This window comes from Oreochromis niloticus, linkage group LG1, assembly GCF_001858045.2.
Source record: "Oreochromis niloticus isolate F11D_XX linkage group LG1, O_niloticus_UMD_NMBU, whole genome shotgun sequence".
Classification (NCBI taxonomy): domain Eukaryota; kingdom Metazoa; phylum Chordata; class Actinopteri; order Cichliformes; family Cichlidae; genus Oreochromis; species Oreochromis niloticus.
The window spans coordinates 31,074,779-31,213,045 of NC_031965.2; the positions used below are offsets into that span (position 1 = coordinate 31,074,779).

Sequence of the window (138,267 nt, forward strand, 5' to 3'; positions counted from 1 at the left end):
CTGAAAAAATAATCCTTACAGTAGAAGAAAAAGCTGGGTGACAAGTGGCCCATACATACCTTGAGGATAACAGCTTGTGTCACTAACATATTTAGTCTGCAGTAGAGTGCTAATTGTTTACTGTGGGGGCTGCATTTAGGTCTTAGCTGGATGTCCAATGTCTTCCTCATAAACAAAGCAAACACTGAGCAATAGATATTCACAAATGGGCTGATCTGTCGCCCTAAAACAACTCCAAGTGCATTTACGACTGTGCCAGACATAACCCTGCTGCTCCTTTTGGCCCTCCTTTTCTTTTTTCTCCTTGCCATCTTCTCAAGTTCCCAGCGCAGCTTGACACAACATCTCCAAGCTGACCTTGGAGAGTGATTTCTTGACATGTACTTGGCAAGTGAGAGGAGACTCCCAAGTAGATACATGATAGACACGCATCCCCCACCTTGTCAAACCATTTGCTCCCTGCCTCCCATCTTCTCTGTGATCCAGTGATGGATTGTAAGAATGTGGCAAAGGAGTGTTTGAAGAGAGCTTCTGACCCCTAAGTCTTTTCCCAGAGTGTTTGGAGAGGTTGTGTTTTTTTATAAATCCTACATCCAAATCCTTTAAAAACACACACACCCATTTAAATAATGTTAAGACATAAGATACTTTGTTTACGGTCACATCACATGTACACACTCTGTTTCAAAGAGTTATGCTGCCATTACATCCAGGAACTGAACTTGATTTAGTACTGTGATAATGATAACCCAGTTTATGCCCGCTTGATGTGCACTTTGCAGCTGATATTGACATAGGTGTTACGGTCTACGACGAGTCCTTTTTTCAGCATGAATAAACACATGTAGCCCCTGTTGGTGCCATGGTGCAATATTGTGAAATATTTTTCCAATTTCACTTGACTTTCTTTTTACAGAGAGGCTGAAATGAGAACCTGCCACATCAGTGCAATTGCACTGTAAAGCTAAACAAATGGATTAGAATGTACGAAATGTTTCACACTGAATGCGGGGAAGTCTGTGTGCCGCAGGCAGTCAGCAGTTTGTTATAATGGGAATTTCAGTCTTGTCTTGTTTGCCTTGGAGCTGAACAACTCCGGTGCCCTGCTTGTGTGTGCTCTAATTACAGACAAGATTAGAGCAGGCAAATTAAACTGCTACCAGCCACTGTTTGTAATTGCCACAAGCAAATGTTTGTAATTATGAACAGATTGCTTTACTATCGATAATTAAAACAACAACACAACTTATTTAATGACTATCGGGAGATGGGCACTCTGAAATTGACAAAGCAGAGCAGAGAAAATCATTTTCACCCTGACTCTCTTGCCTTTTCTTTTCTTTTTTTTTCTGCTACTGCTCTTTTGTTTCCTTATGGCTGCTCCCTCACTGAAGATCAGATGCTTTCGACTGGATTTGCTCCAGTTAAAACGAAGACATTAAAGTCTGCGTTGATTGTGCTGCTGTCACAGAGCTCGCGCGTCCCCCTTAAGCAGTGATTGTCCATTGTCGATGTGGTAACTGATATAGAAAGATGTTGGTATTATTAGTTGTGCAACCATGATTATAATCCCCCACCTGTTGTCAGTTATTTGATACTGACACACAATATCAATCTAAAGCAACTGACCCTGTCGCTCTGCTGGCTAATGAGCTGCATTATGAGGCCGCTGCCAGCAAGATACTTACTCTCTCAATACTTTAGCACCACCACTACTTATAAATAGCCAGCTACTATTAATCTTTATGCAGTTTGCAAATATTGACCTTCTGTGGCCTGCCATTTCTCCCCTTTATTCTGTTTCTGTGTTTGTCTTCTGGTTTGTTAAACCCTGTACTGATCAGTTCACACAGCCTACTAATAATTTCTCAAAGACTGGGACCACATGTCTGCATTTAGCAGGCCACCTTAGGACAGAACAGGTTATTATACTCACCATGGGTATTGGATTAAATTATATCTGGTGCTGGGTTACTCATGGCAACAATTAGCTGGCGGTTAGCTGTGTGATGTAGAGATACCGTAGGCTTATATTTTTATAGTGAAACCTGTCAAAACAACTGAGCCTTGACTTTTCAGCACAGTGATGCTGAAAATACATCAGGTGATGTGCAATTGTTTGAAAAAATGTGTAAAACCTGCTTTGTAGGACGGATAATTCACTTCATTAAATGCGCCTGTTCAACTGCTTGTTAATTCACATAACTGATCAGCCAGTCATGTAGCAGTAACTTTGTGAATGTAGGAATGTAGACAGGGTCAAGTACTGCAAAATTTCAAACTAAGCATCAGAATAGCATGGTTATTGGTACCAGGTGGGCTGCTATGAGTATTTCAGAGACTGCTGATCTAGTGGGATTTTCCCACACAACCATCTATAGGGTTTACAGAGAATGGCCTAAAAAGGGAAAATAACCAGTGACTGGCAGTTCTTTGTGTAAAAATGTCCTTTTGATGTCAAAGGTCAAAGGAGAATGGTCAAGCTGCTTTGAGATGATACAAAGGGAACGGTAACTCAAATAACCACTTGTTTCAACCAAGGTATACAAAAAAGCATCTCTGAATGCACAACATGTAAAACATGAAGCAGATGGGATACAGCAGCAGAAAACCACACTTGGATACCGCTCATGTCAGCTATGAATGTGAAACTCACCAAAGCTGGACAGTAGAGCACTGGAAAACTTTTCCTGGACTGATGAGTCTTAATTTGGATTAAACAACATGAAAGCATGGATCTGTTCGTTGCCTTGTATCAGTGGTTTAGATTGCTGCTGCTGGTGTAATGCCACACTTTGAGCCCCTTAGTACCAACTAAACATTGGTTTATTGAAACTGTTTAGCCAGCAGTCCCATGAAAAGAGGAACCAGTGCAGAAATTATTTACACAATAAATTATAATAAATGGTAGAGAGGGATTGCATGGTTATAATGTTAATGCTACTAGAAAAACAACAACACACACGCTCACATTTGTAAATTAGGCTGTCTTCCATTAGCTTCATTTATCATCAGCACTGGTTTTTGAAATTGTCACACTCTGCATTACCCACTTTAAACAGTTTAAAGCTATAGCACAACCATAAACCAACTATAATAACTATAGTAACCATATTAAACAAAACAACAGACACTGTAACGTCAATTCTATAATATTTTAGTAATATCCTAAAACTTTCTCTAAGTAATTTGATTTTCATTATATGATTTTTCCAGTCTATCAACTCTGAATAATATTTGGATTTAAATTCATTTTTTTATTGAGCTATTATTAAAGTCATAAGATTTAACACTTAAAGTTTGTTAGCAATACCACAGATAGTTTGTTAAGGAGCTAGCATGTTTATCTAAATACAAAGTGAGCAAGGGACATAACATACTGTTGAACAAAGCTCCAAGGCTTCATTCCATTGGTTTTCCCAGTGCCAGTGAGACTTTTAATTAGCTTGTTTTCAGCTACTTATTTACTATTACTTACTAACTAATGTTAGTATTATAAATAGGATAACAGACCTACTCTTATTGTTGTTATTGTTGTTAGGTGGTTTTTGGTGGACAGATTCTGCCTCTCCACAGTTTCTTTGTATAGTATATGTTTATTGCACTTAGGGGATGAAGTGACACTAAAATTTAAAAGAGCAATCTTCCACCTTTAGAACCAGTATCCCCCATCACAGCCCATTACCTCCTGTATTCATTATCTTCATTGTTATTCCTTTGGTGTGTTTTATTTTTAAGTTCTAATAAGCTGGTCTTGATATGATAACAGATGGTGTTTCATTTTGTCATGGACCTGTAGCAAAAGTGCCAAGAGTTGTGATATGTTTGATTTTATTAGAGATGAGATTTAGCACATACATGCTACATTACTGCAACAGAACTCCCATTTCTCATCTGCGGGAGAAAATGAAACTGTGATGAAATGTAATATAGTCCCCCTCAGGCAGAACTGGAGGGACTGGGAATTGCACCACAATAAATCTAATGGATATTACTGCACTCACTTCTCCCTCTCTCTCTTTTTTTTTTTTACCCACTATGTCTCTCCCTCTCCCCTTTTTACCTTCTCTTTTACTCTCTCTGCACGGATTACACACACTCACACACGCACACATATCCAAACCGTATGGCATATAAAGATTTACATTTGCTTGAAGAGCCCATCCTTGTTTCCACAGGAAAAAAAATCACTTATATTTACCATCAGTTCCATTTTAGATTGTCCTAATGGATTTCAATTACCTAACTTGAAAGCTAATGAAGTAGATGCCTTTCTTTGCCCCTGCACTGCATTCTAAAAAGCATGACAATTCAGAGGACAGAGGGTTATATATACAATTCATTAGCCAAGAGCCATAAAAATGAAAAGCTGGAATTGTGGAGAGATGTTACAAAATGGCCAGCTTTATCAATTTTTAGAATGGAAGATAACCTGAATGAAAAGTAATTTGTTTATATCATCCATTCTGTATAATAAAAAAAGAAAAAAATATATTACTGAGCCCATATTTCCCTCCCATCTCTAACATTTAGCATCTGTTTTCAACATGCACATGTAACATTATGAAGCATAGGTTTATACTGCACTGTTATTTTCCTGAAGTACTTGAACCTATGAAAACAAAGCAAAACTACGTGTAAAACAGAACATGAGCCGTGGTTTAATGCTTAACATTTAGCAGTTTTTATTGCCAGAGCCTTCAGCAAAAGTGCAATACAAGTTCTCTTACCCAAACATGTTTTTAACTGTTAAAATTCAGTTACATTTTATTTATATACCACCAAATCACAACAACAGTCCCCTGAAGGTGCTTTATATTATAAAGTAAACACCCTAAAATGATACAGATAATTCAAATATAGCTCATATAAACTTTTTTCATCTCACACACCCTTGAAGCCAAGGTGCAGGTTATTCTCTGACTATATAATTTACTATATACAAAGTACAATAAGTTAGATTGTAATATACCTTCTCAAAGTTGAACAAATATTTGGCATTTCTGACTAAAATTCAAGGTTTGTTCTCATTTTTATCCTGGTCATACCTCAAAGCTGTCACTTGAAGAACCAAGTGAATCCCACTGAGAATTATTACCTGAGTGAGCTTTATGTAACATTTATAATTCTATAATTAATTACATTGGTTTCATAACACTGAAGTTTTGGTTCACTTGGTTTACTCTCTATACTCCTATTGATAATCAGGTAAATTTTCTCAAAGAAAAAGCTCTGTAACACAGCAAGGCTCAGACATGCCAGAATCAGTTAGTGGATACAATGAAACTCTTTGAAGTACTAAAATTCTGAAGTTAAATTGATCAGGAAGCACAAGTAAACAAGAAAACTTTAAATTACAGTTTGTAGACACATTCATCAATTTCTTTGCTAAAAAAAATAACAGTTTTTGCAGTTTAATGTGTTGCTTGAAATGGCCAAAATGGGTTTTTTTTACTAGTTAAGTGACAAGAAGTCTTCTTGCCCTGCTTTGCTGGAGATGACCTAGATCTCACTGGACATGGCCTAGATCACTTTAATTAGGCACCTGTAGGTGACTGTATTTAAACAGTTGCTCAGCAGGATCTTTTTTTCCCCTCCATTTGGTCTTCTCAGGTCTTGCATTCTGCTTTAAGACAGAAGATTCAGATATTATTCATGTGCCTTGGATTTTTCTCTGTAAGAAACCGATTTATTTTTAGAGCAATATTTTGTCAATGCCTGAAGCTTTCTACGTAAGGACCAATAATTATACACTTCTCATATCTTAATTATCCTAACAATTATTGCTTCTGTGAATGCAGCTGCACTCTAAATGTCAGCCAATTAAAATGATTAAGTCAAAGGTACTATATATAAAGCATTCATAAAACATTGTGTTTGTAGAACAACTACAAACACACCTGACTTTTGAAGGGGGGGCTGTTGCACCATGTCACCTTGGGACTATATTTATGTTCCTATTTCACTATGTTTCTTTCGTTTTTATTGCTTTTTTTTGTTGGTGTTTAATACAAATTAGATTAAAAGGCAGACTCAGGAAGCCAACTGCAGATTTACAGGTTTTATTGTGAAACGTAGGAGTATTCGGGAAACAGGGATGTGGTGTTCTAGAAGAGTTAGAAAAGATGGTTTTGACAAGATTCTGTGGCATTTGTGATTTGATTCTGAGACATTGTTTGTATTTTGAGCTTGTGATTTACCAGGCATATGAGATTTCAGATGGGCAGAGAGAGTTGGTGGAGAGTAGACAGGCAGGTGAGTAACTGGTAAGTATTTTTCTTTTACAGGTGCAGTGACTGGTTGGAAGGCTAGTGTAAGTGTATTTAGAAGTCTCTGTTAATCTCCTCGTGGCAACAGGAATCTGAAAAAACAAAAAACAAGGTAATCACTTTAGCTTTGGGCTGGTAAATGGAGAACACAAAAGAAAGTAGGGTTACAGAGGGGAAAAAACACAAGAACTCATTAAAGACATGGGAGGCCTAATTATCACCGTAATGATGACAATAATCTGGTGGAGAGTAGCAGCACAAGCAGGGCCTTAAATACAATAAGTCAATGAGTTAATGTAGAACAGGTGTGGAGAAGAGCACATGGGAAAGGGAAACCCCTCCCACAGGTGGGCCAGGAAGGAAAAAACAACCTGCAACATCAACTAAGAGCTAGAGAATGAGCAAGAGAGGCTACAGACAGTAGAGGAAAAAAGAGGGAAGGAAAAACCATAGGCCTGGCAGGACTATACCATTTTTGTTAGATTTAGGTTAGGAAAGGTTATTCCTCTGGGTTAAGAAAAGGTTTTGTCATAGTCTCACTCAAAAACCATGGCAAATATTGGGAGAGATACAACTTGAACCAAAGTTTACTGATTTATTAACCAAAAAAAGCAAAAAAAAAAGCCCTCTTCCAAAAAAACCACAAATAACTTTATGAGATCTGTTAGTGAGTGTTGTTGGTGTGTCAGCAGTTGGATGAGTGATTAAATGTTATGTGTGTGGTGTTGTGTAGTTTAAAACCAAAAATAACCAGGCTGAAGCCAACCAAACAAATAACATGGTGCTGGGTAAATGGAGAGAGACTGAAAGCTGAGACAGGCAGTCTTAAATGCTCCGGGGAGACTGACCAGATGCTCCCAGCTGCACTAATTAATCCCGCCTACCAGTAACCTGGAAGACAACACAGAGGGACAAACAGGGGAATACACAGCAGGATCTTGCCAGGTTAGAGGACTGTCACAGTTTGGATTAAAATCTACACTTTTATCTAATTAAACACATTTTAGAAAGTTCAGTTTTTTGCTTGGTAGGCTGCTCTCTGTTTCACTGTGTGTTTGTCTTCTGTTCTTCTTTGCGTCTCCTTAGTGAAGCAAAGGAGACAGTGAAACAGAAAACAAAGGCCAGCAGAAAACAGCAGTAACCACTCTATCTCACTTTCACTTTAACTTTTCTTTCTTATTATCTTTATGAATGTCTGCAGTGTAAACATTTCTATATGAACTGACATGCATTAGCCACAGAATAGGCTGTTAAGACACAGGACAGAGCTCATATTACAACACACAGTGGGAGTGAAGCTTTATTCTCTGCTCAGAGTGGCATTACCTCTGTAATTCTTAAAAGGTTAATAGCTATTTGCTGGTATATTAATCTTTTAAATGTTGCATATAGAAAATACAGCCATAGAACACATGCAGTATTGTTTTGTATGTATATATCTATTCCTACAAACACCTAGCTGACATCAACAACATCATCAACCAGTTCAGCTACATCTGAGGTCTTACTGAATTTGTACCATATATATTGTTGCAATTAAGTTCTCAATATGTCTCTGTATATGTGGCATAGTTATATGTGTAATGCACTTGGTAATTGAAGATTCTGATTAGAGTCCTTGGCAGGATGAAGTAGCTCTGGATTCAAATATCACAGGATGTTTTATTTTGAGTGCAACCTTGCAAATAAAAAAGCTCTTGATCTGATTTTGTATTACATATTCAGTTCACCTGTGCAAAAACAACAAAACATTTAGTTATCATTTTGTCTCACTTTATAAAAGCGAGCGTAGCTTCTCCCTGTAAAATTCATTTTAGGTATTCTTGGAGTCAAAGATCAAAGTTTTGGTTTGTTAGACAAGTACAGGAACAAATTAGGATCGCATACTAAATTACTCATGTGAATATAAAGAATCCAGATTGTAGGAGTTCTGTAGTCTTAACAGATGGTGTAACACCTACACTGTAGCAGTAAATTGCTTTTTTGTTCTGGAGTATTTATACCAAGCTTCCCTAACCTTGCTAGTGTTCCACTGCTGTGTGCAAATAATAGTTTTTTCAGTTATCTTAAGTTGTGACCAAAACAAAGTTAATCGGGATGAGACTCTTTTGTTTCTAATAAAAGATCAGTTATTATATTTAGGAATGATTATAGGCTCTGACCAATATATACAGTATATAGAGTACTGTGCATCAGCTTATTCATATTCAGTATATTAGGCAAGACAAAAATGATAGCTCATATTTAAACTGCATCATCACTCCATATTATCATTTCAGGAGATAATGACTGTTGCAAGACAAATCTTTCTTCAAGAGATATTTTTACATTGTTTTATTTTGACGTGAGAAATGCACACTGTAATTGTGGTTCCGTACACTTAATCCTGTATATGTATTGTGTCTCTAAACTAAACTTATCTGCATGGCAAAAATTGCAAAAGACAAAGGAGCTGGATAGAGAAATGAAGTGAACAAAAAACACACATATGCCTTTTCTTTAAATAAAGTAGTAATAATAAAGGGAGCAAAAAGCCACTTAATGAAAATTCTTGCAGAGTGTCAAAATTGTGTTTTTTCTTGGATCATGTCAATCACATGTCTAATTACTTGCAGGGAAACTGTATTTTTCATTTATCTGAAAACGATCAAGTAAGTTGTACAAATAAGAGTTTCGAATTGTATTCTTTGGTAAAGATGAGAGTAAAAATCAGGCTCATATATGTTCAATTTAAGAAAATATTAAAGATATTAAAAAAGTAGTCCATGTATACTATATAAACCTGACTATAACAGTATGTGAGCACATGTATGCCTTTGTGCATACACACTGTTGTAGTTTTAAGCAGCTGAGCCAAGCACTTCCTACACATTTAGCAGCTGTGGATTATGTTGGACATTTTATGTCTAACATAAAATTTTATGTGGGAGCTCAGTTTGTCTTCCAATGTTGTGTTGTTGTCATGCGTTTTTGCATTCTGTTAAAGCCTAATTTTAAAAGTCTTTCTTCAGTCCAAACTGGGAGCTAGTTAGGACTGTAAACTCTGATAGCAGCTTCCAGTTTTGTCCATCTCTGATCTATTTGCTTGATGTGCATTGCATTAAGACATCAATAAAAGATTAATTTGAAAATCAACAACAAATATCAAACTGCTCTAAAAATACGCAGATCAGAATTATGGTGAACATGCTAAATCTACAGTTAAATGGTATTGCCCAATGAATACCTGTTTTTCTTATATGTATGGAAATATGATTATCTTTCTCCAATGTTACAAGTGAAGTGCTTTTCAAATTCATGTGAAAAGGGTCTAGCAAAGAAATGGCTAAAAAATACAGTAAAAAGCTGAATTATTTCTACTCAAGCAACACATTAAACAGCTAGGAGAGGTTAATAAGTTGAACAGAAATACAAAGTCGTAAAGAACACAGCACATAATCTTACACTTAAATATATGTGTCATTTAATGTTACATCTCTGCTCTTGTGTCTGTGTTCCCACAGCAACCATGTCTGACAGCTCTTTGTCAAAAACAAGTGTTCAATATCTCCCTCAGTGTTGAAGCAATGCTTGCTTTGATTGGAGAGCACGCAGAAGGTCAACTGCTAAAATTCAATGAAACCAAGCAAAAATTTCTGGGATTTAAAAAAGCTCTACAGATCTGTGGGCATCAACAATAATATCAGATTCATAGTACCATCTTCTGCTTTTCCATGATGCCCCTTCCTTTTAGCCATTTGTTTCCCTTTTGAAGGATCCATGGCGCACTAACTGAGATGCTGCTGAGCGCGCTCATTTACATTTAACAAGAGATCAAGAGTGAGTGGCAGATACCTCTTGAAATTCATCTAATTTGCTTCATGGAACTATTACAGACCATATTTCCATTGTAATATGAAGAGCTGTCTATTTGTTACATGAGCTAATTCAGTACATTCCTTTCACATAATCAATGATTCATTTGATTATTGATCTCTCTGATTAATGAACATTAGAGGATGAATAAATTGCATAGCTACACAGTAAGTTAAGCACAGTAAGTTCCAGCAGTTAACTTTAAAGGCATTTTTAATGCAAAGTCTAATGTCATTTGTGGCACAATGAAACAGTGTCTGGAAGGCAACCTAAATCAATCCTAGCTGTTATACTATTTTAAGGTATTGTAGCCTCCACAATGGCCAATGCTGTATATTTATTGTTCTTTTTTTATTGTCCTCTTTAAATGTCAGCAATATTTGCTGATAAACTTTTATAGTAGATATTAGACAGTCGTGCCATCTTTTCTGTGTAATACTAAGGTATAATATTCTGTACTCTCTGTATAATATTAATACTATTGATTGTAGTACTTTGTGTTTGTGAATCCAATTTTTTGTTGTGCCTTTTCCTAATTAAATCTTAACAGCTGCAATCAATAGCAGAAAAGATTTAGATGGTTACCCGCCTTTTACCACTTAAAAAAGGGGAAAAAAGCCTTTTTATGATCACACATGGTAAATGTTATCCTGTAAGCCACATAAACAATGCAACAGCATTACAGAAATAAAAAGTGTTGTGATGTGATTATATTTTTCAAGCTTGTCATTAGATGTCTGATTTTTGTTTTAATTTGTTTTCACATCAGTTGGAGCTTGGGTTGATGACACCAGGATCTGCCCTAGCAGGGAGCCCCATCTGTAGCTGACATTACAGCAGGGCTCACAACCTGTTAGTAATTAGCTTGAAAAGTCTGGATCAGATTTGTGCATACAGTGTATTATCACCAGAACTTCAAAAAGAAGCAAGTGAAACTCGAGCCAATTGCAAAGGAGAGAAATGTAGCAAAGGAAATTTCCAAAAAAGTCATCAAAAAGCAATACCAATCAGAAATAACTATTAACTAGAGTTGTAGGAATAACATATTACCACAGATATAACAAGATTCAATAAAGTGTCTCTGCTCAATAATTTCACAGCAGAAATAGAATATCTGTAATGAGAAAGCCATCATGTGAAATGCTTTCTACTTCTGAATAATTTTGGAATCTTTCAGCTTGTTTTGACTTCATAGCAAATGCTTGATTTACTACTACCAAAATACTGTTTTTCTTCCAATAAGGCAGCTGTGCAACGCATTTTGCCTGTTTAGCATTTTCAGGTCAGGGGGGAGACATCATCATCCCCACTGTCTGAAATTGGTTACCGAGCCCCAAGAGCAACAACTGGTGCACTGAAGGTGTTGAGTGTGGGAACAACTGACCTGAGAGATAGGATCGTGGCTAAGCAGGAAACCTGGAAGCTCTGTGGCCGATTACCAAGACTACATGAAGTACCATCAGAAGGAAGGTAAGGTATAAGATGTGAATGCAGCGGCCATCACTGAAGCCAACCAGTTGATCTACACCATGGCAGCAGTAATCACTGTACATGATGCCTGGGTACAAGATGCCTTGTAGCAGACATCTTGTAGCCAGATGCCTGGCTACAAGATGAATGGCCAGAAGCGGGAGTACCCTCCATGGAGAAGGAGACTAGAGATCAAGGCAGCACGGAGGGAGGTTAGCCAAATATCTGAGTTGAAGAAGGGTGTGGATGAAAAAAAGGGGTGCCTAAGAAGTACAGCAAGCTGCCTGTACCTCAGGCCTTAGAAACTGCCAAGCAAAGACAGCACAGCCTTGGCCAGTAATTTGAAGAGATACACAAGAGAGACAGAAACCAGGAGAATAAACCAACTGTTCTCTACTGAACCATCCAAGGTGTACTTTCAGTGGCAGGGCAACAATATGAGAATAGCACCACCGGGGCTGGAGACATTAATGCACAGAGGAGACCACAGCAACCTCCCGGAAAAGGATTCAGTGACCATTAGAGTGGCAGACATCCAAGATAGAGTCTTAAGCATGAAGAGTTGGACAGCATCATGCTCTGACATAATCCACACCTAGTGCTAACTACATTCCATGAGCGGCTGGCAGCACAAATGAACCAGCTGCCAATGGACAAGACATGCCCAGAATGGGTAACCAAATGCTGGACCAGTTCTGATCCCCAAGGATCCTCAGAAGGGACCACCTGTCCAACTATTGGCCAATAACCTGCCTTGGCACCACATGGAAGCACCTCTCAGGCATCATAGTGGCTAAGATAGATAGTCATATGGCTCAATACATGAGTGGGGCAAAAAAAGGAATCGGCAGAAACACCAGAGGGCCATAACATCAGCTAAGACCAGACTGACCAACCTGTGCACTGCTTAATGCCACACACCTGGATCCTGGAATGCCTACATATGTACAAGATCAACAGGGCCCTAAGAGCCTTCATCAGGAATTCAATGGGGATGTCGCAAACAACAGCAAACGAGCACAAACTTTAGAAACCTCCTCTGCATGGATGACATGAAGCTGTATGCCAGGAGTGAACAAGACAGCGATTCACTGATCCACACCGCTAGGATTTACAGCAATGACACTGGAATGTCTTTCGGACTGGAAAAGTGGAGTAGGATGGTAATAAAGAGAGGGAGGGTAGTCAGAACTGAAGGCAACATTGCAGACATTGAGGACAACTACAAGTACCTGAGGGATCCCAAAGGCAAATGGGAGAGTTGGAACCAGAGTCAGCTGAATGGCGAAAACAAGATTTGTGCAATCAACACCTACATCCTGCCAGTTGTCAGATACCCTGCTGGGTTAACAAGCCGACAAAAGGAGGAGCTAGAAGCCACTGACATCAAGACAAGGAAGCTCCTTACCATGCATGGAGGATTTCACCCCAAGTCCAGCACCCTGAGGCTGTATGCTAAGCAGAAGGAAGGAGGCTGAGGACCAGTAAGTGTCAGAACCTCTATCCAAGATGAAACAACGAAGATGCATGAGTACATCAAGAACCTGGCCTGAACTAATTATGTGCTTAGTGAATATCTCAGGCAGCAGAAAACCTGAGAAAGAGGGCAAGCGGAGGAACCATGATTAAAGGACAGGCTCCTGCATGGCATGTACCACCGACAGATTGAAGAAGTGACTGATATTGCGAAAATCTTACCAGTGGCTGGACAAAGCATTACTACAAGATGCTAGCAGGCAGGGCATACATGGAACGCCATAACCAAGTGGCCGGCATAGTATACAGAAACATCTGTGTTAAAGAGGTACTCGTGCTAACGCGTTGACGCCGTGCAGCCCCACGCACGGGGCGATCCGTGTTAACTCGCTAACGGATATTTGCCGCATTAATGCGGTTATGGCGTTAACATCATTTTAACAAGATTAACGCTGACAGCACTAATTCATGGATGTTTGTTGTCTCATCCTGGGCTGTGGTGCTGACACTCAATAGTCCCCGGCTTCCTTCCTTCCGCTTAGCATATGGCCTCAGGGTGCTGGACTTGGGGTGAAACCCTCCAAGCATGGTCAAGTGCTTCCTGGTCTTGATGTCAGTGGCTTCTATCTCCTCTTTTGGTCACTTACTATCCCAGCAGGGTACCTGATCACGGGCAGGACGTAGGTGTTAATAGCCCGGATCTTGTTCTTGGCATTCAGCTGACTCCTCAGGACTTGCCTGACCCTCTGCAGGTACTTGGTGGTTGCAGCTTTCCGAGCAGCCTCTTCATGGTTCCCATTTGCCTGTGGGATCCCCAGGTACTCCTTGGTAGATTCCACACTTGATGGTGACTTGTGCTATGGGCTTGAAGTTGGCCTCTAGTGTTGTCCGCCACATCCCCATTGAGTTCCTGATGAAGGCTCTTAGGGTCCTGTTGATCTTGTATAGGTCTAGGCATTCCAGGATCCAGGTGTGGGGCATCGAGTCATAGGCCTTCTTGTAATCAATCCATGCAGTGCACAGGTTGGTCAGCCTAGTCTTGCAGTCTCAGCTGACTACTCAGTCTACCAGTAGCTGGTGTTTTGCGCCTCTGGTATTCTTACCAATCCCTTTCTGTGCCCCACTCATGTATTGACCCATGTGCCTGTTCATCTTAGCCGCTATTATGCCTGACAGGAACTTCCATGTGGTACTGAGGCAGGTTATTGGCCAGTAGTTGGATGGGACCAGTCCCTTCTGGGTGTCCTTGAGGATCAGGACTGTCCGGCCTTCGGTTAGCCATTCCGGGTGTCTCTTGTCAACCAGCAGCTGGATCATTTGTTCTGCCAGATGCTCATGGAGTGCCGTCAGCTTCTTCAGCCAGTAGGCGTGAACCATGTCGGGGCCTGGTGCTGTCCAACTCTTCATACTGGAGACCCTTTCTTGGATATCTGCCACCATGATGGTTACTGGTCCCTGTTCAGGGAGGTTGCTGTGGTCTGCTCTCAGATCCACTAGCCACTGAGCATTGCTGTTATGAGTTGTGTCCTTCTCCCATATGCTCTTCCAGTATTGTTCCGTCTCCAGCCCTGGTGGTGCTATTCTCATATTGTTCCTCTGCCACTGAGAGTACACTTTGGCTGGTTCTGTGGAGAACAGCTGGTTTATTCTCCTGCCTTCTATCTCTCTGTTGTACCTCTTCAAGGGGCTGGCCAAGGCTGTGAGTCTTTGTTCGGCAGTTTTCAAGGAATCAGGTATGGACAGTCTCCTCTAGTCTCTTTCTTCATGGAGGTTACTGCTCCTTGTGGCTGTTCAACTTGTAGCCAAGCATCTCACTGATCACTGCTGCCGTGGTGTAGGTCAGCTTGTTAGTCTCAAGAAATGGTGGCGGTAGGTATCGTCCGTAGTGCTGCATTCACATCATCTACTAGATTTTCTGAGGGTCCTTCACACAGAGAAGACACACCATGAATAAATAAGGATTCTGACAAAAAAGATTATTATAGACATTATATGCAAAGAGAACTGTAAAATTAGGCAGAAATTAGAATATACAACAGCTAAAAAAAATCAGGGACTCAGAGAGAATACAAAGACAGGAAGTCAAGGTACTGGAGACAGGGAAGGAAAGGTGGTGAAAAAAATAAAAAAGGAAGTGATAACTAAAAAATTAAGTGAACATGCAGAAAACAGAGGGAGACAAAGATAAGAAAACAATGAGGGCATGGAGAAATAACATTAGGAAGGCCAAAATGAATATCAATTTAAAACAAAATTAAATTATTTAAATTATTTAGGGCACCATTAAGTGAAATCATTATGCAGTTATATATGTGCCATTAATTGTCTTGTTTTCTTTGCGCGGGATCATATTTTTAAGCAGATGATGGCCAGCAAAATAAAAATACTTTTTTTATCTGCTCACTTTTTTAATGGAATATTTGTGAGTAACTCATTTATATATGCTTGTGTGAGTTACAGTGTACATGTTTATGTGCATTTTACCTTTACACTTAAACAAAGATAATTCCAGTTTGAGTTCCTGTTAAATCTTTATATTTGAAGACTTTACATTGAACATCAGGAGCATAAAAAATATATTTTTAAAGATTTGTTTTAGGAGGAATATCAGGAAAAGAGGAAGAGAAAGCAGTGGAGAGACATGTGAATAATTAAAATTAGCACCCACCCAACTATTAAGTTTCCCCAAAGTAATTGTTTCAAGTGTAAGAAGTCATATTTTGTAGGGGCAGGTCAAACTTGGACTTTTCTCTGTATCTGGGAATAGTCAGCTTCTTCTGGGATACAAACATTCTGGCCTGGACATTCATATCCAGATGGCCAAGTCTAACAGCCATCTGTGGCTCCATGATCCAGATATAAAAGACACAAAGGCAGTTTGTGATAACTGACCCTGTAGGAAATATTGGTTTTGAGCAGTTGGTGTAAAAGGTCACCCACTGTTTTAATATGTCTTCTCACACTGGGACATTGTGCAAATGTTATAGTTGACCTGGGACCTCTAATAAAAAAAATGTATTCAATAACCTTTTTGTTTCATTTCTCAATGCCAAAAATGGTGTTTAATTCTGAAAAACAACTGTATATAGAAACAAAAAAAGTAAGACAATATTTCATTATTGTATTTCTTCCTCACTGTTTTCGTTATAGAGTCAATGTTTAAGATTGAAGTTTAAAACAGGGTCAGCAACAGTTGGTTTCTGTCTACGTTATCTCAAATATTTTCTTTCTGTATGCTACAACAATAAGTCAGACAGTCTTGTACTCAAGAAACATTATTATCAGATTACAACCATCCAAGCAAAAATGACCTATTGCAGTTTGTTTTAAAAAAAACAACTAAATTTAACGAGCAAGCATTTTAATCAACAGCAGACACGATAGCATGCTATTTTCAAGGACTCCTACCATTTAATGTGTGTGTGTGTGTGCATATGTTTGGGGGTGGGGTAGTAAAAGTGAGGTTAATCACCCATGTGAAAAAAGGAAAACCTACAAACAAAAGTGTTCAAAGGTCCTTTCATATGTTTTCCATTGAAATTTGGTGAATATTCTGTCACCGTGCTTTTGAAGTGATTGCTGAGCATACAGTTCAGAGAAATGCTCCTTTGGGCCACTGCCTCTGCAGTCTTTGTTGTCATCTTCATTGTGCTTTGCTGACCCTGTGCTTTTCTATAGAGCAACATCCCACACCTCAGATTAATGCCTCATTAGGCCCGGTACTGGCTGTGAACAGGGGTGGTGAGCACATCTCATGTCTATTTAGGCACAAATCCCACACCCAAACTTTCAGCATGGAGGAGAAATTATTAAGAAGCCCCAAACCTGGGTACTGTTTAACTGCCATTTTCTCACACCCTTCACTTTATAGCAGGGCCAGAGTGCACCTACGGGTCTTTTTATTCGTTGCGGCTTATCCTTGATCTGTTCATGTGATTGTCAAAGTATTCTATGCTGCTTTCAATCACATCAGCCTCCATGAAAAAACAAATTTGACTCTTACGTGACCATTTAATGTGAGTTTTAACTTTAACTTTTTTACCATTGTTCTATTGCTAGAACCGTGCATGAAGTATTGAAAAGAAAAACTTCACACTGTGTCCACAATATACCAAACACAAAAGCTTCTGGGATTTATTGGTTAAAGTAAAAGATAATGAGATTTTTCATATTAAAAAAAAATCCTACCTAATGTTTTGATTAAAACAAGCCCTGGTTCAGTTGTCTAGTAAAGTTGGTTCATTTAAGTTGCTGATGTCACCTTCAAAACGTGTGTGTACATTTGTCTCAGTTTCATTATTCAGCCTGTGGTATTAGCCTACTTATAATTCCTATACAGGCTATGTGTGGCACCCTAAATATAAACACAACATTTTTTAAACCGCAGACTGACCTGCTGTCACTCACCCAGTTTTTAGTTTCTCATACATATAAGGCAGGACAATATGCCAGACCTTTCAGTCTGTATGAGTTCAAATTATACACATACACTTTAAAAAAAAAAGTGATATCATAAAGGTAACAGATTAGGTAACAAATTACTTATTATTGCTTATTATAGTTTTGTTTCTTTTCTTGGATGTTAACCAAATTGTTGCAAAACTGTACATCTGTTCTGACATTTTATTACCTGTAGTAGTAACTTTAATAACTGCAGCTTTGCAGTCAGCATTTCCATTGCAGGGATTTGCGGGGGGGGCTCTTTGCATCTACAATAAAGTCACGAACAGCAGCTATTTATTAAGTACCACTGTGACATTGTCATTCAGTTGCAATTGTACCTTTAAATGAGGAAAGACATGCGTATAAAATTATCAGAGATAGTGTCCTTTAATATAAAATATTTTAAAACCCCTTTTTATTTCTATATGGTTAGTATTCCATTTGGACCAAATGGCCTCAATCTTTTTTTCACATTGTGTGGCAGGCTCACAGTATATAGCTATACACTGATTTGAAGGTACTGTAGCAAGTGCAAAGTTACAGTATCAAAACAATAGCTACATTTATAGGAAATACACAAGGAGGGTATGAGATGATGTAATTTAAAGATGGCCAATCAAAAACAATCAAAATATTCAAGGTTTAACACTGAATGAACTTGCTTCAGCTGAGTCCTATTTTACAAACTAATGCGTTTGTCATTGTGCTTCCAACTTAGAAAATCATAAAATGTTATACTGTTGTCTGTGAATAACAAACTATTTCTCAGCTAATCAACTGCATCAATGAGCTGCTCCAGTCATAATGATATACAGCACTGAGTAAATTTTGATCATGTAACCTGTAACACTGAAATGTTTTATAAGCTTTGGGCCTCACACACACCAGGGCACAGGAGTGAACAGTATTCTTTCTAGAGTACTGTCTCCTTTTAATTGTAAAAGCACATTTTTGATTAACTGCCCTTTTCTGTTCACTTTGCAATTTGGTGATTTATCATTCCTTTCATTTTCAAGGACACTGTCTTTTGTATTATTATGCAGTTTGTCTGTGTATGTCAGTTTCATTTTTTAATATACTAGAGTAATGCTTCTGTGGAGACTTAATCATTTGGTTGCTGTAGCTCTGAGATACGGTTCTACTAAAAAAAAAAAGAAATCCCCCTTTTTTACTTCTCAGATGATCTATGAGAAGTCTCATTTAATAGTATTACAAGTTGCTACAGCTGTGCTTCTGCCTGATCTCTGGAAAAGCTAAGTATGAAGGTTATAGTGGTGTCTGTTGAAGGTGCAGAGCCATGTGAGTTATGAGTGCGGGCGAATACATTGCCAAAAATAATAAAAATCTAAAAGTTTTAATTTGTATTATTATGTTAAACACAACTCTAACACTGAATTCTTGTTATAATATATAGCTTTATCTATAATTGCTTCAACGAATTGACAGCAACACAGATTTACTCACTGTTCAATATCATATATTATCTCCACTGATCTATATTGATCAGGCCATGGCAGGTGATTGGCGCGGCCATGCTGTTGTGTTGAAAAACAGCTGTTTGACTGAACGCTTCAGCTTACAGCCGTCCTCATGTGTAGAGCAGGGAGAACAGCCTTTACCACACAGGTTTTAATAATAGGTCAATGTTGTGTTACTTGTGAGCAGCTGAACAGTAGACAATATGTTATAAAAGCTTTAGAAAGAAGTGCTCTTCTTCCAGTGAGTACAAATTAAGACTGAGCTTTAGCACCAGAAGCAGGACATGTTCTCAGTTTCATTCAGAGTAGTTTAACCTCACAGCTGGCTTTTTCCAAATGTGCAGGTCATGTTTAAGAGCTAAAGGTTAATTATTAACTAAAGGAGGAAGTGTGCAGTTGTTTTGTGTTGAGCTCAAACACGAAACGTGTTAGAGGAAAACAAAATTCTGGAAACTGTTCTGTAACTCTGCTCTCTTTCATTCAGTGTCTTAAACAATACTTGTGTGAAAAAGACAAGAACAATGAAGCTGAACAAGCGTTTTAAAGCGTGTACGACATACAACAACCTTTGCACAAGCTTAACATCCAAGCAGCACAGTGCTGTTCACAGGGGAAATGCTTGAGTAGTGCCAATCAACGGTGACTGTGGAGCATGTTGAAAAAACATTACAGAAGTCAAATGGCCTTTTCTCCTATTGTGACTGTTAAACTAATCTTGACAGCCAGTCATAGACGTTGAGGCTCTGCACTGCCTTCACCGCCCACCAAATCTATAAACTATAGTGGAGAAATCTTTGAGGTGTTGTTCTGAGAGTAGTGGTCCTGAATTTCTCCCTAATCCCATACCCCTCCCTCCTATTCATAAGAATCATAAAAGCCATGCCTCAGTTCTGCACTGCTTTATCCCCTTCTTTTTTTTTTTTTAACCATGGTGGTCATTTGTCGTGTGATTAGCGATGAAAAACGAACTGAATTGGAATTAAAGAGAAATAACAGCGTGGTGAATGACCTGGATGTCGTTCAGAGGGAGGAAAAGGGGGCCTGGTCTGTTCCAGGCAACCATGCTCACCAGGACCCAGACAATGGACCCCATCGGCCCTGATGCAGCTTGACAAGTGAATGACATGCTGAATGGTTGCCATGGGAACAAATGTGTTGAATTTTATGCATGCATATTCTGTTTTACCCACCCCCCAGCACCCCCCAATCTTTTTTTCATGGCTGGGGAGATTTGACTAATGGTGTGCTGACTCTAAACAGTGTGCTGGATGGGGAGCTGCACAGGGAGCCCCCTTTTTCCACAGCTCCACCGGACATTGTAGCCCAGCTTAATGTTAACGCCTCAGAGAGTATTAGCTTAGCGCAGCTAGAGCTCAGGAGGAGATGAGTCTGTATGAATAGACAGCAGTGCATTAGCTCCAAGACGAAGGGGGTTTTCAATGCTAATGATCTAATAACAAATTCTACAGCCCACTTTGTTGGACCTGAGACTCTTTAGATGGCTGTGGATTTGTACCATAAACACCTGCAATACTAAGTGCACCATAAAAAACAATGTGGGAATTCTGTCATACTTTCCATCTACACACCCTTCTACACATCTGACAGTGCAGGTGTTTGCGTTTAAGCCAACATAAGCTAACAATTATCATTGTATATTTATGATAGTGTCTGACTGCCTTTTTCTTTCCGACTTAAACAATAATAAAAGAATAAATACATTGGACTGCATTCCCTACAAATCATCAGTAACTAAAACAATGTTTCAAATACTGTGAAATATTACTGTGTGGAATTTGCTAGTCTAACGTAATGCTTTTTTCATTATTCAGCCATGATAAATATCACTACCTAAGCTAACTACCCAGTTCTTCTGCTGTGCTTGCATAAAAAAAACAAATCACACATAACTTCTAACGCACAGACTTCCCCCCTTAAAGGATCCCATTACGCACCAAGCACATGCAAAAGTAAATACAAAAGCTTAAAAGGAAAAGGCTGGAGTTATTGTATATTTATATTGTTGCCAATAAATTCCATGAAAAGATGAAACCTAACTGTGTGTGTTTTCTAGTACCGTCTAATATGGTTTTCCTGCACCCTCAATGACCTCTAGACCAAAGCAACCTGGTGTATATAGGCAATGTTAATTCTTTAAAAATGGATCATGGGTATATATTTTTGTTTTGATATCAGACATCTGGTCACCCTAGTCTTTAGTACAAACTGCTCAAACATGATTATTTAGTGTATTCATCGAAACCTATTCTCATACACTGAATTTTGCAGCAGTAGAAACGTGCAAATGGCAGAAGCCAATGTTTACTGTGGTTTTTACAAGCTGTCTCTTTGTCAGCAAGGATAACATTTCTTAATAGGATCAATTTGTTCTTGTTTTTGAACTTTTTATGCAACAGACAAAGACCTATCAACAACAAGAAAAACACCGAACATCACAGGATTTGTCTTGCATCACTACTGTGTTTCAGTTACAGCAATACCACCTGGAAAGGCACATCTTTCTTTGTTACATCTTGTCTTTGTCTTTGACAATTACAACTAAAAGAAAATAGGTTTTCTGTAATAATGTATTTTTTTTAATTGAGTAAAAATGAGAACAGATGTGTAGTTTCTATCAACAAGCACTCTTTTGTAGCTTCTGTACAAAATGATAGTGTTGAACTTCCAGTGTGTGAATGTTGGTTAATAAGTAATGTATTACTTCCTGTTATCAGGAGCCAGACACCCTATCTTAATCCTGTGATACTTTTAGCCTCCAAGTTTCGTTTGCTTCCAGTATGTTTGTTAACAGTTTGGCTACAGCTAACATTTGTGAATAAGTGTCCAGTGAACAGCACAGATCCCCTCCCTGTGCTGACTGCAGTCTAACTCATCCTGTGACCAGAGCAGTGCAGATGCTGTGTTGACCCTCAAAAAACCCTGCCGAAAAGAGAGGAGAATCATCGCAATCTTCAACAATGCTTCGATGAGACAAGTGACACAATGAAACAGAGCACGTGTAGAAAATAGCTCAGTGATGAAACTGACATTTGAAACATTTTTCCTCCCAGCACCTATTTATCATTTTCACTCCCAGATAATAGAAAGCAATCTCCCAACCTATGATTACACTTCTCAAGAAATCATATTTCATGTAAGGTAAGACATGTTTTGTGGTCTGGATGAATAGCTAAAGTGCCAATCATATAGTGTATACACTCAAAAACCAATAATGTGAATGGATACATGATGGTGTATCCTCTATCTCCACTGAGGAGAGAATACATATTCTTTATCAGTGGCAAGAGTACACATATCACAACACTGCAGTGACCTGGAGAAAATACAATTCTGCTGCTGCAGCACATTCATCTCACCACATTATCTTCACCCTACTTCACAGATAAAAGTGCAACATGACCAATTTAGCATGATTGTGTTGATAAAACTATATCTAACTAAACTATATGTTCTTTAATGAATTTTAAGTCATGACCATCACTGGAAAATGGCATTAGCATTGATAAAACACCGTAACTGGTAATAACTAACTTTTTAAAGCAAAGTATTCAGGTTTTTTTTTTTTTTTTTAATATTTCCAAAATTTCATAGCCAGCCATCTTCATTTTTTGTAACTGTTATCTTCCACTGATATATTCTCTGTCAGTGTAAATGTGTTTAATTCACTGTTGTCCCCTCAACATGTTAAAACATGTTTTCTGTTTTAATTAAAATAAGCTGTTGAAAAAGTTGCATACTTCAACTTTTAGGCACATCTTAAAATATTAAAAAGCTTAGCACCTTAGCACTTAATCAGACTTGGGTCAGAAGTTGTGGTCAACCGTTTACATATGCTCATCATGGACATGAATGTCATGGTAGTTTTGGGCTTTTCTTGATCGGATTAGATAACAAGAATCAGCGCCATAGTTTTTGAATTTTCTTCATTTCTCACACATTCCACAAAAGCGATTGCCACAGTGATTCTATTTTGGAAACATGAGCAGGTAGAAATGGAGTCAGCAGCCTGACTGCACATCAGTTTGTTACCTGTTGAAGTTCAGGGTCTGGCTGCCGGGCTGGTTCTTGGCTTAGCGTTGTCTGTGTAGGTTCTCAGTCATCCAGGTCACGGCAATCTAACGAGCTTGTAAAGAAAAGCAACTGGACCTCTAATTTTCTTGAAGATGTTTCACCTCTCATCTGAGTAGCTTCTTCATTTCTATGACCAAATAGTGGAGTGTCCCAGGTATTTAAACCCTAGTGGGAGTTGTCGCTTAAGACACTAGTTGACCCACTATTCATCATCTTCCTCATCACATTAGCCAAGATGAGGAAAAGGGTGGGCTTCTCATAAGCAGCAGTTTTGGGTGAAAACATTGTGAGACCTTGCCTTACCCTATCATGTGACCTATTTATATCAACTGACGCAAGATGTGAGTGGGTGTGAATGCACCAAGGAAGGGACCTCAAAACTGGATTGTAGGTGGCAGACGGTTGTGACTTCCGTAAACTTCAGTGTTGAGGTTTACATTCTCATCAATGTGCACAACACAGTCCAGAAATGACAAACTATGATCTTTTGTATCTTCCTTGGTGAAAGCAAGCTAACATAAAGCTTCTGGAATATTTGTGTAGGTTCTAAGTTATTCAGGTCATGTAATCTAAGGAGGTTGGAAAGAAAAGTGGCTTTTTACTCCTCATCTGTTGAAACTTCTTTAAGAAACTTAAAGAAGTCCAGTCGCTTTTCTTGCCAAGCTCCTTAAGTTTCTGGAATGGTATATCCAAAGACTCCAACATAACCACATTACAAATTTTCAGGTCTGTGATTTTAAGCATAGTCTATATCATAAGGGGCACAACTTGCTAAGGGACATTTAACCAAACATTAGGGAGGGTGTATGTTTAGTTTCTACCCTGTATTGTTTAGAGAAAATCCAAAATAATTTCAAACTTCTGCATCCAATTTTTGTTTTTTTAAAGACCTTATGTACAATTATTCCACCTTTGAACCAGAGTAGTTCAAAGAAGTTACCATGGCATTTATGCCCTTGGTGAGTGAGTGTATGTACACTTAGACCCCAAATTAGATGTACACATATCTTCTTGGGTCCTGCCAGTGTTGTTGTCATGTAATTCTATGTGGTTTGTAATACATGTACAGATGGGTGCCAGATGAAAAGTCTGAAAATCTGACCTGCATTGGTTGGCTTCACTTGCTCCTTTAAAGGGAAGGGCCACTGTAAATCAACATAAAGTGTGTCAGGGTTATCATCTTTATCCTATAATGAAACATTCCTGATCGGGGGAGGCCTTTTTCAGGATGACAGTTCCCTCTGCCATGGGACACAAACAGTCACTGAATGGTTCAAAAGAGAAAACCACATGTGAACTGATATGCTATAGCCTTTGCAAACACAAGACACTGTATCAAAGGAAACTGAACTGAAGATTTTGGATGAGTCAATCTAGTGACTCCAAAATCGCCAACATAAAAACAATAAACACTCGTCTGGTAAAGTTTTTAAAAAGCTTGTGGAATCAAGGCCAAGGGGCACTAAAGTTGGCATGTGATGATCATCTCACTAAAACTCATTATTTTTTCTTTCACCTTTTGTCTTCATAATTGAAAATAATTATAATTCAGCTGTTCGATTTGTTAGAAATTTAGACAGAGGACAATGAAAACATGGCTTTTTCTATAATAATTCTTTTCCTGCATTTGCCTGTTTGTAAAATAGTGCAAAATTAAAGATGCAATTAGCCCACATAATGAATGTCTAAGTATATTTGTGTATTTCTGTAAAAAGGCTTCAATTAAAATGTTTTGCTCATAACGTTTAAGGATGCAAGGCTTGTATCTGTATAGTCGTAAAACATAGTAATTTTGGTAGGCTTCACAAATCAGAGTTTAATGATTTTTCTTGGAAAATATTTTCATCATTTTAACATATATCACTTAAACAAAATCAGATATACAGTGATTCACCAGGGAAATTACTTTGGGCTGCAAATACAAGGGAGATGAACAATACAGATGTAATCTATAAATCTGTATAAAGAAATGTAAGTACTTGTGCACTGAAGCAACACTGCATTACAGACTTTATATTTATCAACAACAATGTATAAACAGGATAAGTCATACTAAGATACTTTCCTCAAATTCAGTCCTATTTCTGTGTATTTATTTTGTGCTCTTTGTCTATTCAAATCCCTCAGATGCAAATACAAACTGCATTAAATAGTTCCAAGAATTTATACTTGAAACTACTAGGAGACAGCTTTGTTTTACAAGATAATCTGCTATTAAGGTCAGCATTGATATTGTTCACAATGTTTTTTCAGGAGGTCATTTATGTTCTGCTTCCACTAGCTGGTTCAATTTGGCTGCTGCACGTTCTGGAATAGTTCAAGCAATCAAGAACTATTTATAACCTTATTCATTACAGATGTGTGTTGTGTTTATACAGACAGAGAGTGAGATAGAAAGGAAGGAGAGATGGAGAGAAATATGTGGGGAAGAGAAGGGGGAGGAGGAGGAGAGAACACGCCACTGAATGTCCCAAGCCATTAGAACAAGGGATATTTCTGGTTGACTGAGCAATTCATTCTCGACATGTCACATTGAATTTCTTCCATTATAAAACACTGCTGCCTTCTCCACTCCAAAGGCAGATTGCCTGCACCTATTTCACCCAGTGAAATATTGCTTCTCCCCTCAAACAATCTTTTTCATCCCAAAGTTGTGGAAAAAAATTTTGAAACAGTGATTAGTCTATGTTCACAGTGCACAGGATTTCATTTTTTTTTGGAACCAACTGCACAAGCTCATACTTTATGATTCAATACGCCTTTTTTCAAATGTGATTCCAAACCATACTTATTTATATAAAGTGTTCATATCATCATCAGATCTGATGTGTGTCCATATGCACTGCAGCCTGGGCCCTGCTTTTGCAATTCCATTTGAGATGTTATTGATGTGATATCAGACATCGCAGAGACAACAGCAATCAATTCGTTACTGTCAGCCTGTATGGGCTTTTGGTGCTACAGTCAGAGTTTTACACTAAATCTATTTGGTGACACATGATGTAAAGAGGAGGATGGAGTCTTTTGGCTGAGCCAGTTGTATGATCTCTCATCCTCAGCTGCATCTCATGCTTATAGCTCCAGCACTCCACAAAGCTCTGAACGGGAAGCCTGACTTTGCTCCGTGCCTCCGACAGATCTGACAGACCAGCAACAGAGATTGATGTTGCCCAGATAGAAAATAGAGGAAGAATGGCAATTATGTCAGTCTCGGAGAAACATGTGTCTGTGCGCTGAAATACAAAAGGCTCTTGCTGCATTGTTATCGTTCTCAATAACCCAAGGTGTGTTTAGGAGTAAATGGATTGTCTGTAGAGAACATTTCATCCTTTGTACCTCTCTTCTCTTCTCTTCTCTTCTCTTCTCTTCTCTTCTCTTCTCTTCTCTTTCATATGCATAGTATGTCCAGCATTATAGGTCACACTTCTCCTACAGAAAATTAACCTAAAACTGTCATTATTACAAATTCAGCTTTCACTTGCCAACTGTAACTCCTGCTTCATATTCAACGAAAAGATACAGCTTTATAAGAAAATTGTGTCAGCAGGGCTATTTTAGAAATGTACTGTGTTAAAACTCTAATAATTATAATGTAGCTATTTCCATATAACTACAATAAATGTAATATTAGAGCCCCTTTTTGTTTTAATTAGGAAAATAAAGTAGATTTTGCAGCACTGAAAGGTTCTTCTCTGATCATATGGTAGAGTGGCTGCAGCAATTTAAATAAGTGAACTCAACGAAAAGAAAGCTTGATATTTTAGTGCATACTGTCTGTCTATACGTAGAGACATCTCTTTGCAAGCCATCCAATCCTTAATAATGTTTCACTCAAATTTGAGCCAGAGGCTTTGCTGACCTTAGTCGGTGCTCGATGAAAAGATTTAAGGAAAGAGAAAGAATGGTTTACAATCCAACCTTTTATTGATCTTTTGGACTTAAGTCTCTGGACTTTTGATTAGTAATTGATGACGATTACCTTTATTTTGTAATTTAATTATGCAACTCCATTACATGTACCTCGTTACCCCCCACCCAGTGCTATACCATATACTGATTTCATTAAGCAACCCTATGGGGCTATTCATGCTTCAGAAAACACAACCATTTATGAAGAATTTAACGACACAGTCCAGTGCTTGTCCAATCGAATAGAGTTGGAGGGGATGAGAGAGTTTGTCAGGGCCCTGGTGAGTCTACACTAATGGAAATGACAGTTTTGGAGAGAGACAGTAGAAGGGTCATGGCTCAGATCCAGCCACCCCTCTGTTTCTCTCCTGTTCAAACTGGCTGCCCTCCTGAGCCTCGTCTCGCACAACTTAATACACCGCTCTACTGAAAATACTGCATTTGTCTGGAAATAATTGCACAGTGGAAATCAATTACCATGAAAAAATATGAGTGGAGGAATCAACAAATTGGTTGTCCCCATGAACAATCAACAATCATTAGTTTTGACTAGTTAAAGGATGGACTGCACGTGTTTGTTTAGCTGAAAGTGTGACGTTAGGATGTTTGCTTTCACTTACATTAGCAAAAGTGTAACTTTTAGAGGTTGCGTGACATGTCATTTATTCGATGGTGGTATATTCCTTATTCCTCTGCATGACAGTCTCGAAGACAAGATACGGCAAGAAATTACAGCTTGGTGGGTTTGGATTGAAATTAACTGCTTGCAACAAATCAAAGATGTGTCACTCAACCTCGGACAGCCCCTAGTTAATTTATGAGCCTCTTTCTCTTCCAGACTCATCTATATCAGTAAATGGCACATTTATATTCAGCAGAATATGAGGTTACATTTTGTTTTACACCTGTGTTGACATTTAATTCAAAAGACAACGGCCAAGAGGGCAAGGCTATTCTCAGACCCGTTTTAATGTATTTCAACATTCAGCCATCATAAAAATGAGCTCCGATTTTATTGTGATAATGGAAAAGTAGACTGGAAAAGTGGATTTGCAATTGGTTTGCACATAATATCTTGTGCTATAAAAATGAGATTTGCAGCCATAGGGAGAAACAAATCAAGAACCTTTCTTCAGTTATTGGACCATGGAAGAGAAAATGCAGTTCACTGTGCACGATGTGATTGTCAGGCAACAGACATACATGTCTAAAAAGAAATTAGGAAGTAATACATGTATCCTTTTTAATCCAGAGAGTCAAAACCCATTGAACATGTAAATTAAACACTAAATGGGGAGCATAACTGATAAGAAAAAATAACCAGTTTAGACGGGATCTTAATATTTCAACTAGATTACGAGATAGATGGATGTGTCCTGCAGGTTGAAGCCTATAGCACTATTATTTGTATGCAATGGGCAATATGTAGATTTAGATTTGTGTCTCACGGCAAACAACCCTCAAGCAGCGCAGTATTTCATTTCATGCTGAGCATTCAGTTGTAGTGGAGCATAAATATTCATAAGGATTCCTCCAAACCCATGATATAAACATAAGAAAATAGCCAGTGACAGGCATTAGAGAGTGGTCACACTGGATCAAATAGAATAACCTGTCTTTGATGCTGAGAAGGTATCAGCATTATTACTGTGATTAGAGGACATATGAGGGTGAATACGACTTGGTAACAGATTTCTCCCTCAACTCCTTCAAAGAAAGTTGAGCTGTAATCACAGTAGAGTTTAAAATACACTGGGAATGATTAGACTCTGTTGTAACCAAACCAAACCAGACCAATGCAATGCATGTGAACACGATTAAAAAATCCCCAAATATTATTTGATACATTCAAGTGGAAAGATTTATGGCCCCAAACTAAAGCTAATGGCAACAAACAATCAAACCTTAGATGCAACAGCTATCACTGAGATTAGCCAATAGCCACAGAGCAATTCTATTAGACTGGGCTGCTTTGTGGTTAGCTGCTTTGCTAACAGCACCATGTCAAAATGTTCATGCTGACAATACCGACTGTCAGCATGCTGATGCTGATTAGGTATGGCTATTTTTAATTTTCTAATTAGAAGTTCAGTGTAGAAACACTATTCCTTTTATTCAGTCAAATAAAATAAAAGTAATAGACGATCATAGCATTGGATGAAAAGTGAAGTGATTACCAAAACTGAACACATTTATTCTGAGGGAGACAAGAATGTTGGTGGCAGGTTTTATGGAAGTCCATCAACCAATTTGCCAGACATTTTATTAAAATCTACAAATTTGAACCTCGTGGTGCTAGTAGGGAAAGATTAAATGATCACTAAAGTCATCAGGATTAATCATAGAAGCTATCAATGTCTGCGCAAAATGTTATGCCAATTCATCTAGCAGATTATAACATAATTCACGGGATGAGTAAAAGGATGGTCAAGAAGAGCATGAAGGGATTAAATATGTCTCATCCTCATCCTTTAGACAACATGAATGTTCTTCTTCTTTTGGCTACTACCTTTAGGAATTACCACAGAAGATCATGTGCCTCCATTTCACCGTATCCTTTGCATTTACAGCCGTCATACCAACAATCTGAATGTCCTTTCTCACCACTTCAAATCTATAACTACTCCCTCAAGGGATATGTCAATGCCAAGCCCCTATGCTGAGAATGACATCCTTATAAGATGATTCTGGAGCTCACAACCTTAGATCTACTGCAAATATTCAGAACCAACACAACAAGTATCATCCCCTTTATATAGTACCTGAATAAACTAAAGAAACAAGAGTAGGAGTGGTGTGGAGCTTGGAATTAAACATTCATTTATTTAATTATTGGCATTAAATAGGTGTAACACCAAAATCTGTCATAGACAGTTTCTTTACCATTAACTGTACCACATTGGTGGTGGCTTTAAAAAATAAATAAATACATTAAAAATCTGTCACTTAACATAAGCTATTGCAGAGTTATTGCAAAGTAGCCAGGTAACAGCAATCTTACACAATGATAAGACTGGTCAGTTCACATCATAGTGTCCAACTACAAGACAGTAAAATATCAGCGTATCTGCATTTCCTACTATGTCTGCATATGCCCACATTCAGCTCTCTACTGCCTGTTATCAGAGTTAATATAACAAAGGTGTGGCTGCAGCACAGTCTGTAAACAGTTTTCCAATACAGGTTTACATTAGTAATATCAATACTTTCTGTATTGTTAAAAGAAACCAATTTAGGCACCATACAAGAGACAGGAACTAAATGTTCATTGTGTGAATTCTGTAACTTCAAAAGGTCACGGCTGTGGGCGGGCACACAAAGGAGATACATTAACTACAACCAAGGGTGTGATTGACTTATACTGAATACATTTTGATACTGATTATAATAGCATTGTATTGACATTGATATTACAGCACTAGCATTTGTATTGTACTGTACTGTATGGTACTTTGGGGTTAGAATCACCAAACAAATGTATAATGTTCTGAAATAGGTCATGATACAGGAAAAGGTATGGATAGGGATAGCTACAATTACTATGTGAAGGACTGATTTTGATTAAACAATATGATTTAGTGAAAAATGCTTGGACTTGCAATATGGCAAGCAAAATCCAGATCACAAATTACGATGTATTAAAATCCCTGCATGTATTAATATTCTTGTAATTGTTCTTATGCACCCCCTAGCTTCATTGTATTTTGACACTCATACTGTGGTGAGATAGGCTGTAATCTTTGTGTCTGGTGACAGTTTCCTTCTTCACTGTATTATAAGGAGACAATTACCCCGTGGACACTGTAATTTACATGTAAAGCTTTCCAAAGAAATCTATGTTAAGACTATGAGACAGAAAAAAAAAAGGTTAGCCCTGACGTGTTACAGAATAACAGATTGCATTCTGCAAATAAGAGCCCAGAACTATTCATCATCATGCTTTGGACATTCATTACAAAAAACTCATTACATTAGACCATTTAGAATATGTGCAGCGCCATGGGACACATTTATAAAAATTTTTCATGAGGAAACCTTTCTGGAGTAACAGATGTTCTGTCAAAACACCCAGTAATTAACATTTTTGTGGAGTAATCGTTGCATTGAAGTAAATATTTTAAAAGACATAAACAATGCATGGAGGTTTACATGCACATGTTTTCATTTAAGCTATGAAGTTTGGGTTCTAATTACTTTGCTATATAAGGCAAATAAAAACCAAACAAAGCAGTTGTTAAATGGATAATATCTGCAATCCACATTGGTATAATGACAAAAAGATTCAGTTTGATGAATCACAATATATTTATATAATTACAGTTTCTCACTTCCTTTAAAAGGCATTTTGCTTAATTTTATCTACGTTTTATACCTCTGAGATGTCACCTTCACCCACAGTACAACAAAGGTGCAAAACTTTTTAAAGTGCATTATTAAAATTCACCAGCAACACATTTTACACAAGAATTTCCTTTTTTCTTATTAGTCTTTACTGTATGCATTTTTCAGTCTCCTTTTTTTCTTTTCCAAGCGAATGGGTTCTAATGAAATCTGCTGACTGTGAGGTACATGCAAATTTAGGAAGCTCATCTAGGTATGTGCTGTATCAGCTCAGCATGAGGACCCATTTAGGCCTCTGTGCATCTAAGCAAGTGAGTAAATTGAGTGGAGCAAAGACTTTATACTGTAGAAATGTGGCACTCAAATATAGTTAAACAGATACGGAAGTGAATTTAGCTAAATGATTATATTATAATTCAGTAAATGGCTTTGTGTAAATGTGGTCACTGTGTAGTTTTGGATTTATTCTAATTAAGTAATACTTTGCAAGTCATGTAATGCAGTAATGCTTAAGAGCTTTACTCATTAACTGAATGAGTGTCCCAGGATGTCTTGTATTTATGTTTCTCTGTTTCTTTTTATTCAGTGTAGATATGGATAAATCTAACACAAATTAAATATGAAACTCAAAAAACCTGGGGAAATCTAAAATTATTAAAAGAAAACCAAAGCGTATAATGTAATTACTTCCCGGGTTTAAGGGAACGTCAATCAAGGGCATATCTTGGAATCGCTTAATGGGATATTGAAATATCCTCTTTCAGCATGTGGCAAGGAAGGCAAGTGCTAATTAGTATGAATGACGAGAGCTAAGATGACTAATGTTGCTGAGTACAGGTTTTAATTGAGAATAATGTAATTAAGTGTCCTGCAGATTTGTCAGTATGTAGTCCTTGTTCCTTATTGGTCCACACAGGCCTAAGAAGTGCAATAAAATAGCCAGCAGTAGGTCCAGCAACAAAAAGTGAATTTTTTTCTGCAGAACTAATTCATTATCAGTTTATTTGGGATGTGGTGCACATCATTTCATTTTGTGTGCAACTGATTAAATTATGCATTTCATGTATGCATGTTTCGGTACAACACAATAAGAATATTAAGTAGAAGGGGAGGAACAAAAAAAATCAAGAAGCAGCACATCTACCAGTAATGTTGTGTGCTTTAATGCACGATCATTTCTGATAAGGGTAATAGCCTATACTGGCCCCAACAGCTCAACATGAAAAGCAAACCTCGTGGTTAAAGGGCGCACATGGGGTTTTGGGTGAGATATTATGCAGTGGTGTGCGGTGAGTTTTACAGCGAGGCAAGCAGAGATAAATAAAATCTAATCAAAACACCACCCTCAAACACAGAATACAAATCTTCCTCCGTTGTTTAACGAGACAGATTGGGCCAGATTAAAACATACTGTTTCAAGATTTTGTCACGCTTGTCTTTTATTCTTTTTTTCTGGATGCTGACATCCTCCTGCAACATGCTGCACTGTGCAAGGATATTTTCCTCTTTCTACACGCCTTTCTCACTGAGAAATTGTAAAATATTATTGCTTCTACAGTTATCAAAAACATTTACCATTAGCTGACAATGCCAAGCACATTTTTAATAACATTTCCTTCAGTAAATTTAGCAATAAAGCTGTTTTCACAGAATGGACTAATTGTAACTGATCTCAGAACAGTCAAGTTAAAGCCAGGGGCAGCTTGTCTTGCACACTACCAACCTTTGTCAATGGGACATGGACACACTCATGAAGACAATAGAGACTAGAGATTCCCATGACTCTGAGTTAAACAGAGTTAACACTGCATCCAGAGACAATAGCCAACTGTGGCCACAAGATGCTAGCTATTTGAAGGATGGACACAAACAAATGAGAAGCTTCATGACAGAAGTGCGATGTAACAGAATGGCAAAGCCAAGTTTGTCGAAAACACTTATTTAGTAGATTAGAGATGAAAATAGATTAAAGATGGAAAAACTGTGTTTGTGTTTCTCTACTGATCATTTTAAAGCTATATCTACCAGGGTGTTACTAATGTAAACTAAAGGCTAGTCCCTTTAGGGGTTACCACAGCAGATCATCTGTCTGCATCCCACCATATCCCTATAGCATCTGTCACATCAACTCTCTGCATGTCATCCTTCAATTCATACATAAATCTTCTTGGTGATTTTCCCCTTTTCCTTCTGCCTGGTGGCTTCATTAAACAGTATTAAGAAAATAACAGATCCATGTAGTTATCACATATTAGTTGGTTGTGGGTAGCCAGTCGCTTAGCTCTAATCTAAAACAATAAGCTGAAATAAGCCAAAATGCTCTATTAAGCTGGGGAGAATTGGAGTCATTTCATAAATTAATGTAACTTGTTGTATTAATCAAGTTTTAAATACTTCACTCATACAATATCCAGCACATATACTCTTGAGATAAATTGACCTATAGAATGCACCTGAACTAGATAAAATAGCCTGAACTACTTGGTATACTCAAGTCAGATCTTATATCTCTTTATAAAAAGCAGACCTCTTTTCCACGTTCATGGTGTAATGATTATGATTAAGAAAATAGCCTGTCCAAAGGGCAATAGAAGGATAAAGGTGATGCATAATGACTTAAGACCTAAAAGCTATTCTCTACAAAAAGACATGTTCTCTGATCTAATAAACAGATTATCACTGCTGTAACATCATTGATTAAGTTTTATTGCCTTCTCCTCTTTTGGCCTCACAGTCTTTTAAGGTTTTTAATAAAATGTGAATGGTAACTGAAGAGCATAATTATTATCATATTTTATATGGGACATGCCATTCAGAACAGTAATGAAACTTGTGATTTGCTGTGAGGTGTGTAGTGTGTTACCCCCTCATGTTTTCAGTGTGCGGCTCCGGGCCACTGTGTATCTCTGAGAGGGTGTAAGACTTAAATTTGCCAGTGATGAGTGTGTGAGTGTGTTGTCTTAGTGGAGTGACTGCTCAGTAACACTTCACAGAAATGGCTGTGCAGTCATTCAGCCCTTTTACTCCTCTAATGACGTATATCGTGTTTGCCTGAGATGAAAACACTCTGAGTTTAACCAAAGGTTTTTCGTGCCCTATCTCTGCCATACTGAAAAACCAAAAACAAAGTAGTTAACCTCAGTTGACTGATTGTCAATATTAAGAAGAATTTAAAGATTCAGATTTCTAATGTACAGACCTACCATTTAAGGGGACCAGCTGAAAGCAACTACACCAATGTGCTCAGTTCCAGCAGTCCTGCTCTTCATTCACTGCACAAACTTCAAATAAAATTTTAACTGCTTTCATTAGTTAAATTGTATCTTATAATTGCACTGCTCCCACCTGTTTCTCTCCGACTAATAATTTAAGTTTAACCAACAAATTAATTAATGTTTCACAACAGTTCCAACTATAGCACAACTGACTGTCCATAACACTTATTTCTTCAACTACTTACAGTGACATTTAACTGACATTTCAAGTGCTTTCAGTGGTTCATTCAAAATTCTGCTGTGTTAATCACATACTGATAGATTCTCCTTTTTTCACATTTTCAGGATTTCAGTCCTAAGAGTTTGAATCTTCAGGTCCTTTCAGCACTCAGTTCAGCTGACCATTCAATTTCACTTAACACTTTCACTTACTGTAAAATAATACCTCAACTTCAGTAAACGCTTTCACTTACACTGAAATTTCAACTTCTTTCAGGGCTCACTGGTAGTTTGGTTTTCTTTTGCAATTTGCAATTTGAATTGATTTCGCCTTATTTGATCGTTTTGGTAAGTCTCCGCCCGACAATTAAACACAAATTTCAGCATTAGGGTGTATATTTGCACTGTGAATACGGTGATAGTAACCATAATAGCTCTGAGGATGACAGGTACCCGAGCCAGATGAAAGTGAGATATTGTGACACTTACACAAAAACAGACTTCAGTGGGGCTCCAATGACTAACATCAGACAGCAGTTATTTGTGAAGGTGTCACTCACTGACAGAATTCAGCACTTAATATGAAGGGGGGTTTGCAATAAATAAAGATTATTAGGTTAATTAATTATTTTGCATTTATTACTCTTTTGTATCTCCATATAATTACTCTGCACCGCTTTAATTGAATCTGAGCAGGAGCCAGCAGAAGATAATTTGTTTTCACGTTACCAAATGGTTCCAGTGTTGCCAGGCTGAGAGGAAATCGCATATAGTAGAAAAGCATAATTCATCTGGCTGAGACACTGATACTCAACCATCAGAAAGGAAATTAATTCCACTGCCTGGCTGCACAGCCAAACAACATTAAAAACAGGAATAAATAACAACAGCAACCAGGCTGAATTGGGAATGTGCAGCTTGCTTATCTGATATGTGGTGTGTGGGAGACTGCGTGGGTTTTTCTTATGTGTCTGTATGTGCATGAGTGAATGAGATTTGATTGGTGGGCGTATCAGTGTGTGTTGTATGTGAAGGCATTGCTTCGTTATGCATGCATGAGCCACTATCAAACGAGAACATGACGAAAAAATGGTTTGCATATGCATCAATGTGTCCATAATTACAAAGTAGATTTCCTGGCGACTATCATGGATTGTTGACCATCTCTAAGCAAGTATTGGAGAGCGTTCAAATGAGGATTATCTCCTCCAGTGCAGCACAGCAGAGTTTAGCGCTGTATGTCATTGATTAAGCTTGCATATAGTACATGCCAACACGCATCCCACTTGCATAGGGTTTTTCTCTGTTTCATAACAGCTCCTCAAATGCATCCTATCTAGGAAAGACAAATTATATATAATTATATAATGTTATCTGAATATGTAAAGAAATGCAGTGTAATATAGTTGACAGAAAGTGGAAAAAAGCAATTTTGTGTTACAGTGATGTACTGTATAGGGCATTGGTGCATTCACTATTTTCTTAATTAGCGTGTGACGTGCAGGTATAATTATTAATAATGTGCCGTAGCAAGCTGCAGCGTTTAACATGTTTTATGTAATATTCTATTTTATATCAACAAACAACTGAACTTAACTGAAAAAGCACTGAAAGAAAATGTATAAAACAAAAAGTTGTGTTATTGGAATCTACACTATCAATGAGACAGTGATTAAGTAGACCGTGTTCATTTAGAGAATCCAAGAAAAAAAAAAAAGACAAAAATGACACACTTCAAAGCAGAGATTTAATGGGAAATAAAGCTAACCTGACACTTGCAGACAAATATGACATAACGACAAAATCTGGCTTATGTATTCACATGGAGGATTAATTCTCTTCTTGATTCTGATGTCTTCTTTTGTCAGTGCAGAGATGACTGTGACAGCTGAATGACTTTTTATGTCCTTACTGCACAACTAGGGTTCTAGTGAGCAGTAAGTCCCTAAAGTTTCACTTAAACCCTCTCTATAGTTGTGAATTCTAATTGCTATAAAATTTTTGTTTTACTAATGTATAAAGCATGGTCTTCTTCTCCAAAGATTTTTTCACAGGTGTAACTATGGATTCCTTACATGCACATACTCCCTCCCACTGCTATGGGGTCCTGCTCAAAAATGTCTTTGATTTTCTAGCTGGAAATAACAGCTTCCTGCACCATCCTAAAAGTAACACTTGCACAGTCTTGTCTTGTTTCTTACTTAGAAACTGAGAAGTGTGTGCTGGTAGATAGTGCACAGACTGCAAGGACAGAGTAAGTGTTTCGAGTAGAGCAACGCAACAAAGCGGTGAAGTGGACAACATAGTGTAAAGTGGCCAGGGATACATACAGTATGTGTCTGGTTGAATCATCACTGCAATAATCAACTTCAATAATCAAAAAATGTTGCCTTCTCTGATTAAAACAAAAACAAAAGAGTAAAGGTGCATGTATGTGTACACACAAATTCAGGAGGATGTTTGGTAGAATAATAGTTATTTTTTTGCTCTTTGGTATTTCTTCTTATCAGTGATCAGTTGATAATTATATATTAGTTTTTATGTTTGACGGTGACATTGGAAGAATGGCAGTCCCCTCTTTAATCTCACTGAAAGAAGCTGAGTTGTAGTGTGTGATAATTAGTTTCAGCTACTGGTTAGTTTATCAATCTCAAATCAGACAAATGATTTTGTCTTTTTTATTAATTTGTGAATACAATGGACATAATGAGTTTCAGGCTGTGCATTTATTCATGTGTAGACTCATTCATTATGTCTGTATGGTTAAGTGAAGCTTGACAGAAGCCAGAACCAAGAAAACCCTTCCTCAAATCAAAAACACTAACCATGAATTTTTATTTTTATTTAAATATTTACTTTTTTGTAACTGTGCAGACTTTAAGAAATCACTGGCAAGAAAATTTGGTGACTTACGTTCAGGGTGGATTTCTTGCATCCTGTGTTAGAAATAATAGATGGGCAACTTGAACAGGTCAGAGCAGCCAACTAGTAACCTTCAAGTTGCTGGTTTGAGTCCCTGTTCAAATACTGGGTTCTCTGTCTGGGAATAGTGTCTTTCTGCATGGGAAAAAATAAACATAATAAACAATCTTACATGATGTTAAAGTGATATTTAGAAAACTACTTTGTTCTAGTCCATATGTAGCAGCTGTAGGATGGTTTCTACAAGCTGAAGAACACTGAAAATTATATTGCAGAGACAGACTCTCCAAAATCTGTAAAAACAACCGTGTGAGCTTTTTTGTGCATACTTTACACTTAAAACACTGACAATAAAAACAAGACAATACAGATAAAATTCATATTCATTGAAACATATGATATAATTTGTTTACTAAATTACTTACCCTTTAGCTCACATGTAAATATAGGCATGTTTCAGAGGAATTTGTTTCATTACTTAAAGAGCGTATTATGCTGCTTATTCAAATATATAAGAATATTAATAATAATTCAACACTTTCCACACATCTAATTGAAAAGCTAATAAATGCAGACAATACTCTGCCCTCTTATAGTGCCCTGCACCAAATCAGAAATGCAAATAAAGACACAGAAGCTCTTTTTCTCCCACCAAAGCATGTCAGTAAAGATCTATGTTATGATAAAAGTGTTAGCTTAACCAAGGGAGAGTAAGAGAGAGCGTCACAACACATCTTAGTATCGCAAAAGCTACTGGTAAACCAGACCTACGCTTAAATTGAGACAGAAAAATAAAAATAACATAAACAACATGTTGAGTCATCAGTTTTTACGAGCGGGGTTATTAAACCTCTGTGTATATGTACCTATGACCACATTAAAAGGGTGTACAGCGGGAGATTTTGGAGCTGGCCTGTGGGCTTCCCACTCAGTAAGAAGTTAGAAATTGTACTCCTGTTTTGTGTATTATTATTGTTATTATTATTATTTCCGCTGGGTGAACAATACAAACTAACAAAAAATACTTTTTGTAAGTTTTGATTTGGTGTGCATTGAGTGAGCAAAAAGCTATGTGGGTGGGCTAGCCCACACCAGGGAGGTATATTGGGTGGGAAGTTCAACACAGCCAGGAATTCTTTGCGTTAGCTGACTTGGCAAAATTGATGGTGGTTATCAACATTCTCTGTTAAGCAAAGCTTTCTGTTTCAGGCTCTGTATACACTCACATAAAAAGGGGCATTGCATGCACAAATGATCCCTATGAGCATAGCCTACTTCAAGTTATCAGACAAATGTTACAGGATGATGATGAAAATAGCGATAAAAATCTATAGAGCATAAATATATTGAACAATAAAATGCAATGCTGTTGAAAATAACATAAGAGATTATTTCAAATTAATTACTTTTATCCCGAGCCAGTGCTTTGTACTGCTGTTTATTTCTAACATGATGGCTACACATTAGAGCTCTGTGTGGATCCAGCCAAACTGGATCCATTTAAACATTAAAGGTTGCTGTCACATAAAGTAATAAAGGAGATGTGGAAATCTCTTTAGTTTGTCAGCAGATTAGAGTGAAATTCATTTTACAGATTAAATTTTATTGCTGTGTGTTCTCTGCTCTCTGCTGTGTATTCAGCAATGTAAAAGAGACTTGGCAGGAGATTAGAATCAAGTAAAACAAACAAACAAACAAAATTTTAAAATGTATACATTTTCTGCATCACCGGCTGAAAACATGCACATTCCAGTGACAATGAGATGAACAATTTGCACTATTGTAACTTTACAGCTGTGCTTCACTTGTAATGCTAGTAAGTTGTGATTTCACAACCTGCACTTTTAAAACATATTTGCCCAGCAGAGACTGTACTGTACTGCACTTAAAACATGCTGTAAATAAAAGATTTGTGAAAATATGGTGCTTCCAGCCAATTTTAAACCAAAACTTCCAACTAGTTCAGCTTAACTTACCATGGGAATTTAACCAGTTGAAAAGACACTTCACTACTGCCAACAAAAAGCACAGTTTTCTGATCGTTTGGAATAAATCTCTAGTTGTTTTGCCTTTTTCTTTTTCAAGTTGTTTATACCATAATACTAACCAGTTTTAAGATCTTTACTTGTCTAAAGTAAAGCTATCCAAATTCATATATAGTGTTGAAGTCTATGAATATTTAAACCTTTGTCAGATGTTTTGAATCCACAGAACCTTCTGCTATTGCTATAATATTTTGTGTAGAGGTTACCAACCAGAAAAAAGTATATTTTAGTTACATTTTTTCATCTCTTTTTGCAAGCTTCCAGCTTAGGAAAGGTAAAGTTTTCTTCAACCCTTGAACTATGGATTAATGTCGACCTGGTGTATCATTTTAGTCTAATTATGTATATTGTTCGGTGCCCTGTGACCGATACCAATATGACTTTAAGATCAAAAACACTTCTCAAAGTCAGTTGTGAAAACGTATGTGACAAACTGCCACAGACAGAAACGTGTTTAAAATATACATTAACATCAAATACAGTAGCAGTGGGAGGAAAATTACCGTGGATCGTAAAAGCTTTACGGTGAAAAACTGAACTGAAGGTTAAAATTCGCAGAAGAAAGGAAAAACAAACGGGAGAAAAAGTGCAGGAGCTATCGTACCTGTTGGCTTTGGCAGCGTAATGCAGAGTAAAAACAGAGTAAGATGTAAAATTACATTTGGATGTAACCTGCCATTCAGTACGAAAGTCACCGTTTAAAAGGGCATAAAAAGGTATGCTAACAAAATATACACATACAGACTCATAATTATGATTAATTATCATATGCCAACATGTCACATGGACTTAAATGCAGTGTTTTCATGGGAGTGGCTTAGTGTGTTTGGGGAGTGGCTGGCTTGTTCACACATTTTGCCTTGTTCATCACTACGACAGGCAGAGCCGAAGGCTGAACGGAGATACTCAGTGTAGTACATCACATTCACTAATTGCACCATCTGTGGAGTGTTGTTTAGCTTGTTGTACAAAAGCTGTGTTTAGCAGATGGGTTCGAGCGGCCAGCTAGTTGCTCCTTCCTCAAACTGCTTCACCAACTAGTTTTACAAGTTGGAGAAATAAACTTCTGCGAAACACGGCGGAGGACACGGGCACGTTTTTGAGCGCTATCCTGACGCGCGGACTTTACTTCGTGGTATTTATTACCACTTTCCTAGAGTTTTCATTTTTCCCCTTCCTTCCCCCTCTCTGCGTCTGAAGGAGGAAAAAGGAGGTGGACCCACGCTCACTCGCCGGTCTCGTGGCTTCTTTGTATACAGCAGCAGCTGTGTGTAAATGCATGGGCACACAGCGTCTGCTGCTCTTTGAGGGACAGCTTCCTGGGCTCAGTCCAACGTTCATGTGGATTTCCACAGAAATGAAGCGACTGGTGTAAGGTGTAAAAAGAGGAATATCCAAACTTTACCTGTCCCCTCCTTCTCTTACCGTAATATCTCGTTTAACCCAACAAAGATTGGGTCAGTTTCGCCGCCTTTCTTTCTCCATCTCTCTGTGCGCTTGGATTGTAAACGGCAGAAACAAATTGAGCTCCGTGCAGAGCAGGCTACAACTACAGCTGCGCGGCTCCGTCACACACCATGGATGTAAGATTTTATCCGACTGCCGGTGGAAATTCTATTCCGGGAGATCCACCAAACCTGGATTTTGCCCACTGTTTGGGCTACTACAACTTCAATAAGGTGAGAAATTCTTCCCGTTTCGCGCCGTAGTCTTGTTTTGTGTTGTGCGACCACGTTGGGACTGGAACCACGAGTGCACTGTTTTTAGCTTAATTATTGAAACTCTGACCGATATTAAGTTGATTTAATTAGAATTCCCCTTACTCACTTCCTCCTTCCTTGAATCAGAGTTCTTTCCGCCTAATCAGTACTTTCCTCTCTTGCCGCAAACTTTGTTGTTGTTCATTAGGAAAGGAAACGGGAGCACAGGACAAGTGTAGCGGCACAGTGTTACTTTTTGTCCAGCTCAAACCTGCCTCGTCGCACTGCTAAACTCTCACCAGACTGATGTGCTCCACAGTCATGGGCGCTGTTGCCTCTAGGGTTCCGTGTTTCTCAACATCCTACCATTACAGTTCAAATGTGATTTAAAAAGAAAAAAGAGAAAAAAAGATGTAGGCTGTCAGGTACCTGCTCTTCTTCATGACTGTCCACGTCATGCAGTTAAATAAAATGAGAACACGATAAAGAAATGGTTGTTTGTCTTTTGGTTAACTACTGTGTATTTAACCTCATTTTCAAACCGCCTTCAGTTCATGTTGTTCACTGCATTTGGAAGCAGTTCTTAGAATGAGCTCCAAGTATCATATTCCTCATTAACATTTTAGGGGGAAAAAAAGCATGCAAAAGCAGAAAGAGGAATGGACAGCTCACTATCTGTTCCGTATATATCTATTCATTGTCAGCGTTGCGCCGTTTTGTGCACTTATCTTACCCATGGCATCAGTTAAACTCTTGACTGTCATACTGTGCACTACAGTTTTATCTGCCCACTGCCAGGTTGCATGATGTATTTGCATTGTTTACATGTTGATCTGTTCGCTTCCTCGTATTTGTATACAAACGCCACCGTGTCCGAGCTGTGAATAAGAACAAAGCTGAAGTTTAATAACTCTTGCAACTAGAGCTTATGAGCTTATGTAAAACACAGTTGATGATTTGTAATGTTTTGTCAGTGATGTAACACGCGCACTGTTAGGCCTGTGATCAGTCACTAACTTGACTCTCGTGTATAACAGCAGGAGAGAACATCATTGTGGCAGTCAAAAATAACAGTTTTTTATGAAGTCTAAACAATGATACCCCCCTGCCCTCCCCAAACACACAGACACAGACACGCATGCACACTCACTACCCCCCTCTCAAATTATTCAGCCCTGTAATGCAGCTCTGTTTGCAATCTGATGCTGCTTAAAACAGTTACCAGGTTTGTCTCAGTGTTTCATCAGCTCTTTGTCATTTGGCCAAGTTGTCATATGTGCCCAATTTCATCATGTCTTCATCAGCCTCAAGAAACTTTAACCACATTGCTTTGAATTGGTGTAAAAGTTGAAGTGCGATTTTATTCCTGCTCATAAAATCCCCGGGTCAAGTGAAATTTTCCATCTGTAACAGTAATTGGCCACAATGCAAAAGGAGGCATAGAGTGAGAGAGAGGGTGGTGAGAAGGTGCTTATCCAGTATCTCTACCAGTTACGTTGGAAAGAGGAAGAGAGAGAGTACAAAGCATGCATTTCATGCTAATTACAATGCCTTTCCACTGTGAACAAATAGGCTCTTTTGCATGCATCTTTCAAATAAGCCTCCAATTTATTTGAATCAGCTTGCTGAAAGGTAGCACAATGCAGAGCGGTTAGTCATCTAAAAGATGTGGCATGCTTACAAGTCACAGAGCTGAAGCAATACTTCTTTAATCTATTTATAAGCTGTCACAGCACCTTTTGCGAACAGCCAAACTTTCACTAGATTTACAGTTTTGATTTGAAAACAGGCAATACCCACTCAAAATGCTGGCGCAGGAAATGTTCAATTTTAATGACAAGAGAGACAGAAGGGCCCAGAGGCACTTTCAAACATCAGAGATTCTTTTAAATTTACAGAAAAATCCAAGCGAGTGGCACAAACTTAATTAGGTGCTGCAGTCATAACTAATGAAGCTACCATTTCTTTCCTTTTTTTTTTTGGCACAGAGATGAAGGTGCTGAAGAGAAACATGCCACAACTTCGCAAAGCTGAATAATTCTCAAATAAAATCTATTTTTTGAGAAAAATTCCCTTGTTGCAGTTTGGAAAAATTAAACACTGTTTCTCTATTGAAACTGAAATTGTAAAGGCTTATTTCTGTGGGTTATAAACATTGACTACAGCGTGTGCAGGGTGAGTGACGAGGCTGTCACAGTGGGGTCTATTTCTCTTAAACTACCTTGACTCGAGGGTGAACACGGAACAGGTATGCTCAAGGGCAAAAACACCAAGGCTCCTACTTTTACTGATTGGTTGTTACTTCAGGTAGCGTTGTTTTCAATTTATCTGATAATGACTATTGGTTTTCCTGGCTCTTTGGATTCTTCTAAGAACACCTGGTTGTAGTTGGTAAAATTTATAAAAGTTACCTTTTGAAGTTTGATAAACTTTTAAATCAGTGTATGAGCTCATACATATATATGCACTTATAGCTCATTTGTCTAATTTATTATTCAAAGAAATTTCAGTGATGGAAGATGGTTAAGGCTGCTTGTTTTCTCTAGGCAAGCTCCTCAGTCAGGCACAACATAAACCGAAGACAAAGAGCTGTTCGGATTTAACTAGTTTTGGTATTTGTAAAAGTGAAATGTGATTGACTTTAATGGTTTCTTGAAAGAGACCCTCTGTTATTCCCATATTTATGGCCATCTGGTCTTTTTTTCCTAAAGGTTTAATAATGTTTCAGATACAGTATCCATTTAGTGTGGACTTTCATTACCTCCAGGCGCCAAGAAATCACCAACAGATGTTAATACAAACTCCTCACCTGCATTGGTGCTAACACTGAAGGTTTATTTGGAAAACTAATACCAGCACCACAGAGACATTATAATTCATTGCAGTTGAGAATTGACCATACATTGGAGTATTTTAAAGGCAGTGTAGCAGAGGGATGTAGATAAACACATTGCTATAAAATTCCATAGCCTTTGTGCATAACAAAAACTACAAAAGGGGGGAAAAAGTCTTGCGGGATCTCTGCTGTGTTGCTGTGTAGTGCTGTTAAGAGACATGCAACAGTCGTGCTTAATGAAGCATTTTAAAAGGAAAGGGCAAACTATAATTAAACATCTTAGAAATTTGTGACTAAGCTTTTTTTTTTTTTTAATAATGTTGTCAGCATTTTAACAACTTATATATTCAAAAATCATATTTGCTGACTGTGTGTCTGGAAAAAAATCCAAACTATAGACATGTTTCACCAACCAATTAACCTGCAAAGGTAACAAACTGATTACTGATTAAGACAGGGTTAATAGTTTGGCGGTTGCACTGTACACTGATTTTAAGATGCACATGCTGTGTTTGCTGTTGCATGAAACCACAGACTATTAACAACAGGTAGTGCCAAATCAACTTGGACTCAGTTGTTAAGGATTACAGCCTTATGTGCAGCATAATAAGTCTTTTCTGAGAAATGATCTCGATGACAAATCCTCTTTAGCTACACATGCTTTATTTTTTGTTTCTCGACCAGATATTGATAAAGGACCCTGGATAATTTGTTTATTGTCGGCTTTGTATTTTATCATCCACAAGCTATAATATGACAGACTAGCTCTGCTGTTATTCCCTGATTAGAAAGTTCTTCAAGACCCAAAATGATGCACTTCTTAAAGGATTTTACTGAGCGGGGGAAATGGGCCGTAGGCCATGAACTACTTAGTTTATATGGGCTCCACTGACACATGCATATGTAAGGAAACCAGGAACAACACAGATTTTAAGGTCTGGGGGAAGTGAATTAATGTAGCTTCACATTAGCTAACCCCTGGGCAATAACCTCTTATGTCCAAAGCATAGTACGTCAGGTTTCTTTTGTCTCTGTTGTCACTTAAGCTCCAGCGGGAGGGAAGGGGTTAACTCTCTTAACCAGGGGGCCTTGTGCATCTCTCCAGTGTACACAGCTGGTGCCATTTCATCACACACATTCTAAACATATCCAAACACAACTTTAAATGTGTGTGTGCGCGGTAATGCCGTGTGTGCGTGTCTTGGGGAGGGGCAGGGAGGCTGTCTGCTTTGTCAAACTCAACACTTGATGGATATGACTCCAAGGTGCATGTTAAATGTTTAAATGTCCAAGAAGTGAATAGCTGATGTGTTTTGCTGAGTCCTTTAATTGTAGCTTGTCAGGAGATGTAGTTCAGCAGATTTATTAAACACCTAATTTTCCCAGTGAGACTAGAGAGTGTTATTTTTAGTTTGTTCTACACGAAGACGCACTCTGTACTTGGAGCTCCTGTCTCTAAGAATGACTGCTATATGTGACAGACAGCACTACACGTATTTTGTAAATGCCCAGCTCCATTTTCTGCATGCCATTTCTTCTGAGCAACATTAATGGTTGTTGCTTTGATCCCACAAGGATTCTGCAACTGTATGACAATCTGATCCAACAGAGTGGAAAACATAACATCAGGTTGTCCACTTTGTTTATGAGGTGGATGTGACAAATCCTCCAGCTCTGAAATCTTCAACAGACATAGACCATTACCCAGATCAGCACTCGTAAAGACCTTCTGTAATCTTGCCATCACTGCTCATAAATCCACTTCATTACATCTCCTTGTGCATTACTCAGCGTGGTTCATTTAGGCAGACCTCACACTATGAAGTTATTTCCCAACTGGTGGATTTACAAACCATAAGGCACCATTCTATAGACAAGAACCATCTTGCTTGTGTAATCTCATGTCCAATGAAAAATAGGGGAAACCACATTAAAAGCAAAAAAAGAAATCATGCTTGCATATGGAGTGTCTTTATGCTGTAGGCTTTCCTTGTGCATATAGTTTCACCTCAAGCATCCACTCCACCATTATTTGTCCTTGCTCTGCTTAATAAAACTACAGAAAATTCTCCCTTTTGACTATGTGTAGCTATGTGGCTGTTTCAAAAACATCTCTTCCAGTGGTATAAAGAGAACAGATGCACAGTGTTGTCATGTAAACAACATCACTACACCGTTCAAATCATGAATCATAACAAAAGATTATGGTAAGTTATTACAGAAGAGTTGTTGTTTTTTCTTTTCAGTGTTTTAAGGACTTTCTGGGTATCTGCTTTCTGGATGAATCAACACTTGTTCTCATTTGGATTGCTTTAAAAAATGTAAATTAACATCATTTAGATCTTTAAGTTCTTAGTTACATGTGGAGCCGTGTTATGAATTTTCTCAAATATCTAATTAGTTAATGCATCATTAAAGTCCAAATGAAAAATGACAGTAATAATTTCACTGCTGACTTCATTAAAACATATGTTGAAGTTGTATGGCAAAGCATTAGCATGAGCTGGGCTCACTTAAAAAGCAACCATAACTCAGAGATCCACCAAAAGATGGAACTCATCTAGACCACAGAGTTCTCTATAAAAGTGGAAAAGATGACATTGTCCAGGTCAGCGAGGGGGTTGAGATTTAGTTTTAGGGTTTGATGGTCTTTAGATAAGACTGAGGGTTTACTCAAATACCAAACAGAGTTGGCGTACAAGAGGCTTGTTAAGCTGTGACGTGAAGACGTACGCATTGCCTTTTTAGAGGTGCAATATGTAAACAACAAGTAAAATGATTAACAGTGTGGAAAAATTAATGGTTGTGAGGTTATGTCAAAGGTGTCTGTGTCATTGCAGAGATTGCCTGAAGCGCAAAGTAGCACTCACCCAAATCCTCATGGGATTGTACTATGCAATCCCGAGGTACAGCACTACAAGATCATATTTTTATTGAATGGTATCTATGATTCTTGTTGACCATATGACAGGAAATCAATGAAACAGTAAATGCTATGATTTCTAAAGCTTTTGGCAAGCGATGTTTGAAAAGAAGGATTAACTAAGAGGTTTTGTTGTTAGCATATGTTACCAATATGATGGTTCCTTCCATGCATGTTGTTGTGTACAATTCTTAAACAACACCAACCTCTTCTAGTGTAATGCACCTTGAAGTTATGTAAGGCCAAAGATATCATTAACCTTCAGAAGTTATATTGAAGGAGTCAATGCTATGCCCATTTTTGTTCAAGACAGAGCCCCTTAAGAGAGATTTTTCCACTATGATCAACTGTTTTAATCTGGTTTTGGCTCATTAAATTTTTGACAGCTTCAACCTTGCTGACTTATTAAAAGCAGGAAGGAAAACTCCCTGTGCTCCAGAAAACAGTTTTTAACCGTGAATTAAGCAGTTTCAAAAGGACCAGTCAATCACTTCTGGTTGGCTGATTCAATAAGTGTTGTGTCCCTTTAGTGGTTAGCCTCGCTGTTAAGACGCATTCATTTTTAAAGCTTTCCAGAGAGGCAGCCATTCCATGTTTCATAGATCTAATGTCCAATTCTCTTAATGGGCTCACAGACTGTATCAAAACATTCTGCTGTTTTCCTTTTAACTTGACTTGCTTGACTTAAGCCTTTGGCTCTTTGTAAGGAGCACAGGCCACTGATGGATGTCTCATACAGTTATGGGTAATATTTTCTTAGCAGTGCAGGTTGAATTTATTGCTTCTATCTTCACATTTAGGCTTCGTTCTTTCAGCTTTTCCTAATTTCTGCATCTAAATGACCTTTGAGTTAGATAAATACTGAAACCTATTCAAAACTGAGATATTACTGAAGGGGATAAATGAATGGGAAAGCTTAGGTTTGGTTTGGGGTTGAATTTGTTATATGCTTCCATTTGCTTTAACTGTTAAAACTAAACCAGCCTCGTCATAGATATTATTATTCATGATCCCAACCTTTGTTCATATATCAGGTTGAGTGTGAATTTCTCTCTCATTACAGCGCTATGAGCTGCAGGTGTGTAGTATTACTTGTTACACAGTGTGATTAATCCTCCCTTTTTCTCCTGCCCCCCCTCCTACATCACACATTCCCATAATGCAGCTTGTTACCAGGTTGCACTAAAAGGACTGACAATAGTAGCAGGTGTGCAAATATCCCTTAGACCCGTTGGACAAAGAGCTTAAATAATGTAGGTAAATAAAACTTTTATTTGAATGGTGAAATGGATGGCATGTTTTCAAGCAAAACTGCATCAGAGTTCAAGGAAGAGTAACTTGAAAGAAAACCTGTTTATCATGCAGGAAACGATGAAAGCACTCCTTTAAAAATTAGATGTATTTGACACTTGCTGGTAAAATATATAACCTTGATGACCGTTTTGTCTCCTGTTTACACGATGTCTCAAACAAAGTGTGAGTCAGTTAGATGATAATTTCTGTTCATATAGTAACTACCATAGCAGGAATACTGCCACCTACAGACCTGCGTTACCCCTTAAACAAGAGTTTTAATAGTCCCCTGAGTTAAAAATCTGCCATCTCAACCTGCAACAGCTTGATTCAATCTTCTATAAACATATTTAAGACTGATAGAAATCCTCTGATATGAGTACTGTGGAGTTTTTTTGTCATCGTTATTCAGTTGCAGTGAATCAAGCTCTCGTTACACAGCACTGATTGCTTGAGGATTGTCTTTTTCTTTTTAGTCCCTAAGGGGAGTGAAACGGCTCTTCTTAAATGTTTGCTCTGTAATATCTCTTTCATACCTTGGTTTGTCAGAAATGTCTTTGTATCCATTTTCTTTAACAAGGCCACAGGAATTCAACAACAATAACTTGTATTTCAGCTGTCTGTTTTGCCATCACTCTTTATTTCTGCGCAAACCCGACCTGAAGAATGAGACACGGCACACTGAACTTTTTCAATATTGATCTAAGATGATAATCTTTTCCTAGCCCTCAACAGACAGCTTTTTTTATGGCTGCCATAAATCCAGAAAGATTTTAATCTCTATTTGTCAGGAGTAGATCCTGTGGGGAACGCAAATTAAAAATATTCAGCATTTAAAAAAACAAAATGGGGAAAAAAAACCTCTTGTCTTCCGTCTGACATTATTCTTTTGGTTATAATTGCCCATCAGCTGTCCTCATTTGAATAAACAGCTCTCAACATGTTACTGAAATAACACTGCTTTGAGAATTCTTCCAAGAGATTTTCTATTTGATGAAAATCATGCAGTATTCATGAATCTATCTAGTTTTTATTCAGTTCCATGATAAAAAGGAACAATGGACACAGCCTCAGTAAAAGCTCCAACCACATAATAAAGGTCCATTCTCCAGAAACCTCAATTGCGGGATTATGAATGGGGGCCATGAAATTCTTGAGTCAACTTCTGATATTTCTGTGAGGTGAAATTGAGGCTCATTCACAGCATGTCCTTGTTTACTGTCATGTGCATGTATGTTTCTGCTGGCTTGTGAGCTCTTGCATGTGGTCGTAGTGTGGGATGGCAGAAGTAGAAACAAGATCAAGGTCTGTGAGGCCTTTACATTGGCCAGGGCTTTCCTTCTGCGGACAGCCACTGACAATTCATTTAAATGACATTCCTTCCAAGGCAACTGATCTACTTTCTAATCTGTAGTGGTTCTGACTCAATAGTGTAACTTTTCAAATACCTGCACAACCTTGGAAAACATTTTTTTAAGGAGTTCCAATATTATTTTTCTCCCCCGCTGATAAACAAGAAGAGAAACTGAATGATTACAATGTTTCAAAAGCATTACAGGCATCTGATTAAAGTGTTAGGTTGGAGTTAGCCAAGGTTAACCGTCCATAATGAAACACTTTGAAAATAATGATACGCTGCATGGTTTTATGAAGGCTTGTGGCTGCTCAGCTCAGCAGTGGTGACCTTCAGCAGTTCCACGAGCTAATCGTGGCAATCCCGCAGCACCCCTGTAGTTTTGAGACTCCATTAGCTTCTGATATGCATCCAGGAGAGCAGAGCTTGCACAAGGTCTTCCTCTTAAACCATCCTTGTGTCACTGAGGTGCCTGGCCAACTTCCCTTTCAAGTGACACCGAGAGATTTGTCGTCAGCTCCCACTTTGATTTGAATGCGGCTGTTAATATTTTATGGGTTTATTGTTTTGCCTTGTGCATTAATGCATAAGACTATGGTGTCAAATTCTCCTATATCCCCAAGTCTGAGAGGTTTATCAGTAATTGGCACTTCTACTAAATGTTCTCGAGCTGTTGTTAATTGCTTGTTTAACAGCCAGTAAATTCTGTTTGAATAGTGTTGCTGTTGAAATAGCATTGCATCGGGTTCTGCAAATAAGTATTTTTGCTGATTTGTACCATTTTCTGCTGTGTGGGTGGGGTGGGCAGAGTGGGATGCATGTAAATTGCTGCATTATTCTGCTGGCATGCTTGACAATCAGGCAAATTCCTAACAGCTTTAGTTGATTTAACATTCAATTTCAATCAAACATGTACGAACATGTACCCAGCTTGTAGCATGATACTCGGTTTTCTCAGTCCTAACATAGCTGTTGAAAGGTAAAGGGACAGCTATGTGTTCATCTTTTAGTGTTGGAATCCACAATAATGCATTCCCAACAGGAACTAATTAACAAATAAGAATAATTGCCCAGTTCTTTCATTCATCACCACAGTCTCTCATAACATGCAAGCTTGAAGCAGGAACAACAAAGTAGTACATAAATCAAAGTAGTTTCCTTTGCCAAGCCAGAACCCCCTGGGAGGTACCTTGGTGCTTAATTAAAATCCAGAAGGATCATGTTTTAAGTGTAGGTGAGCGAGCACTGAATAACAATGACAAACCATGCCCCAGAGCATTAGTGGTGTGTTTTTGAAAAAGAATAACAACATCTTTTTCTTTTTTTTCCTCCTGTAGAAAATAAATGAGATTTAATGTGAAAGAAGAAAGCTGTTTTCAGTACGTTTTGGCACACAGATATTTGTAAATGTAGCCTTTCTTGTCTCCAGAACCGGACAAAATCAGGATTGACATATTAATGTTATAATTATGCATACAGAATTAAAATGAAACGGCTCATTGTTACACATTTGATGTTCTTTCTTTCAGTGCGCTGTTTCCTATTCCTAATTTTGGTTTGCGAGTCCTCACTTGTATACACCACCTGCAGAATATAAAGCTGCACTCGGGAAATTGTCACTACAATATCTGTATTGGAACATAGAGATTTATGTCAAATGGATGGTCACAGTGGCAGACCTTCAGGCTATTGTTGTCCCTGATCTTTGAGGTTACAGATCTGATGTCTCTGCACTCTCTGCCCTTCAACCAGTGATACAGTGGGAAATGATTAAATCCACACAATGTGGAGTCACATTTTAAACAGATGACGATCAGAATATAAACTGTCCTACATACATGCTGTTTCTGCAAGCGTTAGAACTCTGATGTTCACTGGCTCCCAGGAAAGGCTAAAAAAGGAAAAGTACATTTCAAAAGGGAATGTGTAGTTATCAGGAGAAGAAAAACTCTCCCAAGTCAAATCCGCTCAATTACAGAGCTCTGGAGAGCTATCCCCAAGCAGCCCTTCCATTGGCTAATCAGTCACAGCAAATTGTAGTGGTGAATATTTCAGACTCGACATATTTGAATAAAGCCATCATGATTATTTCACTGTTGTACAGTACTCTCGAATAATTTTCACAGCCTTCAGCCGGGGCCAGCATAAACTGCATAACTCCTGATTTTTTTTCTTTTTCTTTTCCGTTTTTTTTTTTTTTTTAAAAGGAAGGGAAAAGTCGAGGGAGAAAAGCAGACACAAGGGCTGTCAGTCAATGTGGCAAGCTAATTGGGTCGATCTCTTTAGCGAAAGATGAATGAAGAGATTAACTCTCCCTATGTGTCCAGTGAATCTCCCCCTCTGGCTCCAGGTAAATTAGCCGATGACAAGTTGACAGTGGGATTTCTGTTCCCCACTCCTGCTTAAACCTGTAGTCAGTAGTTTACAGCATGGCGCCCCCTGTTGAAATCACTGATTTTTCTCATTACAGGCTTTGTTTATATATTGATTAATTGGATCGGTGGAATTTATCTTTCGAGGTTTGTTACACGAATACTCCAGAGTGGGTGGAGAAACATTTTCACATAAATGTTGGCCATTTACATTCAGCTGCTCTTCACCTCTGCAAGATATCACACGTAAAGATGATCTCTACGGACTGTAGTGTTTATATTTACACTGGCAGAGGATTGGTGATGGGTCAAACAAACCTAATGAAGATAAATGAAGAGTGATGGGAGAACATGTGCACGGAAAGGTGCGAGTTCAGAGCAGACTGTCGTGCTCTCATTTATTTTAGTGGAAGAACTCAGCATGGTCCTAAAATAGAGGGCAAGGCTCAAATACAGAAAATGTCAGTAACCCCCTTTTTTTTTTTTTTCTTTTTTTCTTTTTTTTTTCTTCCCTGAGCCGACTGCACTGAAATTAGATAAAAGTGCTCAAAGGGATTTGTTGTCAAAGCAGAAATAAACAGATCTGTACAGGGAGGATTTTTACAGGTACAATGTATATGATTATTTTCATCAGAAATTTTCTCTTGTGTGATACCATCGTTAGGGAAATTAAGTCCAGATATGGTTGCTTTTGATTGGCCACAGACTGACAAGTCTTATTAAACAAATGCTTTTGCATTAGTTTTTGTTTAAAAAAATGTGTAAACACTTTCCTAACTTATCTTCTCTATTTAAAAAAAAAAAAAAAAATGCCACTTCCACACACAGCAGACCTCTAGGTTTTTCATACGCCTTTGATCTCCAACCTGTCTTTTTACACAGAGGAGAGGAATAATTTTTGCATTATGACTAAAAGATGTGTAATGTGTCTTTGTTCCGAATCTTTTTAAATGTCAGTGCAATGATACGGAATCAAAGTTGAGGCTTAGTGTTTGTAATTATTCAAAGCTGGTATCTTAATCTCACGCTGCTTTTGAAGTAGGAAATGTTAAAGTGACATTTTGAGTTTAAATACTGTTAAAAACACTAGTGAAGCACTTAGCCTGATGGTGGCTGTCACAAGAAAAACAATGCCTGCGACTCAACAGCTGTCAGGTTTGCTAATGATGTCCTGGTGTGCTGTCAATCTAGCAGATGAACGGACAATAGTATGCCAAGGAGAAAATGCTTGAAACAGCTAATTGCTTCTAAGAGCTCACTCAACCATTCTGTAACTACTATGTGTTCACAGATGTCTTTTCCAGCTGCTATTTCATTATGGAACTCAAAGACATTACAGAAGCAATGTACTGGCTTTCTTTATGAGCCTGTGTTGTTGCACATCAAGTCTTAATGATTATAGATACATTATTGCAACCACAGGTGGAAGAAAATAACAGAGCACGGCATCTATATTTGTGCATTTTCATTATTTTACCTAATTTGCTCCCATCATTCCGTTAATCTCTGCCAACTTGTTGATTGTCAGTTTGGAGACACATTTCTGGAGAGGAGCCCGAGAGTATTTGCAGCCGGACCTCTGTCAGTAGCGCCAAGCAACACAGCCACAAATTGGAATGTGGTACAGTTCTGGGAAAGCAGCCAAGATTTAAATTAGACAATAACCTCTGCTCTCTCTATATTGCCTCTCTTTTCCAGCTGCAGGCCTAGCCATTTGTTTAATACAGTCAGCCCTGTAGTATATAATAGACTGATATATGAGTCACCGCTCAGCAGTTTGTGCTTTTCAGATTTATAGAGATTGAACAACTGGCTGGTTTGTGCATACTGGTCTTCTGCTAAGAATAACAGAAAAGACACAGGTTGCATACATGAAGATTTTAATGGGCTTGAGAATTATGATGAGAAATAACTATGAAATGGGGGAAAAATGGGACTAACCCTCCAGTTTACTATTTGCTGTTAATGCCTTTTTGTAAACATTTCTCAAAAGAAAGAAATAGATTTTATATTTGATAGCTTTAAATACTGTTAAACTGGGCTAATTACTTGATAACATTGCTCAAAAACACGCTATAGAATACATTAGGCTTTTAATGGACTGAATAGTTTGATGTTAATGCTCTCACCACTTTAGGCTTTTACATCATTTTATATCCAACATTAGCAGATAAGAAATAGAGGATTGTTTTGAGTCCAGCACTAAAAGCTCTTGACTGTGCACATTCCCAGAGCCATTCATAATGATTGTATTAGTCAGTAGCAGCACACAGGGAATTAAAAAAAAAGAAGAAGAAAACGTCTGTGCTCCACTCCCTGCAGCTTTCAGTGGATCTTTATGTGAAGTCCTAGTGACAAAGCCATCTGACAAATCAGGAAAAAAGTACAACCATTAGTGCCATCAGAAGCAAACCTGTTTCCACTGGCACAAAGCTGTTCTTCTACTTTTTGACATTTGACCATTTTTTTTTAAAATTACTATTAGCTTCTTTAACCTGATAGCACCCTTGTGCTCTGAAGTAGAAGAATGGCAAGCAGAACAGGACAAGCTTGGGTTAAAATCCACACCCTGATACCATCTTGAGTTGGAGTTGCATCAAAGCTGCTGAAAGTAAACAGCCTTGAGACATGGCTTAGCAGTAAAAGCCAGACAACACCAACAAGACAAGCCTCTCTCATGTTACTTCCTCAAGAGCCGTGTGTCCATGCAACAGCAGCAATTGTGAGAAAGCTACACCATGTTTCTGAGGCCCTCTCCATTGCCTAAGCTCCTTTGTGGCTGTGGGCCAATGGCTTTGCACCCCGCCAAATCAAAGATGGAACCCCATTTAGCTCGCGCTTTCTTTTAGGATTTGCTCTTGAGAGTACATAGCAGACTCAACAGCCAGGGAAAAAATGGGATGTTGGATGTTGACCTGCATACTATTGAGGCTGCTGAGCTCAGGCTATTGGTCCATTATGACGAATCCTGAGACTGTCTTTGTTTTGGCAACATTTGCAAGTCTTAGGCCTCAGAGAAAACAGTAGCCATGGAGAACCTCTGTGTGCTTTTAGGTCTACTGTGTAATTAGTGCGGTGATATTAGCTGTGACTATGTTATAAAATGAGTCCAGCTACATCTACTGTAAATTACACTTAAAAGTCCATATTTACACAAGAAAGCAGAAGTCTGAGAAGTTTATATCTTTAAACAAAGGGCTGCGTTTATGATATAAAATAAGGGTAACAAGGACTAATTTTAGTCATGTAGGCATTGCTGCTCTAACATTGGCCATTTTAGTCAGTCTACCCTTTACTCCAGACTCTATTACCTCAACAGGATGCAGGACGGAGTACTGTTGAATTTTGTATCCTACATACATCCATAGATTCATGATTCCCAATGGTAGCAACAGTTTTGCACCAGGTTTTCCTTTGTTTTATGACCCATTTCTATTAGCTGTGACAACCATGTCACATTAACATAACATTAGCAAATGTTAGCACCCTAACACACTAAACTGAGATGACGTTTTCTATAATTATTATACATTTCCTGCTAAAGATGTGTTGATGCCCTTGATACCTGACACCTCAAAGCAACTCTGTGCATAAATACAACCTGACAGATCTACTATCTAGTATAGCATTATACTCCTAGCATAGTGGTTACCAAATCCTATTAATTTAGTGAGCCCATAATTCAAGTGGTAGAGTGGATTGTCCAATAATTGCAGGGTTGGAGATCTGATCCTTGGTCTCCTTACATGCCCAAGTGCAGGACGCTGAGCACCCAGTTCCTTCTAATAGTAGGTATGCATGGCAGCTCCACTGCCTTTAATTTGTTGTTCGTGTGTCTAAGAGAGAGGGGGAGAGAGAATAGGTGAATGACAAATACATTGTAAAGTCTTTTTGTGGAATCTGTATTTAGTAGCAGTTATTGTATTTGGAAAAATCTGAATTTCAATATGAAATCGGTAATTCACATTGTCACTTGATCTGTTAGCCATTCTAAAAATGTGGTTGTGGTCAAATGTCTTCTTAAAAAAAACAAACAAAAAAAAAAACTAAAAATAAACGGATGCAGTATATGCCAGATGTTTACTTTTAGTCATTGACAGCTTTTCTGGCTGACTTTAGAAATGCTGTTTCACTCTGGTCTTTTTGTGTCTCCGTGTTATCGCTCTCATACACCGTGTCTGCGCTGAATATAAATTTTGCCCAAAGGAACATGCTGAATACACAAACTATAGTTCGCCTTTTACTGTCTTTCAACACAGCCATAATGACTGGGAAGCTTGAAAAAATATAATATATATTTGCTGAGCTGTGAAATCACTTGTAGCTTTTTCCTTTATTTTGATAGTTAAGCTTGTCATTTTGGTTGGACATGCAAACTTATTTTTATGCACTGTGACGGAATTATAGTGTTCCTTTACCGTTTGGAGTAATTTAAAGAACAGAGGCTCTGCTTTTGGGTTTGCTTATAACAACCCCATCTGTGATGCCCTAAAGTTTATTATTTTAGAGACTTTAATGATTACACGGTCCAAAAGTTAAAGATCCCCGTTTAACCTTCTCTGATCGAATGCTAAATAAACGTGTCTCACCGTCACCGGAGCAGAATCACTACCATTCTGTGGCCAGGAAACAGTCTTTTTGTGAGAGGTTTGATATCTGTGCAAGGGTTGAAAAGTGTTCCTCCAGGTCAGTGTTTACTAAAGTAAAGCAAGCTGTGATACCTCTAGCTGAGACTATAGTGGTCTGTGTGGTGTGAAGGGAAGGTAATCACCACACAGCCTGAACAACACTGTCATCAGCTTAGTTCAGATCCCACTTTTTCTCACACCAGCTTCTCTGCACTGTTGTAGGGGTACTACCACTGAGAGGCAAAGGAAGACTGAGATGCTTTCAATGAACTTCCCCTCAATGCTACCTTATGTAGTTAAGGACTAGCAGTCTTAATAGTGGAAGACAGTGCTGGGCTGGGGGGAGTAATGATTTTAGCTTTAAACTGAATTACCAATCGATTCGGCCCGCAGATCAGAACACAGCTTGCTAGCTGACTGTGTGGACATGCTGTGTTGTGGAGTTGCTTTACAAATTGACTGCTGCACACATAGGAGGAAATATATCTATATATGTCAGCTTGCCTCTGCATGCACAGTGGCCTGCTGTGCATGAATAGGCCTTGTGATCACCAGAGACGCAGCTGCAGAGTGTTTATGCTGAATTGGGTTGTAAATGAGCATGTATTTGGTGAGGAGTACCTCTGGAAGATAACTTTCCCAGAGGCTACAACACAGCCCGACCAGTATTGCAGGGAAGGAAACAGTGCTGCTCTTTTGAATATCCAGCCTCCTGCACTCAGTGTGAGAGTTAGCTAAACCTGGTTATGGGCAGGGCCTTAAAGGAAATTGCATAAAATAATACATAGAAAATTACAGTGGGCTACTTGGGATCGAAGATTGCGTTTTAACTGTGGTGTTTTCACTGTCTTTTATGGAGACCACTGGAGAACATATTAGCACAAGTGTCATGTTCCAGAGAACACATGCTAGGCTGTGATTACTGAGCTCAAGCTGAACTGTAAAATCGTTTGTCAGCAGTTGATTTGCTTCTGGAAAAGCCCAGGCTCTTGATTGAATTAGTTTGGTGGTTTTCAGTATGGAGCAAGAATGTGTCCAATTTGGTTACCTGCTGACAGACAGCTATGATATTATAACTTTATGATTGTACAGTAAAACCAAGTAGCAGTAGTCTTTTGAAGCTGATTTGAAAATAAAAGAAAACACTCTTTTATGTTTCTCCCTTTTCTGGTGAAAACTGTCACCTTGCATTTTCCCAGTCATGCTTTATCATTTAATTGCCATTGATAAAGCAATATTTGATGTTTGCACCAAAACATATGCACATTTCATTTGTATGCATGAAGAGAAGGCAGCTGTGCTATCAAAGGCTCTTCAGGCTTGTATTCTGTGGATTCTTCGTTGTCCAGTTCATGTTTACTGATAGGATCTGTGTGGTTACTCCATCATATTGGGAGTGAGAGGGGGTCATGTTGGTGCAATATTGTGTTCACCCTGAGGTTGAAATAATTTTGTTTGCTGTAATAGCTGTAAAACACCTTATTTCCCACTGGACATTCTTTCATACAAATGTTCTTGCAGTGGGATTTAAAAGATAGCTGGGAAAAAATCAAGCAAAATTACACTGGCTTTAGTCAGGAAAAAAAAAACATGTTTAAATTGTGATTGGTACTACTGTCTCTGATAATGAATAACTGAAACCTTCACTGCGATTTAAAAAAAATATCTCTGAAATCTAGTCTGAAGACGAATAGCAAAAGCATTACTTTGCATTTGTAGAAAAATCTAGAAATTCACACGTATCCTATTCGCTGCAAGGTTGCTTGGCTTTTCTAAATGCCTGTGATTATTCAGACATTGGAGTCTTTTCACTTCAGGATCAGGGTCCATGTAAGCTCTTAATTCTCTCCTGTTAAACAGTTATTGAAGAAATGTGCTGGTGGTGCAGAAGGCGAAATAAAAACACTGGGAAACCAGCATTTTATGCTGCCGTGTAGCCATGTCTGACTCTTAGCACAGTTCGTATTACAGAGCACCTTTAACTGTGAATTCACTCTGTTAATAAAAGCCTTCTACCCCAAAGCTATTTTAAAGCACCATTTTCTATGGCTTCCTCATGATTCCCCACTGCTGAAAGAAGCAAAGCCCAAGTACATAACTGGCTTTTTTGGAACTGGGAAGACTGAGGAGGCTGGTTTCTTGCAAGTAGCAAACCTGTCTGGGCTGTGACTGTAGTACTAGACATTTACAGCCATTTTGTTGTATTTTAGGAGCCTTTATCTTCCAAAAATCAAGTAATCCCATCCTTCAGATTTCCCGAACTTTTCGTATAGGTCTGCATATGGGCAGGCACACAGTTGTTTGACTCTTCACATGGCAGCCACAGCTCTCTTCTAGCTCGTCACATCATTTTAATTACAGGGCCTTCATTGTCTACACTGACCCATTTTAGCATGGTCCCTTACCGTCAACTGCGCGGTCCCTCCAATCACACTTAATTTAATCTGGCATTTGACTCAATCGGCACTGCCGCAAACATGGGCACAAAATGCCCCCTACCCCAGAAATGAATTGGGAATAAAAATAACAATCTCCACTCCCTGCTCTGCTTGTCCGTCGAGGCCTCCGGCCCGACATGGTACAGCTTTTAATGGTGAAGATTGATACTGGTAACTGGGGACATTTCTTGGGATGTTAGGCACAGTTCTCTGAGGAGATTCTGAACTGCTCTTAAAGGGGCCTGGAAACACAATAAAACATGACTCAGAGAGACGGAGCCCAGGGAGTTTAACACTACTAATTGGCACATGGACTTGACTTGATCATGTTTTCTGTAATGAAGCTGAAGTGATTTGGATCAATATCTTTGTTTTACAGTTTACAGTTCAGGGATGCCTCTGTGTGATATTTGTTTTATTGGTGTGCACGCACGCACGCACAGACACAAACACACACACTTTTTTCACAAACATGCTTGTGATGTTTTCTTCGTTTAAAAATTGGTGTAACATTTCAAGTAATTGAGTTGAAAATGGCTATTAATGAGAGCAGGAAGTTTGCATGGAGTCTAGGGCAAATTATTTTTCTTTATTTCAAGGCAACAAAGTAAAAATCAGAAGTTCCTTCTCTTTCACTGTGAATTTTTTTTCCCTCTAAATTCTCAGTCAACTATTTGCATTGGAGAGCAACTGGCGGCCCCCCTTTAAAAAAAAAAAAAAAAAAATCTTTCATTCAGGCACAGTGCAAGAAGAAGCGGAAGCAGCCCTGCATGAAGCCATATCTCCCCCACAATCAGAACAATGTTCTAGTGCTTGAATAGAGAAGGATATCTTTGAGACTTCAATTTATTATCTAAAAGAAGAAGGGGAACGGAGTAACACTTCCAAGATAAGCCCAGCATAAGGTTAATTACAAGCTGAGTAGCTGACGTAACCTAGCCATGTCATGTCTCGAAGTTCCACACAGCTGGGAAGTGAAGCAGTGCCAGCAATTGACAGTTATTTTTCCAGCAGAGGCTCGTGAGTCTGTGTGTGTGTGTCTTCATGCATTTGTTCAAACATGTAAACTCAAGTAATTGAGTCGGATATAGTTTAGTAGGACAGCTCCAGGTAAGATGGCACTGGAAGCCTAGGTGGCTCAAACCACCTGCTTCAGCAACTGCTAGTGGAGCTTGTGGCTCCCTGTTCTCATTGGTGCGCAACACTGTTAACATTGCTGCTGACTCTCAACTCTCTCTCCAGGGCATAGACTAATTAATGGATACCATTCGCAGTTGATTAGCAGCAGTTCTTTCGGTAATTACATTCGCATACTAACCACTCAGAAGAAAAAGAGTATAGAAAAAAAACACAAAGGGCTAGAAAATATATTAATGCACTTCTCAGTTTGCTCTGATCTTAATTTGTTTCCACTATTGTTTGGCTTCTGCTCTGATAAGAAGCATTTTTCTCTCTGCCTCGCTCTCTTTCTGTTCCCTCTCCCCCTCTCTCCCCCCGTCTATTAGTTTTTTCTCTCATGATGTTTTAAGAGAGTGACTTTGTAATAAACATACAAAAGAGATGACTTCAGAGCTTTGTTAAAAACAGGTAAAATGTTCTCATGAAGACGCAAACGTGCTGCGTTTCTTTCTCCTCTGAGCTGTGTAGGCTGGGGTTTGCTCTCCTCACTCACAGAGAGGTGCATTGTGCTCGTGGGCCCAGCTGCTAGCCCATAATTCTTCATTCTATGTCCCATTGTTCCTACCTGTCAGCATGGTTGTCTATGAAGAAAGGAAGTGGCTGCCATTTTGCCAACAGGCTATGTGTGGGTTGGTAGGGGCGGGGGGAATGTTGTAAAAACATGTTATTTCTTTCCAAAGTACAGGGTTTTGATAGCTTATCAGCTCCCTTAATCACTAATGTGTCTTTAGAGTATGGCTCTAACTCACCACTAAAGACTATATCTATTAATATGTAAATGCTGAAGTAGAATACATATTTTTGTAACGGATCAGGGGGAAATTAGTTTCTTCATGAACATGGACTTAGTCAAATGTTCCCGTTGACCTAAAATGTACACCAGCCATAATAAAAACACCCTCTACCTCCTTATTTCCCCCCAGTATCACTCCTCTCCCATAGGTTATTTTAAGTTAATAACCTGCCACTGCATCTTGATACTTGGCTTTGTGATGCAAACATATCCTTAATTGCTATCCCATAAGAGCTGAATAGCTGGACCAGATTCTCATTACCCTGGTTTGAATTGGCCAGGGCCTCTCAAATGCCTCTCATCATGTCACAGTAATGGCAGAGTGGCAGAATGTGCTTATGCATGTAGAGACAGGGGTTAACCCAGTGTGCAAATATTCAGAGCCATGTGTGACAATCTGTTTGAGTGACAGGTGTTGGTCATGAGAGGGAAGTGAGTTGATTTACACTGGATGTTATCTGGACACCACTCGGCTGATTGTGTTTTTTTTCTCTTTGTTTTCATTTCCAGTTCCAGAATAATAACAACTACATGAACATGGCGGAGGCGAACGGTGCCCTGCTTGCTGCTGGGGATGTAAGTATACTCTGTTTTCCATCAATGTAAACAAATTTGGGTGTGAAAATGAGTCTTTGTTCGTCTTTTTTTTTTTAAACATGACTAAATAAAATGATAATTTACACCTTTTTATACGTGTTATGGAAAATAGCAGTCTCTGCTTTTGGCTTCTGAATAATTTTTTGAAAATGATGGGAGATGGTAGAAGTGCCATGAATAACTGTCAGAAAAAGCTTCATATCTGATAGGAAATATTCCTGGAAATGAATGACTATTTTTGCCATCTCAATCAGGAAATAAATTTTTACCATCCAAAATGTTCCTCCTCTCCTTAAAACCTCTTCAGGCTTGGTTGTAACTTGTGAGAGTGGACGCTAATGTGATGTGACTGCTTCAACTATGCTCTGTAAGATGAAGTGATATCTCAGAAAGCTGAGGATAAAAACACCTGTTTTCCTTCTCTTTTCAAAGACGTAATAAAGGAGCATAAACAAACTCCATAGCTGTGTCACTCTTTGAGCTGTGCTATCTCCTGGCACTTACAAAAAGTGAAATGTCACCAGCAATCTTTGGCTGAGGAGCTGCTGGAATAACTGTGTACTATACTGTCGCACTGAAAAGAATAAGGGAGCAGTTGTTCTTCTGGAGGTATATAACGGACTCTGTGAGCCATAGCAGTACTAACAGTGTGCTAAATTTATCCATTTTATTCCCCCTCCACCCACTCGGCTGCCCTGTCATTAGAGACAAGTGCACCAAAAATACCCATCATCCTCTGTGGTTCAAACTGTCTAATCTCATCCAGTTTAGCAGGGGAGATTGATCTGGCTTCAAAACCCAAAGCAAAGCATCATTACATAGTAGCTCCAAAATACTGAAATAGATGTCATTGTTAACCGTATTGTTTTCATTCATGTCAGTTGGGCAGCAGGGATGCAACTGTGACATTCAAACTCGGGCAGCTACACAGAAGTGTCTGGAGCGCGTGACCTCATGTTCATAAAGTGGCTGCTTCACAAAGCCGCAGAGTATTATGGAAGAAGTCTAATTTTCCCCCACATTTACGCTGAGTGGGCGCATCCTCTGTATCCACGGGCTGCTGAGGCCCACTGCAGCAGGGACCATGCCGACACAGGCTGCTTGGAGAGCGTTCAGCCCCCAGCTGTGAGGGCCCACTGTGGCAGTAAGTGAAAGCAGGGGGAATGGGCTGGGGGTGCACTCCTTAATAAAAACAGCCCAGCTCATTTGCATTTTATCAAAAGGAACAACTGTTTCCAGTGTTAGGGCACAGATGGTATTGTGCTTTGAAGGAAAGAAAGAGAGCAAGAAGAAGCCTTAAGCATAGGGTTTTCTTGTCAAGATTTGGAGTGTCCAAAGTATTGTTTGTTGCAATCTGAGCTAAAGTGAGATTAAAGTGATTTCCACTTTGAGTTGTGAGGTTTCACACCATATGTACAATAGCACTGTTTAAATGTACCGGTTTGTGTTGTGGCTACAGGATAAGAAAGGAAGTCTCCTTTATGAAGGCTCCATGATAAACACAGCAAAGTTAAATTTATGCCCCCATGTTTGGTTAGTTATTGTTTTCAAATCAAGCCATAGGGATACTTTGCCTACTCTTTCATGTGTAAGAATAAGCATGGGTTATTCCTTTCTTCTAAAGTTACTATATATACAGATGTTTTGCTTTACCACAAATGACTTAAAGCAAAAAATGCAAACCTGTTTACATCCAGCTACTCTTTATTTACACAGTGGATACTGTATATTTAAAACTGCACACAGTGTGTGTGCTTCTGCTTCAGAGCGACAGACTTGCATTGCTGTTTGGATAGCTGTTGTATCATTTACCTTATGCACTTAGAAAATGAGATAAGATGACCTTGGTGTGCCTGGTAAAGCATACATCCTAGGAGAGAAAGGTTGACTGCTTTCCTAAGTGAAAAGGATACTGTACACTGAGATTGTGTTCCACTCAGATGTATCACTTTACTTTCCCAATCAAATTAGCATCATGTAATGAACTATAAATATGTAGAAATGGACTACAAATGATCCAAATTTGAAATAGTGCCGATTAGGGGTGCCATGGTTGATGTTGTCATTTGAGTAGCTGCACTCTGCCTGTCTAGATATTTGAAACTGGATCCTCAGTCCAGCCTCTATTGATTCTGAGGCCTATTATATGCAGTAATTGCATGCTGCTGCCTTTAACAACTCTTGGTTATTGCATCTGTGAATTGCATTACTACATTTATTGAACGACTGGAAATATTGCCTGAAAAGCTTTTTCTTCCTCTCGTTCTGATATTGAAAGAGCTCCAAGGCACCGCAGGGATGGGAGGGAAAATTCAGTGATTCCCATCCCAGTCACATCCCTTTTATATTTCTGTAGTTCATACATTCTCTATAAACCAACGTTATACTGTTTATGACAACATTTTGTGTTTGCACTAAAGTCTTGTTGTGCTTTCATTCTTTTCCACTGCATGCTAGAAACAGGACTCTTGGGGATAACTTGTCCTTGAGCACCATAATAAGGTTGACATTTTTGGCTTTTAGTGACATCTCGAAAATGAAAATGAAAGCATGGATTGCCAAGAGATTTGGTACATATATTTATTATGAAACTAAGGGGACTGATTCTGAAACATTCAGTTCCACATATTTCAGAAAAGATATTCAAGCAGGTTCTGCCTAAACTATGGAATATCTTTGCTAGACAAAGTAATTTAGACAAAAATAAACTAACTATAAAAAACACATGTGAAGAGAATCAAGTCATAGTTCCTAGATATGCACAACTTTCTAGTATCATTCTACTTTTTGCTCTGCTCAAAGCTCCTCTTGCAGCAACATAAGCTAAACGTTTTTGTTAAAGTGAAGTGCAATGAAATGAAACATAATTCAAGTTAACCAACTGAAGTTACATTTGTCATTTCTATTAACTTTTTAAAGTTTATCTATGGCGCCATTTTTACTTGTGTTTTTACTATGACACAAGTAAAAATGGGAAAAGGGGTATTTAAATTAATTGCATTGTCAGTGCAAGCATTTAGGATGCTGTTCAAAAAGACTGAGTTAAGCTTGATGATGAAGTGATTGATTTATTATTGCTTTTATCTAAAATCACATAGATCCTACACTGAAAATTGACTCAGCACAATATAACAACTGTTGAGAATTTCTCTTGGTACAATTTGGGCTGATCCACCTCCAATGGGTTCTAAGAACTGGGGGATTTCCCACACACCTGCTTAGGATGCTCATGCTGGGTACATCAGGCCTCTCTGTTACAAGCCCTTGTCTGTCCTCAGACCACTGAACCATGTGTCTGCCAGTGGAAAAACACACACACACACACACACACACACACACACACACACACACACACACACACACACACACACACACACACACACTATCCTTCTCTCTTTCTGTCTGTTGTGTTGTGCTTTGCCCACCCCTTAACATGTACATGCCTGCACTTCCCAAGCCAGCATCTGGCTTGGCACTTGGCTCTGCTGAGCCTTTCAGAACAATTTAAATGGATAATCAGGCTGGTGATGCGAAGAAAGTGGATTGTGCATCTCTTAATCTCCGATCAGAGCCCCCTAAGCTGCTCCTGGTGAAGAATTAAACTGGCTTTATGTGAAATGACACCAGACAGTGTGCAACACTGTAACACTCTGTGGGATCCAGTAAAATCTGGCACCTCTTCCCTAGGGAGAGGGCCTTTTCTACACAGACAGCTGACATCTTCCATAACCTCCCCCCTATATGAGGCACAAACTCCATGTCTCCATTATCAGTGCCCCTGGTGTTGATGTTAATTTGTATCATCATTAACAGAGTGAGGCAACGCATACAGGCGCAGACTGTGATACTGATCTTGCTCCATCTTCCCACATCCACTGTGATTTTTGCTTTCGCTATCCTCCACTTCCATGCTGTTTAGCAGATACTAAACACCAGCATTCCTCTCCACCAAGTACATGTCTGTGTTTCACTTAAAGGTCACAGTCATGCTTGTACTGCTCCCTTACAAAAGTGTAGCTGACCTCAGCCAACCTTCCTCTTTGACATTTGTCTCAAATCTCTAGGTTGGCTTTGTAATTCAGGCCACAATGCACCAGAATATAGGAGCCAGTGCCCTATATAGTTCTGCCCTGATTTACCTTACACAGTGTAACACCACAGGAAACCTACTTAGATCAGCAAATAGTATTCATAGTCGAGTAGAGCAAAAAAAATGCAAGTGATGTTTTTTTTTTTTTTCCCCTCAAAAACATCCCTGCAGGGGCTTACGTGGATGAATGTGGCCATAGAATCACAGCCTAAGCAGTGTATCTGGCTGTAGTGGACAAGCCAAGACCGAGACAGGATGAAACTCTCCTGTTCGAGAGATTATGATAGAGTGCCAATGTCTTCAGATTGTTACATGATGTGATCCAGATGAGACTGGGGCGATAGATCTGAAGGCTGGCATGGGGATTGACCCTGCTCCACGGGGGAAGTTGAAAAAGTTGAATGACGGCTGTGATGATAGACGATCTCTGATCTTTTCCATGTGCTACTGGAACATTTTGTCCATGACTCATGACAGTTTTGTTTTATTAACCTTATAAACGTACACTGGGTTTTCATTCACATGCTGCTGAACAGGCATTATTGTGAACTAACTTTCAGTGGTTTTTGAGTGGACTGGAGCATAATATGACAGCAGTGGACTGTTAGTAAATGTTCCTAAGGTGCTTGTGATTTATTTCACACTTTGAGAGCCAGAGGCCTGGGCTGTGATGAATATGACCTTAGCTCCTTCCGAAAGGAGAACTGATTCTCTAGCTATGAAACAAGCACTGAAAAGTGAAGCAGTGGTAGGGAGCAGGAAGAGAGAAAGAAAAGTGGAGAATAAAAACTCTATTAGCTTCTCCCGCCACTGGAATTCATCAGTGCTTGTCAAGACAGCTGCCCTGAGTAGGCAATGAATTAGTTTCAAGTGTCTGTGTGCTAAAGCAAGCAAGGGGAACATTAATACTCCCTAATCAAGGTCTGTGTTGGCATATTCCCTCCCTTGTCTCTATTCTGTTATTCTATCCCCTACCTACCAGAGGCAGAGCAGAGGAAGACAGGGTTGTTAATATCAGGTTTATAGGTGTTTTAGATAACACATCTTCACCTCTGCTGAGGTTAAGGTCCCGATTCCTGTTTTTACACCATGCCAGAACTACAGGGTGTTGAATGATGCTTTACATGTGAGTAAGTGGTAAGAGTAAGGGGAAAAACGGGACCCTTTTCAAAGGAGCTTATCTCAAAAAGCAATGCATGAACATCTCTAGGACTCTCAATCCCTCTGAGAATTACAGGCAGGTGTGTGAAAAGGTGAATCGGCATGTGGGAAACTCATCTGTGGCTGTTCGAATTGGCATAAGTGCCTGCTTCCTTCTGTTTTTTTTGCCAATTATTTTCATGCCATGATTGTCTGAGAAATTTCAGGAACTAGATGAGGATTTGGGAGGAGGCTTAACAAGCAATCGCTGCTATAAAAGTGACGCAGGGCCAAGAAAGTGGTGTTTGCGATCAACCTCAAGCAGATTCTCGATGCAGAACTAGCTTCTCTTTGTCCACATACCCAAAGTCTAACATTTCCAAGAATTCTTGGAGTTTAACATGATTTTTGGCCTGTTTTACTCAGCGTTTTAAACCATGTTACTTTCAGTAACAGAACTGTGCTTTAAAGAGGTTGTTGGTTACTTGGAAGCACAGCAAGCCTAGCACCTAAGATAACAGGCCCTGCATTTATGTGAACCTGCAGTGTGGTCATTGTGAGAGTATGAATATTTTGGCTTTGCAGAGAGTAGCTTAATGCAATGCATAGATGAAAACAAGACCCAAGTAGGTGAACAGTTCCATCTCCAAGAAGGCACATAAGCAAATTAAGTGTGACCAAAAGCTTTAATTCGAAAGGCAGAAGGATTAGGCTGTTTGATGAGCAGATTTAAGGGTGCAGGCAAGGGGAACAAAAAGAAACACTTCTGGCCAAGCGTTATAATCTTTGAAAATGTTCTTTAAACCCATCTCCCTGTGACGTGTATTTTCACTGCACTTCAACCCAACATCCCCAAGATTAAGGGCTTTTATCATGTATCCTCTCTCTCCCATGATTGCTGCTTGATATTTTTGCTTTTGACGTCTTTCTCCACACTCGCCTTCTTCCTTCTTTTTCCTTAAAGTGGACTTTAATAGGTTTAGGAAATGTTACATCTTAGTGCACTTACAGAAAAGTGTGTTACCACTCCACTAAAACACTCCATCTCTTAAACAAAGTCATCTGATTTAATCCCTAAAGGTTTCCTTCCAGCCTGTTAGATAAGGCCCACCTCAACAAATGCTTCCTGCCTCTTTTGTGTTGGTGGGTTTCATAATTTTCTTCTTTGTTCCTCTTTCTCACAGACTTTTCATACACCCAGCTTGGGAGATGAGGAGTTTGAGATTCCTCCCATTACACCTCCACCTGAGACGGAGTCCGGTCTGGGTCTGTCAGAAGTGGACTCGCCATTCCCAGCAATGCCTGAGCCCCCAGCTCCGCACAGGGGTCCCTTAATCCCCCAGTTTCCCCCACAGAGTCTGGATCTGCCCTCGATTACCATCTCACGCAACATGATGGACCAAGAAGGGGTGTCTGTCAACAACGGCCAGTCTGTGGTGAGCACTGCCATCTCAAACTAAGTGGAAAAAAACCCAAACATGCTCTCATTTATCTAGAATAAGAAATATTGCACCAATGCTTCTCCAGCAAGTGTCCTACTCTCCAGATTTATTTTTTGATGGTGTATCCAAACTGAAAGAATTTAAGACAGAATTTGGAGATCTGCACTAATCCACCTTTATAAGAAGGCCCTTTTTACTGAACCATACTGTAATGTCACCTTCAGAGTTTTGCATGCCTCCTATTGTCAGTGCATCTGGCACAGCATCTGGCCTTGTTTACAACACAGGAGGTATATGATCACATTGAGTAAATGTCATGATATTATGTTACTTACTGTGAGCATTTTTTATCTCTTAAAAAAAACAAAACCCCCAAAACAGGAATGTGAATGATCCCTCTCTATATGAGGTGAACAGATGTGAGTAGATCACAGGTGTTAGAGTACAATGCTCATTCATCCCCAGAAGGACGGTGAAAATGGGACCCAAACGTGCCACAGTTTCACATGCTCATATTTAATTCATGTTACCTCCTGAAACCTTTTTTTCCTGCTGTAAATGCTGATCTGTGCTTCAGCCCAGTGTCACATGAGGTCTTCAGTAACGACACATGTTATGTTTAGAGTTTAGGACTGGGGAGAATTATCCCTATAGTAAAATGTTGATACGTAAAATTTTAATTGGTTAATATTGTTACACTTGATTAAACATAGAACTGTAGAGTGAAATAATCACTTTCTTTATGTTGATACTGTTGTGTGCTGCAGATTGTGAGATCGTTGTCTGAGGGTGGACAGGCATTTTCAAATGCCACAATCATGGAAGCACTGAGGAGGAAAAATGGAAATGTCACTGGCTGCCTAGTTGTCTTACAGAGCCATTACAAAAATGGAAGATTCATTTAGGAGAGAAGAATTGAAAGGACAAAGGCATCAGCAAAAAGATGATGGTATTGATGGTGCATTTGCTTTGTGAGTCACAAATCAGATTGCATTGAGATGAGGTGCCATTATTATTATTAGAAGTGTGTGTGAATAAATGTAATGTGTTTTAGACCCTCTGCCCCCGTTTCTCCCTAACACATTTGTTGAATCACAGTGATATTAGATATATTTATTTACATTCCATATGGGAAAGGACTGTAACATTTTTACAGCTCTTTTTCCTGCTCCCATGCTTCTGGCATGTGAAATAATTGCAGCTTTTAAAATATCTCGGCTGCATACAGTAAGTGAGCCCCTGAAGGCTTTTTGCCTAAAGAATTTTCATTTCATGGTCAGTTAAGCTTTCTGCATCTGGAAGAAACGGAACCTTGACACAATTACATTCCTGACTGTTCTCATGACTTGCTGGAGGATTAGATTTGATTCTCAAACATTATTCCTCTTTAACACCATTTGCATGGCTCATGTCTCTGATTGTGCAGAGACTCTATTAAAAACTGAGGGGAGAATGTGGGTTTTTACTCTTTGCCTCGTGGCATTGTCGTCGGCACACTACTCACTCGTTATCAGTCATCGCACATTGTACCGCAGGAAGACTTGTGGTGGCCCCTCATTTTTCCCGTAAATGGGATTGATCCCCAAAAGTCTTGTGACAATGCCTTTAGAAATTCTATTCATCTGTGGTTTTATCTTTGCTTTGAGAAGAGAATGCAACTTTTAAATGAGATAAGTAACAGCACTGTTTTCACTGTATTCCATATAGAGAGACAATGATTTACGAAGGCCCTAACAGGGGTATTTTGTCATTTTGTCAGCACACTGATAAAGGAATGACAACCTTATATACATGATTACATTCTGTGTTATTTGTTATGGCTGCAGGGGCAAACAAATAAACCGTGCACTATTGCAATTACATTTTTCATCAAGCCACCATGCTCATATTTCCCAAACTCTTGTCTTGGTTTCCTTCCTCTGTGCTAGCTTACTCATGTAGAATACTTAGCCTGTGTGAAAGCCTGTCTCTTATCAGAACTTAATGAGAAACCCAACCAGCAAATATACCTGGGCTATTTTCAAAAAGCTTCTTCCATGTCATTGCATTGCCAAGTGTTCTGCTAATTCCTTTCCCCTTAATGTTCAGCGTATGTCTTGCAAATTGGCCACAGATGCCGGGCTTCTACAAAGAGAAATACATTTTCTCAGCTGCAATGTGCCTGGCAAGCCCTGAATCTGAAGTCATTATTTATTTAATCTGCTCTCCTAACAAGCTTCTGACTCTCATTTTTGTCTCCCAGCATGTGTCCTCCTGATTTGTGATTGAGTCTCAATAGTGCCAAATAGTACTGGAGTTAGAGCTGCCAGTATTGCTTTATTCACAATTTCTTCTCGATTTTCTCCCTGCTGCACAGCAAGGGTCTCTGGGTTCTATTTCAAAAAACACCTGGTGCCTTCACCACATTTGAGGTTTTTTCTTGACACGTGTAAGCATGTAGTGAAATGGGCTCTGTGTCCTCTCTGATTGGATTCGATACCTACACTAGTCAACCGGTTGTATTAGATGTTAAAATCAATATTTAGAAGATATGAGCCCTGCTGTCTTATTACATTTACCACTATGTGGTAATGCATTATATATTTTTCATTACCAACTAGCTCTTTCACATGTCATTAGCTTTGCAGCAGCAAAGATATGCTAATAAGCGATGGTAGCGTTTGAACGGCATCCATCATGCAAGATAAAAGTGAGTCTGAAAAAGCCATTTGTAGTTTGTTGTTCACATGATTTGATATGCCACGATACTGTGTAGATTGTGAGTGAGTATAATACCCACAATTCTGACTGGTCAAAAACCACTATATCCTGAATCAAATGGAAAATGTGAGCAGTGTTGCAGAAAGCATGTTTTTCTACACTGTCCTCTTATCTCCTTTCCAAGCCAAGAAGCACTGACATGAGTTGTACATCAATTTAAGAGATTTTTTTTCTTCTTCTTCTTCTGCTTCTTTTTTTTCTTTCCTCTCCCGACAGACAGCTATTGTGACATATTGGGTCAGTCAGAAATGAAAGATATTCATGCAGGCATGCAATACTTGTAATGAAGTCTCAGCTTGACCTTCTGCATGATTGATTCTGTAATTTACTTTTCTCAGGCAGCTCTCAAACTGAAATGATGTCATGTTGGACAAGTTTTAAATACCCATAATGCACTAGGAGAAATGGTGGAAAGGGGTATGGGTCAGTGGCTGCACCAGACAAAGAGGGGAGGGGACCTGCTGGCCTTGCAGTTTGAGGGGGGAGGAGAGAAGGAGAGAGATTTGTTTTTAAGTGGGGGTTAGAGGTTGGCGAGATGGATGGAGTGAGTTTGCACACCACAGAGAGGGAAAGAGAGCGAAGTGTGTTTGACTGAGACAGGGCAGAGGAAAGAAAAACAATTTATCTTCGTGCTATTATAGCCTTTACCGGCATTCAAAATTCCATTTTTCTCATTTGGCTTAAGCACAGACTTCAGCAGGTTGCAGAAAATGGAAGGGAAAAAAAAATAAAATGATGTTCCCGTTTAGAAGCCGAGTAAAGGAATATGTGCAGAGCACTGATAAACTATCTTTAATAGGACTGACCTTTCATGCTGGCGAAAGTTACTGGGGGATTCATCCTTATAATTAACATATAGATGATTTTACTCCTCTCCTGCCATGGAACATTTCCAAGAGCTCTGGCATTGATTGAATGGAAATTGAACTTGTTAACATTCTTTTCAGCCTGTTACAGCTTGGTGCCACTGTTCATAAATTCTTCCCAAATTCTGATTTTCAATATCTTTAAAAACAGACTAGAGTCTGTTTTCATTGACATCGGTGTTGAGATTTTTATCATTTGGTGAATGCATAATGTTGTTTTTTGAGCTCCACTGCTGGTTTTATTGACCTGCATTTATTGTGGAAAGGGTTTCATGCATTGTCAAAAAAATAAATAAATGAATATAATAAACTTTTTTTTTTTTTTTTTTTACACTCATGTGCTAGCTTTCAGAACACTTTATGCTGCTGCTGTGTTCAGAGTGGTTAAAGTCGGTGATAATGTACAAAACAAAACAAGCCATTTCTTCCTTTTTTGCAGCATATTCTAAAAATCATTATTTTTGTTGTTAGTCATTTCAGCTTTCCCATTTAAAGCAACACAATGGGGAATCGCACAAACTGAATTTGCATTCAAAAAACCTTTTATTGATTAGAGAGTACATTTCAGCTTGTTAGTGTTTGATGTGCAAACACACAGATAGGAGCACACCTAGAAACGCACAAATCTGATTGAGGAGGGCACATCTGGCCACTGTGTACCCAAGATAAAGAATTATTTGCAGATTTACGATGACTATCAAACTATCTGGTTGGATGTCTGCTGTGACTCCAGACAATGCTGCAATCAAAATGCAAATGAGGAGTCAGAGGGACATAAATAAACCTCCCTAGTATCAGATTCATATTCGCAATCAAGACAACTGTTACTTAAGATGATTTCTGCGACTAACTTATTAGCTGTTATGTTTTTATTCAAATCAGATGTTCTAATGTTGGCATTTCGGTGACGCAACTGCCGTTGCTTTTTTGTAGAGTGAGGTGCTAAATTGCTGGTACTCTGGTTATTTCAGGAATATGTTGTAAAACCAGATATTTTGCAGGGTGTTGAATGTGATATAATGATGTGTCTAAAGGTGATCATCAAAACATGTTTTTTTTTTCTTTCTTTGTTTTTTTTAATGCACTATATTTAATTTGAAGCCATTTCAAAGAATTCACCACATCCCAAACGGCAAAATGAGCCATTGCTCTAAGTCAAAACTGCACCATAAGGATTGGGCAAAAGTGTTATTATACAGATGGCCACGACTAATGAGCTCAGTGTGTGCATCTTTGATGTTCGTAGCGAGCAAAGAGCAAACGGTGAGCCATCGTGTTCCCAGTAATGAAGATGACAATGGCACTTGGAACATGGTGGGTTGCTGATATGTAAATCACAGTCATTTGGTTGCAGGCTTGTTTATTGCAGCTTTTATTTGTGAGGATTTCCATATTTGAAGAGCAATAACAATATGTTTTAAATTTCTTTCCCCAACTTTTCCTCATCTTTTTGTTGAAACCCGCTCTTTCATGTAAATATAAATCCATTTTCACTTCATAGATTGTATTTATGATAAGCAGTAGACATGGCATATGAGAAAGAAATGGATTGTAGATCCAATATGTTTCTGTCTGAAATGGTGTTACAATATTGTTTTCGAAGACGGGCATTCATAAGGTTCTTTCAATAAAGCCAGGTGCGTGGGTTTATGATGTGTTGATGTTGGGAGAGATTGAGTTTGTGCTGCTGAATACCAGATGGATGTACCCAGGGAGAACAAATCACCTTTTCTGTTGTGTTCACATCCCCTCTCTGTTCCATGTCAGCTCTGTTGGCTGTCTGATCAGTCTTCCCTCTGGAGAGCTGGCAGGCTTCGTAATTTCCTCCTCACCACAATCAATGCAAACATTTCGCCTGTACCTTTCTTTAAGACTCTTTCAAGAACTGAATGTTTTACTAGGAAAAGGTGAAAGAGAAAATGTTATTACATTATACCCTGGATGGTAGAATAGATGGGACCTGTCCAAACCTCTTAAGCTTCATTCCTTCAACTGGCTGATTTATGGCGTTGATCTGTACAAGTATTTTTTTCCACTCTTTAACAGTGAAACGTGATCTTTGAAAGGTGCCTACTTCAGAGTTGTAAAACCTTAAATAAAGTAGTGCATACAAACTGACACACACATATATATAATATTACTGTGGCATTTGAAGTCCACTGTTCCCCTACAGGGACTGGGCAGTCTGAAGCTGTGTCACAGATTTCCATACAATAGAGTTTTGAAATGAATCAACCAAGTTGTGTAGTCATCTATTACTGACGTATTAAGATGGTGCCTCGGGTGTCGAGATAATTTATCATGTCTTGTAATAGAGACATTTAAGACCCAGGACATCATGACATGTAATCTGCTACATAACAACCCACAGAATCGAATGACCCAATTTCTGCTGTGGTAAAGGAATATAGGTTCTCGAGCTTTGGGCAGCATGGTGTCACAACGAGTACAGCTATTCAAACTGGATAGCTGGATAGCAGAAGCAAATTAGGTGCAGCATGAAGTCCGTACAGGGGAAAAAAAACAGAAAGGGCCTCAGTCAACAAAAGCATGAATTTTTAAAAAGTACAGTTTTATTGAATTATTTTAACAAGTGGTGTTTGCCATTATGTGAATTTCTTTGCAGAACGTTGGCCCGGGTCATCTACGTCAATACCCATCCAACCCAGCCATGGTGATGAAGTCCATCATCAGCATGAACAGCCCCAATGGTATGATGTCACGAAATCAGCTGACCACCATCAACCAATCCCAGCTCAACACACAGCTAACCTTAAACATGGCAGGACCCAACATCACCCACACTTCCCCCTCACCTCCTGCCAGCAAGTCTGCCACACCCTCACCCTCCAGCTCCATCAATGAGGATGAGCAGGATGAAGCCAACAGGGTGAGCAAACTTTTAATGATTTGGATTACTGTATTAAAAAGGTAGCAGTAAAAAGTAGACTCTGTTAAAGAGCAATTTTGTTATTGTGCTTATTTAAACCTTGCCATCATTTCAGGTCATTGGGGAGAAACGACCAGCCCCCATTGATCCCACAAAGAAATCTAAGACCCCGAAAAAGAAGAAGAAGAAGGATCCCAATGAGCCTCAGAAGCCGGTGTCAGCTTATGCCCTTTTCTTTAGAGACACTCAGGCTGCTATCAAGGGTCAGAATCCTAATGCCACCTTTGGAGAAGTGTCAAAGATTGTGGCATCTATGTGGGATGGTCTTGGAGAGGAACAGAAGCAGGTACTAGAGAGTTTAGTACCACTCTAAATTATTTGCCATTTTAAAAGCTATGATTTTCTGTTCACACACATTTTTGTGTCATCACAGGTTTACAAAAGCAAAACAGAAGCTGCCAAGAAAGAATATTTAAAAGCTCTTGCAGCATACCGTGCAAGCCTGGTTTCCAAGGTGAGAAACCATTTCTTCTTTTCACCTTTAAAATGTGTGAATTTATCAGAAAGGTGATGTGAATTATTGAGTTCATTGTGTCATATTATGCACTGTGAAGTTGTAGAGGACTTATAATGACTGAAGTAGTTACTAGATACTATATGCTAGTCATTTAAAGGGAGGTAGTGGGATTTTAAATGGGTGAAATCTGTTATCGTAATAAGTTTTTATGTTTTTCACTTATCCAGGCTGCAGCAGAATCAGCTGAAGCCCAGACAATTCGCTCAGTGCAGCAGACCCTGGCCTCCACAAGCCTGTCCCCTGGCCTGGTTCTACCGTCACCCCTCAACCAGCACCCCTCCATGCCATCAGCTTCCCAGGCTCTTCAACAAGCCCTGCCACGGGCCATTGCCCCAAAACCTCTGCAGATGAGACTAGGGGGCAGTCAAATCGTGACCTCTGTTACAGTTTCCCACCAGAACATGTCATCTGGGATGCCTCCGCAGCTGCTCGGCCAGATGGGTGCTGGAGGGTCCATGGTGGCAGGTGCCCAGTCCACAGCAGTCTCTCAGATGAGCCCGCCCATGCAACCGGTGCAACAGCATGCAATGCAGCAGCTCCAGCAGCAGCAACAGCAGCAGCAGATGCAGCAGCACCTCCAGCACCATCAGATGCAGCAGCAGCAGATGCATCACCAGCAAATCCAGCAGCAGATGCAGCATCAGCATTTCCAACATCATCTCCAGCAACAGCTGCAGCAGCACCACATGCAGCAGCAACAGCAGCAACAACAGCAGCAGCAGATGCAGCTGCAGCACATGCAGATGCAGCATCAGCTGCATCAGCAGCAGATTCAACACCTCCAGCAGCAGCAGCAGCAGCAGCAACAGCAGCAGCAACAACAACAACAACAGCAACAGCAGCAACATCATCATCAGCAGCAGCAGCACCAGGCCCAGTGTTCTCCACCTCAACACTCTCCTGGTACACCCCATTCAGTGGGAGGCTCTGCATCACTTGGCAGCCCGCAGCCAGCCCCACAGCAGCAGCCGCATCCTTCCCAAATTCAGGCCCACGCCCAGGTCCTATCCCAGGTCAGCATTTACTGAGCCAAATGGAAGTCCTATCTAAAAGAACAGGAATAGAATAAAAAGCATCAAACATGTTGCTTTTCTAAGTTGCACTTAAGAAGTGTGTGTAAGATTTAGAATGTTATACAAAGAACTTGTCCATTGTTATAGACAGATATGCACATGCGTGTACAGGGGATTAATATGTTAACTGGGTTTTTGTCTATAAAATAGGCTAAGCTATGACGGAAGCCTTTTAGGGCGAGCACCCAGTGATTGTTTATTTGTTTGTGAGGTCTTTCAGTTTTCAATTTGAACTGACTGGACACACAGTATGTTGAAAGAAGCAAATCTTTCACTGTTTTATTTAACAATAAAGCTTTATTTATGAGGCCAGAGTTGTCAGTTCAGCGCAGTGTGAGGACGTTCTGAATGCGTTTCATCAAAAGGATTTTTATCAGCTCTTGCCTGGACTGAATGACTCACAGGATCCTTGCTGGAAACCAGTAACCATCCGTCTTTGTTCCCACACTGGCCGGTATATAGCAAACTTTCTTTAGTCCAACCTTTCTCTTTCACCCATCATTCTTGCAGACGTAACTCTACAGGTCATCGGATGTTGGAGGCCCAGTGGTGTTGGAACACAAATGTAAAACATTTTACAAATGCAGACAGTGTCTTTTCAAGAATGAGGGCAACTGAAAATAACAGGTCTTGGGATCCAAATTTGTGGATGAACGACTGAACAGACAGAGAGAAACTGCCATAAATCATTTCTTTCATCACATCATCACTCTGTAGCTGTAATCTGCTGTACATGTTTCGTAGAGTGGGAAGAGACGAGACCTCCTTTATCCAGTAATTTACCCTCCAGATGATTTGCCGAAAAGTGTGTAACTGGCACCCTCCCAAAAAAAAGTCTTCTTTAATCTATTTGTTTTTACTTCAGATGTTTAACAATTAAATTATGTTTTTATTTTGTGTAACAAAGGGGATATTTTATGGTAAATACAAATTTCTCGATCAAGGCAGATGGTTTGGGGATTGATGTATTTTTACTCTGCTCCTTGATACTGTCATTGTTTAAAAAAAAAAATGGAAAAAAGAAAACTAGCAGAGCCAGTTTGTTGCACTGCCAAAGCCAACTGAAAAGCATCGGAGGTATTTTTGCCAGCTGTACAGAAGTCCCGGGGGAAAAAAAGAAACAAGAAAATGTTGTACATTTTTCATATCACCTGTTGTAAAGTTTTAATATGTGAGGCTTTAATTAAAACATTGTTAAACGACCTGTGGATTGCTATATCACATAGTGCATTTCTGCTCTTTTATACTTTTTTATGAGTTACAATAGCAGCAATTAATTTTGTTTGTATTTTGCTTAAAAACCAACTGCATTTGAAAACTGTCCATAGAGTCGATGCATATCCGTATGGACTTCTTAAAAGGTTGTTTTCTGCTCAAGATAGAAAAAGTAAATTAATGTTGGAGTTTTTGCTCAGCCATGAAGACGAATCCAGAGACATTCCACCACTAATATGATAGTAGCCATAATTTTGTATGAAGTATTATATATTTCTTTGTGTCTCTGTTGAAAATTAAACTCTCAATCACAAATATTTATTTGAAGGAACTGTTTTCTTTCAAAATTTATATTAATCATAATTTCTATTCGTAACTTCTTCATTTCCTTGTTAGTTATTAAAGAGAACCGCAGTTATAGATACTCATAGCGCTCACCAGATATAAAAAGATAAATTTGTATGTTTTCTATGAAGTAAATCTATGAGAACAATACTTTACAAGGTTATATGAGCATTCATGTTGGCTTTATTATACTGTGTGCTGTTTCTCAGTGATTTGAATGGAAGTCCATTGTTACTGTGTGTAAAAACAGTGTTGATACTGGACAAGGTCAGCATGTAACTGGTACTTGTCTCAATAACAGTCCCCTTCTCACACACCAGTGCACTGGATTCTGCCTCTTTCTTACTCCCTTTTAAAATCACTTCATTTCCAAGACATCCCCAGGGGTTTGCTGTGCTCCCTTGAATAATATGGTGAGCGGGGGAGGGAAGGCAGGCAAACAATAATTATCATATCTTCACAATAGGCTGTGAATCCACTGGCCCAGAGAAGGGGCCTTTATTTCTTCCAATGGCAGCTGAGACATTTTAAACACGGGTTAATGTTAGTTACAAATTAGGAAAGTGAATTCGCTCCTGCGCTTCTGTGATAGCAGCTTGATAGAATTTTCACATTTTGGTTTGTTTTCAATTAGTTAGTTTTAGGAAGGCATTTGTAATTTGGAGCGGAGGCCTGCCTCTGCTGCCTCTGCTGCTGCGGTGATTGGTTCTTCAGCTCGGTGTGGAAATGATGCCCATTTCTCTGCCGTGATTAATTGCAGCATCTGTCCTGTCAGAAGCCCGAGTGAAGAGGTCTGCAGGAAAACTGCAAATAAGCACTGGCAACAGTCTTAAAGTGCTTATGATGAAATGAAAATTAAAAACAGCAAGTGCCGTGCATGACCTGAATCTCAATACGGGGGGAAGAAGAGGAGAATGTGAGAGCGGGTGTCCATGGATACCAAACACATGCTTTAAAAACACACAGTAATGAGGCTCTGGGAAATCGCTGTTATTATTCTGAACAGATTCACAGCAGAGCCCATTAATAATGCATGGAGCTTCTTGTTATTCCATAACCCCTCAGTACTGCGGTCACTGTGTGTACAAATATCTCATAGCCAGGGTTGGAGTTATGGGACTGTGCAATAAAAAGGTTACAGATATTTTCAAAACACCATTATACACACACACATAATTTACAAGAATAATACACTGCTATACATCCCCGGATCATGAAGGCTGGCTTCATCTGAATAGGTGAATAAATAAATTTCACCTGCTTTATGCATCAGCCTTGTATCCATAAGATCATTTGTTTCCTCAGTGCAATATGATATGATCACAGAATGAAGCAGTCAATAACTTATGCAGTTCTTTCTTCCTGTCCTCATCATTAACTAAGGCTGATGAAATGCATGAAGGGCAGTATGACATTAATATGTCATTTGAGTAATGCAGTCATGAAGTGACCCAATTGTCCCCTTCTTCCCCACTGAGGTCAGTTGGTGGGCACTGTGCCAAGGATGACTAAGGAGTCAGATGTGGAAGCTAAGGGATTCTGTATTTTAATGATTTATTTGGCTCTTTTGTTATTTTCCCGTTCACTGCACAGATACAATATGAGCTTAACAAAAGCCCTGCTGACACTGACCATCTGACCATAAGACCCACGCTGCAGTCACTCGCACAGTCTGGTCGCAGATGCAGAACCTGCCACTCTGATACGGCAACCTAAACATTGTCTCCTAAAGAAAAAGGAGGAAAAACAACCTTTTTTTTCCCTAATAAGACCTGATCCAGTAGAGTGCAGAGACATCTGCCTCTACAAGTCCAATGTCAAGCTTTGTTTACTAGGAGGAATCAGACCTCCAGTGAAATGGCTGACTACATTTAAAGAATTCTTGACCTTGCGTTGATGAGTTTCACAGAGAGAACTATTGACCTTTGAGATGAATAGTAAACTTTGTTTGGAAGGGGCTGCTGGCTGCTCTGTTAGTCTGCCGGACTGCTGACATCCCTGACCAATGGTAACGCTTGTTTAGAGAACTTTTGACCTGCCAGACTGAAGGAGCACCACAGACAAAGACTCTTAGCAAAGTTAATAGAATATTCAATAGGCTTAGTGTAAATATTATGATACCCTTTGCAACCTTTCTGATTTAGTCAGTTAATTTAGCACTTTGATTTAATTTGAAAATATATTTTTTCTGAATTTTAGGGGAAACGGATTTAACAAATAGAAATTAATCGGGCTGCAGAAAACTTGATCCATGCATAAATATTTAGATTTATACTCTTTTGCTCCCTTTCCATCTTTCTGATCTTTCACAAACACGTTGGCACAAGAAACATGCATGTGTGCACACATTTTCCATCCACGGAATTCAGCACAATGATGTTGCCTTGGAGACGGAGTGATTCAGCCATTAGGCTTATCCCCTGCTTTTGTTGAATTCTGTTAAGGTAAGTCTGATCTGCCAGTCTTGTGACCTCTGTCAGCTTGTGCACTGCTACGCTGTCACAGATCTGATACCTCCATGCTAGCATGCACCAAAAGAAAAACGCACATCGCTGGTCTGTACTCTGGTGACTTGCTGCTAGTAATGAATAATCCTCTTTCCCCACAACAGTAAATGATTAACAGTATGTGATCATAATAAATAGAATATTGAAACAGATCACAATCTGCTGTTATCTAATGTTTAAACAATGTTTAAACACCATATATTTGAGTGTGCCTTGAGCAGAAATGGAAAGCAGATAAGAAAGCCACTACTACCTTACAGTCAATGTAATAAAGGTCATGGAATAAACATGGAAAGTCCAAAGAAAAACTGTTTATAACAGTTACATCAGTGAAAATATGAGTTAGGGACTGGCTTGTTTCAGATTATTATGGTTAGCTCAGTTTGTTATTGTGCATTGTCAGTTTTTTGCAGACCAAATGCATCTGGAGCATTTATCCTCAGTTGAATTATACAGTTGCTCTAAAAAAATGCTCAGCAAGCTGTCAGTGATTTGAAACAGCTTTTTTTTTTATTGTGACAGATCATCATGCCCCAGAGGTTGACAGATGTCCCTGCATTGCATGGAAATGATAGCAGTTTCTTTTTATTTGGACTTTGTTTAGTTTAAGAATATAAAAATCCAGCTCGCTCTCCCCCTGCTGCCACTTTCCGATTTATTTCATCAGTATTTTATAGGCTTTGTGTTCAGCAGAGGATCCCAACTCTGAAATTGCCTTTTATTGCAACTTACTTAGCCTGTTAATATAGGCTATTACAGAGCCAACATGTTTCTATGGCAACAAAACTGATAAAGTGTACCAGGAGACTAGAGTGATAGATTACACGTGCATGCTGTGTCACATCCAATTAACTCAAACTGACTGTACACCACATTATGCCACGACTTGCAGGAAAATCAATAAATATGGACGGTACCCAACAAGGTTCCCCCTCTGTTTCTTTCTTTCATCCCTTACGATGGCAGCAAAGCCAAGACAGATCATGCCACTAGGATGTCCCTGCTGCTACAAGAGGCAGGTGCTGTGTAGACACCATTCAAAACTTGGCCTATTCAGTCCAACTCCTCTAACGCTCCATTCATGCATAGCAAAACACCATCTGCTCCTGTTTTGCCCGAAGCAATCACAGCTGACCAAAAAAAAAAAAAGAAGAAAAAAAGAAAAAGAAATCCATGATAACAGCTGTTGCCAAACAAAAGCCAAACAAAAGGGGGTAGGAAAAGGTTAGAGACAAGTTCGACACCAAAAATTACTCATTGGAGAGGGTGCAGAAAAACATTTACTCTTGGTAATAGTCAGGGAAAGAGAATGCCATCCAGCAGAGAGGAAGGGGTTAAACGTGAGACTGTTCTATCCGTGGACCTGGCAGACTTGCAACAGTACAGGATCAGGTGATAATAGATTCAAGCTGAGGATGATTCTTTTACACAGTCAATTCTCAGGGTGCAGGAGTAGAGGCAAATGAGCCATAGAGTTTCCTTACAGTGCAGTCTGGAGTATATGCAGGCATAGATACACAGAGAACAGTCAGAAACACCATGTTGTTATTATTGTAAGGAGCTTGGAAAGAACTGGGTTAAAAAAGAAAAGGGTGTATACATGTCTGTCACACTGTTGTTGCCATTTTAATATTACTATTACTATTTTTATTTTTATTGAACACTTTTAAATGGCTGCTAATTTACTTTAAATTGGGAAATAGTGTAAAATGGCCATTATGAATTATTTAAACTGCTTACATTAAACAGAAATACTTGTACAGCATGTACAAACAGTTCTATTTTTATATGGGAGAATTATCAGGAAATTGCACATAAAGCATTAACATTCTAACATAGTTCTTTACTAGTAGTAGATTTTGAATGCAGATTCAATTTGGCATCTCAACTCATGACATTAATGCAAATAAGGGATAAATACTATATCAGGGAAAAGATACTAACTATCAAATGATAAAGAGATAATATTTTTTTATAAAGGCTTATAGTTTTTTTGCCCTCCTGCTAAATTGCACTGTGGAATGATTGGCACTGGTTGCTTGACCCTTTGAGGCCTAGCTTGATCTAATGTATGGCTGCTGACCTGGGGGAGGGGCCGCGAGCGAAGGTGAAAGACTGAACAGCTTGGATGCCTCCAGACCTCAGCTGCCCATGCACACAGGGAGCTTTAAAACCACCGTTTGAGCTCCGCAGAAGTGTCATGGCTGCCATATACAAATATGACAGGAGCTCAAATGCAGTTTATACACCATACAGGCGTTAGAGAGCTAAGAAGGAGCAAAGTTAAAGTGTAGGAAGAAGAAGAAATGGAGGAGGGAGGCATCAGTAAATGATGATGATCTTACCCATCGTCCCTATGGGGATAATTAAGTTTTATCTTATCGTACCTTGCCGGGGCTATGAACAGACCTGGATCTAATTGCATTTGCACATAATTTATAACATTAAAACAATTCCTTAACCTTACAGCACCAGATGCCTGACTGTGTTTTTAAATCCATAAAACAACTGAACATGATGGTTCAGACATGCACAGGAAAGCAGTTGAAAAGAAATTCTTCATCTTTCTCTGATGTGATTTACAACCTGCCAGCTGCTGTGAAACTCCAGGAAGAAGGCGCACAATAAATTCTAGAGATGATTTGCAAACGTATTTTTAACAAATTTGACTATGAAACATGCAAATGTCTGGGTTGAACCCTGATGCTACGAGAGATGTGATAGGCGGAGCTTTTATTTATAAACAGAGGCTTCTGTGGCAGTTGATCAGTCAATTTGCCTAGCAAATAACTCCCCAACACATTTCCAGTTGACTGCATATGATGGCCTCTTTGTTTGCAACACCATTACAAGCAACCAAGATTGAAAACAGAAAATGAAGTAAATGTAAAAAAGCGAGTGATGCCTGAAGAAAAAGAGTGGACAGCTGCTCTTTAAGGTCACGTCCTGAGCTATGAACTCTGTTGAGCAGCTTAACATGACTATATGGATGCCTGGACAGTGTACAGTAGACTTGTAATGAAGAGGAGAGAGACAGGACAGAAGACAGGCTCCAGCCTCACGCCATTAGAGGTGATTTGTCTGCCAAACTGATTCCAGTCCCCGTAGTTTTATCAGTTTAATGCCCAGACAGTGTTCATTATTTCTTTGCCGGGAGGGTCAGCCTCTCTTCAGCAGAACAAGTGTGGGTTGTGTTTCTGTCAAACAGGGAGAGGGAGGGGGTTAGTGCTTGACCCGCAAAGCCATTCAACTCTTAGAGTGATCCATTGTTTGGGTCCTCTCTTTGTTCAGTGCCTGCAGAGAGAGAAGGGGCCAGCTAAAGGGGAGGGAAGAAGCAGAGCTGGGGGTCTCGCTGGGTGCCAGAGGTCTTCACTTACCCTCAACACATTATTACCTACAGTCATTTTAGTCCTAAAAGGCCATGCTGCCTATTGTTTATTATGAGCATGAGTTTTGCTGCACAAACATGCACTGCACTGCACTTCAGATTTACACTACAGGTGATTATTTTCTAGATTTTCGATATGTTTTCAAAAAATTTCTAAATATTGTATTAGTGTCAGGTTGGCAATATGAATTGCTGCTTTCTCTATTTACGGCAAATTAAATGCTGGCACAAATTATATTAATGTTGACGCCAGCATAGCTTGCAAGTAAATTCTACGGGCATTAATATGGAGGAGTGGTGGAGCAAAGGGAAGAGAATCCCTCAGATCTACATCTACTCCTATAACATGTAAAAGTGACCAAACCAGTTTAATGAATAACTCCCTCAAATCTTGTGACAATCCATATATTTTACATGAAACAACAATATTAGCCACCTGAATACAAAGTAAAGGAAATTTTATCAAAATAATTATTATGAGTCATCCTCTGGGAAACATTGGTGCTTGTAACAAAATTCAAGGCGAGTCATTGTTTTGATATGTATTATATTACATAATGCATGAATTTCCTTCGGGATTAATAAAGTTCTATGAATAAATGAATGCATGAACGATGATACCGATGAATATTTTACTTGTTTGGCTTTTTTTTCTCGTTATGGCCAAAATGCTGGACTGCCTTAAAAGAGCAGCAGTTTGTATGGATCTTCAGAGAGCCTAAATGAAGAGTTGCATTTTTGTTGCTATAAAGAAAAAATGTGTGATGTTGTGTAGCTTAGGAAAGTTTTCAGCTAACATGGTATTTGTTTGCTCGTTTAGTCCACAAGCTCAAACACTGGATCACTGCGTGTTTGCTCAGTGGTGTCTAAGTGGCTTTTTCATACAAGTTTCTCTATCTGATTCAACACATCATGCACTAAATAACTCCCCTCAGTCTTCTTCCTCTGTGCATGCCATGTCAGAATCAGCTCCTATGAAAACATGAAAAGGCGGATAAATCCATTTAGTTGACATTTTATTGATATCAGATTTCACACCTTTTGTGAATGTATAACATTGTGGTTTTTCTGCACTCAAGCTGTCAACAAAGGGCAAAATTAGTAAAGAGAAGCAAGCTGGAGAATGGTAATAAAAGTCAGTATGGTTAGTATTGTGTGATTCAACAGTGCAGTCAGCCAAAGAAAGCAGATCTAGCATGGAAATACTTTAAGCTTCATTTTACAAAGAGACCCTCTAGTTTAGACAAAGGTTTTATTCACATACTGTCAATAGGAGATTATGATTATACATTTACAAAAAGAAAGTCGTAGGTTGTTTAGATTTTCAAATAAATTCATATCTACAGCTGAACACAGACAAAAAGAAACTGCTGAAAAAAAAAACAGTTCATGCTTTGAAAGGTTTCCACTCTTATCTCTGCGGTATCAGGTGTAGGTGTGCAGCCAGTTATGCACACTGAAGTAGCTCCTTCTCCCCTCATAAAGCCTTTTCTGTGTTTGCTTTGGACTGTGTTTCAGGTAAGTTTACAGCAGGCCTATTGATGACAGCAGAGTAGATAGAAACAAAGCCATATTCATCATATAGCCTATATTGGAGAGAAAACCATCTTAACCAATATTCAAACATACTCAAAAAATGCCCCTATTCTCAAAATTTAAATAAGTTCATATTAGCAGCCAACCACACATCTCTGAAATAATCAATAAAAAGTGAAATCACACTCATAACTAAATGTTATTAATACCAGTTTATTATTATAGAGCTTTATGTGTGCTTTAGGTCATGCACAAGGAAATAATATGAGGAAACAAAGAAACACAAAGATACAAAGAAACAGAAAATCCAAGGGACAGTAGAAACTATTAGTGGGGTTGAGTACAAACAACAAACTAACATGAGGTGGAAACTGTTAATCTATATAGGGGGGTACTAATGAAGACAGCTAAGACAACCAGAATGTCTCCACGAAGGAGTCATGATTACACAAGACTGCAAGATTACAAAATATACCACAGAAAAACCACAGAATTCAGCTAACGTTACTGTCAGAAAGTCCACTTTATGTGAGTAAAATGTTGATCATCACTCCATATGTATGAAAACAGCAGTAGATTTTGTTTCTTTGTATAGTATACAGTTATTATACATGCTGTAATATAAACAGCATTACTGTTGTTTAATTAAGTAAGGAGTATTATTCCATTCACCACCAATACTAACATCAGAGGAGCTAGAGACCGTCATCATTTTTTGCAGTAGCCTCATTAAAGAAGAAAAATACGTTGAGAGTATTGAGAAAATGAGAACCTGTCAGATGATAGAATTAGAGAAAGAGATGTTTGTACATATCATAATCAGAGTAAAGATAGCAGTCGGGGGTTTAGGTGACATGAAGGTGGATGAGAAAATGAGCAGATATCAGGGGTTACAGCTATAAAAGAAAAGGTAAAAATAAATAAATAAATAACAAGCAGTGTAACAAATATAAAGTTAAAAGTAAGATAAGCCATCCAACATAGCTATGTAATGTGACCCATTGTAAAATGGCTAACCATTGGTTTGTGTTAGGAGGCAAGCTAAGATTAGCGAGAAAAAAGACATCATGATTGGTTGTGATTGCTAAAATCCACCAAAAGCTCCTTTAATGGTAAATGGGCTGATTCTTATAGCACTCAAAGCACTTTATATACACTATTTTTCTACATATAAGTGCTTTCTATTTCTTACCATTCACACACACACCCACACACTCTGTGATGAACGCATCGGGAGCAACTCAGTGTTAAGTATCTTGCCAAAGTGTACTTGGCATGCAGACCACCTACCTTCTGGTTAGTAGATGACCTGATCTACCTCCTGTGCCACAGCCACCCCACTCATGAATTGAATGACCTTTTAATGTAGTTCCTAGTTTTGGCTCCAACCTTGACCTATGATCATTTCTAGCCAGAAGAGTTTCACCACTTCACTGGCTAATGCTTGATATTATTAGATTACAATTATAAATGGTAGACGTAGCTTTCAGGTCTGATAAATGAAGGCAAGAAAAAGGCTCCTTTTAGTGGCCAGCAGGGGCCTATCAGTGCAACATAAACCCTTGCTTTATAACCTCAATAAACAATTTTCTGGTTTCAGATCATTGAATAAAACAAATTTGTTAAGTCCATTTTGTAAATTATGGTCATTCCAAGAGTCCGAAAAGATGATTATTTCAGATATGCTCACTGAAAAATGACTTGTCAATCATGAGTCTTTAGCTCCTGAGCATAGTGTCAGATAAGCTCACCACATCTGATTTTGATACACCAAGATGGTGGTGACAAAAACACGCAACGTAAGGTTTTTGTAACGGTACTTCACAAATGAATGCGTGACTTTACAGTGGCTATGTCTATCTACTGTCTTTGTATCCAGCTTAGCAACCAGCTAAGTTGGACGCTAACCTGAACCCACTTGCTAACAAAATTTATCAGAAGCTAAATCAGTTTTTTTGTCCTTATGTAGAATTGTGGGTGATTTGTTGGCCTCAGTAATGAGCAGATTCCTTTGGCAAACACTAGCTGGAAATACTCATGACGATGACAAAACGGGGCAAAGAAAAGCCTCGAAAACAGCCTCAGAGTGAGTATCAACAAATTCTTTAGATTTTACTTCAACTGAAACAGATAAATTGTATCTCTACATTTTGTTATTTTGTAATTCAGATCCTGTTGTTGACAGACAGCTGAGTAGAAGCTTCAATGCAAGCGCAAAGTGACCACTGAAATCAGCTTAAACTGTTGGTGCAGTCAGTTAGTCAAACTGCACTTTGAGGTGATTTGGGGACTAGCTGGTCTTGGTCATCTATTTATCATAGAAGTCCTAATGTGCTAATTCTGTGTTCATAATCTCGGGCAGCATCATCGATCAACATCGGTTTGACAAGCCCTTCCCCCTCCTTTCCTCTCAAAGCTGTTCACAGGCGTAAGGGGGTCATTTCTTCACAATGTCCTAAATTCAGAATTGCACCCCGGAACAATACAAATGAGCTTGCTCTGCCATTGTTGATTAATGGAAAATCACATCCCCTCATCCTTTTTTTTTGGTTATTAAAGAAACGTCTGTGTTTTGGATGAATGGGGTTGGGATGAAAGATACACCCCTCTCCACTTCTTTCATGTCTGTTTTTAGGAATACAGAATGATTTTTCTTTGCTGCATTCGAAGTCTACAATGCTACAGATCTCAATATTTGTACGTTTTTACATATTTATAAGCAAAAGCTTTTCAATTATCTTACAGCAGCATAGCAGTTAAACCTTTCAAGAAATTCATTTTATACTAAGCAGCTGGATTCAGCAGATGGGAGAAACATCGAAATTAAGATGCTTAGTTATTATTTGCTTCATATTTTCACATTCACAGAAAGAATACCGAACATTCACTATGTTTAATACACCGTGAATATTGAACATATACTATCATATGAAAAATTTTGAAGAAATTAAAGGTGACACAGCTAATTCTCCAGGCAGGCATCAGACATGAGTGCTTGCTTTGACCTTTTCTATGACTATAGAACAGAGTAACTCACAGGGGGAACTATATTAGAAAATAAATGAAAGGTTCTGGTGGAAAGGTCAGGACACATGTTTTTGTGATATGGAATAAGGTCTGTTTATAGCAAGGTATGGCTGGCTGCACCTCAATACAAAGAATCCTCTACAAATCAAATTTTAGTGAAATACCCTCTGCATATACCATAGTATATAACCACATTTTAGGAATTGGTAAAAGTTCAAGTTGAAAATCTAAAATACATTATTTTCTATCAACTATATACTCTTACAATGGTAGTTACTCAGGTTAAACATAGCTAAAGTTTCAAATATTAAGTCAGTGTACATACAATTTGATCAGCTACCATAGGTGCTGTGTATACCCTGGACAAGTTGCCAATATGACGCAGGGCAAACATAGAAAGACAACCATTTACACTCACATTGACACCTTTGGGCCATTTCGAATACATCGACTAACCCAACCCCACTAATTGCATGTCTTTGGACTGTGGAAGGAAGTCAGAGTCCCCGGAGAGAATCCATGCTAACACAGAAAGGCCCTGTTCAGATGGTGGAGTCAAACTCAGGATCTTCTTGTTGTGAGGAAACACTGCTAACCACTGTGCTACCATGCTGCCCTGAAATGAAATGAAATGAGAATTATGATTTTTAATATAATCTGAGGCACACAGATTTGTCTGTAAATATACAAGCCCCACTCAACTACCTTTTAAGTCTTTTGTTTGCAGAGGGCAGCCAGTCACACGAAAGTAAGTTTAAATGAAAAGGGGAAGGAACTAAAATCACTGAGAGGCTGCACAAAGATAAGAAATATAAGTAAACAAAGATTAACGGTTATAAGAATAGTGGTTATTTGACTGCAAAGCATGTAAAGCTACTCTGGCAGAATCAAGTGATGAAGTTGGAAAGTTATCACATTTATAAAAGCAAAAACTCATGTTAATAATGAGGGTCTGCCATTCACCTAACTGCTGCTGAAATATATGAATTGATTTTGAAATGTTTTCATTATTTATATATTTATTTGCCAGTCATTAACAATTAAATTTCTAGGTTTTGTTACTTATTATGATTAATAAAATTATAGTCAAGAAAGATAGTCAAGAAAAACACTAAGAAATGAAAAATCTGTCAATTTGTTTTCATTAGAGTTTAACTATGAAAGTTAATATGGCTTACTTCACCCTGGAGAATAGTTGGCAAACAGTCATAGAATTTGCTTATGGAGTTATCAGATATGGAATAGAAGGCTGCCTTGAGGGCATCCCAAAGGTGCTCCAGGTTTCAAGCTTCCTCCTTCATTCATCTGATATGCATCTGATATGCTGCATAACAGTCACATCAGGAGACAGCTGTGGAGGACTTTTCTGACTTTTTTGAGGGGATTTCGTTATATTAAGCACAGGTAATGTTCCCATCCACCTTATGAATCCTCCGACACCTCCTTACTGAATGTACCTCAACCATAATCTTTGCCTTTTGGGTAAACTGAGGGTCCAGATGAGCTCCAGTACTTTGTCAACAATACTGGCAATGCTTAAGATGGACATTTTTTTGTTAAAAATTCTTCTCAATTTTTCTGCTGTGCCACATGTTTGCAAACTATGGTGTGGTATTTTCAGCTCATTTTTAAGCTGTCTTTGTTTGGGACTAGTTTCTGGGCAGCAGTGAGACCATATGGACAAATATGTGGACAAATATGTGCTGAAGAATTCTTGTTGAAACAGGTGTTGCTGGTGTCCAGTTCTTCTGACAATAGGCTGGCCTTAGACTTTCAAACTAGCAAGCTATCCTCTCAAGCAACTGTCTTATGTGGTGCCCAACCCTGGTCTCTCATAAGCATCCAAAGTTATTTGCTAGTGCTTTCAAATTTCTTCACTTGCCACCCAGAAACATTAAAGAGATATCTGATGATTTGCACTTTGCTCTCTGGGCTGATCTTCGGTACATTGTCAGAACAGTTGATACATCTGAACTGAGATCTTGTGAGTCAGATTTCTCTTTTTACTGATAAAATACACATATTACCTTCTTTGATTTCCCAGGTGTATTTAACACAATTCAGCTGCTGTTACGGAGAGAGAAGCTACAGGAAATGTCAGTAAACCCTTCCACCATCTCATAGATTACCAAATACCAAACATGCCACAGTATGTGAAATTGGATAACGCTCTTTTGAATTTGTTAATGTGCAGTACAGGAGCTCCAAAGGGGACCATGCTATCTCTATTCCTGTTCACCCCGTACATATTGAAGTCTGGTACAACTCCAGGTCATGCCACCTTCAGGAAAACTCTGGTTGAATGTGTAATATTAGTGATAGGCAGGAAGAGGACAGAGCACTAGTGGATGATTTTGTGGAGTTCTGAATATGAATAAGACCAGAGAGATGGTAATCAGCTTCAGAAGAAAGAGGACTCTCTGTCCTGGGACAGGATGTTGGTGGGGTGGAGGAGTATAAGTTCCTGGGTGTTCACATGGACGGCATGTGACAATGCTGAAAGACTGAACAAGTGTTTGACCAACAAAAATGATGACCAGGCTGAGATTCTGTAACAACTTTACTGTGGTCTCCCGGGGGAGCAGCATTGGCTGTAGTGACACCAACACACTGAATAAACTGATTAGGAAGGCTGGGGTCTATGACTGGCTGCAAACTGAATATTTTTGAAGCTGTAGTGTAGACAAAGTCACCGAACAAACTGTTATCCATCGTGAATAATCCTGACTATCTCTTACTGGGTAGGCAGAGGAGCTCAAACGAACTGATTCAGCTCCATTGCGAAAAGGGTAGATATAGGAAATTTTCATATGCATCAGTCTATATAATACAAGAATCTGTCTAGCAGAGAGAAATCTGCTCAAGATCAATAAAGTATTTCTTATTCATTCATTATTCATTCTCATTCTCACATCTGAGGTTTGTTGTAACCTAGAAATTAAAACTATTTTACTGCAACAAGACTGCACAAGACTCCAGGCATTTCTACGTTGTACATATTATATACAGTTATTTTTGAAAGATTATTTGGCCAAGCGCTTATAACCTTTAAATTCTTGAGAATCATTTGAGTCATTTTGGCCCTTTTTAATTAATTAAGTGGTAAAATATTCCTATATAACTATATTCAATATTCAACCTTTATGCACATACAGTATATTGCAATTTTCAAGCAAACCAATATAACAGCAAGTATGCCATTATTTATTCAAGGCTAGATCTTGAATAAAGATTGTAATGTACTATTACCTGAAGCACAACTCAACGCCACAGTAATAGACTGACTTGAGCTTGCTTAAATTGAACTATCAATAAGAAGTCTACAAGGCCCTAGACCTAGATTCAGAGCAGGATAGTACAGTGAGGCCTGATTCTTTTAATGGCAGCAAGAAGTCAATTTAGAATTGGTTAATTCAATTCATCTTTGAGTAAATGAAAATTTTGCAGACAACCAGTACTTAGGCCTGAATTACCACAGACTAGAAATTGGTCAGCTATATCAATTATATCACTGATATAGTTGTAGAAATTGGTATTAGCCATACAACCTTCAGTTCACCCATGTAAACAGTCGTCCATCCTTATATTTTTATTTATACAATTAAACAGTAATCAAAGTGCTTAAAATGCATATAGAGTTTGTGTGCTTTGATCATATTAATCATAAAAGTAAAAAATAAATCAAACTCTATAGGGGAAACACCTTGTTTGATCTTTATTTAATTATATCAAAATTATTTCACACTTAGAGGGATTTGGGAGGCTTGATGTGTCTGGAGTATAACCCTACACTCACATTAACTGTACCCAGACAAAATAACCTTGAAATCCGGAAAAGAAGAGGCCCTATGCCTTTCGAATGTGGGTCCATGTTGTAACTATTGCAGTAGTTTACATCACTGTGGCAGACTTTTAGGCACAAATGGAAATTGGAGCCTGTCTCATGTACAGACGATCCAAAGAAAGGGGATCAAAATACCAGCCAAGGTTAGAAGGTATGAATCCATGAAGTACGGCTCCAACATGGAGTTATAAATATGCAGTTTCAAAATATTAGAGGTCCAAAACTGCACTTATATATTTTTAACATGGTAACTATTTTCACATAGGGTTTATATCCAATTATGCTTTTTAGGTATATAATTAAAGGAAATATCTGAATTTTTAGCTACTAAAAGATCTACTTGCTACTCACTAACTTTATTAGAATAGAATAGAATAGAATAGAATAGAATAGAATAGAATAGAATAGAACAGCTTTTTATTGTCACTGTTACAAGAACAGTGAAAGGCAGTTTGGCATCTCTCCATGTGTGTGGAGTACCAAATAGCATAAGTATTTACACAATAACAGACAAATTTACATTTACACAAGAAAGATATGTACAAGTTATACATACACCTGCAAACATACACGCACATACATACATACATATTTGCATCCGTACATGCATACACACACATATTTCCACATACACGCTTACATCTATATACATACACATACATGCCATCTAACTAGCAGGTGCATTGAGAGGTGCACCTGCTAGTTAGGTGCACCTCTCATGGCATTTGTTGTTTGGCAAGGAACGCGTGGATTTTTAGAAGCTTTTCAAGGCCTGAAAAGGCTGCTTGCTGCATATGGATCCAATGAGAAGTATGAGAATGAATCAAAATAGTGATGCTGTTTGCCCTAAAACCAAAACAATGCGCTAAAAGATACAAAAACACCGCAATAAGCTGAATAGGCTGTCAGGAAGTGATCACTTTCCCACTATGAGGAAGCCTCTACATAAGATATACATGTCTCATTAAAAAATGTTTAAAATTCCGTGCTGTTTCCTGCAGCAAAGTTTGTGTTTTTATTTATATATTTGATTTTTGTTGACATACATTACCCTTTTTATGGCAGGTAAACAAAAAAACTTTACATCATTTAAAATAAAGTTTTAAAATCGTCCAGCTTTTTTCTAGCTTCCATTTAGCTAATGAAACCTTGATGTGACACAACTGTTTATCATTGGTGTGAATAAATGTGCTCTGCAGCTGTTTTCAAGCATAATCAACAACAATCAGGCTGCCCAAAGTTAGCTGACCACAAGCCAGCTGTGTATTGCATCAGTTCTCACATTGGTGCAAAACTACGTTATTAGAGATTAATATAGATCAATATATTAGTCTCTTACACTGTTTTCAGTCTTATTTCTTGTCTTCGTGTCCCTTTGTTTTGTAATTGTCTGTCCCATGCTGATCAGTTTCATCTTTGTTATATTTGTCTCATTTGTTTCCCATTTACCAGTGACCCTCCTCCGCATACCTGCACTTGTTTATCTCCCATAAACTCTAAGACAGATTGCCTTTTGCTTTTTGTAGGGAAGCAATGTCTAGAAAAGCTGAGGGCTGCAGTGCACGCATAAAGGAGGCTTTATTTGCAAACAGGCTTAATGGCAGTAAACTAGTACATTAGTCAATATCAGCCTCAACCATTATCTCAGTGTATCCCTAATTCAGTCTATTGCAATCTAGATGTAATCAATAATAAAATCTTACAAACAAGTTAGAAAATGTGTGATAATATCAGTATTTCTCTGCAAGTTAATTTATTATTGTAGTCTGACAGTTCATGGTTTAGTTTAATAAGGTACCTTGAACATACTGCTTTTGTATGTGTGCTTGCATGTTTGTTTCTATATTCTCTGGAGTTAGCCTCTGTACAAAAATAATGCTTTTAGCCTTTTCTGAAAATTAGAATATTTTTGCTGTTTAAGAAAACAGGAAAAAAAAGCTCCACTGAAAATTACTCTGTTATCACTTTAGCTCTAAAACCAATTCATTAACTGGTTAAGATCTACTGACTAATCAAATGGAAACTATTCACGAACCCACTGCACCTTGTGTTAAATAAGAAACATGATGAGTGTCTGCAAAGCAACAAATTTCTGCAGAACTAAAGGTCACGCTGGCTATAAATCCACTGGCTCAGTAAAATGAAATGACTTCCTTCAATTGTTGTCCAGTCTTTCATATGTTTCCCCCCCTCTCTCGCTCTCTCTCTCTCTCCCTCTTTTTCTCTCCCTAAGTCGTAAATAGTGATTCACAGCTCTGATTCTGACCAAGCTGATGATTTTAATTTTCTGTTTTCAGAATAATAAACATTGACATGAGAACGAGCCTCAGGCAGCAACTTCTAATGAGAAAATGAAATTAGTTTTTCAGCTGACTGATCAGAAACATTTCATACATTATAATCAAGCATTTATTTGACTAGATTTGTTTTGTGTGCATGCACAAGCACGCGTGTACTGTAGTGTATGTGTGTGTTTGTGTGTGCATGAGGCATATGTGTGCACATGTAAATACATTATTCATGTGTCTGTTTGTTACTATGCTACTGCTTGTTATTGCTACACCACGATGCAGCTTATGACATTTTCCAACCTTTCGTACCAGAACTAGCTGGCTGGCTGTCTCACTATATGCAATTTTATGCCTCATCCTTCACTATTGCATCCATCATCTCACATAAACTACACCAGTTAAATAACCAATTACAGTTGGATCTGTTGTTGCAGGGACTAGGGTGGGAGGCAGGGATGTTCAGTTCGCTATAATAATAGACAAAACTCTGACACTTCACATTATGTTGGCAAAAAAGGTGGACAAATATGAAACTCTCTCCTTGTGGTTGGCTTAGACTTAAAGGACATTCTGTTCTCATCCACAGCTAGCATGATGATGCAACAAATTTGAGTTTTCTATTTAATTCTCAAGGGTACATTTGAAAGCTATCATATTATGCTCTTGATGGGAAAATGTTGACAAAAGGAAACTGACAAAGCACTTTAAAGTTGGAAAGACCTTAAACCTTAATTTTGATGTATTCAATAATTGATCTCAAAAGCATAAAATAATTGCTTGCAGGAAAATTGTGCCACGCTTTCTGCAAACTCAATTTTAGAAAGAACTGAAATAAATCATTTTTACATAAAATAGCTCAAATTATCATAAGAACAGTTCATACAGAAAAGCATTTTCTTGGTTATACTAACCAAGCCAAGTATGAATCATCATCAGTACAGTGTTTTTTAATGTTCATCCTTGCTTGTGTGAATATCTTCTCTTCCCCACTCCCCTTTAAATTGTTTTAATCCTATTGCCAGAGGCCTGTACTAGAACATCATGTTCATTAGCATCTGTTTGCTGTTCATGCAGAGTTCAAAGTGTTTCCTTTCCTCTTCTTATGTGTGGATAAAAGCTTGAATTACTGCAACAGTACCTGAAGTCTCCCTCGGTATCATTTGACAAAAGTAGGGCAGCAAGAAGAACAAAGGGTGGGCAACGTCTTTACTGTCGTGTTACATCACTCATTTGATCCTTTGTAAGAATTTTCTGTTGTGATCTGGCTAGTTTGATTCCGTCTGAGAGCAGCTCTGCGGGCTTTTAGAGATACATTCAATTAACAAAGAACAACAAAATATAATTTTAAACTGCTATTTATCTGTATTAAAATGGGTCCATTACCTTGAATGCTTGCCACGCAGCATTAAATCAAATTTCCTGCTATTTTATGCATCTTGAAAAATTGCACTATAATGTATAGGCTTAGATTTATCATAGTGGTGGAACTGTCCTTTTGAAATGTAATAACCAGCAAAAATAGGTACCAATTGAAGAATGCTAAGGGCTACAAAGCCTGTCCTGCACAGTGCAAGACTACACTGACAAACCTAGCAAAATAAAAAGAGGCAAAAAGACAAGATAAAGAGTCCCTTATAAGGGAATTTTTATTACGTGTTGGACTGTATCGATAAACAACCACTGGTCTGAGAGCTCTGTTATTCTAACACAGAGGGTTTAGGTAAAATGCTGAAAGGGCAAGATTGCACATCTGGAGCAGAGAATAGCTGAACACATGCTGAACCTGAGCCCTCACTGCTGCCCTTTTTCTCTGCTGCATGTTCTATTGTATCATGAGACCTGCTTTCTGCATGCTTCACTGGCTTTCTGTGGGCTCACTGTCCATCTGCTGTAGGGAAATAGCAGAACTTCACAGAAAGCACAGGTTATTATAGCTTTCAAGAAGCCGGGTGCAGGATGCTTTAGAGTCACTCGTACAACCAAGTGCTCTTATTGGTTAACATTTAATGATGTAGCAACTGCTAGATAGATCTATAAAGACAAACCATTTAAGTTCAAATAAAGTAAATTCTTTGTATAATCAGATTACTTTTATGTCTTTTGTTTTGAGGGTGCATCCTACTGGACTTTAATAGCTCCCATGTTTTCTGGTCATAGATAGATAAAGCTTTGGGCACATCCAAAACATACATCTTTTTAAGCTATCATTTACGTCTCTTCTGTGGACACTAAGAAAATGATGGCCCTTCTAAAGTTGAATAAAGTGGCTCGCAGCTTACTTTTTGAGAAACTTGTTAATACAAGATCTTTAACTCCTTTTTTATTTATGGATCTGCTGTGATTATAAACACTGGCTCTTGGAGTCTGAGGAGATGCTACACTGCTGCTGTGTGATTACAACACCATGTGTATTTATATGTGGTGTTAACATTCAGTGAATTTGTAATTTATTATCATATTTTGGGAAGAAAAAGACCCATTATAAAAATATAAAACTGACCTGAGGCATTCTTTCCTCACTGAGGACATCATTGGGGTTTTTTTCCCTCTAAGTAATTATCTGCTCCTTTCATGTTTTAATTGAGCGTGTATTCTAAATATCAAAGAGTTGTATCTTCTGCTCGCATCATGATATCCATAGTTTTGGCTTTATTGGTCCCAGTTTTTCCCCTTATTGCACTATAAATATACAGATGCTTTTACAAAAACGGTATAGAAAACAAGTAGAAGGGGAAAATTTCAAAAAATTATTACCTTTGCACATCTTGCTAGATTTTTAAAACGGTATATTACAACTAAAATTCAATGTTCTAGTCAGCCAAGCTTAGTCAGCACAGAACAACTTTAGTCAGCAGAGTGTTTAAGAAAAGCAAAATAAAATTAAATATGCTGGGAAGAAAATTGGTTTTACCATTTTTGACTCCTAAAAATGACTTTCCGCACTGCACATCTTGTTTTGGCACAGCGAGACGCTTCACACATCACATCTATTCTTGGTAATATATTATTTCCCTGTGTGATTAGAAACGTAAATGCCCCCATGTTTTCATCCATATTGTAATTATTTAGCTTCCTGTACTTGATATTTGTTATCCACACCCTGTGGTAACAATATATAGATTATAGCACTTTATTTTCTATACACTTCCTTTTTTGTGGCACAATGTGACTAAATTACACAGGAGACAGGATATTTGTTTTGCCGGGAAGCCCATTTTCAGCTAGATTGTGTCAAATTATTATTTCAATCTGACAAGAGAAGTACAAAATTTACACAAAAAAAGCATTTATTACTGGATTATTTGTGGATATTCATCATTCCAGATAAAATTTGTGTTTGTACTCAAGCAGTGCAATCTTATGTTCCTATCACAAAGCTAAATTGTGGTCATTTTTATTTATATGAGGAGCATCTCTCTGATTGTTGCCCTCACTGGTTTTCTGCAATGCTGTTAAAAAGGATAAGCAGCTTAAAGTCACACCACCATGTTTCTACCTTCTTGATCATACTTTCAGCCTGGACATCTTGGAAAAGACACCACTTTCCCCCCCTCTTTTTTTCAAAGAGGATCACTGTGTTATTCCATTCTCATCCCAGGAGGTCAAATACAGTCATTCTGTCTTATGTTACTGGCTTTTCAGAGATCCTTTGTCCTTTAGCATCACTACTTTGTCAACAGCTGAAGCAGTATTGAAGAAAGATTGAACACCAAGAAATAATTGTCATCTTTTAAGATGTTAAAAGTCCAGATTAGGAGCCCAGAGGGGTGGCAGCACAGTCGGTCATAAATTTTCCAGTATTTTGGAGCTTTGTGTCTTGCATTTCGGCTCATCTTTTTTTCACTTGCCACTTTCACTCTTTCATTAGGTTATGGAACCAAAAAAGAATGTAGTTACATTTTGGAAACCTTTATAATATTAAAATTGTACATTGAAAACTGACCTTTAGAGCAGAGCATTTAAACGTGATGTCAAGAGGTCTTCATCATATGTGACAAGCTGGGAGTGATAAACCTGTCTATCTATTGTCATATAGCCAACAGCTTTCATGGAGAGCCAGTATTTTACAGCGTCTGAATGAAATTGGTTATTCAGAACGTCAGAGTTGGAAATGCCAGTGTAAATAATTTTCAATTGGTCCTGCCTCCTTGTTGGACTTTTTCACGAATCTCTCTAACAGTCACAGCTGGTCAAATTAGATTTACAAGGACAAGTTAAGAAAGGAACAAAAGCAGTTAATGAGACCACAGCGCATTACTTTAGAGGACAAAACCACTCTCTCACCATTCCTCAACTGAGATCACCAAGCTGCTAGACCTATTTATAACACATTTAAATATTTTCAGCACACCTTCAGTTGTGTTCATGTTACCTTGCACATCTATTAAAGTGTACCAGATTGTAAAACTTGAGCTGCTGAACATTTTTGTTGTGTTGCCTGAGGTGTAAACAGAGAGATGAGCACACTACATAACGCCCTATTTGCAATACGTTTTGGGTCTGTGTGCCTGGCTTAAGGAAAGAACTTAAGAATATAGCACTGAGAACCATAGAGACTGAGCTGATGTCATGCCAGGCAAGCCCTTCCATTTATTACAGCCTGTCTGGGTATGCTTAAATCCATTAATACATTTGTCTATTGCCTGGCAACACAGACCATGTTTGCCGGACTGTTCGAGCCAGATTTGATGGTCTCTAAGAGCAAGGAAAGCTCAAAGCAGAAACTCATTAAATAACACGATGCAATAACTTACAAAAAGGAAATGTTGTATAGTTCAAGTAACTAACGTATCATGCAGAAATACATTTCCTCAAGCATTAAAATTCTGGAGGCATTACATAGAAGAAAGATTTACATCCTCTGAGGACTGAGTGGGTTCACTGTTTATTTTAGCATCTGCTCATTAAATCTTGAGATTTCTGATAAATGTACATACTGACTCTACGATGATTACTGCTATCTGAACAACAGAAGATTTAGGCAAATGGAAAATTTTGAACCTTATAAGGTACCTAGTAATGTTCCAAAGGTCAGGGGGCTTGGATACAGAAAAGATATACAATCACACAGTGGAGAATAATAATTCAATATACCTTGATTGAACATCAATTTAAACTTTGTATGTGATATTTCAAACAATAGGAAAGCCTTATGTTGTAATTATAGTCCCTTTGATTGTATGCTTCTAATTTTATGCTTCATAATATATCTTAATAGACCTTAAGACACAGGGCAAGAAGGCAGGCATACACAGCAAAAGAGGCATGACAGGTTTAATCCTTTTTTAAGGCTTTATAGTTTGTGATTTCTTTTCACTTGCAGATTATTTTTCTTTTGAATGAATTTTTTGTTACTTGCTGTGTGGAAAGGTTTAGCTACCAAACATTGTAAAATGAAGCTTAAAGCTGCCCACTGTGATGAAATGTGATGCCAAGGTGTCCTGAATAGGAATCCCCGTGACAGGGTGAATGAGATTGGTCTTGCCATTGTCATGACTTGGAAGGATAGCTTTCTGTATCTATCAGGCACCAGAGCAGATAATCAGAAGGCCAGTAGCCCCACATGTGTTTGACATATTTGTACTGTATGTGTGTGTATCACAGTGTTAAAACCAAGCAGTCCATATGTTGCACATACATAACACTGGAGCCATGAAACTAAATCTTAGATGGCATATTAGGAGTGAGGCAAAACTGAACCTGTGACCTTGGCTAAGACAAAAGTACACTTCACCTAAGTACAGCTTCATTATTAACGTGGTATTTTCTTGTTGCTGAAAAGGAATCCATTTGTGGCATATTATAATTTCCAGGAAATGATATTCATATGCACTAACTTTGCATTATTAATTATGTTTCCCCAAGTCACTTCCAAAACAAGATTGGTAACGCATAATAGCTTCAAATGAATCTACTGTAATTGGTAGAAGACATAAGTGTTTAGATACAAGTGTAGCAATTAGTCATTGTACTTATTTACAGTAGCAGAGCTATTACATATAGGAGAGCTTGTATCATTTTTTTCAATTATTCACTGAGTGAGTGCAGCAGGACAAGTTAATGTGAGTGAAAGAAGAGTGTATGCATAATTTATCATCACAGATAAGATGCAGCACAGAAAAAAAATGCACAATTGTCAACTTAAATGCAACAAAAACAGCCTAACATGTTTACTACAGATTCTCATTACAGATACAACAACTGAGAAATGATATATCGACTGTGTAGCTACTCATACTCTCTCATTGTTTCTAAGCAAACTGCTGTTGCACTATTTTTGAGCACCAGAATTCAGCTTAGCTCTTGTACAGTAGCTGGTTTCAAAACACAGTCATGCTGTTTCCAGCCTGTCTCTTTCACCACAGAGGGGAAAGTGATTGAATTTTGTCTTCTTTATAGAGGTAGCTCAGACTGAATAAATATTTTCTGTGCTTGAGGTTATACGGTGGTGTGTAGCGGTGGTGAATGATGCCCCATAATGGCACTTAAAAGAAAAACTTGCATCATTAATCATCTCTTCCTCTTTTTATACCCTTGACACATGAGACAAGAAAATCCATGTCTATCTGAACACAGACAATAAATATGAATGCTTCCCAGATTAGTCCCTAAAGAACAGAATGGATACTCTTTAAGGCCACATTTTCTAGTCATCGCTCATTTGACTAAAATGAGCCGATTATTTCTTATACAACAGCATGCCAATTAAAGAAATGTCTGCTCAACTCCATTCATGATATTGAAATGTGACTTGTTTAAAGTGCTGCCAGACAACATCTGTTCCAGTGCAAAGCCATTTATCCAGGACTGGGTGAGTGGGTGCATAGTCTATCATTGTTTGACACCTGTGGTCTGAAAGAACCAGCTTTAGACCATTATTCTACTAAAATAGAGAACCCAATCAAGAAGTCATTCAGTCTACATAATACATAAATGTTTATATTTTGAGTGTTTATGTATGTATGGAAATTGTTCCATTGCAGCTTATCACTGACATTTGTTTTCTACTTTAAATTATATTTAATTTGTTGACATCAGCTAAAGCTAAATAGAAAAGAGGACTCATGTACTGAGTAATGTGGAGTAAGTTACAGCAAAAATGTATTTTCAGCCAATGACAATGCTCCAGATAACCCATAAAGTAGCTGCTGCTGAATTTTCTCTCTTGCAACTGACTCAGCAGGAGCATAATTACCAATAGCCAGTTTTATCTCTACCTCTAATTTAACTAAAGCGTTACTAGTCATCCTTTATTCGGCTTTAATTTTGTTCTAAAACCAGAAATGTGTCAGAAGGTAGCTCAGCTAGGGGGGGCTCAATTGTTTCACTTCTGTGAAAGGTGTCTCAGTAAGCCTGTCAACTTAACATTAGGTTAACAAAGAATTATGAGAACATACAGTTTATGTTCACATCTCAGTTTTTATGAGATTTGGACAGGGAGGGCAAGGGAGTTCAGTGTATCTGAAATAGCTGGTAATTTGCCTTCAGCACTTCCTGCTACAAAGCCTTTCTGGCAGACAGTCCCTCTAACAGACTGGCTTTGGGAAGTGAGGTGAGGTCAAATATAGAGCAACAAGGTCCACATGAGGTCAGTTAATGGTGGATTGATCGATAAAACATGAGACTTTCACCCGGGGTGCTAACCTTCGAGTTAACTTTGACTTATCTTTTTCTTTTTTTTGTAAGTTTTAACTTATAAGATTTTAGTCACCAAAATTGTTTTTGAAGGTGCAGAAACTTCTCACACGTCTTTCATTTTATAGTAATTTTCACAGACTGTGAATTAAAGACGAACATACCCTCCATGATGTCATCCACAGTTAGCGAATCCACACTTGGAATCCTCTTTTTTAACATTATGGTTGTTGCCTTCTTGGCTCTTTGGAAGCAGAATTAATAAGATTTATCAGTTAACGTAAGCTTAGTCACCAAGTTGGATGGAATGTGTGCCTGTATTACAAAGATAAAGATACTTTTTAGTGCTAACAAACATACTATAAAAAAATACTAGATTTTCACTAACAAAACAGACTTCCTGGATAGGCAGTTAGTAAAATTCACCATTATGACAAGCCTTATTACTAAGCCTTATAATTTGCTACTATAATCACAGTAATCACAATAATCACAATTCTCCATTCTTTTTTTTTTTTAAAGTAGAATGGATATTTAATAAAATAACTTCTAAATAATGAAAATGACTATGTACATTTTGAAACCACAGTAACATGAATTCAACAAACTTCACTGATTTCTTAATGAAATTTCAATCAATTTTCCTGTTATAGTTTCAGCACAACTGAATTATATTTTTAAAAAGTGAAAGATGGAGAAAACTGATTGATTTTACTCAAGGAGATACCATTGGTTTTAGTCATAGTTACACTTCAACCCACTGGACTTGGATCTGGAGTCAAATAACACCCTCGCTAAAAATGTTGGTCAGCTTAATGTCACATTGTAATTTAGACAGAAAAAATGTATGTGTTTACAAGAGATTATTGCTATTAGGCAATACCACCATGACCTTTTAAAACAGCAGCTACTGACTCATTTTCCAGGTCTCTCTGGTGCTTCGACAGGCACCCCGCCCTAACCAAATATTGTTTTTTAGTCTAAGAAATGAGTCACAGTGATTCTAAGTGACATTAAGTAGACTATATTTTGTCTTTTATTATTATTATTATTATTATTATTATTATCATTGCTATTATTACTATTATCTTTGTTTATTGTTAAAAACTGGACAATCACTGAGAGCCAGCTTTTCTCATCTACAGGTTATTTTCTCAACATGCATTTTACACTAAATGATAAAGGAATCTAAGCTATCCCTTTCCCTGAATACCACTAATATATATATATATATATTTATTTATTTTTTCCTCATTTAGCACCTGCTGTCATTTAGTTCTGTGTTCCTGGAACTTAAAGAGATAGGTCAAAATTCTAGGAAATAATCTCATTTGCATTAGGAGTTTGGTTTGCAGATTGATACTGCTCCCATGTCTGCACTGTAAATATGATGTTACAACCAACTGCTGGCTACATAGAAACCAGAGAAAATAGCTAGTCTCGCTTTTTGTTGTTGTTGTTGGGTTTTGTTTTGGGGTTTTTTTTTAAAGGAAATCCCACTTATCCTGTGAACATGATCAAACTGGATCAGTTTCTGTCGGTTTCTTTTCAGTGTAATGTAGAATAAATGAAAATTTATAAAAATAATAATAATAAAAGTTCTTCTTTTCTTTGTTGCACTTTCAACATGCTGATGTAGACAGTGTGAGAACCTTTACAAAGGAAGGAAATCTACAAAATGAAGAGTGATACATCAAAGTGTACCAAAGATCTCATTGGCATGGGATAACATTTCTGACCCATGGTTTAAAAAAAAAGTACAAAGAACAGTTTTGGGGTTTTTTTGAAAGGTAATTGTTGCTGTATTGTTGAAACTATCAATTTGTTGCAATAAACAGACCTGTTGACCTGCTGTTGATTTATGCAGATTTATCTTATAAGTAACTACAACACAAAGAAGATGATATTGTATAAAGTAGAAAGAAAGCACATCCAAGAAGGTTAGGCTTCACTTTTGTTGAGTAAAATGATTATATTACTTTCCTATTTATTAATATTAATTAACAGATATGTTAATCTTAATTAATATTAATTAAAAGATATGTCAGTCACCATGTGCATCACTCATGTGAAGTTCATGAATTCAACCTCTTAACCAAAATAAGCTCATAACACACACCATCATCTTGTCCAGTTATGGTCACCTTTAGCTAACAATGAGGCTCCAAAACCTATTTTTGAGCACAGCCTTAAGGTTGTGGCATGGATAGACCTTATCCTAGCTGTCAGGTGTGAGAGGAAGAACTAATGTTTTTTTTTGCAAATACGCTACTTGGCCTACAAAACAAACACAACATTAGCATGCCACCTAGCACGAAGCATCTTAAAACTCTTTTTTTCATCTAGATCCGGGAGCTATAGTAATAATATGTAGCATTACTGATAACAGTGTGGGATCTTTTTGTTTGGACGAAGTGAAAATGTATTTAGCCTTTGAAATGTGTTTCTGCGTTTATGTTGACAGGGAATCAGATTACTTTCGTAGCCTGAAGAGGAACGGTCCAAGCTCAAGGCTGCAGCTGCACACTTGGGGCATTTTCAACAACGTTTAGGCAGCTGCTTGTGAACGAGCAGCTTGTTTTAGTTTGATAAACAGGTTCCCCCCGTTTTGTCTCCCTGCTTTTAAAAGCAAACTCTGTGATTTGAACCTATTCATAGACCCAACATAATGGATCCAATATTTGTCACAATGAGTCTTTCTGTGAAACAGTAATCCATGGTTATGAGAATATGTCTGACAGCTCAAAAGCAAACAAATCTTTTTTTTAGTTTAATCTTGTTAACATAATTTTCAAATGTGTTGATTTTACAGATACAAACACAATATTTGATTTGTTTTACAAACATTATGATAGAATAGATAGAATAGAATATATTTGATCACAGGTTAAGATCCATTTTCCAGTGCACCACAAAGCAAAAAAAAAGTGCAGGTAAATAATAACGTCAGTGAACAATGAGATCCTACTGATGATCCAAGCCAGTGTGGAGCAGAGGGCAAGTAAAAGGAAGAAAGGTTCCATGTAAGACCTGTAACTGATGCCAAGTTAGGCACCATCTGCTTCGTACTTGTTCAGGCTGTCATCTCTGATTGTAATCCAGCATAACATAACACAACTGTAGCAAGCTCTGGGACATGCTGCTGCAGGCTGTCCACTGTTGACTGGTCAGACCCGCAAACTACTTAAGAGACATGGTTATAAGAGGGGGTGGGGTGATGTGACATCTGTTGAATTACAGGAGCTAAATGGTGATGTCAGTGGCTGTGTGTCTGTCTTGTAAATGTTTAAATATATAAATGTATTTGAGATTCACTTTGAACCAGGTTGTTATTTCTGTCATAGCTAACGCAACTTACTGTTCTTTTTCCCTACATGCTTCAGATAGATAGATAGATAGATAGATAGATAGATCGATAGATCAATCGATAGATCGATCGATATGGTCTAGAATAAAGAACAAATAAACAACACAATAAAAATAAAAGTGCCACAGGTGCCTGGTAAGGGTCTTAATATAATGATAAGTATACACTACCAACTCATTTAAAATCTAATGTTGCAGTTTTTGTAAGCTCTTCACAGTGTAAATAGTGTCTTCAGTCTTGTTTTGGTTTACTAACTTGTAGCTTTACAGTTTTGGTTCACGCTTGCTGTTCCCATCAGTAGCACTTCTTCCAGCAGATGCTGAAAGCTGTTTGTGAAAAAACCCTTTATTACCAGTACCACAGACAGACACAGACAGTTAGTAACTAGCTTGAGGACCGTTTAGAAGTTAAAGTGGCAGATGTTTTCCTTTTTGTGGTGGAGGAGGTGGGGGTGAAGCTGAGCTAAAAGGACAATAAATATTGGATTGATTATTGCAACTCCAACTATATGTCAGTGTTTGTCCATTGAAGTTTAACTAGTTTATCCCAGAAGCCTAAATGGTTGTAGTATGCCATTGTTCTGCGTACTACAGGATGGGGTTTTGTAGAATTTGTAAAGAGTGCAAAAATTCAGTATGGCTGCAAGATTAGTGGAACAGATTTCATTAGGTGCTTTATAGTGTGAAAAACAAGTTTATATGAACTACTTGGAAAACCCTCAGATGGTTTTTGATAATAAATACTCGACCAATGCAGCTTCAGCCACTGCAAAACCAAAGACCCTCTAATTGAGTTTATATCGGCTTGCTTACCATTACACTGTACTTTTTGACTTCTGACATTTCTGCTTCTATTAGACAGCAGTTAGTCAAAAACCTATAAGTAAAGAGAAAAATGAGCTATTTTAAAAGATTTTGTTTTGTCAATTTTTTCACTTCTTTTGCTGGCACACGAAACATAGTCTCTTCTTTTCTTTGCATATGGTGCAAGAGATGTTTATCTGCCAGAATCTTTTTTCTTTGCCATCTTGATGGCAGTTGTTAGTGAAGCCAAACAAAAAGAGGTTGCGGCAATGAGTTAGCTGTATACCCTCGAGACAATGAAGCAGTGGTGACTCAGAGCCATGTTTTTTCTACTGCTTGTCTGTGCACACAAGTGCAAAACAATTACAGAAGCTGAACTAAAATTTAGGGGAAAAAATAGAGAACATGATGTAGCCAAAAAATAAGGATAGAACTTTCAGTGAGCATTAAAGAAAATGTAACTTTGTTCTATACAGCATTAACTGAACAAGAGATGAGAACACGAAATGTTTATCATCACTATAAAAACACAGCTAATTTTCCTGATGATGAATCCCACATGAAGGCTAAGGAGTAGATTTAAAATTGCTTCTCACTTCAAGCATTTGGACATATGCTTACAAGTAATTCATTCATTATTTTTGTAACACCACACCATCTGGACCCATAAAAAGTCTGGGAACTGATAATCAGCTCTATAACTAGATCTTAACCTATTTTTTCATTAATGTGACAATTTCAACATTTAAAGTTATAAAACAGTTTTTTGGGGGGTGTTTGTTTATTGATTATTAAAAAGGATCTCCACATGCATTCATTTTCTCCTGAAAGGCACACAACCAGATAATTTACTGGAGATTAAACTTTGAAGTAATGCCCTCAAGCCACCACAAGGCAACTTATTCTCACCCCATTCAATGTATGATTTACTTGAATAGATTAAACTATTTTGCGCAAGAAATGTTACCAGGTTACAGCAGCTGAGCTTTGTCTGTTTGATTTGGTTGGATGGCCTCTGATCTGATAACATTTACTTTGAAAACAGGTGTGACTGTGTATTGAGGGGAGGATAGATAAAGACTGAGATACTGTGTATCTTAACGAAAAGGATCTAGAAAATGAAAGTGTTTCTTTTGTAACTCACCATATTTTACCTGCGATCTACATGTTGGATTTCTCAGCATCTGCACAGCCACATGTCACCATCCTTGTCTCTTATCAAGAGCCTAAAACACTCTATTCGCCAGATACAATACGTGCACCTGGAGCTCGCTAAAAACACATTCTTGTTCTGTTTGCATTGCCTGTGACTACATTCACAGATAGTGCTTCTGCAAATTATAATACAAACAGCATCTTCTTGTGCATCTGCAATTTCAAAACTGCAATACTTGAATGTGAGAGATAAGTAAACATCAAAATGGTTTATTTTTTCTCTCAGTGATCACATGGTGGTCATGGTCACAGTGAAAGACTGTGAACCATCTAAGCAGTTTGCCATTCATCACTAATGCTTTCAATCATTGAGTGCAGCTGAAAACAATCCCCTCTGTGAAGAGTCTTGGGTAAGTGGATGCATTGTTGATTACCTGTAACCACTCATAATACAAAGGCACAGCTGTTTACTCTTGGTTCTGCCCATGGAGACATTATTCTCTCCCCAGGATAAAGAGATGGGTGATCAAAATGAATAGAAAATGTGCAGGGTTAGAAAATGCTGCATATCAGAATTACATTTTAAACATTTGAAAAGAAATGGCTTATTCAAGTTTAGCTCCAGTGATTTCTGTTAGCAAACGCAGAGTGCAGTTTTCATAGAAAAATGGGACACTTTCTGTTTTTATTTACATTGTCATTTCTCTTCATTTTCTGCACAGTGGTTGTTTTTCAAGTGAGTTAAAGAAGCAGCTAAGGATGAGTCAAACAAAGTTTCTGTGCTGCCTAAAGGTGCAGGTTGAGAATTAACTTTCCCAAAAGAGCCTTATGAAAGTGTTCTTCATGGTTGTTTTGCTTGTGGAGAGATTCATTTTCCCTGTGCAGTATTTAAACGTGAGTAACCGTCCTCTCTGGGGAGCTGATGTTTATCCTTGGATCTCAAATTCCAACCTTCCCAAACAGGGCATGACTGACCTGGAAGAGTACAGATGCCTTCTTTATTCTGCAGCTCCAATCTCTCAGGATGGGGCAGAAACAGCTGAAGCAATTGGAAGGAGTGTATTTTTCTTCTCTTTATTTTAGGCGAGGTGATACAGATGCTCTTTGCGTTTTAACAACATGTCCTCTTTCTCCATTATACTGTAACAAATTTGCTTTAATAGATTTCTTTTTCAGGATTTGCCCCCTTAAATCAGTAGATGGCTTTTTAAAAATGGTAATGGCCTGGCAGAATGCCTAATTTATTTCTTTTGTATTTCCATGTGTGCATGCGCGTGTGTGTGTGTGTGTGTGTGTGTGTGTGTGTGTATGTGCAAAAGTGAGTGGATTTTAAAAAGAAGAAAAAAGGAAAAGGAAGGCAGTAGTTGAGATTATTCTGTTAAAATACTTCTAGATAGCTCAGCCTGCAGCTTAATTCCACTCATTTAACATACATGTAACTGTAACAGTGAATAGAAGAGAAGGAACAAACTCATTCTTTGTCAGTGTCTCTGTGGATTATAGACTGATATTTGTCACTGTATTCCAGAGTGCACACAGCAACACAAAGATCCACACAAAGATCCCCCTCGGGGAAGAGAACAAAGGGGCAGGTGCAACTTCCTTCTCTCATTCACTTCTATGTAAAACTGACACGGTGCCAGCCATAAATATACTGTACCAGTTCTAATACACACAGCGGGGTGCCGGCTTGTGTGTGCATCCATTTGTGCAGCAAGATAGAACTCAGTTTTGCAAAAAAAGCTGTCCTGAATGGAACTATTGCATTCTTTGAAATTCAAGCTAACATCTTTGCACATTATCAAAACAAATGTCTGTCAATATACTCAAAAAATTAAATTTTTTGTGTCATTCAAGTCCAGTGATGAGCAGGAGAGTAAAAGATTTAGTTTAGCATGGTACAGATCTCAAATTAAATGATTCAATTTGATCTGGTGTTGTGTCAAACTTAGCAGCTAGAGCCACAAAAACAATCATGTCTGTGTTGACTGAAAAAAACGTTAGCAGAACAGATGCGACGTGCCGTTGAGTGTTTTTTTCTTTTGTTTGTTTTTCTTAGCAAAACAAGGCAAGGTATCCATGCCAACTAATAAAGTAGACTTACTGAGGTATAATGTTTTTGCGGTTGCTGTTGAACAAAAGCTACCTATAAATTAACTCGTGTCTGTTGTTTGTGCCCCACCCCTCTCCATGTAGCTCTTTGTATGGGGTTTTCTTTGAGCAGCCATTTTCATGTCGAGAGTTGGTTCAATCATAGGAATTATGGGCTTATACAGGTATGAAAAGACATGCTATCTTATGATGCAGTATTCTGTTCCTACTCATTCACACATACCATCTGTCATGTCAGATTTTTTTTTAAGTTTTCCTTCCTCTTGATGAAAAGCAATTTCTAAGCTGATTCTAAGTCTGTGTACCTTCCTCAAGCTGTGCTCTGAGCATCTGTGTGCAGTGAATGAGGCATTGATATTTAGGATCATATTCCTCATTGCAGCAGTCTGAAATAGCACATATTATATAAAGATGTTGCGACAGCAGCAGAGAGGAGTATCTAATATGGGGGATGGTCAGTGAATTTCAGATGATCCAAAATAATGCCTTACTATGTTGCTGTGAAAAACAGCATTTTTCAGCTCTGTTTTTAAATATAAAAATATTGTTACGACATGTCCCATTTCCTCTTGAAATATTTTTCCCCAGTATATTAAATCTGACACCTTAAATCTTATCATGCTTCCCTATATTATGTATATTAGACTTACAGTAATCATAATCTGTGCAGTGAAGCAGCAAATTGTTGTATTAAAAAAAAAAAAAAAACAGGTTTCAGCTGACTTTCTCCTACAACACAGCTGGTTACCTCTGAAAAGAGCAGTGAGCAATAGTCATTTAATAACAACTTTGCGATGACTCATCATCAATTATTAAAGACTTGTGGGGCTGGCTTTGTCTCGATCAATGCTAATGTTGGGCTGGCTGGTCAACAGTGCTTCGAAGAAGTATCTGTGTGACCTGTAGTGGCTGGCTGTTGTTTTGTTTGAGCAGCAGCAGGTGGCTTGCATCCTTGGGTTTTTGTTGCTTGTGAACTTGAGACTTTTTGGCACATCAGCAGATTCCCAGGAGACTGGAGTGATCAGGTTCAGCTTTAGATCTAGTTGCATCATGAACGAGCGTGTGTGTGTGTGTGTGTGTCTGAGACCAACACCTCACAGGCACACATTGCTCGAGGCTGCATAAGAAAAACATTTGTAAATTTCATTCAGGTTGTTTGCAAAGTATGCCCCACAGGAGTTTTTTGCCTTTCCTTTTTTTTAAAGTATGATAAATTTGTGATGTAATAATTATGTTAGTAACATTCAGGTGTTCCATATCAGCAATAACAGTAAATAAAGATAAGGATTATGATTATTTTATATTATCCCACATGTAAGCGGCCATAACATATCTGTAGACAAATAAAGGTAAATAAAATAATAATAATAAAAAAAACTTTCTGTCTTTTCATTGTACTGCCACAGTTGGATCCTGGGCAGGGCCATGACAGAAACATTCAAATATGGTATGAGGAATGATGGCTAGCCTGCCTGATAGCGCAGTACAGCTTGGGGGCCCCGTGACAAAGTTCAAATTATTTCCAGGTTGCCAGGAAGTTCTACAACCCTTATCAATAAATCCTGCCAGTTGCAGCAGCAGTATGTAATAACAGATGTACTTTTTCACTTGACAAGCAGAACTACCTCTCAATTACAACAAGTATGCATGTTATGGGTTGCCGGCACCACCCATGACAGCTGCTCTTAAAATGCAAACATCTGCTCATTCAGGAGTTATTTTTGAGCCGTTAAAATTAGGGCAAGTATTTTAATTGTAGGTTTAGAAAGTAAATATAAAGTAAATATACAGTAAGTCAGTTGTTGCACCTCTCTATGTTTTCGTTCTGTGAAATGTTCAGTTTTCTAACTATTTTAGTTTCATTCTAAAAAGCAGTGATATTGAGTTGTTATTGAAAGAGTGCGTTGGAGATGTCGGTTGTTGCTCAGGGGGGTTATTACAATTTTATTTATTGCAGATTTCTCAAAATTGCATTCATTTATTTGTCACTAATAAGGCCAATAAAAAATGTCCTCTACATTATTTTAGAAGTTTGAATAGTAACAATAAATAAAAGCATACAGTGAATTATGGATGAAATCTGCAGTTTTTAGTGGATGGATGACCTTTCCCTCTAACTTAATGTTTTTCATCTCATTTGTCTCTAGTGCCTACAGTATACAAGGCTATACAGACTCATAGAGCAATACTTATTTATCAGGATTACAGTTGAGATCAGAATTGGACTGTTTGAAAATAACATCAATCTTAAAAACAAAAAGAAAAAACAAACACTAATATGTTCAGATGGACTAGTTGAAGTTGAAATGAAGGTAATTCAGTTTTTGTTGTCCCATTTCCTAAAATCATAAGAAATTCATAAGTTTTACCATCTAAAGTTGCTACATTTTCAATCAAAATTGAAAGATATGGAAATGCCTGAAAAGATGATTCTGCTAAAAGCTATAAAGCCTACCTTACCTTACTTATTTATTTAAATGAGTAACTGAAACATGAGTAAATATGAATGGAAATTGAGCATATTTTAGCATATTAGCATAAAAACAGAGTTTGCGCAATTCTAATGCATTTTAAAGTCAATATTTAGTATGACCAACTTCAGATTTAGGCAAGCCTAGGAAAAGCTAGGTATGGATCTCTAGGAGAGAGGGCAGTGGACCTTTTGAGTGAGGGGTGGGTGTAGCTCAGGAGGTAGAGCAGGTCACCTACTGATCGGAAGGTTCGATTCCCTGACTCCCCCTAGTCTGCATGCCAAATATCTTTGGGCAAGATATTCCGATGCGTCCATCGGAGTATGAATGTGTGTGAATGGTAGGTAGGTAGTAAACACTTAAAAGCATAGAAGAAAGTGCTTGTGTGAATGGGTGAATGTACCGTGTTGTATAGAGCGCTTTTAGTACTCCGGGAGAGTAGAAAAGCGCTCTATAAGAATCAGTTCATTTGAATAAAGAGTGAATACAGTATAGAGTGAAATGATGCTTGGGAAATCGAGAAGGATTATGCAAACATCAGTTTTCAGGAACAAGGGTGATATGCAGAACTGGAGTAACTACAGGAGGGTAAAGCTGATGAGCTATGCCATGAAGCTATGGAAATAGTAGTTTGCTGAGATAGTAGTGGGTTAGGATGAGTGTCATGGGTGATTTGTGACAGAAAGATAGTAGCAAGAGTGAAAGGGAAGGTTTACAAGATGGTAGTGAGACTTGCTATAATGTCTGGTTTGGAGATGGTGGAAGTGGGCAGACAGGAACAGGCCAAGATGGAGGTGGTAGAGTTGAAAATGTGAAGATTTTCAGTGGGAGTGGTCAGAATGGACAAAATTAGAAATTACTATGTCAGAGGGACAGCTCAGGTTGAGCGGTTTGGAGATAAAGTTAGAAAGGCAAAGTTGAGATGGTTTGAAAATGTGCAGATGAGGGAAAGTGTTTAAAGGATATTGACGAAAGAGCTCCTAGGAAGGAGGAACCAAGAACTTGGATAAGGTACATGGATGTAGTGAAGGAAGCTATGCAGAAGGCTAGTGTGACAGGAGAAGTTGCTGAGGATAGTGAGAGACGAAGGCAGATGATCCTCTGTGGTGACCCCTAAAAGCAGCAGCCAGCAGAAGAAGGAGAAGTAGAATAAGCTCTTCTTTGGATGTTGGCTGACCTTTGTATTGTTGTCTGTCAAGATGATCCTACACTGCTCCACTAATGTCTTGGTCTGAGGTATGGAGAGGCAAATCCATAACTGAGAGTGTTCCACTGTGTGCTTTTCTATCAAGCTATGGTTTTACTGCATTGGAAGAGTATTGGGAGTTGTTGTGAAATGAAGCCACTTTCAATTAGATACTTTCCAGATGATATTGCATGGTGGAAAATCAGTTTGCTGAAATTTATGCGGCTCCAAACTATTACAGAGCATCCACTGTATCAACTGTATTTTACAGATGGTTGTAGACATTTACTGTTGTACAACTGTGGGCAGAAAGACATTTGTGGTTTGATCCCTGGCTCCTCCAGTCTGCATCCCAAATATCTCTGGACAAGGTACTAGCCCCAAGTCACTCTCCAATGTATCTATCGGAGTGTGAATGTAAGATAGAAAGCACTTAGGCATAGAAAAAAAAGTGTTTTGTATGAATGCGTGTGAATGGGTGAATGAGGCATGTTCTGTAAAGCTCTTTGAGTGCTCAGGTAAAGTAGAAAGAACCAGTCCATTTATTATTTCCCAATGTACTCAAATGGTTTCCACAGTCCTCAGATCTCAATCCAATAGAGCACCTTTGGAATAAAGTGGAAAGCGATATTTTCATCATGGATGCACAGCTGTCAAATCTGCAGCAATCGTGTGATGCCGTTTCCACATCCTCCTTTAAAACTGCATGAACGCACCAAAGTTAATTACAAACGCATTAAGCTGCCTTTTTAGTTCAAAAGGCAAGAAGCAGATGAAGATTTAAAGTTGACTGAATATAGTTTGGATAAACACCCTTCAGTCTACATTTTTTCTTTTCTCAACCTCCTTATTTGTTATCTGTTTAAATTGAATGTGTTTTACTATGGTTCATCTCGTTCAGTTCCCACACCAGGGAGATAGCCCAATAATGGCCCATTTTATGCACATAACATCAATCCAAAATATATAGCTCTCTGGGAAAACACTAATCCTGTCTGCTCAACCCAGTCACCGTACATTATCATTAGTGTCACAGCAGGATCCGTAAAGAGGGGTTTAGTTACTTCCCATGTGCTCATCTATTTGTTCATAAAGAAAAGAATCCCTTCACTTCACTGGTAACTTTGAACAGTCTACTTCAACTATTGTAATGTTCCTTACTCCAGAAGAAGCAGTTCTGCGGCTGCTCCCAGTGCTCAAAGGGATTTTTCATTGGCAATTGGGTATGGGTGGGGGAAGTAGGTCACAACAAACACTGTCCTTGTTAACAGAAGATGTAAATAAATAGACACATGCCCACGCTGAACTAATCAGGAAAACAATTACATCCCCATTTAAAATGTTCCAGTGCACTGCTGTGAAGATGACAAGTAATTTCTCACTCTTTCATTTTATGTCCCATGGCATCCAGATGAGAAGATTAATGATGCCTTTCAATGGGATTTTATAAATGCTACCTATCAAATACATCGCCTCAACCTGTCATCTTTGACAACACCAGACACTTTATTAACCCAGCCAGTTATTAATTCAATTCCTTTTTTACAAATCATCTTGTACATAATCTTCTGTCTCTTGCCCGATGAATGTAAATATTTCACAGACTGGAGACTTTATAGCAAGAACAAGAGCCTTGGAGTTCTTTTATAGCTTTGAAAAGACATGACATACATTCATTTTGACATCTTAAAGTGGAAATAGAGATCTGTAGTAATTTTGTAGGTAGTATAAAATTTCTGTATTTCCTTGTTTATTGTCATATACTGGACCAGCTGCTTTGTGCAGTTTGAGCACCATCAAATCTGACTTCATGACATCAAATGTAATTGAAGAGCGCAAAAATTCAGCACATCATATTCCCACTGCCATCAAAAATAAAAAAAAAATCAGAATAGGCTTCAGAAGCGAAAAGGAAATCACAGCATGCTAAATCAATTTCGGCATTGTGATGAGGTCATGAATTTCAGCGTATATGAAATTGTCAGGCGGTGAGGACGCGGTACATTGTGGTGATAAAGAGAGAAGGAATGATGATCATGCGTTTTGACTGGAGGCTGCCGAGACAAGAGAGACCCTGGCGAGAAGGGAGGCAATGTTACCGCTTTGCCCTCCTTCAAGCAGGGCAATGAAAAATCCATCTGCATTGCAGCACATCGCAGTTTGACTCGCTTTGGAGCTGTGCCGTTTTCGCTGGAGAAAACGAGCAGGGAAACGATCAGCAGAAGTTTTTTTTAAAAAACATAAGAACTTTTATTACTACATATACATAGTGATGTGCAAGAGTTCTCAATGCCTGTGTGCATTAGATGATAAAGTAAGAAACCCATTTAAAAGTAAATATTTGTCTGCGTTATGAGGGTTTTTAAGAACGAGTGGTGCTTAATGTATCACTAACACTTGTAACATAATACTGCCAAGATCCATTTTCATGCATAAATGCCTTTAAATACCTTTACATTTAATACGTTTAAGTATGTACTGCTAATACTATTGCTATTTATATTACTGGACTGAATGGTGTGCTACTGCCATGACAAACAAAACACACATACAAAATAAAAACACAAATGTCTTTCTGCCTACTCCATCTAACAAAACTGAATCTTTCTTTCTGAACATTATCTATTATCTATTATTATCTGTTATTGTCTATTCATGGATACCAACTTACAGAAAACAACTGAAGGTGGCATGGAACAAAGGTTCTGTCAAGAAATGAGATAAACATTTCCAGTGGTATGTCTCTCAAGCAGCTATTTGGATGCTCCATGATCAAACATATAAAGTATTGTCTCATAATATTTGTACTTCACTAAATCTTGGAAATGTTTGCATCCCAGGTGTGTCTGAGAACAGATGCAGTTCTTGTTATTAGACAAACTCTTGATTACATGCCTCATGTTTGTCAGGTTTAATTTGCCAACATGACTTCAGAGCAGAGTTCACTGGCATCTGGCTGAACATCTGCATGTATGTAATTGCTACTCCAATTAATTAGCAGCAAAGACAAGACTTAAAAATGTGCATGTACTTTCAGAGGGCTGGGATTCAGAGGTTTATTGTCCACACATGTGGGCCTGTGATCTCTTGCGATGAATCATGCCTAGTATCAAATCCTTTGAGTTTTACTTTAAGACACAATGATTAGCATGTCATTACAAACAAAAATCTGAGTTTTATTTTGTTTTTCACAAAATTTCCTCCCACTCTTCTCAGAATAGAGTCCCATTAGAGTATTCTCAGTTTTCTTCATTTCCCTGACCAAATTCAGCTAGACCTAAGGTTCAGGGGTGCATCTATTAGTATTTTCTGTGACTTTGAAAGGTTCGTTTTTAACCTTCACTGCACTTCCGTCTAAATAGCAAAATGTGGCCAAGTGGCCATTTAACAACCCTTAAATGGGTTCACTGGTGTAAAGTCCAATGTGAATAAGTGTCACAGGGTCAACTGTAATTTTGCAAGTTAACTTTTCAAAAATGTAATTTTTAGATGCAGCTGAAGAAAAAAGCTTTACTCTGACAAAGGACACTAAGAGAAGTCACAGGATGAAGCAAGTGTGGCTCAGCAGGTAAAGAGGGTCAGCGGTTCGATCCCTAGCTCTGCCAGTCCGCATACTGAAGTGCACTTGGGCAAGATACTGGTTGCTAAATTGCCCCCAATACATGCATCAGAACACGAGTGTGTGTGTGATAGGTATAAAGCATTTAAAGATGTAAAATAAAGAGCTGTATGAATGTTTGTGTGAATGGGTGAATGTGGCCTCTAGTGGGCACTTTGAGTGCTCACTAAGAGGAGAAAAGCACTATATAATTACCAGTCCATTTACTATAATTCTTCTTTTCACAAGAAGAACTATATAGTGACCCTTCACATAAAAGGAACACAAACCCAGATCTGTTCATTTAAATACAAATTCAGCATCAAGGTAACCAGACTGTACCACCATGTAAGTTAAAAAGTGGATCACTGGCTTTGTTGTTTAGTAAATAATGCAAACGTATTATAATACCAATACCAGAAATACCAATGTTAAAGATTTAAAAATAATTGTCCTCTAAGGCCCATGCAAAAAGCTGTCAGCATTATCAGTTTATGTACCTTACTTGTGGTTTTTAATTAGTATTTGGATCAACACAGAAAAAAGAAGTCAGACACTGTTTTTAATTAACCTATGCAAATGAAATAATGTTTCATGTCGCCTGTTTGTCTTATTTAAAGAAGCCAAAGTAGACCCACAGTGAAAATTAACTTGTTTCCTGTAACAAATCTGTGTGTGTTCTTCCACTTCTAAGCATGACTTTATATGTTCTAACTAAACATTACAGTTGACATTACTTTACATTTTATTATTGGAATATGTGCAAATTAGGTTCACTGGTCCATTCCTCTGTCATAACAGACTGTAAAGTGCAGTTTTATTAGTAAAGACGATAAAATCCTTCTTTGCATAACCATTTTTTTAGTCATGGCTGAATTGAAATCCTCCATTAATGATTTTCCATAGCTCACTAATTATCAGTAAACCAGTCTATATGACAATGTCACACTGATTATCTCATTACAAGTTTCCAATTCACAATAACAACTGGTGACTTTTTTTTTTTTTAAGAGAGGTCCCTGGCAATTTCTCACTGGAGACTACATTCTTACCTTGAAATATTCAGTGGTTATTATAGGGCCACAGTGATTTCTATAAGCTTAAATTGCCAGCTAAAGCTACAACAAATGTGGAGATTATAGACAGAAAGCCATCCGTCGATTCTTTTAATTATGAAACATGCAATCACACAACATGCTCACCTGACAAAAACAGCATTACGTGAGTGCCCACTATTCCTGTTTTTCCTTTTGATGCTTTAACACAAATGATTACGTTAAGCCTGAAAAGCCACAGGAAACTGTAGGTTGTGTGCTGCAAATCTCTCTTTTTGCAGGCCTCCTGCACAGAACTCAATAATAGGCTTCCATTCTATGTTTGCTGTAGTTTTATTCACTTTTACACTTTTCTAAAACACTACTCAGGTTGATGCAATGTTTTATTGAACAAAGGCAGTCTTTGTATGCTGTGGCAGGTCTAGATGTGGATGTTTTTTTAAAGCTCTGCCACAGCAAAGGAGAGGTCACCTTACTGAGACACAATCTAGAGCCCTTGTAGATTGGATTGGTGTGTCAGAAACAGCTGAATAATTATGTAGACTTTCTTTCTTTGCTGCTACTTTAGACTCAAGCAACACTGCATTATTGTCCTTCCCTGATGCTACTGGTAGTGACAATCTGCTCACTTGAGGGAGATTAATAGATACATTTTATACTGTAGCTCTAAGCTTTGTACTAAGAGGAGGGCAATCATTTCTTTGTAAAGTAGTCAAGTATAAGATTATATCCACTGAATATTTGGTCTGTGAACATAGACATAGACACCCCTTTGGATAGAAAGTGTTTATTTTGTGAAGCTGATCCGTAGGAAGGATTTCTCTCGGCTTCATTTTGTCTTTGCTCAGCTTAGCACTTTCAGACACACATACAATACTTTACTCCTTAAATCTATTTAACATGCAGTGAGATGCCTGATGCCATATGTAAAACAGTCACAGTCAGTTTGCTTGTTTGGAACTTCAATTCGTCACATCATTAGTTGCACCACATGTTAAACATTTATTTACAACTGCTTATACTATTCCTGCAAATAAATGGAATATGCACTATACGAGACACCAGTCATATATAAACATATCTCCAGATAGGCTTTGGTACTGATTATCTGTGACTATTTAAAATAGCAGATATCTTCCTTGCAAATAAAATTAGAATATTGATGACAATTATTAAATAACTATTGTTTTGTTTTTTAAAACTTCTTGTTGTTGAAGTTCTCATAATGAGAGTGTGCAGCTCTGCAAGCACGCTGACCACTCATACACTCGATAAGTAGTACCCTGTCTCTCACAGAATTGAACATGGGCTAGGCTCCGGATGATCCAGCTAAATAAGCAGTCAAGAGGATGGATGGAAGGATGGATGGATGGAGTATGATGAGGGGTTAGCACTCTTTAAAGCAGGAAGAAATAACTAAAATAGTCTTTCAGCTTGGTATTAAGTTACTCTTTGAAATTCAGCCTGAGGCAGCCCACGAGAGAACTGACAACCTTCTTCTTTATGTGTGTCATTTTTACATAACTCATCACTGTTCTACAACTTGTCTTATTCAAGCAAGATGTCAATATGGACAAAAGAGACATTACGGTACAGACAAAAGAGACATTACTTTTCCTTTTTTTTTTGCTCTAGCTGATAGATTAACTCAGTGTTTCAGATTCTTGTCTAAATGGACTTCTTATCAAAAAGACTAATTCAAATGTAGAGCAAGAAATGTCATAAAAAGGCCCTGAAGCAGACACAGATCAGAAAAAATGTTGGCATTTAAATCATTATCCTCTTCAAACCTGGTGCGATGTGTAGGAACACTGGCCTCCCAATGATAAATGCATTGTGTCCATCATAATTCACAGCATTGCAATGCTCAACATGCCAGTTTCTTTTTGGACGAAAACACTACAGTGTTTTTAGACCATGCTATTATATAAAAGAAAACAAAAAAACGGCATATACATCAAATAGGATCTTTAATGCTGAGTCACAATATACTTTTTTTTTTTATAGCAAATCATCAATATTATAGGTTTCCAACATCTCTGATATTGCACAGAAGTAGGCCTTGAGACAAGGTCAAATGTCCAAGTGGGTTTGATTTAAATTCTCTGATCAGTCGGTGTGAATGAATAATTATTTTCCATCATGTTCACTGCTTGTATGGTTACTAGGTAGTGACAAAGTACTTACTGAAATAAATAAAATCATTAGGCTTTACTTGATTCACTTGCTATACCGAGAATAAAATGATCATTTTTAACCCGGGTTGACTGTGTTATGTGGATAGACTGTATATTAGATGTGCGCACCTGCCAGAATGTCATTGGACATGATCTAGCTTGAAAACCAAGGAATCAATAATTTTACACAAATTGTTAGTTACAATATAACAAAGCAACAAAAGTGTTTTTGGATGTATTTTACTCAACATGGAGTCATAATTACCAAAATGAACACCAAAATGAACACCTGTTGTTAGAAACAAAAATTATAGACCTCTATACGATTAGCAGGCCATTTGAAATATTGCAGATTTAAGACATTTCCCCATTGGATTAACTTTTCAGTGAAACAGCAAGTCACATCTATTATGTACAGTCTGTGGTTATGAGCGCCTCATTCCTTGTTGCGACAGCGTTTATTGTATATTATTATTTTATTATACTTTTTTACTGTCTCATTACAAGCCCACTTTCTGGCATGCATAAGTGGATTTTTTTTAGTTATAGATGGGGAGTTGTTTTTTTTGTCAAAATTATAAATAGTTCCCAAAGATTTCATTTACACAGTTGCCTCAGTTAAGAGATAAAAGCAGAGGAAGAGGGAGATCTCAAAACAATATCATTATAAACATAATGTTGATCTTGGCTGATAGCTGCTGTTGTCTGTCTGACAAACTACTCTCACAGTAACATCTCAGAGGATTATAGTTAATATTCCACATCAGTGCCAGTTTTAATAGCTCCAGCAATTGTTAAACAATACCATCAGACAGGGAAATGCAGTTTTGATCATACTGTATCTCTGAGCAATGAAACACCGTTAATTGGTCTCAGAGCAATTCAAAGGGTATTTAAGACAATTTAATGACTGCCTGCAACAGAATTTCTCCGTATTTTCTTGCCAGTGCGGTCTTAAAATTCTGAAAACCCCAGATGTCGAGTGTGGCATACATAAAGCTCCAAAAAGACTGCATGGATACTATGGTGTTCAGTTTATTCTGACAATGAAATCCTACTAAGAAAAACCATGTCTACCTACATATTACGTGAGACCCGATGTGCTGTGCCAGTTGCATGGCTAGGAAGTTGTTTTAAAAACACAGCGAAGTGCATTCTGTCATTTTCGTGCTACATTTTGTAGAGAACACTAAAGAGGACTTGCATCACCAGGGAGCATGGACTTTGCATAAAGCAAATTTATGCAAATCTGCCTCCAGAATTGTACAATTTTTTTTTCTGGTATTGTGTAACAACATACATTACAGCAAAGTCATTTCCAGCATCATCATCAAAAGTCATGAGCAGCCTGTCTTTCTGTCATCTTATGGATTGTGGACTTCTGGCTCAAACGGGCTAGAACATACCAACCAGGTAATATTTTGGTCACTCATGCACGTGAAAAGGTTTGACATCCTCAAAAGAATAATGCCTCAGAAACAACCACAGGGTTCAGTAAACAGCTCACGACACATTTAACAAAAACAGCAATGGGTTACATTAAATTCAAGTGTAACAAAAGTAGTGTTTAGTGTGTGTAACTCGACTAGATTTACTTTGCATTACACACGAGTTTTTGGTCACTGTGTTCTGTTCTTTAACCACAAGCCACAACACAAGTTGAAGCAGTATGATATGCTGCAGAACCTCTACTGAAGGTTAATGGTTTGACTTGCAGTTTCTAACACATCTCTGCCTCAAATATTTGCACATAGCCAGAGTGTACACATCTAAAAGGCCAAGGCTGAATCTAGGATAAAAAGCTCAAACAGCATGAAGACCAATGTCACTTCATGCTGTTTGAATATAACCCTTTGAATTAAACTGAATACAATGAATGGTGAGTAAATAGCATACAAAGCCATCCCTTTAAAATTTAGCTTGGCCTCACAATGTCCCACAAGATTGATCACGATCAGGCAGCATTGTTTCTCATTGTCAGCATCAAATATTAGCAGATTGTCATTGTTTGTTTATTTGTCCAATTAACAAGCTCTGAGATTAAGGTAATTATCGAGGAACACATTTTAGAATCATATTTTGCAATGTGATCCTTCAATGATATTTATTCTGGTTTTTGTGTGTGAGGTTTTTTCTGTGTTGGACTAGGATAATACTCGGAATCCATTTGACTGCCACTGGCATTATTCACTGCTTTACATTTTCTCATCCATAAATATGATAAACTATTTAACAGAATGACTTTTTCATGCAAAATAGATGCCACTGCAAACATTAGCTTTCATCTGCTACTTAGCAGACTGCTGAGGCATTTTGCTTAACAAATTAGTGAGGAAAAATAGACCCATATTTCGATATCACCAAGTTGTTTTTCATAATGACCCAATTTTACTTTCCTCAACTCAGCAGATGGAGCGAGCCTCACCAACAATTAATTAACAGGAATTAGTAGCATTAATTAGAACAAAAACGTCTAGGAACTCATTAGTGTGATATGGATAACATTTCCACCGAGAGTCAACCAATTGAACTTTTAATGATAAACAGAGGTTTACTATGAGAAAATGAAGAAAACATTCTCAGTTTGACTTAACTGAACAACCAGAGGACACTAAAACAATTCATAATTATTAAAGTGTCTATACCAGTTGGGTCTTCATATTTTTGAACTTTATAACCCACATAAATGTTAGTATGACAGCTGTGCTAGATTGGATGGTACCCCCACTAATTGCATTTTACCACCAGAAGTACTTTATCATTAGAAGCCACACTTACATTAAGTCATGCAATTATGAAGTCCATGACTACAAGTTCATTACTTCAGCCTATTATAAGCCTCACATAAAGAATGGGGTACATGATCATTTTTATAATTATTGTCTGTATTTGCATCTAGTATTCTATTCTTGAGAACTGGGAGTAAAAAGATAAGAACATATCTCTGAATGAAGTGTATATCAACAGGAAAATGGTTGGCAATGTTTGTGACTTATAAAATTGTAGTCTATGAGAACAACCAAGAATGTCCCACTTGTGCTTCTTTAATAGTGACAGCAATTGACATTCTTAATAGTCTTACCTGTGTTTTTTGTTTATTACCAAATAGTCAGTGCGTTCAGCTGAACAGATGTTAGCTGTAAGCTAGCAAACAGAATTACGGAAGACCTAGTAATGGTGCTGCAATGGTGGTCATAGTTCTTAAATATGGAGAAGGATTATAATTCACTTAGATGGTCTAATTGAATACTGAATGCATTAACTGGCAAGGGAACAATACAGAAACAGATATGTCAAGAGGAACAAGCAACAGACTTACCAACAACTAGCTTCACTTCAATACAAAGGCAGTCTCTCTAACATCTAGGGATGGGAATCAAATTTAGTGATTCCGAATCCCTTATCAATATCACTTAATGATTTGATTCCTTATCAGTTCTTTTATTGTTTCTCATTGGGTTCTCACTGGCTCTGCTTTGAGAGTGATCACCACCAAAAAGTAGCATATCAAAGACATTACATTCATTCAAATTGATTGCATGCTGTGTAGTCAAATGTTTGTGCATGCTAGAGGTATTTCCCCTCTTTGTTATGATCAGTTTTGAGGTCGTTACTCAAAAAAGTAATGTATTACACAGAACACTTTTGTGTAAGGTAGTGTGGTACTGTTTCTCTGTAAAATGACCTAAAATGCAATGTCTCATAATTATCATTTAACAATATAAACCTAGAGGCTATAGCCCCGCGCATCAACACAAATCCCTATCCGAATGAGGACACACCTAGTGATCTTTCTCCTAGCATTTAGTTATGAACACATAGCCGACAGCACAAAGCAAAGATAAAAACTGGCACCAAGAGACTTTAAAGTGATTGCCAGAGTGATTCTCCTTTAGAAACACAAACAGGTAGAAACAGAGGCAGCCGTCTGACTGCTCATCAGTTTGTTACCTGTTGAAGTTCAGTATCTGGCTGGGATGGTGTCGGCATTCACTCGGCTCACACTCTGGGTTCTTGGCTAGCTTAGTGCTAGCATGCTATCTGTGCAGCTGAAATTGTGTTAGTAGCTTTATTCAGTTGTTTCTGTCCTGGATGCCCTTTGCACCCCACCATCTCGGTCTTGTCCTTTTGTCGAATAAAAATAAAAGTAATGTCAAAATCCACACTGTAGACTGTAGAGTGTGCCACTCTCACATAAACCGAAATCAGCTGATTGTAGCACAAGTGGAACTGATAGGCACGTGGACAAACAATTTCAAGGAATTGACCTACTGGCATCTGGTTCTCTACAAGAAACGATTCTCAATTCCCGTCTTTACTGATGTCTGACAAGAACATTTGGAATTTGAAACAGGCAATATATGCAGGGAAAACTGCAAAGGAATTTTGCAGGAAGAGCAGTTTAATGTAAAGTTAGTTGTTGTTTGAGGCAATTTATTTGGGAGAAGGTAAACAGCAGCATACATTCATTGCAGATGAACGGCGGCCAGAATTGTTTGTCCTACACCAGCCAACATAGCTAAGATTATGCACTTGAATTGGGAGGGGTAAAAAAACAAACAGTGGCTATAATCTGCAATCTACTGACATCTAGTGAGATTTTAAACACTGTAGCTTTAAAAAGTGTTATGACAATGATATCAATGACTGGTAACACTTGTGCCAATAAAGTTCACTTTTTATTTATATTTAGTTTAAGGTTAAGGCTATGATTTCCGCTTTAGGAGGAAACACAAACCTTTGAGACTGATTTACTTTATGAAAAATTACTATTAATATTTTTTATTTCTAGAAAAAAACAATACTCAAAAAGCTAAATGTTTGTGTTTTCTGGAGGATTTCGACATTGTCTATAGACACTATTCAAAGAGGATCAAATGTATAGTTGTACAAGTGTGTCAAGAAGACAACAACAATTTTCATGCTTTTTACCTGAGTGTATGAAAGCAAATTGGTTTACCTTGCAAGTATATTTGAAGATGACTCTGAGTTAAGAGTTTAGCTTTGTTCTTGGAGAAGTCTTGCCGATGTCTTTCTGAAGAGTGAGAATTTTCCCTCCACTTTTTTGATTGTCTGACCAGACCTGTCTCCTCCTGTTATCATTTTCATAGTGATTTCTTTTACAGTAGGTCAAACCATGATATTTGGGAGGACAGTAACTTACATGTGATTCCATTTACACAATCAGGTACTGCACTTTTTATGCTGGGGAAGACACAGAAGATACACATAAATACACAGTGATATTTTGATTCCTATGCATTATACATTGAGAAAAAGCTAAATATAATATGTAGGTAAAACAAAGTAAAGAGAACAGTGGTTATTACTCACATTAGCTTTAAATTTACATTATGTTTGGACTGACGTATTGATTAATGCAGGTCTTCTTTCATCTTATATGTTTTCAGAAATCCATTTATGGCTTTCAGCATTGTCAGGCTATTTTTGTGATGTTTGTTCCTGTAACTCGGGTGATACATTATTTATAGCAGGCCAGAAGAACCAGCAATGATCCCTGTTAATAGAGACATTCAGTGAAGGAACAACTGGACATGGTTGGCTTATGTTGTGATTTCCTTCTTAGTAGCTGATCTCTGGTGGGATTTCCAGTGAGGAATAGGATATAATAAATAGGAATCTTGCCAACCGCAGCGTTCTGCCATTCACTGTTGTGTTTATGTTGATTTTCAATCTCCTGTAATAGTACTGGTAGAGGCACTGAGTTCGCACACATCTGCATCATATTTAGTTGAAGGATGTTACTCAACAAACACTAAATGTAAAATAACCTACTGATTGCAAGAAGAATGCTAATAATTGGATAAAATGTATAAATTCAGTGCCAGTCTACTGAATTCCATTAAAATGTATGGTGACAAATAACCCCAGAGACAATTTTCTTCTGAAGAAATAGGTCACAGATTCAATTACAGTCACTGAAGCATGGACTCAATCTATCATGCCAAATTAAGTGCATTTTAGCAACCTACTTTTCTCTGAGAATTTTATAGACACATTCAGTCAAGTGAAGAGATTCTGCTCAAACAAAATTATATCAGCTTCTCTTTTTCTAATTTATAGCGGTTTTAAACGGTATAAACATTGGAAAATCAGTTTCTCTCCATAAAAAGCTGTTAACTGCATGGGGTTGAGTTTATCTATCCGAAAAGGCAAGTGGTTTGGTTCAGATTCTTATTGTAAGTTAAAGAGCTGCAAGCATTGCCTTGACCGATACACTACTCCAAGTTTAAGCTGCAGTGAAGGATAAAAGGAATGTCGCATTACTAAATTTCATTTATTCAGTCATGTTTACAGTACTCCGCTGCATAGAAATTGTTCACTTACCCTAGACATTTAAATCAGTTTCATTTATTTACTGTCAAACACACATGAGTTATTTAATATAAGGTCAGGTCTTTACATGCATCTATCAATACAGAAAAAAAATCTTCTCTGCATTTTCTTCCCCCAACTTCTATATAACAACGATAATACATTATCTATAATTACGATTAGGATTCAACTTTATTGTCATTACACATGTAACGAAATACAGTTTGCATCTAATCAGAAGTGCAAGAGCAGTAAGTACAATAAGAGCAATTATATACAGATAAATTAAGTAGAGAGCAAATATACAGATGTACTGCGGGCAAATGTACAATATACTGATATATACAGATAAGTGTAGAATAATGGTGGAATAGTTATGAACAGATTATGTACAGAGAGACCAAATATACAGATGAACTACAGACAAGTGTACAGATGTAATGTTGCATACATATGTACAGATATACATATGATCTGTGTAGCATACAAATGTTTTTTATTGCTATACAGATAGCCAGATATACAGATGTACTATGAACAAATATACAGATGTGCTAAATATATACAGATGTGCTACGTATGTACAGATGTACGGATGTGTGGTAAACAGATCTACAGTGAATGATGAATATATCTACAGTGGTGGAAGCATAGCGCTCTGAACAGACTATGATAGTGAACAGTGTACGCACTATAACAGAGACTATGCTATGTCAGTGTCCTAAAACTATAGCAGTAACCAAAGTGAGCATATGGTGAATGTTGAGACATTTTATTGCTGGTTGATGGGTTGAGGTGGTGTTAAAACTTAGAAAAAAAGTGAAATATACCCTGTGTTGGCTTGTTTTGATTTAATTCTAGCACAGCCTTTATGTAATTAAAACCTCGCAGGGAGACCTGTGTTCTTGGAAACTGGGTTGCTACTACAGAAGTTGAAAAAATAGTTCTTAACACATTTTTAATCAATCTAAATTAATGAATTGGTGGTACTAGTAGTTCTTCATGGCCATGAACTAAGTGTAGAAATGTGTAAATGTAGAAAATGTTGGGAAAATGGATTAAATACTACACAGTCAGAAGAACTCACCATAGAGATATTAATTAGGTAATCTGGAAACAGAGAGAGAGAGACAACTGTGGAAAGAGCAATATGACTTTAACACAAAACTAATATAATGCAATGATTAAAAAAAAACTGTGTGGTTATAAAAAGGAAAAAAAGTGTTTCATTAGCACCTTAATATGACATTGATTTTCCAAGTTGTGAGCAGCTGAGATTGGCTGCAGAGTGATTTGCATGTGTTCTCACTTTTACCCTAATTTAGCTCATTTTCATTCTATTTTTAAAGGGTGTTAGCGGTGTGTTGTTAGGTATTCAGTGACTGACTTAAATGTAGTTCAGCTACCAGTGCAAACACTGCAAAAGTGGAACGCATGTAAAGAACAGTCTTTTTAGTATCAAGCTTAAGAAAAAAACTAAGCAGGCTTTAGTATCTTTCATCTCATTATTTAGATTTTTCGACCTTTTTTTTACTACTTTGCTTTCACAGTCCAGTACTTTCCATTTTTTATATGTATACCTTTTCAGCAGGGAAGAAAATTATTGGTTCAAACCTACCACAGGGGATCTTTCTATGTGGACTTTGTTCTCCCTGTGTCTGCATTGGTTTTCTCCAGAAGTCCAGTGATATCCATGTTCTGTTAATTTGCACTTCTCAATTGGCTGGCTTGTTGCAGATGAGTATTCATTGTTGCCTGTCTGTTTGTTTTAACCCTGTTATTGACTGGTGGTCTGTCCAGGGTGTACCCAGCATCTCATCCATGTGTCAGCTGGGATACGCTCTCACCCCACTAAGGCCCTAGTTGGGTAAGCTTCGTGACAATGGATGAAAAGAAAATACATGATATTAATCACAGAAGTTGTCTAAGTGACTGATAAACATTTATTCCCCACTGCATTCATCCAGTAAATTTCCATTTTTGTTTTAAGATTGTTTTACATGTCTTGAATTTACACTGTGAGAAACTAAAGATGCCCTTTGATGTAGTGTGTTCTTGGAAACAAGTGTGCGATCCAAACACTCCACATTCCAAATCAAATGGATAAAAAGCCCATAAAAGACTTTTGTATATAGCTTCCCTGCAGGGACTCAACTGAAATGCCATTTAGAAATACTTTTAGGGATAAGATAAAATGTTTTATAAATGCAGCTCAGACTCAAAAAGCAATTTCACAAAGGCATGCAGAGTTGGATGACACCAACAGAAGAGATTCATCCACAATTGACACTCACCTCCAAACGAAAGCTATTTATTGTCTAGTGATATTCAGGAGAGGTAAATCTGTTCTTTAGTCATCATCTTGCCATCTCAAAGGATATATGCCAAGTTTTCTCATTTCCTTTGTGTGTGCATTTAAGTGATGAGACAGACTGGCTGACCACTCCCTCTTTTTTCTGCCATAAAGCTCTTTTTCTGTTCAAGTGCAAAACAACACTGAACACTTATGGTGGAAATACTTTTGGCATCACATTTGGCTCTTTTACTCTGCTCCATTTGATCTCAAGCTTGTACTATTCTGTGCTGGATATTCTTCTCTGAAGAAAGCTCCATAAAGTGGGCTTTAATAATTCATGATGCCAGATTTAGATTTGTGCCCCACTGCTCAGAAACTGAAATTTCTCCACTATGTTACTTTGCAGAAGAGCTGTAGATCAGCTTTTTTTTTTAAAGTCAGAGGTACAATTCAACAACTTTTTTACTGGGAATGATATATTGTTGATCATATACTACACTACTTTGTTGTAAAAGCACAAAAGTAAGCTCTGAAGGATGATTTATATCCAAACTGTGTACCATACCACTTCCCATTATTAGCCTCGGAACATTTTACAAAAGTCTATTTATTCTGGAAATGACTTGCTATCAGAAGCCTGATAAAGTCTAGATATATGTTTAATCAAGGTCTCAAGGCACTACAAAGAGCAATTTCTCTCTGAATACAAAATACATTATGATATAGAATACATTAAAAATGTTATCTTCACCGTGTACGGTGCACTATTTCATTTCATCGTGTCAGTGCTAAACAGGCATGTAAAACAGATTTTATTAGCAGAAAGAAGTGCCATCATCTATCAGGCGCTTAACTATTTTATGCTGCATTATTTTGTGCACTAGCTAGTTCAAGATACACACTTAATATTTGTTTGTCCACTCTATATTGTAACATTAATCAAATGACAGCATTTGTTGTATGGAATGTTCTGACTAGCTGTTAGGTGTGTATGGTTTCTCTATCTGGCCTGGTTGCATTTTAATGAAATGAACATGATTGAGGAATATGCACCAGTCAGTTTTCTGTTTCTGGTGCTAATGCAATGTAAATGGAGCAAAATAATCTGCAGTGAGTAATGTCTGTTTACGTATGCATCGTGCATTCTGTGTTTGGTTTCCCTTGCATGCAAAGTATTACCTAGGTAATTGATTTTGCAAGGTTCATTAGGCACAATTTGTATATCAGATGGGCTGGAAAAGAGAGTTGTTGATTAGTTAGATCTTGCTTTCGGAAATTGCTTTTTTTCACATTCTTATCTCTGTTGCAACCCTAATGGTGCCATACTTTAGCAGTTTTTCAGCATTAATAAAGTAACACTGGTGAATCTCAAACACTTGTTTTGTATCCAAGCATGCTTTGTAGGCTTTTTTTGGTTTTGTCTATGGGTCCATAAACAGATGTGATAATGCTATCGTTTATCAAATGTTAAAATATGCTCAGAATCATATACTGTAAACACTCATGCACAGACAAAGCCGAGGTGCAAAATGGCATTACAGACGCTAAATTCTTACCATTTATCTTCTGGTCTCACCCATTTGCTGGCTAGTCCTTTTTGCTTTTAAAAAAATCCATTGAGCTATATAACTTATTTTCATTGTAATCACAAACCAAGCTTCAAATGTGGAGACAGAATGTGCTGCAGGAAATCATAGGTGACCTGTGAGGTCAGTGACCTCCTGCTCAGTACTTCTGTGACACTCTCCCCAGAGATGAAGGGTGAAATGAAAAGGACACCCCAACACTAGATCTGGCTTATAAGAAGATGCTTCTTTGTTCCTTTGTTTCCTCGACTAATTCAAGGCTAGTATATTTATACAGGAAATTTTTTGAACACTTAGAGAAGCTTGCCCTTGAACAATAGACAGTAATATGAGACATCCTTGACAAGACAATACTTTCCAGTAATCACTTCAGTTCAACCCCAAACGACTGCTTGAAGAAGGGAACCATGGATCGTTATCACGGGGCTCAGCATCTCAAAACGTTGGAGCTACTGATGCTTTCATCACATAATTTATCACATGATTTGGATAGTAGGGTATCCGAGGGCTACCACTCTTTGATTATATGCACTATTTGAGCAGTAGCTGACAGTGTCTGGCTTTCACTAGCAACCAACTTAGCTGTAAAAAAAAAAATTTCCCATCCAAGTTGCTTCTTTAGCCTCTGAATACTGCATTGCTGGTGTTGGCAAAACCATAAGTGCTTCAACATACCTGACATTTTACCTTTGTGACTTCAAGAGAAAAAAAATACATTTCACAGACTGATAGATGAAGCAGCTGAGCCATTTGCTTTTGGAACTAGAGACCTTGGTTTGAAGTTTCATACATTTTCTAATGGTTCCACTTACAGCCACTAACAGTGTAGTAAACCTGACTAAATGCTTTTGTTCGACACAAGAAGGTTTCTACGGTTTTGCAAACTAAAACAAAACAAAAAAAAGAAGAAATTCCACAATCACAGAAAGTCCTTTTTTATGATAATCCAGTTTCTTAGTTTCATTCTGGGCATCTTAATGACTTATCTCTATGGTGCTTTAGTACTTGCAAGCTCAATTTGCTGGCTCATGAGCCAGCTTGCCAGCATAATGTTCTTTCTCCTCCACTTATTAATAATAACCCTGACTTTCTGTCCCTATGAGCCACCTCTCATGATATTTTACTTTGTACAACATGACAGACTCCTTACACGAACCCAGTCTGTTTAGAGCTACATGGAAAATAAATGTATTAAAATATTTCAGTGTGTCATGGATGCAATGCTACAGCAATTGCAAAACCATTCTTTTTTTCTGTGTGCATATGGTAGACGTGCATGAATATAGATAGATAGATTTATATTTTATATTATAGCATTCATTAATATGGAATTATTATAGATGGTATAGAAATGAGGACTCTCTTGCCATTTTCATTTGCGATGAAAAAAGTTTGACTCGCTCAGCTCTCTGAAAGATTTATTAAGGATTAATTATCCATTTATTAATGTAAGCTAGGCCAATCATGCATTCTAATTAGATCTGTAGTTCAAAATTTGCTATGGACACTTGTTATGTGGGAATTCTTGGCCTGAGTCTAAATTGACCCAGCCCATATGAGATATGAAATATGAATAGCATTTAAGGGTTAAACCAACTTAACTAATTATCTGTGCATATGTAGCTTTACTAATTTAGTCTAGGATATGTTTCACTGGTGTTCTAATTGACTAACTACTGTTCTTTTCCTGCATTTGCAGTTATAAAATCCTTTTGTACACGAATGGATTGATAAACATGTAAAGCACAAAGGATGGGAGAAAGAAGAGCATGAACATTTAAAACAAGTTGTGGGGAAAGTTATCTTACCTTAGCTCGTAAATCATTCGTTTCTTGCTAGGTCTCGCAGCACTTTCAAATGACCTGCCTTTCATCTTAAAATATTGGCCTCTTTTTGGTATTTGGTGGTGGTAACACAACTTTTTGCAGTGAATTGAATTTGGGTAGAAGAAGCAATGAAGAATACACTGATTATGAAAGCCAGATGGAACTTTCTGGGCTTAGAAAACTGAGCCGATGTCCTGGGCTGTTAAACACGCTTTCTTTGGACCTTGGACCACCAAGGTTGACCAGGTTCCAAAAAGAAATCTGATTGTGCATAAATCTATGAAAAATTATGATCCTGTTCATATGATGGCCTGAAGACTGTCTTAACTGATTGATATAAAATCACATTCCCAATTCAATGTTAAACCCACGATAAAGCAGTGTAACTTTTTAGGACCCACCTTCATACCAGTTAGCCACAAAATTAACTCTTCTTTTTGCCCATTTAATATTCTGAAACATGAAACCAAAATTCAAACCATACCCTCACCCAAAACGTCTTTGTTTAGACCTGAAATGCCCCCTTTTCTGCATTGTCTTATGTGTTCAGTATAGGAGGGGACATTAAAACCTAAATCCTTCTTTGGTGATTTTCATGCTTTCAAATAAGTTGAAGGATTACATGCTCCTCTGGGAACTGATACCATTTTTCACCACCTCAGGGCCCTACAATCCACTCAAAACACTTTGGAAAATGGTGAAAATATGTTGTCATCCTGGAAAAATAAGTCTGCTTTTCTTAGCTCACACATTGGAGAAAAGAAAGATTTTTACCTGTCAGCAGCTACACATGATCTGTTTCTTATTGTAAGGACAGTCCCTGTGACACAAACAGTATTATTTTCTCCCACATAGGTGGAATTTGTTCTTTATATCACATATAAACATTCCCTTCACAGATAGATACATAAATAGGTGTTGTAAGTAAGCCAATTCCCATGGGTAAGGCATGTTACATTCTATTGAAAGAGGTGCATTACAGCTGTGTATTGAAATTATATCATATTACAAGCCATGTTACCTAAGATTGGATGATGAAGTCTTTAACCATAGCCAACCCGATTAGGACAGCATGTGAAATATGCAACTTGACTTCATTTTCCTCTGAGCTATTTTTGTCAGAGTCTCTTGTCCACTTAGCTGTGCAGGTTAATTGTCTCCTCGTTTCAGCCGCTGCATGTGATGCAACTTAAAAGGGACATGATTACAAATTCAAATGCTAATTTCCTCCGAGGCTCAAGAGGTGAAAATGCATGAAATACACATGCTGGTAGTAACTATTTATATGCAAGGTTATTAGAATAGCGAAACAAATTAACCAGCCATCACTCTGGATTATGTTAACATGAAAAACTGCTGCAGTGGGGCCTTTAGCTACTGTATATCTGAATGCTTTACCAGGAACAAGAATGAAGGCGTGTTTTTTTAAGGGGTTTTTTTACACAGCAAAACGTCATAAAGTACACTGAGGCCATACCCCAGATCTCTAAGAGGCAACCCTTGAATTCATGGAAACTGCATTAATATATCACAAGGATCAGGGACACTCACTACTGCAGACTGCACATAGCTGGGTGCAGTGCAATTAAAATAATTGTCTTCATTTTGCTTGCAACAAGTGTGAAGATTCACATTACCCCTGTGGCATCCTCTTCTCACTGTCTGTTGCCTAATATAAGCTAACGATTGTACAGTTGATCTCCGCACTGCCTGTAGCATGACAGTAATTGGTAGGATGTACTGCAATATTAGGGTGTGATTTGCTGTTAATGAGTAGTGTGTGCTAAGTTAAATCATTACCAAGTTTTGTTTTTTTTGTAATGTAATACAGGTCATCCCATTAGTCCTGTTTGCTGATATAATAGGAGACAAGGGTGATCTGAGAGAGAATGATTGATTTTCTGACATGAATTGGATTTAAAACAAAAATACAAACCTGAAAATCACTCATATGGGTGTAGATTATCTGCACGTGTTTCTGACGTGCAAGGTGACCTCACAATACTGTCACTTACTCGATATTTGCAGCAATCCAGATCCCACATCTATACAGTGAGAGACATGCCATGCTGTTTTCAGTTCAGTTCAGCTTCAGTTCTAAGAATTAAAACATACGATACAGTAAAACACGCATTTCTTTGAGCATAATAAACATGTAGTTATGAATGAAATAAAAGCCATTTTGTTGTTTGCTAGCGTTTGCAGATGTTTTAGCACATCTCAGCAAATGGTTTTATGTCTTTGTGATGAAAATAGTTTGTTACTTCTCAGACTAATATGTTGCTCTCTAAAGTAGGTAGGTAAATTATTTCATGAGTCATCACACAGAGAATAGCTCATGGGTTAAAGTCATATTTATGAATTGTAGAACACATTTATAAACTTATGTGTATAACAACTAGTAAACATGGAGGGATCTGCACAGATAAGTGGGACTACAGCATGCTAATTGATGAGAAGTAAGGAAGTATGGCAGTGTTGCAAATTGCAGAAATAAAATTATAGGAAAGCAGCAGAACACGTCGGAAGATGGTAGAGGCTATAAAGCAGTTCATCCTCTGTCACACGGCAAGTACGAGCATTTATTGTGACGTCCATGTAAATCTGTAGCCAAAAATACAAAGTCCACTGAGCAGGAGAACCATTTTGTCATTGTTGTATAATATTGTACCAAGTATTTCTGCTTTGTTTCTGTGTTTTATGTGTTTTAGATATATGTAGTAGCCTACATGTTCTCGTTCTGTGCACTGTGGTGTGCCTTTTTTTGTTTACTGTAGCTAAATTATAAACTTGTACTTTATGGAATAACCATTTCAGGGACACCTCACATTGACTTAAACATAATTTTGTGGTGTTTCGCTTTAGAAATCAAAGTGTAAAACACTGTGCTCCTAAAATTGGCTATTGATTATCTAATGAAATAAAAATGTAAATATCCTGGGTTTTTATTGTGTTTTTTGGTCGCTGTTATATTGGCTGATTTTGTTGAGTTTATACTAGTCTGTGTCATCATGCATAAGTGTCCTTTTGGTTGTATTTTATTACTTCCTGTTTTTAGTTTAAAATGTTGTTTTCTCATTTGTGTTAGTCTAGTTTTATTTTATGTTTTTTTTCCTCCTTCATGTTCTTACATGTAGCCCACTTTAGGTGTTTGATTGCTTTAACCTGTGTCTCGTTCCCACCCCTGTTAAGTATATACACCATATTTTTATGTCCCATTTTTGATTTCTCTTCTCCCACCTAAGGTGCAAGCAGAGGAAATCAGAAGGATTTCAGGTACTGAATTACTACTTTACTGTATTTGATGATCTTAGTTATAACAGTGCTCGTGACATGTTTTAAATTCAGATATAAATGGCCTGTATTTGTATAGCGCTTTACTAGTCCCTAAGGACCCCAAAGCGCTTTACACATCCAGTCATCCACCCATTCACACACACATTCACACACTGGTGATGGCAAGCTACGTTGTAGCCACAGCCACCCTGGGGCGCACTGACAGAGGCGAGGCTGCCGGACACTGGCGCCACCAGTAGGCAACAGGTGAAGTGTCTTGCCCAAGGACACAACGACCGAGACTGTCCAAGCCGGGGCTCGAACCGGCAACCTTCCGATTACAAGGCGAACTCCCAACTCTTGGGAGTTCGCCACGATCGCCATATACAAGATATACATTTTTTAACCACACACAGCAACAGTGAAGGGCAGAACAGAAGGTTTGATCATTTAAATTACTGAAGGAACTTTGATTATAAAGGACTAATTGTTTGAGGAGTCTTCCCTCCATAGTATACAGTACTGTTCAAAAGTCTTTTTAAAAATTTTTATTTTCGGGAACCAAGTGCAATATGTGCAAGTTTTTGACACAAGTGCAAACATTCAGGGAACTACAGTGTGTAGGGCAACATCAGAGGTGTTAAATTTTTAATTAAAGTCTATATTTTGCATGACCACCTTTATTCCTGAACACAGCCTGAACTTGTAGGCAAGCTTTCTTCCAGTTTCTCTAGGGAATTTTCAGAAAGTTTTCCAGGCTTCTTCAAGGATTTTCCAAATCTTTTTTTGGGAGGGGATTTCGGCTGCTTTTTGATCCGTTCTGTTAAGATGATCCCACATGTCTTCAGTAATGTTGAGGTCTGGCCTCTGGAGGCCAATCCATGACCGATAGTGTTCCATGGTGTGTTTTTCTATCCAGTTATGCTTTTATTGTTCTAGCAGTGTTTTGAGATCATTGTTTTGCTGACAAATGAGGCTGTTACCAATCAGAGGCTTTCCAGATGCTGTTGCATGATGGATCCAAATCTGACTGTACTTTTCTTCATTCATAATTCTATAAATTTTGACAAGAACCTCAGCACCAGCCCCAAACTATTAGAAAGCCTCCACTTTGTTTTACAGATGGCTATAGACACTTACTGTTGTACCCCTCCCCTGACTTCCTCATACATACTTATGATAATTTGAATCACAAATATACAGTTACCAAGTTTCAGCCCAGTTCTTGTGGAATTTGGCATACTTCAATCTGTTTACCTGTTTCTCTTTTCTAAGAATGATTTTCACTGAGGCCATTTCTGGTGGGACTTTGGTGAACCATTGATGGATCAGCTGAAGGGTCAGATGCATCTCTCAGGTCCTGTGTCAGGTCTTTAGTGGTATTGTTCCTATTTCATAAGGAAGTGACTTTCAGATACTGTTCATGTGCTAATGAACAGTTAGTTTTTATTTCAGGCCAGTTCTTCTTTTATCCTCCACTTCATCGGTTTCTTCAGTTTTTAAGGAACCCAATGTTTTCAGGTAATAGGTATTTAGAAATTAAAAAGTTAGCACAAAAATGCTGCGTTATGCTTCCCAGTCTGTGTTATCTTTGGCAGTGTCAGCGTCTTTGGTAGGACAGAGGACAGAGGAGACGAGGACGCACAAATCAGTGCGGAGAAAAGCCCATACACCTGCCTTCCCATTTGTCCTGTTCAGCTGGTTTGTTTTTTATAGGAAAGCAGCATTTCTTGTTCAGGACTATTCCTTACAGCCAAATAAAATGCCTTGCTTTTTGTTTTGCATTCGTCTGCCCTGTATTTGGGTCCTGGATGAGGTTCTGGATGAATTACAGCCTTTTCCAGTTTAACTATAGCAGTTTTCTATATGTATGTGCTGTTTTGGGAAATGCATCTTCCATGCTGGCAACTTCAAAATTGCTTAGAGAAACCTGTCAAAGCAAGAGGAAAAAATATAATAGATTCATAGAATCTAGTTAACTTTACTCCCTATGCCATGCAAAGAAACCTATGTTTGATGTAATGTTTAGTATAAATGAAATTCATTCCCTGTAAAAGACGTAAACATGTTGACTATTTAAAAAGAGGTAAGTGGCATTCCTGATTTGTCTTTTCATCGAATGTATAGCAGTCTTGTGAAATTTATTGTAGTTTACTCAACAGCATTTAGTTGTGAGGGTTTCTTTAAATGCTGTTTGACAAATTCCCCTAAAATAGGCTTCCTGCCTTTAGTTGTGAGGTAAATCAGCTAGGGCCAAATAGTTACTGAATACACAAGTGAGGTATCTTTAAACAACCATGTGTGATTATCTTTCATTGAGTTGGTTTACCTTTTGTTGCTTTTACACTTTATAGGGTTAGTGTCCTATCCGTAAATAGGTAAAAAATATATTTGAAAAGGTAAATTGGTTGATCACCTACATGCAACCAATGCTTGCTTAAATGTGATTAGTTAATGAACAAAATAGTCAAAATTATTTGTTTTGTTGTCAATAGTTAGAGAGAGAGAGTAAGAATTTTCATACCATAGTTTTTTGGATGATGCTGGCAT

The 138,267-nt window shown here is 38.1% G+C and overlaps 1 protein-coding gene and 1 long non-coding RNA gene across 2 annotated transcripts; one reads left to right on the top strand and one right to left on the bottom strand.

Moving 5' to 3' along the window:
• Window positions 1-4,687: 4,687 nt before the first annotated feature.
• On the bottom strand, window positions 4,688-40,513 carry LOC102080571 (uncharacterized). The gene is made up of 4 exons (XR_265664.4): window positions 40,339-40,513; window positions 37,681-37,824; window positions 6,201-6,361; window positions 4,688-5,626 (listed from the first exon to the last, which is right to left on the bottom strand). It is a non-coding gene; the product is annotated as an uncharacterized LOC102080571 (long non-coding RNA).
• A 110-nt stretch (window positions 40,514-40,623) lies between these two features.
• tox3 (TOX high mobility group box family member 3) lies at window positions 40,624-77,887 on the top strand. Its single transcript, XM_025907603.1, has 7 exons — window positions 40,624-41,413; window positions 61,761-61,826; window positions 68,262-68,513; window positions 74,772-75,035; window positions 75,151-75,381; window positions 75,469-75,549; window positions 75,780-77,887. Exons 1-7 carry the CDS (start codon window positions 41,312-41,314, stop codon window positions 76,638-76,640), a joined length of 1,857 nt encoding a protein of 618 aa, XP_025763388.1. The 5' UTR covers window positions 40,624-41,311; the 3' UTR covers window positions 76,641-77,887.
• Window positions 77,888-138,267: the final 60,380 nt, after the last annotated feature.

Bases quoted from the DNA above. Each gene is read 5' to 3' on its own strand.
- tox3 (XM_025907603.1), top strand. From the start codon at position 41,312: ATGGATGTAAGATTTTATCCGACTGCCGGTGGAAATTCTATTCCGGGA. The intron at 41,414-61,760 runs GTGAGAAATTCT...TTTCATTTCCAG, and splicing joins GCTACTACAACTTCAATAAG to TTCCAGAATAATAACAACTA. The intron at 75,036-75,150 runs GTGAGCAAACTT...CCATCATTTCAG, and splicing joins AGCAGGATGAAGCCAACAGG to GTCATTGGGGAGAAACGACC.